This window comes from Pectinophora gossypiella, chromosome 24 (genome assembly GCF_024362695.1).
Source record: "Pectinophora gossypiella chromosome 24, ilPecGoss1.1, whole genome shotgun sequence".
Lineage (NCBI taxonomy): Eukaryota > Metazoa > Arthropoda > Insecta > Lepidoptera > Gelechiidae > Pectinophora > Pectinophora gossypiella.
The window spans coordinates 9089681-9197364 of record NC_065427.1 but is presented as its reverse complement, the minus strand read 5'-3'; the positions used below and the strand labels follow the sequence as shown (position 1 = coordinate 9197364).

Sequence of the window (107684 nt, the reverse complement as noted above, 5' to 3'; positions counted from 1 at the left end):
TGTAATTGTACAGTTTTCCACATCGATAAGGTAAATAATTTTGAACCCAAGAAATTACTCGACTATTCGCATTTTCATTACACCACATACCTAACATGAACACCGCCTGCATTAGCGACATGGCCAAACGTTGATTGAAATATCATTAAACGTTGGCGTTTCAACGATATGGTCAACTTAAGTTGGCCATTTCATGAAATATGACCATATCATGAAATGGTTAAACACATCATGAAATGATCAATTCTGAGATCTGGCCACGACATAAATAACGACTGGAATGGATCTCGTGAATGAGAAGTAGGCTTCACCCGAAGATAATATAATTCACTACGCTTCACTCCGCTAGATGGCGCCGCTGGTTTTATGCAAATCTCCAAAATAATAAAAAAACCTTTAAAAAATATAATTAATTATTTTAAATGTAGTACTTACTAAATAATAATAGTTGTACAGTTGTACTTACACAAATAGTTTTCAATCCAATAAACTAGTCCTGATGATTTAATTTGTGATACTTAACCTAATAATTTTAATAAAATTTATTAAAAAATATTAAAGAATAATCTCGAGCCCCACGCTTTATTTTTTTAACAATCTTTGCACTATTGTACTATAAAATAAGAACAATATTTTAATAAATGTAATACATAGATAGATGTTCTAAAAAATAATAAAAAAAAATAGTTCATTTGTTTTTATTTTTACACAAATAATGGTGCTGATTCCTATACACGCCGCCTAAGTTTATTTTATGTTAAACAGGCAAAATATTTTTATGGAACACAAGTCGATTAGAGGCAGAAATTTAAAAAAAATGGCCATCCAAAATTTTATATTGGCCAATAACTCGCCAGAATTAAGTTAACAGCACACGTCATGCCTATTTTATTCATCCGGTTCATCCTAAAATATTCGTCCATAGACAAAAAAGTATTAAAAAGTAAAGTGTATTATTTCATAAAATTTGCTGAAGACAAAGAAAACAAATTCAAGAAATAATACACGAAGAAAAATTTCATTTGACCAGGCTGTATGGCTATGTCCCTTTGCCTGCTCCTTCTCGGGGCAAATTTAACCAAAAAAAATAATAATTCTGTAACCTGTTACGTGCGTTTATTAAATAAATAAATAAATAGATGTCGCTAGTTTCCTTTGTAATTGCCATTGACACACGAAGCTATCCCTTTCATCCATCTTTGTCGCACACAAGGAGGCAACAGCCTAGTGGGAAAGAGACGCGTATTGTTCTGACAGCTGGTCCGTCAATCAGTAGTACTCGGTAGATGGCGTTTAGATTAATTAAGCTATTCGTCCATAGATGTCGCTAGTTCCCTTTGTGCGCCGACGAACTCCTACAAACTTCTGCTACCCTGGTACTTCATTTTGCGATTCGTGCGAAGACACTGCCTCTTACTACAAGATTGGGTGTGTTGACAGCGATTAATTAAAATATTCGCCCATAGATGTCGCTAGTTTCCTTTGTAATTGCCATTGACACACGAAGCTATCCCTTTCATCCATCTTTGTCGCACACAAGGAGGCAACAGCCTAGTGGGAAAGAGACGCGTATTGTTCTGACAGCTGGTCCGTCAATCAGTAGTACTCGGTAGATGGCGTTTAGATTAATTAAGCTATTCGTCCATAGATGTCGCTAGTTTACTTTGTAATTGCCATTGACATATTAAGTATTCCTTTCATCCATCCTCTTCGCACACAGGGACGCAACAGCCTAGTGGGAAAGAGACGTGTATTGTTCTGACAGCTGGTCCGTCAATCAGTAGTACTCGGTAGATGGCGTTTAGATTAATTAAGCTATTCGTCCATAGATGTCGCTAGTTCCCTTTGTGCGCCGACGAACTCCTACAAACTTCTGCTACCCTGGTACTTCATTTTGCGATTCGTGCGAAGACACTGCCTCTTACTAACTACAAGATTGGGTGTGTTGACAGCGATTAATTAAAATATTCGTCCATAGATGTCGCTAGTTTCCTTTGTAATTTCCATTGACACACGAAGCTATCCCTTTCATCCATCTTTGTCGCACACAAGGAGGCAACAGCCTAGTGGGAAAGAGACGTGTATTGTTCTGACAGCTGGTCCGTGAATCAGTAGTACTCGGTAGATGGCGTTTAGATTAATAAAACTATTCGTCCATAGATGTCGCTAGTTTCCTTTGTAATTGCCATTGACAAACTAAGTATTCCTTTCATCCATCCTTGTCGCACACAGGGAGGCAACAGCCTAGTGGGAAAGAGACGTGTATTGTTCTCACAGCTGGTCCGTCAATCAGTAGTACCCGGTTGTGCGCCGACGAACTCCTACAAACTTCTGCTACCCTGGTACTTCATCTTGCGAGTCGTGCGAAGGCACTGCCTCTTTCTACGGGTGTGTTGGTTGACAGCGATTCACGCTACTATGGATGAGTCTTGACATTTCACATTTTAAAATTGTTGTCGGTGTAACTACCCTGATTTATTTTTTCTTTTTTTGACGTCATAGCCTGCCTTCACTAAACTTTATTATGACTATTGCTTCAAGTAAATCATCGAGCCGGGTTTGATTCCATGGTCTACGTGCATTGAGAGATGATTCAGATCATGAGTTCGAGTTAATATCAAATGGAATTTTCCGTCGCAAAAGTATGGAACTCTTAGTAATTAAAATGTAGGGTTTTTTGGGATTCAGGATGAAGTTGACTTTGTAAGGTTTAGGCCAAATATAATGAAAACATACATTTCTAACAAAACATTTAATATCAAGCAATTAACAGTTGTCAATTATCCGTCCCTTTGCTTTTCGCCGAATAAGAAAATGACGGACCTGAAGAATCGTGACCGATAATTATAATAAATATTAATAATAAAAATATGATAATAAATTATGGTAAAATAATTGTTACCTTATACATGTACCAATACATTGAATTCTACTGACAAATTCGTCTAAGACTGATTGATAATTGATAAATAAAAATGCACTTTCTAGTTCCTAAAATTCCTGAAAATTTCATGTTTAATGTGTTGTAGTGCAAAATGTATGGAGGAATATGAAAGGGGGGCAAACTTTCATTATTTTTGCCCTAAAACGCACCGTTTTCGAGATATTACAGGAAACAATGAAATTCGGGGTCTCCAAACTTACTATTACAATATTACCTATCGACATTTATTTATTTATTTAATTTAATTAATATGTAATTTTATTTGTAATTTAATAATCTGTTATGTTTTAAATTCGTATACCGAAAGGTGCGATATTATATTATATTGTAACAATACTTTTACCTATGTTGACGAATAAATGAATTTGAATTTGACAGTTAGTGATGTTAATGCTGATAAAAAAAAAGTTTCTGAAAGGGAGAAAATGTTTCATTGCTTTTGCTGTAAGACGCACTGTTTGCAATATATTACAGAAAAAGGTAAAATACAAAAAAAAAAAATTCCGTAAGCACGAGCGAGTCGTACAAAACAAAAGTCTCAGTAAGTAAAAAGGTAAGTAGATGTTCTAAAAAATAATACAAACAAAAATATTTTATGTCGTCTTTATTTTTACACAAATAATATTGTATATTGCTTATATTATACAGACTACAGACACCCAGACATTCAGATAAAAATCGGACACAATTAATTCGAAAACATTTACGCGTTTTTAATGAGAACTATCTATGGTAAAATGTATCGTCTTTTATCCATAATTAAACATTCAATTCTATTGACATTTAAAACATCCAAGGTGCTAAAACACTTTGAGGAAAATAATTTATTCAGTGGATTTATTTAACATTGTACTTATATAAAACGCGGCGCATAATGCGATTATTTCAAGCAAACGGTTTCGTATAGTACCGTTCACGCCTCACGTGAAATCGCGCAGCTCTCCGCATCTGTATAGACAAGTTCGAACGTATTTCTTCCTATTATACATATACCTACGTTATACATATATTGGGTGCTAGTGACACCGTACTGAATACTGAGGGGGATGATTCAACTCATGACTGAATTAATATGAAGTGGTATTTCAAAAAAAAATCTTTTTTTTTAATTATTTCCAATTCTATACTTTTGTGATGGAAAATTCCACATCAGAATCATGGTCTGTATCATCCCCCAAAGTTTTCGTTACGGTGTCACTGACACCTGTACAAGACTACTAACATCACAAACGTACATCGATAAAATACTTAAGTACCTATTTTCATTCACATTGTTCATCTTAAAATACATAAAATGTAGACCATTGTTTTCTTTCTAAAAAACAAGTGCCAGTTTAATACGCCTATTGTAAATTGTGATGTAAGTACACAATGATATGGTACGTATTTAATTCCTTGTAAGCAAACTACAACGGCTTGCAATACTAAGCACCTACTACACTTTTAAAATAATCTTTAATATTAGAGATTTAAAAAAACGTATTATAGATAATTTTATCAGCTTTCTCTGTAACTTATATACAAAATTAAACTCTTTATCGAGTCCTTTTATTCTGAAAGTTTATCTGTAAAACTTAGTTATGCAGGCCAGTATCACGGACAAGCGCCAACTAGCGCATATTTTAGGAACCAATTAGTTCGCTTCGTTCGTTTTTCAGACAATGTAAAAGGTTTTTGGAAATGTAAAGTATTAACAAGAAAACCTAACAGATGTCGCTATTAACCAACGCCAAATAAAAGAATACGAAGATTAAGTGCCGACGGAACTCTGCCTTATATGGGAGCACCAACATTACAAATACAATTTTTTGGCTGTCAATTTGACAACCAACTTCTACTTTTTTGTAGCTGTCTAGCTGTGTATTTTTGTATTCTAGCTAGCTGTGTATTTTTTATATAATTCGCCATATTGATTCATCTTGTGTACGAACATCGCTTGCATTGTATTTTTAAGATTTATAAAAAAATAATTAAGTAAGTGAAAGTGCTACCAACAAATCGTGGTTTTCTTTCATCGAGTTTCTACCACACACCAGCCCTTCAACCCAACAGAAGTTCTACAGTATGGCACAGTTCAAGAAGATATTGTTATTAGAATTGTACTTGCCTTGGCGTCGAGACGGACCCAAAACGTATAAAACCCTAACACCCATATTTTAAGGCCTTACTTGAACTCGGTTCTTAACGGCGCCTCAAACCTGACTCGAGTACTCGTATCTCTAGTATGGCATGACGTCATTATTTTCGTATTATTATGTTGGCAGCATGATATGCTCGACTCCAGTGAGTAAGTCCTCAAGTCGAGGACGTAAGTGTCAACTTAATGCTGAGTCGAGTCGAGTGAAAATCTTAGAATATGGGTGTTACTTTCGGACTAGAGGTCTAAAATTCGTATTCAGACACGTAAATGTACAACTTCGCAACAGCTATACCGCCAAATTGTTCCCCATTGTACAGTTCCATCGATAGTTCCAACTCTATGCTCTGAGGGCCTTCCAGTGACCGGACGAGGGACATGACCGCTTGGTTGTTTGTGTGCACCAATCTGTAGTTAAATATAAAAATAAGCAACTAAATAAAAAAACCTAATCCCGATCAGAAACATGATCCCAAAATTCCCGAAATTAAATATGATCCGATCCCAAACATGATCCCAATCCCAAACATGATCCCAAAATTCCCGAAATTAAATATGATCCGACCTCAAACATGATACCAATACCAAACATGATCCCGATCCCAAATATGATCCCAATCCCAAACATGAACTCACTCTCAACATGATCCCGATCCAAAAAAATAATCCCGATCCGCAATATGGAATCTGGATCTCAAATATGAAACCGATCCCAAACCCGATATCGAATAAATGATCCCGATCCGAAATATGATCCCAGTCCTAAACATGATCCCAATTTCAATAATGATATTGATCCCAAACATGATCATGATACAGACATGATCCCTATAAAGCGAAATGATAAGTCTCAGCGATAATACTCACAGGAATGCGTTGATGTCTGCCCTATCCTTAACGGTAGGAGGCGCGTTGACGTTCACCAGACGCAATTGGAAACGCATCTTGGCATTCGGCCACGCTGGTCCTCGCATTGTGAAAAGATCCACCTGAGGGAAGACACAAAGAAGAACATTCAAAAAGAACCCAAAAACGGAATTGATAAAAAAACACGTTAATTTTAGAAATAAGTTTACAATTACCAGTATTGGGGTTTCTTTTAAGTAACCAAGGAACTTGTAGTAGAAACCCCGCTCTTCCTAAGGTGTACAAAATATAGATTTTAAAGGTAATTACTAATTACAATATTCAGGCCTAAATGACATTAAAATAGAGGGAAAGAAAACTAAGAAAAAAAAAATGCAAAAGGGTGATTAGTGTATGCGCCCGCGCGCTTGAGTGTGCAAGTAGTAATCAACCTACAAGTAGTGCCAATTAATTCATGAGTTATAATTTAAAATAAAATTAGGAGATGTCTGCAGGAATCAGCAGTAAAATTCTCTGACCAAATCGTTGTTATGCAATTTACTGACCTTAGAATCAGGTATGTAGAGTTTGGAGACGAAAGTTATGAAGTTGTAAGAGTACGTGGTGGGTTGATGGGCGCAGTCCCAGTCTGATGGAGGACAGATCTTCTCGATGCGAGTGCAACGGCTGGAAAGAAAAAAAACATTAATTCATAGTCACTGCGGTGCTGTGGTTCACAGGAATCCAGGTACCGGAGTTGCACCAATGAGTCATTAATTTACCATAAGTGCAGTTTTCACTAACACAGTTGGCTCGACCGTTAAAGACCTCTAACAGAAAGTCTAACAGAAAGCTCGATGAGGTGTGGATGTTTAGTTCATCTTGCGATGTATGTACCTCTTACTACCCCATTTGGGATATAGTCGTGATCTTATGTTATTTTAAAGGTAAGACAAGAAGAGAACAAATTCATTGGCCAATTCTAGTGCCCTATAGGGTGGAGCCTCCTTGAATGACGACCCTGCTGGGACTTCCAGGAGAGACAGTTGTTACCACCAAAATTTGAATAAATACTGATTTTATTTTGTAGACAGGACTTGCAGGCCTAGCACGTTATGTAAGCGCGACGCGACGTGACATAAGGTCCTTGGTACACGAGACTACCGGGACATCAACACGTCGCACTCCAAGGGAAATATCGTATTAGCTTATAGAAAAGCCAAGAAAAAGAAAAATAGATACTCACTTATTCCCATAAGAAATGAGAAAATTGATAGTTTTTAACGACATATACATATACATACATAGGAAAGTGAGAATACTAAGGAAGGATAGTGAATGGGAATTTGATTGTTTATATGAAAGGAGGATGGTTAATGAATGGAACGTAAGGCAGTTTTGAAAAGTAAGAAAGGGAGTCTTTGGTGCGATGTCGGCCGAGTTAGAGGATTTTGTTAAAATATAAGTAGTAAAGATATTTAATAAAGAGTAAAGATATTTAAAATATCCCGTGTTATTTATATATCCCACATACATACCTAATATTATGTGACACGACACACTTTTCAATTCAAGTCGAGAGCAAGTCGGTGCGTGAACGAGAAACCTTAACTCGTCGTCACCGTTCGTGGACTGTTGCGGAATCCAGGGAGATTCTAGAACTAGAGCTAGAAGGGGGAGATGAGTGTCCATTCTATGTGTATTCTGTTCTATTACTTACTGTCGACCCTCAAGTTTATATCCTGGTGGGCAGGCAACGCTGTGACAGCGGTATCCTCCGCGGGTGTTCAGGCAAACATCGCTGGTGCCTCCATACGTCCCTGTCTTAGCGCACATCGCTTCGCCAGTCTCGCATTCGTCGATATCTGTTGAAGTTTGACATTCAAATACCATAGCACTCATCACACCTGTATCTTTCTAGACAGAGGTGAATAGTATACAGGCTGTTAGTGACATCGTAGCGAATACTGAGGGGGATGATTCTGTGTGTCAGGATCGAAGCAAATGGAATTCTATAGTCTCTGCTTACCCCGGTGGGAAATAGGCGTGTATGTATGATTCTGAGTTAATATCAAGTGGAATTTTCCGACACAATATTTACGTGATCTTTTTAAATTATTTTCAATTTCATTCTTTTCCGAATTTCCATTTGATATCAACTCAGAATCATGGCCTGATCCGACCACCCCTCAAAGTTTTCGTGACGACGTCACTATCACCCTATATAGGTACACCCATTTCTCGCCTTATTTTTGACGTGACTTATTGTAGATTTGCCGCAGATGGCATTAACTACTTGGCCAGACAAATGGGGAGCGCTGAAGGCTCTCACCCGGTACAACGTTTAAGACAACAGGCCTGAGGGTGCCCAGTTGGGCGCGAACCTCGGCTCAGGGCGTAGTCTGAGAGGAAGAATATTTGAAAGGATTAATCGATAGTGGGTCGATAGCGATAAGTGCTGAATAAGGGAAATCGTCGACCACGCCGGCGGGGTCGGTATCGGGGTTCTGAAGTGTTTAGTGTATGAATCAAACTCATAAATTCGACTTCAGCAGTCTAGCTCCCCGAACTGTTCAAAAAAGAAGATATAGAAAAGGAGAATCATTACAAAGCACTTACCAATACAGCTCCTCTTGTCTTCAGAGAGTCTGTAACCCTGTGGACAGATGCATCGGTAACTTCCAGGTTCGTTGACGCAGCGCCCCACGCAAGGGATCTTGGACTTAAACTCCGTGCATTCATCTACATCTGAACATGTGCTGTTGAAAGAGAAGAATGGTTTATTCATTAAAATAATGTTCACACTGGGACTAGGAGCGAACAAGATAGAATACGTTCAGGGAGGTTAAAAATACCACAAAGATATTAACTCAGAATCACGGCCTGAATCATCCCCCTCAATATTCGTTACGATGTCTTACACAATGTATCAGACTCAAACTGAAAAATATCTTTACTTATAACATCTATACTTTGAATCGACAATATTTTATGTAGAACGTCTCATCCGCCTAAAAATACTGCAACTTCTCACAACTTGTGTAGACGCGGAAAAGTAGCTGCGAGAAAGATCTGGCGCTGTTCTTAAAAATGCGTCTGGAGCTAGTGACAATGTCCAACATAATAATAATAATAAAAACACTTTATTGCACACAAATTCACAAAACATTTACAGTATAAACTTATTCTAAGGTGGGCAGAGGCGGCCTTACCGCTGAGAGCGATCCCTTCCAGACAACCTTCGGTAAAGGATACGGTACATTTGTACAGCTGCAGTGTAGCGCGCAGATACGTAAAATAAAACAATAGACACATTTTATATATACATACACAATCTTATATACTACCTAAATATATACAGGGTGTTAGTGACATCGTAACGAATACTCAGAGGGATGATTCAGACCATGATTCTGAGTTAATATCAAGTGGAATTTTCCGTCGCAAAATTCATGTTATTTTTTTAGTTTTTTTAAATTATTTTCAATTCTATACTTTTGCGATGGAAAATTCCACTTGATATTAACTCAAAATAATCAGCTGAATCATCCCTCTCAGTATTCGTTACGATGTCACTTACACCCCATACAAGTACATACAGTAGCCATACTAGTAGGTATGGGTGTTAGTGACACTGTAACGAATACTGAAGGGGATGATTCAGACAATGATTCTGAGTCGATATCAAGTGGAATTTCCTGTCGAAGAAGTCATGAAAATTTTAGAGGTTATTTAAATTATTTTCCGTTCCATACTTTTGCGACGGAAAATTCCACTTGATATCAACTCAGAATTATGGCCTGAATCATCCCTCAAAGTTTTCGTTACGATGTCACTAACACCCTGTATGTGTATTATACACATACTATAGATATATACATACCTATTATCTGGGTTGAGCCTGTATCCCCTATGGCAGGTACACCGGTAGCCGCCCCACACGTTGTTACAGCGGTGCTGGCAGAGAGATCCGGAGGGGGATTCCATGCATTCGTCTACGTCCACACACACCTGGACACAGGTTTTAAAAAAATAAGCATAAAAGTTTACTGTAATCATATAATAAGGTACAATACTACGTATAGAAAGGCAACTCTGCTCCCCACCAGTGTATGAGCTAGGTTTACCGAATAATCAGCCATGTCCTAGCCAAACTAAGGATCACAAAGTGAGTTATGTGGTAAGTCCCCACCTACCTACAGATCGTGAGCCCAACGCTCAACAACTGGCAAAGCACATAGGTTTTTTTTTTAGAGTTTCTCCCGAGGGTTAAAACCGCCCTCGAGAGGACTTTATTGGGAACCTTAATAAAATCGAACACAAAGTTTCAAATTGCATGCCTTATGTTTACAAAACTTAAGTGGCTAACAGTAGACTGCAAGTCTCTGGAGACCTCGCTATTGGATACGCATCCCGATTAATATGCAGCCATAGGTACAAAAGTTATATGAAAAAGATTTAACAAACTTATTATTAATAGGCACTTACGCCGTTATACAAATTACAATGTCTAACAGTTAAACAATTATACAAGTCCAAAAGAAACGATAAAATAGAGTAAATGATCAATGATAGTACAATAATTAATAAAACAATTTCAAATAATTAGTAATGAACAAAAATACAGTTAAGCACAAATAAAATAGTCTGCACCGGCAGATGTTACAAATTTTGAGACAAAAACTTAATTATAATGAACATACAAGTTGCAAATTAAATGTACAACATCGGATTATAAAAGTCTAATAAATGTTAATAAAGTCTAAAGCATGGTAGTTACGAGATTACTTACAGTTTATTATGATCACTCACATATTAATTGTCACACACTAAGTCACTCGTTTGGACCGTAATCGATACGGTTATTAATTTTTAACACCATTGCTTTAACGCGCGGGCAGTTAGGCGACGTGGCCTTATGCTTTGTATCACTATGGGTCTTGAATTTGGTGTTGTGGTTCGTGCAGTTGTAGCATTTAGGATTGCCTTTCTTCTCTAAGGCGGGGCAATTCTCAATTTGATGGTCAGTTTCCGCGCAGAATGCACATGGGGTGATTGCGTTGGTGCATCTCTTCTTGATGTGGCCGAACTGAAGGCACTTGCGGCACTGTATAAAGGGCGAGAAGTCCTCCACGTGAGTACGTTGATGATCAATGCGAATGCGGCCCATCGAGAGTATCTTGCGCCAGACGCGGGGGTGAGTCACAAAGACAGCGTTGTAGAGAGCTGGGTTCCTGTTGTTCCGTTTGAAGCGTAGTAATAAGTCACCATCCTCTTTAATGAGGTCGCTGATTTCCTCATTTTGGCCCTTGATGATGGATATCAGGTCGTCCGACGAGATGTCATTCGGGATACCTTTAACCATAATCATCGGTTTAAGGGTCTTAGCTGGTTCCGCCGCTATGTCCGCCGACTTCTTAAGACGTGTGAGGGTGTCTTCGCGTTCAGTCTCATTGTCAAATTCAACTCGGAGCTTGTTGTTGGATAGTGGGGTCACTTGTAAGTGGGGCGTGTAGTCTTCGTAAGTTGTTTGCTCAGCTTCTGTATCTCCTCGCGGACACAAGTGACAATCTCCTTCTTCATTTCCTCGCTGGATGGAGGCGAAGAAGGCGGCGGTCCAGATGATGGAGGCGGAGGAGGAGGTACAGACCAGTCCAACTTCTCAACCATGGTCGCTATTCTGGTGCGTAGTTCTTGTACTATACTGATGACAGATCTTTTGTTCCTAGCCGTGACACTCTTCCCTTCGCTGAGCTTAGTGACGATCTCCTTGAAAAGCAAGCCGTATTCTCTAACAAAATTGTCAAGAACTACTTTGTTGGGATGTGGGGGCTGAGATGAAGTATTCTTCTTCGCACTAGTTGGCATATCGACGGGGAAGAAGCAAATACTCCTATCTTACACAGACCTAACTGTAAGATAGGAGTATTTGCTTCTTCCCCGTCGATATGTAGGCTCTGATGGTCTTCATCGTCGTAGAAGTCGTATGCGTAGTCGTAGTCAAACATGGTGGCGGCAGGTCCCCGAAGTCCCTCAAGTCACCGGGGTACCCCAGGTAACCGAGGTCCCCCAAGTCACCGAAGTCACCCGGGTCGCCGAAGTCACCCAGGTCACCGAAGCCACCCAGGTCACCGAAGTCACCCAGGTCACCGAAGTCACCCGGGTCACCGAAGTCACTGAGTGACCAAATTCGAAAGTCACCAAAGTAACCGAAGTCACACAAGAGAGGGCGATGTGCGCACGTCCGCTCCCGATGAGCGCTAGACGCAGACTAAGCACATAGGTTAGGTAAGCAGGGTTTGCTTACCTAACCTGAAGATTTGACAGAAACAGTCAGTCGACTGTCTGACCCTCCAACCCGCGAGGGGAAAGCCACCCCAAACCATGTTAGGTCTCATACCTCCGAAAAAGCATTTCTAGGGAATGTGGATCAACCATTCAACCCCTGGACGACAGAGGCCGTTAACTAATGCGTGCTTAATTAAACAATGATCTGACTTATACAATAATGTAGGTTTCTAGTCATACTTTACCTTTTCATTAACAGGAGCTGATCTGAATCCAGTGTGGCATTTGCATTGGTATGATCCGACGGTGTTGACGCAGTCAGCGTTTTGGGAGCATATCGGCTGAAAAAATAACTTCACATACTTAATTTAAAAGAACAATCAGAAACTGCAAGTGCTAGGAGCCTCAAATTTTGCATGGGGTTAAATTAGTACTTAAATTAGTGATGATGTTCCTTTTAAGACGGGATTTTGCAAATCGGATAGCGAATTTTCTATGAAACTAGTTTTTTTAAGACACTGATTAATCACGAAATCTTAAAAACTATAACACCTACAAACCTGAAAATTGGCAGGTAGGTTCATTATAGGGTGCAGACTTCTGCTTAGAAAGTATATCATGAAACCCCACCCCTAAGAGGATAAAACGGGGCTTGGAAGTTTGTATAAAATTCCTATGTTTTAGAAGCCAGAGATTCCACTCGTTCGAATCTACTGATCATGATTTTGCAGGTGTTCTTACCATATTTCCACCCATGGAACACTCATCAACGTCCTCACATCGGTTGCCGTCAACCAGCTTGTGTCCTTGAGGACAGCTGCATACGTAGCCTCCAGGTAAGTTGGTGCATAGCATGCCACCACAAGAAGCCTGACCGGTGGAGCATTCGTCGATATCTGCAGAGTATTTGTTACTAAGATCAAATAAGCTCACGACTATATACTATACCATACTACATTAAAGGTATATTGATCTCAAGATGAACTAAATACCCACACCTCACTAAGCTTTCTGTTAGACCAACGTGACAGGTGATCCGTATCGCCGTCTATAATGGTCGAGCCAACTGCGTTAGTGAAAAGTGCACTTCAGTTAAATTAGAAGTCGGAAATCAAAAAAACTTGTTGAATGTCAATTAATATAAAACTCATTAATAACCCGACAGGATTAAATTGACATCACACGTCAAACGGGTAGCATATGAGCGAGATGCCTATTTTATTTGCCCGGGTTATTCATTCAATTTAAAATTAACGGGGGGTTGAAATGGCCACATTTGCGCATATAAAAGTAAGTGCGCAATGCAAACAAATGTCAAATAGCAAAATTAATTTCTTAGAAGAATTGCTTCGATGTGGCCATTTTAACCCTCCAGTTGTCAATCATCCGTCCCTTTCCTATTCGACGGATAAGAAAAAGACAGGTATAATTTAAAATAAACTTAGATAGTGAGTACTGGAATCAGCACCAGTATACAATCCAAAACGGTCTGGAAAGTCCCTCATTGCTTCAATGTAGCCTTTTCAACCCCAGAACTCACCTTCACAAGTATTGTCATAGCCCAGCTTGTACCCTACAGGACACGACATGACGGACCTGCTGCCACCAAGCTGAGTGACCTCAGGGTCCACATACTTAGTGCCTTTGAAGGTCTTCTGCACGTCTGAAGGGCTGGGTGGGCGACCTGGTGGAGAAAATATCACTTTGATGTTTTTATTTAGGTATTTAGTGATACTTGTCAACTATTGGTTGCCAATGTGGATAAAAACTGCCTATTTCTCCCATCAGGTGTCGCTACTGTTAACTGTTCTTAAAGTTATAAGACAGTTCCTTATACTATTTGAGTATTCAAACATATTGTTTTCGTTATATTTTTACACTATAACCCTTTGCGCAGAGTTTAACTGCAAAATCATAGTCATCACCATCACCAGCCCATTAACGTCCCCACTGCTGGGGCACGGGCCTTCCCTATGGATGGATAGGGAGATCGGGCCTTAAACCACCACGCGGGCCCAGTGCGGATTGGTGGTTATTAACGACTGCTAATGCAGCCGGGTCCAACGGCTTAACGTGCCTTCCGAAGCACGGAGGAACTCGAGATGAAAACTTTTTTTTGTGGTCACCCATCCTATGACCGGCCTTTGCGAAAGTTGCTTAAAAATCATAGTGTTATATATTTATTCCCTCAAGATCGGAAAGAAGAAAAGTTGCAGAAACTTATTTTCAATAAAAAATGCCTTTTTCCAACTGATGCCTATTCTTTTCCTAACTCATCCTTCAGGCAGGATACCCCACGTTGCTCCACATAGGAATTTATCATGAATTTTAGCTGGACAGTGGCCCCGATTCCTGCAGACACCTCCTAATTTTACTTTAAGTTATACCTGTCATTTTCTTATACGCCGAAAAGGAAAGGGACGAATGATTGATAGCTCTTAATTTTAGGAAGAATGAGTAAAGGAATCACTAACCCGGACGAATCAAAAAGGTATCTCGCTGGTATGCAAACCGTTCGACGTGTGCTGTCAACTTAATTTTGTCGAGTTATTAGCCAATGTTAAATTTTTAGACGGTTGTTTTAGATTTGTGCTTAAAATTGACGTGTGTTGACGCGTGAATTTTATGCTTGTCGATTACCCGTCCCTTTCCTTTTCGGCGTACTTATAAGAAAATGACAGATATAACTTAAAATAAAATTAGATGGTATTTACAGGAATTAGCACCAGTATGGAGAACTGTGAAAATTTTGGAAAACTCGACGGTGCTGCCGCCTCCATTTGAGCTTCTCATTTATAACTTAATAGATCTTACCAGGTTCATTTCCATAGCCGGTGGGGAACTGCCCGCTGGTCCTCACCGGGACACAGCGATGTCTGACGTCATCGAGCACCCAGTTGGGTGGGCACTCACATCGGTAACCCCCCTCAGTGTTCACGCATATCTCCACAGTGGCGCAGTTTGCTTGGCCGTTTGTGCATTCGTTTATGTCTGGAGAGAGGGATACAGGGTGTAATTGGCACCGTAACGAATACTGAAGGAGATTATTACTTCGGAGATGAAACTTTACAAAAAAGGTTATTATAAAGTTAGTGATTATTTAGAAGATATGAATGCATGGGATTAACTGTCTGAGAACTGATATTAGGCAGCTAAATTACTAAATTGTTTACTTAACAATATTTTATGTTTCTTTTTTTTTAAAAAAACGTTTAGGGTCCTGTGCCGAGGTTATTCTTGCAGCTTCTTTTCCCTCGGTATACGGGTTGTGAGAAACTGCAGTAGTTTTAGGCGGATGAGACGTTCGTTATGTAAAAATTGACGATTCAAAGTGTAACTATGTTACCTACTGAATAAAGATATTTTTGAATTTGAATTGTTCATGATTCTAAAAAAACCGTCGCAAATGTATGAAACATCCGACAGGGTGTAAACCATGCTCTGGCGCTGGTGGGGAGCGGAGAGTTGCCGTTCTATACGTCGTATTATTCCTTATTCTATGACAGTATACTTTTTTGCTAATTTGTGTCCAGGGTTGATGAGATTGGTAATCCACCTCACAACCCACACGATAGCAGAATAATCAGTATACCTTTTTTACAAAGTTTTTAATAAATAAACGAGCTGAAGAACCTCGGGACCACAGTGACTTCATAAAATTTTTACCTTCGCATTTGCCAGTTTGTGAGTTCAAGTGGTACCCCACATCACACAGGGTCCGTGGCCGGAACGGTCTCGTGGTGATTGGTCTGTAATCTGGATAGCCCCAGAAATAGGGTCGATCTGCAAGATTCAAATAAAATAGTTAGGAAAAAAGAAACGTTTTGTTAAAAATATCATAAACATAAATACCCTTACGCCACCACCAACCCGCAGTGGGGCAGCGGGATGGAGTATGCTCTATACTCTGGTTGATTGAGGGGTGGTCTGTGCCCAGCTTCTTCTTATCGTTCGATGGCAAAGTAAATAGTATCGGCCCAAAACTTGGCAACGATGCCCAGCAATTGGACGTATACAGGGTGTTAGTGACATCGTAATGAATCCTTGGGGGAGGGAAGGGAATTTTGCGACGGAAAATTCCACTTGATATCCACTCAGAATCATGGTCTGAATCACCCCTCAAAGTTTTCGTTACGATGTCTATTTACCATTACATTTCGCTATCAGTTCAGTTTAAATTTTATTTATTTTTTACAATACGCTCGTCCCGACGTGAAAATTCATGTACAATCTACGGTACTATACATGAAGTTAGTGATATCGTACCAAAACCTTGAGGGATTATTTTGACTATGATTCTGAGTTAATATCAAGTGGATTTTTCCTTCGCAAAAGTATAAAATTAAGAATAATTAAAATAAATACCTACATGAATTTTGCGACGGAAAATTCCATTTGATATTAGCTCAGAATCATGGTCAGAGTCATCCCCTCAGTATTTGTTACAGTGTCACTAGCATCCTGTATTTATGTAACTCACTCTTAGTAGGAGCAGTAGGTGAAGGAGGCGGCGCAGGCGTGGTGGTCGAGCTAGTAGTGATGACGTCACAGGCGCCAGTGACCAGGTCTCTACGGAAACCAGCTGCACATTCACAGAGGTACCCGCCCATGGTGTTGCGACAGGTCTCCGTAAGGCCGGAACAGCTGTGGCGGTTGGTAGCGCATTCATCGATGTCTGAAATCGAAATGGGTAGAAGAAAATGATTTAGGTACATAATTATGTGCTTAGACTTCAGAGCCTAGTTTTCGTTTCACTGTCCTTTGATTCACTGTTCTTTGTTTGGCTAGGACATTGCAGGCTGAATCAACTGGTTGTCCGAAAAAGTAGTGGACTCATTTTATTAAGGAGTGGAATTCTCTGCCGTCTTCTGTATTTCCGAATGCATATAACCCGGGTGCTTTCAAGGCCAGAGTGAACAGGCGACCTTCTGGGCGAGATCGCGCCATCTTAGGCCTCGTCAATGCCTTCGGGCAAGTCTGGGGCCAAGAGCAAACCCATCAAGAGTAAAAAAAAGTAAGATGATTCCGAGCTTCGGAAGGCACGTTAAGCTGTTGGTCTCGAGCTACTAACCTAAATGCCTCCACCAACCCGGAGTGGAGCGGCGTGGTGGAGTATGCTCCAGACCCCCACCGATTGGTTGAGGGGAGGTCTGTGCCCAGCAGGGGGACGTATATAGACAGCTTTATGTTATGGATGTGTGTACTATAAAACAACTTACCATAACAAGCACCATAATCATCCATTTCAAAGCCAACTTGACAATTAGTCGGTTTTTCATTCACCTTCGTCCATTCATTCTTTGGCAGGTTCTTTGTATCAACCACTACCGACCCATCCTCTTTCTTCTCTCCTCTAACTGTTGCTGTCTCTTTCCCTACATCCACAAATACCACCTGGGGTGGAGTTGGTGATGGTTGCTCAGGTTGACGCGAATCGGGTTGTAGAGATTCATTCGTTTCTCGTGGTGTCGCGTCTGGTTTCTGTTGTTCAGTTGTATCGTAGTGGTTGTATGAAGGTGGTTCAGGTGGAGACTCGGGTTGTCTGTAATCGGGTTGCTCTGAATCAGGTTGCTTAAACCCAGGTTGTTCTGACTCAGGTTGTTTATATTCGGGTTGTTCCGAGTCAGGTTGCCGGTAACCGGATTGTTCTGATTCTGGTTGTCTGTAACCAGGTTGCTCAGACTCTGGTTGTCTATGACCCGGTTGTTCTGATTCAGGTTGCTGGTAATTCGGTTGCTCTGACTCTGGTTGCTTAAACCCGGGTTGTTCCGACTCAGGTTGCCGAAAACTGGGTTGTTCTGATTCAGGTTGTCTATAACCGGGTTGTTCTGATTCAGGTTGTCTATAACCGGGTTGTTCTGATTCAGGTTGCCTATAGCCAGGTCGCTCTGACTCAGGTTGTTGGAAGCTCGAATCTATTTGGGGCGTTTCTGGTTCGTGTCTATCATTCTTTGGGTGGTCTTCTCTGTCCAATGGTATTGGGATTGGTTCCATAGGCGGTTGACTGGGGGTGGTAGGAGGTTCAGTAGGTTTGATTGTAGTGGTGGTAGAAACCTGCTCTGGTTTGGGTTGCGGTTGTGGTTCAGTAGGTTTCGTTTGGTTGGTTTCTACCTCTTCCCTGAAATAAATGTTTATTGGTTATGATATGCTGCAAAAGTCCAATCAGTTTCTTGCAAAGTACTTAATAAATTAACTGGTTGTACTTAATACCTCTTGGTTACATGTCGTTTCTGTAATAGACCAAAAACACCTATAAAAACATAAATTTTACAATTATGACAACTAATGGTTCATAATTATTTCACGACTGTTTACAAATAATTCGCTGGGCTCAGTGACTGAACTTTTGCTCTTTGATTGTACAATGTCATATTCACTTTCATAAATGGGTGTTCACCGTTCAGGGGTGTTGATCATCTAAATTTATGTGAATTGAATTTCAATTCTTCTCGCGACCGCAAAGCTTCTCGCTTTAAGGCCGCAGGTTGGAATCCAGCACAAGCCTAAACCAATGATGTCGATTGTCGAATTTCTTTTCGAATTCATATTTGGTTCATAAATGTTGATTACGTGCTCAGCGATGAAGGAAACATCGTGAGGAAACCTGCACATTACCGAGAAATGCGGGTGCTGAGCTGCGGGTTCAAGTCTCATCCGAGTCGTATTTTTTTTTTATTTAATTTTTTCTTTGGAACGTACACAGAGTCCTAGGGTGGTATTAATAAATGAATCTCAGCTGGTACTGTCCTCAAGATCACAATTAAGTTTCTGTTTTTATATGAGAACTGTCACATTGACATTATCTTGAGGGCAGTCTCGAAGCTGAGATTAGTTTATTAATACCACCCTTAGTGACATCGTAACGAAAACTTTAAGGAATGATTTAGACCATGATTCTGAGTTGAAGTTGAATTTTCCGTCGCAAAAGCATGGAGCCGAAAATAATTTTGGAAAACACTAAAATTTACAATATGATTTTTCTAACAGGAAATTCCACTTGATATCAACTCAGAGTCATGGTCTGAATCATCCCGTGTTCGTTACGATGCCACTAACACCCTGCATAGAATTAATGATATTATGTTACATACATATTGACAATTACCTCCGCACAATATGCCAGGAAGAGGAAATGACTGAAAACCAGCGCTGGATAGCGCCATAGCATGGCTCCATCACAGCACAAGCTGAGCCATTTCCTTTTGCCCGTATTCGTAATATTCATAATTACCTAGTTCTTATAGCAAATGTATTTTTTTACTGGCAATAAATTTATTTTATTCTTGTTCTTATACATAAATAACATAAACTGCCTATATACGTCCCACTGCTGGGCACAGGCCTCCCCTCAATCAACCGGAGGGGGTTTGGAGCATACTCCTCCACGCTGCTCCACTGCGGGTTGGTGGAGGTGTTTTCACGGCTAATAGCCGGGACCAACGGCTTAACGTGCCCTCCGAAGCACGAAATCATCTTACTTTTTCGGACAATCAGGTGATTCAAGCCTGAAAAGTCCTTGCCAAACAAAGGACAGTCTCACAAAGTGATTTCGACAATGTCCCCATCGGGAATCGAACCCGGACCTCCAGATCGTGAGCTTAACGCTAACGATTCTTATACTAATAAGGTTTTTATAATCTGAAAACTCACTCTGAATCGTAGTACTCGTATTCATACTCCGGGGCTGGAGTAGTTGAGGTAGTGGAGTGATGTTTGCGGACGCAGCGAAATGATCCTGGGTGATTCTCGCACTGATACTCCGGGCCGGCGAACGCGCAGTTGTGCGTACCCAGGGCGCATTCGTCGACGTCTGGGATGGAGATTAATAAGAGTTAGATGACTTCTTTCTCTCAGACGACGCCGAAGTTCGCACCCAACTCGGCACCCTCAAGCCTGCTGTCTTAAATATTGTACCGGGTCAGAGCCATCGGCGCTCCCCATTTGCCCTGTCAAGTAGCTTTTTATTTTTTATTTATAACACTTCATAAATTACACATACATTGGTTTACGAACATCGATAAACCTAACAGGTTTGTCTCGATAACTTACTATATATACGCCGCTTTCTCATTATTACATTTAAAGAACTTATCATTAATCATTCACCTAGGTGCTTACTAATGCTATCTGCGGCACTTCTAGATTTATATAGTAGATTTGCCGCAGATGGTATTAACTACTTGGCCGGACAAATGAGGAGCGCTGAAGGCACTCACCTGGTACAAAGTTTAAGACAACAGGCCTGAGGGTGCCCAGTTGGGCTCGAACCTCGGCTCAGGAAGCCGTCTGAGAGGAAAAATTATTTGAAAAAATTAATCCAATAGCGATAAGCGCTGATTGAGGGAAATCGTCGACCACGGTATCGGGGTCCTGAAGTGTTTGGTGTCGCGAGCTGATTGGCTGCCTCTATGGCTAGAGTAATCGGGTCGTCGGTCAAAAAAAGAACACATACCTTCACACTGGCTTGTAGAAGCTTGAAGGATGTACCCGGTACCACAAGAGGTGAACCTGATACAGAGGAAGGAGCCCACTGTGTTGTCACAACGTTGGGATCCAGGGATGCAGTTGTGAGCTGATGTAGCGCACTCGTTTACGTCTGGAAAGAATTAAATGATAATAATATATATGTAGGAATGAAGTGGAGGAGCTCGGTGGCGCAGCGGTAAACGCGCTCGGTCTGCGATTGTTGAAGTTAAGCAACTTTCGCAAAGGCCGGTCACAGGATGGGTGACCACAAAAAAAAATTTCATCTCGAGCTCCTCCGTGCTTCGGAAGGCACGTTAAGCCGTTGGTCCCGGCTGCATTAGCAGTCGTTAATAACCATCAATCCGCACTGGGCACGCGTGATGGTTTAAGGCCCGATCTCCCTATCCATCCATAGGGAAGGCCCGTGCCCCAGCAGTGGGGGGATGTTAATGGACTGATGATGATGATGATGTAGGAATGGTAGGCTGAATGAAACGTAACGTGTGTGAAAGAGAGAGCGACGAGTGAGCGAGAGAGAGGAAAGGATTGCGGAATGACAGGGAAATGGCGGACGGTTGTTTTTAAAGAGGAAAACGTAGATATTATAAAACGTTTTTAATGAACAACGTTAAAGAAATAATAATCGCTTCCTTCATACCCTATCCCACATATCTTTTTATTATTTGTTTATTTATTTTTTTTATTCTTATTTAGTGCCTGTCTTGCAATCTTTGAGGGCTAATTATTTAGTTTTTTGCCCTTATTAAGGGTACTTTTTTGGATGTTTCTAAAAGCCTATTAAATGGAGCAGTTTTTAGAAATACTTTCAGGGACACTGTTGGTGATTCATAGTATCCAATAGTATGAATCACCAACAGTGTTTGGGGATAACTTTTTCCTTGAAATATATGTACCTTCATTAAAATACGAATACCAAAAGTGACTGCAAGTTTTGTATTCGGATTGTTGCTATGTCTACCCTGTTAGCGATTATAAGCGTGATTTTTATTTACTTTTAATTGAAAATGTGTCTTTGAGCACCTTTAACAATGTTAGAAAGTAGCAGCTACATTGTATGAGAATGTCAAATTTTCCTTCAAATCTGTCTGTCTTGCAATCTTTGAGGGCTAATTACTTAGTTTTTTGCCCGTATTAAGGGTACTTTTTATTAATGTTTCTAAAAGCTTATTAAATGGAGCAGTTTTTAGAAATACTTTCAGGGTCCATGACAATCTCATGTGTTTATTATTCTTCAGCGAAGTTTTAACAACTGTAACAATTTTGGTCGAATTCTCACTTTGACTTCCGATAACTTTTTTTTATCTTTGATTTCACTTTGATTTATATTTGATTGAGCGGTACGCAGACTTAGGCATAGTTGTGAAGTAAAATAAAATAATTATTAAGAAATGGATAGCGACAAAATGATTATTTCTGAAATAAGGTAGAAAATTTAGAAAAAGGTACAAAATGGGTCATATCTCCTAAACCGTAAATAATTGCTGAACATACATGGGGGTGTTTCTGGTAGCTAATGAGCACCTCTTTCTAATTTTTCATTTTGAACCTGAACTTCTGGGCCACCCTGTATATTTATTTATTGTGTGTGTGTGTGAGAGAGAACATATGACCATGATGAGATTTGTCATAACATGGACATGTCTCCCAAATCTTGAATCTAGAAACGCAATATTCGAATTTTTATTTAACATTTATTTTTATACATTGTTTTAGGTTTACGGGGTGGAAGGCAAGAGGGAAACCACTGCCCTATTTTTCCCTAAAAATGTAGCATGGTGAATGCTGCACCGACAAGAAAGTGGCCTTAAATTAGTGACGAATCATAGCTGGCGAAGAGTGGGTGTATATACCTAGCACCCACTACAAATCTCTGCCTACCCTTTTGGGGATACAGGCGTGATGATGAGGTGTACTAACCGACACATCCCCCAGTGATGTGGTCGATCTCGAAGCCAAGTTTGCAGCGGCACTCGTGGCTACCGTTGGTGTTCAAACAGTTCTGATGCAGGTCGCAGAGGTGCGTCCCTTCTGCGCATTCGTCTATATCTAGTTAAAAAAAAAACATAATTAGTCTAGTTCCATAACAAAAAAGCTCATTAAAGTGATTATCTAGAAGATATGAATGCATGGGATTAACTGTCTGGGATCATTTTGTGATCAAATCAAATCAAATCAATTTATTTGCAAGAACACATAAAATACAAAAAGGCAGTAAAATAATTTAAATAACAAGGTTGTGATGTGTTCGGCCTGCATGCTGGCGTACAAATATACATAAAAAATTATAATAAAGAAATGGTACATCGAAAAGAAAATTATTAAATATAATACTTTTTTTTGCTTGAAAGAAACCGTTTCTAAAAAATAAATATTTTTATTTTGAAGATTTAAAAAAAAAACGGCATCTCAAACCGTTATATGAGTTATGTCAAAAAATCATAAATAATTAGTACGATAACCATCTGTCAGGATATTACGGGTTTTTTTTGCCGTTTTCGAGATAATCGGATTTTTCATAGTAGCACCATACAAATTTTTCGTAAAAAAAATATAATTCATCCGCTTTTGCACAGAATCAACTCGGGTATCATTTTCCTATAGTATAGTAATAGGTAGTGAAAGCTATATCCAGCAAAAACACTATGTCTATGAAAGCCATTTTTCGATCCATAGTGCGGTGTCGGCTGGACGAGGAAGGCCCGAGGCCTGTTTAATAAAACTTACAATTGTAAATTACAATGACAATTTGGTGTTCATTACGTAGCTAATATGAAACTGCAATATATTCGTGATCACACACTCCGCAATGTACATCATATTGTCATTGTAATTAACAATTGTAAGTTTTATTAAACAGGCTCTAGTCAGGTGGTGTAATAGTTAACACGCTCGTCCCGGCTTGACAAGAGCTGCGAGTTCAATTCGCGTCCGAGTTAGAATTTTTTTCGATTTTCTTTTCTCTTTCTAAGTTTCCCTAAGCACGGATGATTCCTTACCTTCACAAATATGGGTCCCAGGTTTCATTCGCATGCCTTCAGGGCATTTATTCCCTTGTCGCCGCCTACAAAACGATATGTTATTAGTTATGTAGGTTACTCACCTACTTCATATACACTTCTCATCAAAAAAATCGAAACACTTCCGTTTTCATTGTTTCTGTCCGAATTTAACACAAAAAAGAATTCATACGATGAAAAAAAATACATAAATGTATAGCTGGCAGTTTGGCCATTACAGTAATAAGCGAAAATTCTAAATTCAAAATTAGAATTTCATTTGTTTATCTTATAAACGAAATGAATCACTGTTTTGAGACAAATGTGTGTTTAGGGTTGGAGTACATTTAGCGTTTAAAAACTAAAAATTGGCGCCTATCCTTAAACTTTTTGTTTTTTATTTCAATACTGTGACTTTGGGACGTCTGAAAAAAGGTTTTTTTTCTAAAACGTATGGATACTTCGCCCACAGAAGCCGCCCAAGTTGTGGCATTGCTGGATTCTGGCCTTAGTCAGCGTGTTGTGGCTGCAAGACTGCATCTAAGCCTGTCATCTGTTCATAGAGTCTATAAACGTTATCGGGAGACTGGTTTGTTCACGCGCCGTTCAGGATCTGGCAGGAATCGGGTCACTTCTGAGCGAGATGATCGATTTATTGTAACAACTTCTTTAAGAAATCGACGCCTTAACGCTTTTCAACTGCAGCAGCGGCTTCGTGTTGTACGAAGGGTGGCTGTAAGTGACTCTACAATTAGAAGAAGGTTGAAGGATCGTGGACTGGTACCGCATAAGCCAGCAAATGGGCCGAAATTAACTGCAGACCATCGAAGAGCGCGCCTTAACTTTGCACGTGAGCACCTAAATTGGTCATACCTACAGTGGAGCAAAGTTCTCTTTTCTGATGAGTGTAAAATTATGCTGTATGGTAACGACGGAAGGAACAAGGTCTACAGAAGAGACGGAGAACGCTATGCACAATGCTGCATTGAAGAAAAGGTCAGCTATGGTGGCGGTTCGTGGACGGTTTGGGGAGGAATCAGCGCCGACGGTAAGACAGAGCTTGCTTTCGTGTCTGGGCCACGTCTGCCTGCACTAAACTGTCATCGGTACGTCGAAGAGTGTCTCGAGCCTCATGTGATGCCCTATGCACATTTTATTGGCAACGGCTTCATATTCATGCACGACAATGCTAGGGCTCACACCGCGGGCGTCGTACGAGATTATCTTAACGAAGTCGATATCTCTATTATGGAATGGCCAGCAAGAAGCCCGGACATGAATCCCATTGAACATCTGTGGGATGAATTAAAGAGACGAATTCGAGCAAGAGATCCTGCCCCAGAAACACTTAGCCAGCTGCAAGATGCAATCCAAGAGGAATGGGACAATATACCACAGCATGTGATCGTGACTCTCATCCGATCGATGAAGAACCGTATGGAAGCAGTAATTAGAGCTCGGGGAGGGAATACAAGTTATTAAATAAACGTTTTTTAGCTTTTTTTTTTTCATTTAAGTACGTGTGTTGTTTTATCCATTTCCTTTATACTCCATACGGAATAAAAATGACTCATTTAACAAAATACGAAACCTATGAAAAATTCATTTAAATTTAGAACATTAACATTAAGATTTGATAAGCTCATATTACTCACTATTAAACGACATTTAACATTTATTCCTAAATGTACACATTTTTCTGATAATCCTGACAAAACGTAAACTTGCAAGGTGTTTCGATTTTTTTGATGAGAAGTGTATTTACATTTTATGTACAATATACAGGGTGGCCCAGAAGTTCAGGTTCAAAATGAAAAATTAGAAAGAGGGGCTCATTAGCTATCAGAAACACCCCCATGTATGTTCAGCAATTATTTACGGTTTAGGAGATATGACCCATTTTGTACCTTTTTCTAGATTTTGTACCTTACTTCAGAAATAATCATTTTGTCGCTATCCCTCTCTTAATAATTATTTTATTTTACTTCACAACTATGCCTAAGGCTGTGTACCGCTCAATCAAAGATAAATCAAAGTCAAATCAAAGATAAAAAAAAAGTTATCGGAAGTCAAAGTGAGAATTCGACCAAAATTGTTACAGTTGTTAATACTTCGCCGAAGAATAATAAACACATGAGATTGCCATGGACCCTGAAAGTATTTCTAAAAACTGTTCCATTTAATAGGCTTTTAGAAACATCCAAAAAAAGTACCCTTAATAAGGGCATAAAACTAAGTAATTAGCCCTCAAATATTGCAAGACAGACAGATTTGAAGGAAAATTTGACATTCTCATACAATGTAGCTGCTTCTTTCTAACGTTGTTAAAGGTGCCCAAAAACAGATTTTATTTTAGTATCCAATAGTATGAATCACCAACAGTGTTTGGGATAACTTTTTCCTTGAAATCTATGTACCTTCATTAAAATACGAATACCAAAAGTGACTGCAAGTTTTGTCTTCGGATTGTTGCTATGTCTACCCTGTTAGCGATTATAAGCGTGATTTTTATTTGAAAGCGTGATTTTTAATGAAAATGTGTCTTTGAGCACCTTTAAAAACGTTAGAAAGAAGCAGCTACATTGTATGAGAATGTCAAATTTTCCTTCAAATCTGTCTGTCTTGCAATATTTGAGGTCAAATTACTTAGTTTTTTGCCCATATTAAGGGTACTTTTATTGGATGTTTCTAAAAGCCTATTAAATGGAGCAGTTTTTAGAAATACTTTCAGGGTCCATGACAATCTCATGTGTTTATTATTCTTCGGCGAAGTTTTAACAACTGTAACAATTTTGGTCGAATTCTCACTTTGACTTCCGATAACTTTTTTTTTATACTTGATTTGACTTTGATTTATCTTTGATTGAGCGGTACACAGCCTTAGGCATAGTTGTGAAGTAAAATAAAATAATTATTAAGAAAGGGATAGCGACAAAATGTTTATTTCTGAAGTAAGGTAGAAAATCTAGAAAAAGGTACAAAATGGGTCATATCTCCTAAACCGTAAATAATTGCTGAACATACATGGGGGTGTTTCTGGTAGCTAATGAACCCCTCTATCTAATTTTTCATTTTGAACCTGAACTTCTGGGCCACCCTGTATAAATTCTATAACATATACATATAAAATAGGTGATATATTATAAATATTATAGAATCCAAGATATATCCATCATATTCCATAGTTGTAAAGTTTTGCCTCGTTATACAAGGTGTTAGTAACAACGTACTGAGGGGAATGTTAGAGCTCAGTAAAAAGGAAAGGCGACCCCACTGACAAAATACGTAAAAAGCCCTTTATTAGAAAGAACAATAGAAAAACAAAAGCAGCTAGTGTCGTTACTATTAAAGAGTTTTTACATTTTTTTTTGTTTTGGTTTTCCCCGAAGAGTAAGGAAAGGGAACTATGCCCATACAGCCATGTCTTACGTATTTTTTTTCTTGATGATTAATGAAATGATGAAAGGTGATGATGATGAAACCTAAGCCCCCACCCTCGGAGTAGACTCCTACTCCGAACCCCAAACGAATTAACTCAAAAGTCCGCATAAACTTTCGAGTTATGAAGCGGCTTCTTGACACGAAGCGAAAATAGGCGAATACACTTTGTTTATTGAATACTCCGATATAATAACACTCGCGAATGTCTTCCGACTAACTTAATGCGATCATTAACCACAAAACACCACTTCGTATTAATTATTTAGATTATTCAATGAAGAAAGCAACTGTCCCGTTCCCGTTTCCCGCCAAAAAGCCAAGAGAGTTTTTACAACGGGAGCATTCCCTGGAAAGACACATCACTTCTCACAACCCACACGATAGAAGGAGAAGAAGATTATATTACCTGTAATCATCTTTAGGTTTGCAGTCATACTCCCCCGGTACGTTCACACAAATCTGATCGTGTCGACAGATGTCCTGGCCATCTTCACATTCGTCAATATCTGAAGAGAATCGGTTTATAATGTAAGAAGAATAACATCTTTTGTTTTAAGTTTACGCGATTATTGGTGCTAATTCCTGTAAATACCATCTAATTTTATTTTAAGTTATATCTGTCATTTTCTTATCCGCCGAAAAGGAAAGGGACGGGTAATCGACAAGCATAAAATTTATGGAACACACGTCAATTTTAAGCACAAATCTAAACCAACCGTCTAAAAATTTTACATCCGTCAATAACCCGACACAGTTAAGTAGACAGCGCGTCAAACGGATTGCATACCAGCGACGTACCTTTTGATTCGCCCGGGTTATTCATTCATTTACTCATTCTTCCTAAAATTAAGAGCTGTGAATCATCCGTCCCTTTCCTTTTCGAAGGATATGAAAATGACGGATATAACTTAAAATAAAATTAGGCGGTGTCTGCAGGAATCGGGGCCATTATCATAATTAAAACACATAATAACGGGTTCTTACCGCATTTAAATCAGGGATATGAGACTTCCAATATTTCGAAACTGTTGCAAGTGCCATGATCACGGGACGACTGATGAGAGGAGTGGAGTAGGTAGATCCATAATTTTCTACGGGCACGGTGAGTTTGGTGCGAGTTCAGATGGTTCCGAACATTCCGATATCAAATACATAAATAAGCGGCAAAGAAAGAGGGTAGACATCTGTCAAACATATCTATGTCAAATATATATGAGGGCAAACATATCTATGTTTGCCCGTAGAAAATTATGGATCTACCTACTCCACTCCAATGTCTCAATGATTGCGCCCTTGATCAATGTAGTCGAATACTTCAGTAGGAACATGAATATCATGCACTTGAGATTTCAATTTATCTACCTTCGCATTTATTAGTCCTGGGGTCGATCTTGAAGCCTGGAGGGCAATGCTTGGAAGCTTGGTTCTGGCAATAGAAGGATCCTCTGGTATTGATGCAGAATTGGGACAGCGGGTTGCAGTCATCTTTGCGGAGGGCACATTCGTCCACATCTGAGTAAGAGAAATTTAAATCAAGAAAGTTATTATAAGACTAGCTTTTGCCTGCGACTTTGCTCGTGTTATTTTCGGGGTCTTCCCCTGTCTTTATGTATCAATTTTTAGCTTACTACCTTGAAAACTGCGAGTACAATTTCATCCCCTCTTTTTGGGTGAGGGGGCAGATGTCAAAAAAAAATGAATCACGATGATTTTGTTAAAAAAATTCTAAAGAAAGGTTATGTGACCTAACCTACCAAACTACGGAATAGAAAAAAAAAGGTTTGAAAGACTATCGCGCATTTTGTATGAGACCCGATGTCGCCTTGTAAACAGATAACTACGATAGCTCTACTGCTTCTCAAGTTCCATAACCCCTTTAGCGGCATTGTATATGATATGTGATAGTCTGAAATTTTATCATTACTTTTCGTAAGATACTGCATACAAAGCTAAGGTTTTTAACGTTCCTGTGATAAGGAGCGATCTCCTTGCATGATAGTCGATATTTAATCGCCCTGCAGGTTACAATACACAAGACGACCTTTTTAATATTTTTACCTCGAAGAGCTCTTTACCTTGAGGAGCTCGGTGGCGCAGCGGTAAACGCGCTCGGTCTGCGATTGTTGAAGTTAAGCAACTTTCGCAAAGGCCGGTCATAGGATGGGTGACCACAAAAAAAAAGTTTTCATCTCGAGCTCCTCCGTGCTTCGGAAGGCACGTTAAACCGTTGGTCCCGGCTGCATTAGCAGTCGTTAATAACCACCAATCCGCACTGGGCCCGCGTCGTGGTTTAAGGCCCGATCTCCCTATCCATCCATAGGGAAGGCCCGTGCCCCAGCAGTGGGGACGTTAATGGGCTGATGGTGGTGGTGATGAGTTTTCGCAGTTTTCAAGGTAGGATGTTAAAGGGGTAGATGATTTGGAATTTTATCATCACCCCGAAATATGAACTATTTGCTAATTATTTGCTTTAGTTCCTCACCTTCACATTCCTCATTGCCTCCCATCCTAAATCCGGGCGGGCACCTGTCATCAACAATGGGTCTGTTGTTGTTGTTCAAGTTGGCCGGGTCCCCCAACACCCCGCCACACTTGTACCCCCCCACTGTGTTCTCGCAGAGGTACGACGGGCAGGGGGGGTTTGGTTGGGTGCATTCGTTTATATCTGTTGAAGGAAAGTGGTATTTATTTAATCAATCAGCTTACCAAATGATGATTTGGTATTTGTAAGGGTACATTGCGTAGCTTTGTAGTAAAAAATAACATGGTATAAGAAAACCAGAGACCTGTTTAATAAAACTTACAATTGTAAATTACAACGACAATTTGATGTTCATTACGTAGCTAATATGAAACTGCAAAATATTCGTGATCACACACTCCGCAATGTACGTACATCAAATTGTCATTGTAATTTACAATTGTAAATTTTATTAAACAGGCCCCTGGTATGCTCAAAAGTGACAGGTTTTTTTTAAATTGAAATTTTGCAGAGAAGACCTAGGTTCTATCCTACATAAGGTATACTTTTGTCCCCTTTCGGTTTGATACCTCCGCTCCGTTTTACCCTGCATAAGTCTAATAATAATAATGATCTTTTTTAATTTTATTTTGGTGAAGGTCGCGGGAAGCCGCTGGATGCGGGCAGCGCAGGACCGATCGTCGTGGAGACCCTTGGGGGAGGCCTATGCCCAGCAGTGGGCGTCGTACGGCTGATGATGATGATGATGAATTTTATTTTGTTTTTCTTCTCGATAAAAACTTTTTCGTAAACTTGTTTCACACGTGTGGCAATGTTCATTATCATATTATACTGCATCTCTGCGATGGTAGTTGATGCCTATAGTACAAACTTTGTTAGTCTATTTTAGGCATCAGCTGTAGGTACTTTCCGTTTAAGATTGCCCTTAAGACTTACTTAAATTAAGAATTATCTTTATGAACTTTTTTTTTGACGTGACTTATTGTAGATTTGCCGCAGATGGCATTAACTACTTGGCCGGACCGGACAAATGGGCAGCGCTGAAGGCTCTCACCCGATACAACGTTTAAGACAACAGGCCTGAGGGTGCCCAGTTGGGCGCGAACCTAGACCTATAGGTTGGCAGACCTAGGTCAATATGCAGATTTTCATTGCGAAAGAAAAAAAAATAAAATAAAATATGTGGAAATAAATACATTATTATTATTTTTTATTATTATTATAAGGCAACGATTGAAGTTATTAATGACCATACAAAACTCACCATCACAGGCATTATTCTTCACATTCCTGATAAACCCAGAAGGACACTGCCCTTTCTCTTGGTTATTATTCTTCTTCGGAATACATTTGTATGACCCTTGTATGTTGTAGCACTGTGTTGACGGCAGACATACTGGCGGGTCGAGCTTACATTCGTCAATGTCTGGAAAAGAAAAAACTTTGTCATCCTCAGGATAATTACCACGACAACCTGGAGATTCTGGGTTGATTCTCGATTCATCATCATCAGCCGTACGACGCCCACTGCTGGGCATAGGCCTCCCCCAAGGATCTCCACGACGATCGGTCCTGCGCTGCCCGCATCCAGCGGCTTCCCGCGACCTTCACCAGATCGTCGGTCCACCTTGTAACGGGCCTACCCACTGAGCGTCGTCCGACACGTGGTCGCCATTCTAGAACCTTTCCAACCAACACGTACTGGACCAGCGCGGTGGGCTTATGGTCCAAACCCCCCCAATATTCTCGATTCAGGCTGCTTAAATCACTAATCTCTTCCTATTTGATGCGAACAGCGAAGGATTGGAACTGCCTGCCGTCGTCTGTTTTTTCCAAGTGGTTATAATCTGGGTGTCTTCAAGGCAAGAGTGAATAGGCATTTGCAAGGCAAGCGTGATCGACTCTAGACCACATCGTCACTTACTATCAGATGAGATTGTGGTCAAACGCAAGCATTTATTTAAAAAAAAAGATTGGTACACTCACCCTCGCAAGATTTCCCATCAGCCATCAGCTGGTAACCTCGTCGACAAGAGCATTTGACTTCGACTCCGTTGTCGTTGCACTTGTGTTGACAGGGGTTTTTGGGCTTGCATCTGTTCTTCACAACCTATGTATGGAATTGACAAGAAATTATTTCGTCATTATCATTGAGATTTTCTAGGATTTGTGGCGGGGTGTCTACATACCCTTGACACTATAGATGCAATCCCGACTAGAGATCGCAAATTTGAGATATCAAACCCGCGAGATCCCGAAATTTTCAATCTTAAATTCATGAAAATTTTAGAGATTTTAAAATTATTTTCCATTCCCTTTTGCAACAGAAAATTCCACTTTTTATCAATTCAGAATCATGGCCTGAATCATATCTCAAAATTTTCATTGTGATGTCATGATGATGGTGGCCTAGAGGTTCACGTTCAAAATGTAAAATTAGAGGGGCTTATTGGCTACCAGATTTCAGCGATTATTTCGGTTTAGGAGATATGTCCCATTTTGTACCTTTTTCAAGGTTTTCCACCTTCACAAATCATTATTTTGTCGCCTATTTCTTTCTGAATAACTCCTTCATTTTACTTCATACCTAATTTTAAAGTGGATCACTAGCTGAAGACATCGTCATCATCATCATCAGCCGATTAACGTCCCTACTGCTGGGGCACGGGCCTTCCCTATGGATGGATAGGGAGATCGGGCCTTAAACCATCACGCGGGCCCAGTGCGGATTGATGGTTATTAACGACTGCTAATGTAGCATCTCTTACCTCCTTACAGTTCCTTCCATCAGCCATAAGCATGTATCCAGGGTTACACTCGCATTTGTATGACCCAGGCACAGGAATGCAGTGATGAGCGCACAGCTCATTAGGAGCATATTCTTCACAGAGGGACGCTACGGCTGGAAAAGAAGATAATCTGATATCAAACCTGGACTCTTTAATAACATTAATTGGCGAAGCATGTTTCGAGGTACTTTCTTCTTTTATCATGTGGGTTGTAAGGTCGATTACCAATCTCATCAATCCTGGTATCAGGGCTATTACTGAGCCGCTAAAGGCCCCAGACACGGCTGATGTGACCAAATACATACTTACATCAGTAAGTACTAGCCTGCTAAATCTTACTTTCGGACGATCAGGTGATCAGCCTCTAACCAAACCAAGGACCACAAAGTGATTTTTGTGATATGTCCTTAATAGGATTCTAACCCGGCACTCCAAATCGTGCGGCCAACGCTTAACCACTGGACCACAGATGTCATTAGAGTCTGTTGGAGTACCGAACTGAGCATAGTACTCCGCTAGCCACAAGATCTAGACGATAGAGAGTAACTAGGGATAGACAATCCTATGTAACAACATTGGAAGTTCGTCAGCGCGTTCAAGACCATCTGGCAACGCCATCTGTTGCATATAGGCGGAACTATCTGGTCTATTACAATATAGTTAATAATTACAAGAGCCATTATGAGACTTTACACAGATGGGCAAAAACACTTTCACTTTTATAAAAAACGAAGTGATTTTCCTACACCGTATTCGCTTCGACAACAAGGCAGATTAATGTTGCTAAATTCTAGGCTAAAATTACACGCCACGAGCCCATTAGCAATGTCCATTAAAATATATAATAAGCTCCCTAAGTACTTAAGAGATGAAACTAAAGCTAATTTATTTATAAAAAATCTAAGAACAATGCTAATTAAAAAGAGTTTTATACTGTAGACGAATTTTTAAATGATAAGTTTTAATTTTAATACACACTTCCTCTCTTCCCTTCAACGTTGCTGTGCTCTACAGGGTCTATGTTATAGTTCCTATGTCTATGTAACACCCCGTTATACTACATGGAATGCAATAAATAATTGAGAGTTGAGAATTAAGGTACCAACTTTTTTTTTGACGTGACTTATTGTAGATTTGCCGCAGATCGCATTTAACTACTCGGCCGGACACATGGGGAGCGCTGAAGGCTCTCACCCGATTCAACGTATAAGACAACAGGCCTGAGGGTGCCCAGTTGGGCGCGAACCTCGGCTCAGGGCGTCGTCTGAGAGGAAAAATATTTGAAAGAATTAATCGACCCTAGTGGGTAGTTAGCGATAAGCGCTGAATGAGGGAAATCGTCGACCACGCCGGCGGGGTCGGTATCGGGGTCCTGAAGTGTTTGGTGTCGCGAGTAGATTGGCTGCCTCTATGGCTAGAGTAATAGGGTCGTCGGGATCGTATATTACGTCTTTCGGACGCCGATACTTTTCAGTACCGTCCATAAGCGTAAGTTTCCAACGTACCGCTTCCCGTTGCTGGCTTAGCTGCTGTTTTCGGCTTAGTATTTTTGTTTGTCGCGGGATGATTTTGTCCTTCTCTATCTTCTTTCTCCTTTCCTTCTCGTGCTGCATTCTGAAACAAAAAATATGAAAAAAAAATATTGCTTAAACTCAGGTCAGAATTTCGTACAGTGGGGTGCAGGGTATTCTGTAAGGCGCCGACTTAATACAACCATACAGTTCTTAGTATAGAGAAATGCCGCGGAAGCATAGCCTTGGTGAATGTCTTGGTGCGGCCGCTTCACCCGGGATTTGATTTGAATATTGAATCTTATCACCCAGCGGCGTAGCGTGGGTGTCAACCGCCCGGGGCGAAAGACAATTTTGCCGCCCTTTTATTTAGATATTTCAATTTAATGTATACTATACATAACATACAATTCGCGTTTTTTATAATATGGAAATTTAAATGTATATTTTTAATCTTTATGAGAGATTTTCTTAATATTTTTTTCCGTAAGAACCTTGTACAGATTATTAGTAAACTACCAAAAAAAACAGCCAAATCGGTCAAGCCGTTTTTATGTTATGCTGTGACAACGGAAAACGGGTTTAATTTTTATATATATTATAGATTGTGAAATTTTGCCGCCCCCTAAAAAGTGCCGCACAAAGCCGCTCCTGCCGCCCCCACTACGCTACGCCGCTGTTATCACCTTGCAACACTGCTCAAAAGCACTCCCAGCCAACACATCTTCAGCTGCAGTGCCTCTGTCGCCAGCCTCACAGCCAGCCTCGCCTCTGCTCCACCCCACCTCCTTACCACGGCCGCATTCTTCGCAGCAGCTCTGAAGAAATGATGAAGAAAAATTAACTTAAAAAACCTACATCATCATCTCCCTAGCGTTAACCCGTTTCCACAAATCCGCTTACCTAACCTGAAGATTTGACAGGTCCGGTTTTTTACAGAAGCGACTGCCTGTCTGACCTTCCAACGCGCGAAGGGAAAATCATCCAAATACAATTAGGGCACATATTACTATCTCCGAAACGCTCTCAGGAATGTGGGTTTTCTCACGATTTACCTTCACCACTGCAAAAGCATTGCAAATGCGACAGCAATATAGTTAGTAAATTACACGTTAAATCTGAACAGCTTTTTTTTGACGTGACTTATTGTAGATTTGCCGCAAATGACATTTACTACTTGGCCGGAATTAACTACTTGGGCGGAATTATCTAATTGGCCGGAATTAACTACTTGGCCGGAAATTAACTACTTGGCCGGAATTAACTACTTGGCCGGAATTAACTACTTGGCCGGAATTAACTACTTGGCCGGAATTATCTACTTGGCCGGAATTAACTACTTGGCCGGAATTATCTACTTGGCCGGAAGTAACTACTTGGCCGGAATTATCTACTTGGCCGGAATTAACTAGTTGGCCGGAAATTAACTACTTGGCCGGAATTAACTACTTGGCCGGAATTATCTACTTGGCCGGAAGTAACTACTTGGCCGGAATTATCTACTTGGCCGGAATTAACTAGTTGGCCGGAACAGCGCCATCTATATTGTTTTTGAGGATGTAATCTGGAAAGTCCCTCATTGAAATAAATCCAGGTTTTGTTGAAGAAAACGCTTACGAGTTTTTCTCTATGAGGCTACGATTTATCTATATAACACGAGGTCATAAAAAACCTTTACGTTTCCGCAATTAATTTATTAAGTCATTGACAAATATAACGTGCGACAATTTACAAGTGGATTACACAAGACAAACATAGATAGTTAATTATCAGAAGGAGAATTTTATCTCTCTGTTACTTAGATAAGAGATTCCCAATTACCTACTTTCACTGTTTGGGTAACACGTAATAGTTATAACTACGGGTTCTAACACCCGTATTTTAAGATGTTGACTCGAGTTTTTCTGCACTCGACTCCGCCTCAGCTGAGCATTTTTTTTTAAGTTGACGTTGGTAACGGCCTCCGTAGTCCAGTGGTTAAGCGTTGGGCTCACGATCCGGAGATCCTGGGTTCGAATCCCGGTGGCGTGTAACGAAGCATTTCGGACCAGACGAGCCATGTAGCGACATCTTGTGGTTTCTGACGTTTATGTTTAGGCAGTCAATCCCATGCATTCATATCTTCAAAATAATAAGTAATCTTATAATAAACATTCAGAATCAGAATCATTTATTCAACGTAATTATCATGGATAAACTTGTTGAAGGTCAATGTAACATTTTTGAATTTACGTCATTGCGCAAGGTGTTATGGCTGAGGAGAAGAAATGACAAGAAACTGCAACAGCAACACATCTTTTAAATCAATGAGGGTCCATTACAAGTTATTTAATAACTAGAGGAACACATTCAATACCAGACATTTTTATCATTTAGGTAATCATTAATCTTATAATAGGCTTTTTTACATAAAGTAAGCTTCACGTGAGCTTTAAATTTGTTCTCTGACAAATTTAAAATATTATCTGGTATTTTATTGTAAAAACGTATACATAACCCCAAAAAAGATGAATTTAATTTACTTAATCTAGAATTTTGAACAACAATTTTATTTTTATTCCTTGTATTGTAAGTATGCCTTTCACAGTTTCTCGGAAGGAGAGATACATTTTTACGCACATACATAATGTTTTCATAAATATATTGACTTGCGACCGTTCGAAAAAGCAAGGTCTCGTGATCCACGCAGTCGAATGCCTTAGACAAGTCACAGAATACTCCTACGGCATTCTGCGACTTCTCCCAAGCATCGAAAATGTGTCGAACAAATGTGACACTCGCGTCTGTTGTAGACCGACCCTTAGTAAAACCAAACTGCTGGCTGTGAAGTAAGTTATTTAAATTAAAATGACATAGCAGTTGGTCGAGAATAATTTTCTCGAAAATTTTACGAAGTACTGGTAGAATAGAAACCGGTCTATAATTCGTGGGGTCTGATTTTGTGCCCGATTTAAAAAGAGGTATAACTTTACTGATTTTCATTAAATTTGGAAAAGTGCCATTTTCAACACTCATATTAAAAATGTAAGCTAGATATGGTGCTAAGATATCAATAACAGAGCTCATCAATTTGACAGACAATCCCCATAAATCTTTCGAGGTTTTAAGTTTCAGCTGTTTGAATACTTTAACAATACTACTCGGATCAACGCGTTTAAAATCAAATAATTCAGTGCAAGCAGTAACATTACTTTTCAACAATATATCAGCTTGAACAGGAGAGGACCTGAGAGATTCTGTAGTTTTTACAGGGATGTTCGTAAAGAATTTATCAAAAACTTCAGCTACATCTTTATCTTGTTTAACTAACCCAGTGCCCGATTCTATATTATATTCTAATTCACGCGGTTTCGAAGCCTTTGTTTCGCTATTTATTACTTGCCAAACTGCCTTTATTTTATTATCCGCGGTCTTTATTTTACTACTAATATGCATCTGTTTGGCTGTATAACACACTCTTCGAAATATTTTAGAATAATTTTTGACGTAGCTTTTAAAACTATCAGTGTGTGTATACGTTTTTTCCTCATATAAAGAATAAAGAGTATTTCTACTTTTGCGAATGCCTACGGTAGCCCAGTCACTGAACTTGAATGATTGACTGTTGGTAACTACCTTTTGAGGAAAATTATTTTCAAATTCTTTATGGATAATAGTAAAGAAATCCCTGTAAAAATCGTCAGGATTGTCTGTATCAAAGTTTGGACAAGGTAAGTTACTTATAAGACTATTTCGATATTTCTCTATCCGAGTATCAGTGATGGGTCGTGTACGAAATTTAATTTTCTGAACATTTTTAAGTACTGGAAAACTGACCAGCTGCCCACTGTGATCTGACTTAAAACAGTTAAGGATACTGTTGTCTTGGAAGTCACAATTGCAAAAAACGTTATCTAAACATGAGGCAGTTGTTTCTGTAATTCTAGTTGGCTCCATAAATACACTTCTCATCAAAAAAATCGAAACACCTTGCAAGTTTACGTTTTGTCAGGATTATCAGAAAAATGTGTACATTTAGGAATAAATGTTAAATGTCGTTTAATAGTGAGTAATATGAGCTTATCAAATCTTAATGTTAATGTTCTAAATTTAAATGAATTTTTCATAGGTTTCGTATTTTGTTAAATGAGTCATTTTTATTCCGTATGGAGTATAAAGGAAATGGATAAAACAACACACGTAAATGAAAAAAAAAGCTAAAAAACGTTTATTTGATAACTTGTATTCCCTCCCCGAGCTCTAATTACTGCTTCCATACGGTTCTTCATCGATCGGATGAGAGTCACGATCACATGCTGTGGTATATTGTCCCATTCCTCTTGGATTGCATCTTGCAGCTGGCTAAGTGTTTCTGGGGCAGGATCTCTTGCTCGAATTCGTCTCTTTAATTCATCCCACAGATGTTCAATGGGATTCATGTCCGGGCTTCTTGCTGGCCATTCCATAATAGAGATATCGACTTCGTTAAGATAATCTCGTACGAGGCCCGCGGTGTGAGCCCTAGCATTGTCGTGCATGAATATGAAGCCGTTGCCAATAAAATGTGCATAGGGCATCACATGAGGCTCGAGACACTCTTCGACGTACCGATGACAGTTTAGTGCAGGCAGACGTGGCCCAGACACGAAAGCAAGCTCTGTCTTACCGTCGGCGCTGATTCCTCCCCAAACCGTCCACGAACCGCCACCATAGCTGACCTTTTCTTCAATGCAGCATTGTGCATAGCGTTCTCCGTCTCTTCTGTAGACCTTGTTCCTTCCGTCGTTACCATACAGCATAATTTTACACTCATCAGAAAAGAGAACTTTGCTCCACTGTAGGTATGACCAATTTAGGTGCTCACGTGCAAAGTTAAGGCGCGCTCTTCGATGGTCTGCAGTTAATTTCGGCCCATTTGCTGGCTTATGCGGTACCAGTCCACGATCCTTCAACCTTCTTCTAATTGTAGAGTCACTTACAGCCACCCTTCGTACAACACGAAGCCGCTGCTGCAGTTGAAAAGCGTTAAGGCGTCGATTTCTTAAAGAAGTTGTTACAATAAATCGATCATCTCGCTCAGAAGTGACCCGATTCCTGCCAGATCCTGAACGGCGCGTGAACAAACCAGTCTCCCGATAACGTTTATAGACTCTATGAACAGATGACAGGCTTAGATGCAGTCTTGCAGCTACAACACGCTGACTAAGGCCAGAATCCAGCAATGCCACAACTTGGGCGGCTTCTGTGGGCGAAGTATCCATACGTTTTAGAAAAAAAACCTTTTTTCAGACGTCCCAAAGTCACAGTATTGAAATAAAAAACAAAAAGTTTAAGGATAGGCGCCAATTTTTAGTTTTTAAACGCTAAATGTACTCCAACCCTAAACACACATTTGTCTCAAAACAGTGATTCATTTCGTTTATAAGATAAACAAATGAAATTCTAATTTTGAATTTAGAATTTTCGCTTATTACTGTAATGGCCAAACTGCCAGCTATACATTTATGTATTTTTTTTCATCGTATGAATTCTTTTTTGTGTTAAATTCGGACAGAAACAATGAAAACGGAAGTGTTTCGATTTTTTTGATGAGAAGTGTATATTAACAAGGTTAAAAGATGTAAACAAACTTAGAAATCTAGTTGTAATTGAATCTACTTCATATAAATCAACGTTAAAATCTCCACACACTATAATGGCTTTATTACTTTTAGATACCTTCAGTACATTTTCCATCACTGATTCAAAAACTGTGAAGTTAGCACTGTATGGGGGTCTGTATACGGCTACAACAATATGTTTCTCTGTTTCTATACATGAAATCTCCATAGTGCCCTCTATTGAAAGTCCAGTAATATCTTTGCGTTCTTTATATTTTAAACTATTTCTGATAAAAATAAGGGAGCCACCACGTAATTTGATCTTTCGACAGAAAGCGCTAGCGAAATGATAATTTTTAAACCGAATAACAATTCATAATCCTTCAACCAATGCTCTGTAATACATAAAATGACAATAAAAAATGTCTCTAAAAATAATTCTACGTCTAATTCTTTGCCAGAGAAGCCTTGAATATTTTGGTGAACTAGTTTTAATATTCCAAGCTTCTCTTTTGTCTTATTGTCTAGTTTAAAGATGAAGTTTAATGATGAAGATGAATAAAGAATTCGTGGTACATGGCTGACTACCGTCAATAAAAAGTTTTGTACTGTAAAAGACAGTACAGTCAATAAGTTTACTGCCTGGTCTGGCAGAAGTGTCTGTAATATAAAAAACTAGTACTGAACATATAATTTTTTTAAAGTGCTTAGATAGATATATTCTATCTGTCGTTATTATACAATTTCGAATAAACTTATTCAAATCTAAATAAATAATATTACTATGATGACAGGTTCTGTTATAAAGGTGTTGGTTGAGAGAAAATATATAATTATTTTCCTCACTAGCTAATGTATTTGAGTATGGAAAAGAACAAATAATTAAGTTTCCACACTCAACAGTCATTAGTGACCTATGATACCTAGTCAATTGCTGTTTTGTGAGCCCTGTACTATTGCCTACTAAAAGAATAACGGTAGTGTTTGCATCATATTTACACTGGAATAATTTTGTGATGATTTGCGAATATGACGCGCCAGGCAAACAAAGTTTCTGTTTGATCACTGTCTTAAAACAACATAGTATTATAGTAGAACGACGTAATGCATTCCGTTTATGTTACATAACACCCTAATACAATTAAACTTGTAACTGCTTGCAGAGCTTATTTATCTTTTATTAATCTCTCTAGCATTATCCCGTTTCTCACAGGATCCGCTTACCTAACCCGAAGATTTGACGGGTCCGGTTTTTAACAGAAGGAACTGCCTGTCTGACCTTCCAACCCGCGATGGGAAAACCAGCCCAATACAGGTTAAGTCGCATACCTTCGAAAATGCATTTCTCGGGAATGTGGGTTCCCTCACGATGTTTTCCTTCACCGCTGAACACGTGATAATAATTTATGATCCAAACATGAATTCGAAAACAAATTCGACAATTATTGGTTTAGGCTTATGCTGGATTCGAACAAGCGTTCTACCAACTGGTTTACCATGGCTCTCTTATTTATTTTTCATTATCAAGACAATTTAATCATCTTACCTTCGCCGACTCTGTCGCGGAATCACACGTCTGTGAGCTCGTGGATATGTCTACTCCAGCATCACAGTCCCGTTTCTTTCTGAAAAGAAAAATCAAATCAATTTATTTGCGAGAAGGTGGTAAAATAATTCAAATAACAAGGTTGTGATGTGTTCGGCCTGCATGCAGGCGTACAAATATACATAAAAAATATTAATAAAGAAAATTAAACGGTACATTGAAAAGAAAAGAAAAATGTCTCTTTATTTTTTTAATTATTTTTTTTGCGTTGACTTATTGTAAACTTTTAATACCTATTACTTAACTTATTACTTATTTTATTGTAGACTTTCCGCAGATGGCATTAACGACTTGGCTCTCACCCGGTACAAAATTTGAGACAACAGGCCTGAGGGTGCCCAGTTGGGCGCGAACCTCAGTTCAGGGTTTCATCTGAGATGATAAGGCTGCTTTTCCACCAGAGCTGTGCGAGGCAAATGTCTCGTGCGAAGAAGTTATTTATTAAGTGTAGCGGAGCGGCGGTCTCTGCTTACCCCGGTGGGAGATAGGCGTGAGTTTATGTATATGTAGCGGAGCTGTCAAAATGCGCAAATGTACGGTGCGATGATGCGTTGCGGAGCTGTGAAATCCTCGCAGACAGAAATCAGAATCATTTATCCAACGTAATTATCATGGATAAACTTGTTGAAGGTCAATGTTTACGTCATTTCGCAAGGTGTTAAGGCTGAGGAGAAGAAATGACAAGAAACTGCAACAGCAACACATCTTTTAAAAACCAATGAGGGTATACATTACAAGTTATTTAATAACTAGAGGAACACAATCAATACTAGACATTTTTATCATTTATGTAGTCATTAATCTTATAATAAGCTTTTTTACATAAAGTAAGCTTCACATGAGTTTTAAATTTATTTTCTGACAAATTTAAAATATTATCTGGTATTTTATTGGAAAAACGTATACATAACCCCAAAAAAGGTGAATTTAATTTACTTAATCTAGATAAACGTCTCAACATATTCCTCGCAACACATCCGTCGCAACACATTTCTCGCTTGTTTTGTGGCCCCGATTCCTGCAGACACCGCCTAATTTTATTTTAAGTTATATCCGTCATTTTCATATCCGTCGAAAAGGAAAGGGACGGATGATTCACAGCTCTTAATTTTAGGAAGAATGAGTAAATGAACGTGTCAGGTTATTGACTGATGTAAAATTTTTAGACGGTTGGTTTAGATTTGTGCTTAAAATTGACGTGTGTTCCATAAATTTTATGCTTGTCGATTACCCGTCCCTTTCCTTTTCGGCGGATAAGAAAATGACAGATATAACTTAAAATAAAATTAGATGGTATTTACAGGAATTAGCACCTGTATGTAGAATGACCTCGCTGCGCTAAACCCTTTTCCACCAGAGCTGAGCTGAGTGAGGCTAGGGAAATGAAGTGATTCTATTGGTGGATTTTTCCTCGCACACCGCTTAGCTACCTCGCACAGCTCTGGTGGAAAAGCAGCCTAATATTTGTACTGTGCCCAGTAGTGGGACGTATATAGGCTATTTATGTATGTATGCATATAAAATATGTATTTAAAGAAAGAAAGAAACATTCATTACTTCCGGACACCACAGATACAGACAGACAGGTACATTACATTCAACACAGGACAGAAACCACACGGGAATCAATACACAGAAAAAAACAAAACAAAAAGAAAACCATGATCAAAAATCATAAAAAAAGAAAAACAAACCATAAATCATAAAAATAATACATACATAACATACATAAACGGCCTATGTACGTTCCACTGCTGGGCACAGGCCTCCCCTCAATCAACCGGAGGAGGTATGGATCATACTCCACCACGCTGCTCCAATGCGGGTTAAAAATAATAATAAATATTTACAATGAGTACTTAAACATTTTTAGGATTCCTAAGTCTAACGCAATTGCAACACAGTCAAACATTGTGTGGTCAAAAACGGAGCTCATTTGAAAGGCAAATCTTCATTGAATTGCGAAAGGGCTTAGAATCTGCATATGAAAACTGTGTACCCTTTTGTATCTTCACATTGGACTATCCAAGCCACGTTTCCTAAAAATGTAGATGGAGCTGTATAGGTGATAATTACCTTTAACGTGATAATTACCCTTTTTCACATTGCTCAGGTACAGTCATGAGCAATATAATGTACCCACTTTAGGACTCTGTCGCACTAACATATTTGACATTTAGTGAGACTTAAAAGTTCAATTTGTCAAAAAAGTTAATGTGACATGGTACCAGAGTGATACATATTAATGCTCGTGACCGCACCTACATAATTATTTGAAAATGTAGGTAATGTAATTAATTGCAGAAGCATATTATTATAAAGTTAATGTTGCTTTAACGGCCTCTGTGGTCCAGTGGTTGAGCGTTGGGCTCACGATCCGGAGGTCCCGGGTTCGAATCCCGGTGGGGACATATCACAAAAAGCACTTTGTGATCCCTAGTTTGGTTAGGACATTACAGGCTGATCACCTGATTGTTCGAAAGTAAGACGATCCGTGCTTCGGAAGGTACGTTAAGCCGTACGACTTACTGATGAAAGTACGTAGTCGTTACGTGGGTCATGACAGGGGTCTTTGGCGGCTCAATAGTAACCCTAACACCAGGGTTGATGAGGTTGGTAATTCACCTCACACGATATAAGAAGAATATAGCTTGACATTTGGATCAGATTTGTACAGAACTTTTTTTTGTTTTGATCAGAATAATAATGGGTGGAAGATACGTGTGTGGGTGTCAAGGATCATCTTTGTAAACTCAAAAACAAAACTAATTAAAGGGAAACAGAGAAAGGGGCGGGTAATCGACAGGCATATTTATGGAACACGCGTCAATTTTAGACAGAAACTTAAACAACCCTCTTAAATTCTCTCTCTCTCTATTTAAGAGCTGCGCTCTTGTCAGTGGAGTAATCGCCATTCCTCTCTTCCTCCCGCCAAAACCTTCACCTCCCGATACGACACGACCTGCACCTTCTCTTTTATTTGTTTCATAAATGTTCTCCTAGGTCTACCCCTTCCTCTCTTCCCTTCAATTTTTCCTTCTATAATGATTGTTATAAATGAATCGTATCGTATCAGATGGCCAATCATATTTCTTCTCCGGTTCTCTATAGTATAGCCTCTTAAATTACCTGATAGAATTAAGTCGACAACACACATCAAACGGGTTACATACCTATATATATTCGATTCGTCCGGATTACCTATTCATTCATTCTCTCATTCATTTTCAAAGCTGTCAGTCATAAGTCAAATAAGCTTAGGCTTATTTTGGCTCCAAGTCACGCATTGTGATTAGTGGATACTAAAAATAAAACTATTCTGAGTAACCCATTAACAACATCTAACTATGTTGCCATAATGTTACTACAGCACTAGTGAATACCTTAATGATACTGATGTTACAAGTTGAAAAGCTCCCTTTGAAACTTAGAATAGAATAGAACAGAACAGAACAGAATATAATAGAATAGAATAGAATAGAATAGAATAGAATAGAATAGAATAGAATAGAATAGAATAGAATAGAATAGAATAGAATAGAATAGAATAGAATAGAATAGAATAGAATAGAATAGAATAGAATAGAATAGAATAGAATAGAATAGAATAGAATAGAATAGAATAGAATAGAATAGAATAGAATAGAATAGAATAGAATAGAATAGAATAGAATAGAATAGAATAGAATAGAATAGAATAGAATAGAATAGAATAGAATAGAATAGAATAGAATAGAATAGAATAGAATAGAATAGAATAGAATAGAATAGAATAGAATAGAATAGAATAGAATAGAATAGAATAGAATAGAATAGAATAGAATAGAATAGAATAGAATAGAATAGAATAGAATAGAATAGAATAGAATAGAATAGAATAGAATAGAATAGAATAGAAAAAGTTTATTATAAATATCAAAATAATAAAAATAAGTAATAAGTTTATTATTATTAATATTTATTATTTCAATATCTCCTATACTTAAAGGTTGCCTGGAAGAGATTGCTACTTAGCAATAAGGCCGCCTATTGTACTAATTCTATTTCTCTTTTGTTTTTTCCTGTTTGTGCAATAAAGTATTTGTTATGTTATGTTATGTACACACAAAAAAAAGATAACAACATCATATCAAATTTCCACTAAAACAATTACAAAAAAGCAAGACGGATGTTTGTCGAAATGACCATAAGGTGGTGGTGGACGTCCTGAGATAAAAGGGCCTCACTCAGCACAAGTCGCGGCGTGAACCACGACGCTGATATTATGTGGACCCTGTTGGGTGACGCACAACTTCTATTTTGTTGTGCCCGAAAGGGTCTATGATGTGAAACTCATTGTAACTTACAAACTTGTACACCATCATAGTGTGAAAATAAAGAATATTGAATATACACACATAAACTCACACCTATATACTTACCACCAAATTAAATTATAGTGTTTTAAATTATATATTTGTTTTGTAATTGTTACTGTGGTGTACCTTTATAATAAACGTTTCTATCTTTCTTTCAAATCAAGCAGACTATGGAATTCTTACGCTTCGATCCTGACACACTTCTCTTGCTTCCCCTACATTCATCAATCGCTTTATACACGCACGCCGGTTCGGAGTAGATCGTACTGAACCTTTTCTAAGGACATCTCCAATTTGGTCAATGTTGCCATAATGTTAGTAAATATTTACAGAAATCAGTAAATAACGCCTACAAGACTTCATACGTGTATTAAGTATTTAATTATGTAGCACAAGCTCAGCACTTACAGGGTGTTAACACTTTGTAAAACTTTGACGGATGATTCAGACCATGATTCTGAGTTGATATCAAGTGGAATTTGATTTTGTTTTTTTTTACATAACATAATCTCACGACTATACCCCAGTTAGGCGCTCGGTTTGCGATTGTTGAAGTTAAGCAACTTTCGCAAAGGCCGGTCATAGGATGGCTGACCACAAAAAAAAATTTCATCTCGAGCTCCTCCGTGCTTCGGAAGGCACGTTAAGCCGTTGGTCCCGGCTGCATTAGCAGTCGTTAATAACCACCAATCCGCACTGGCCCGCGTGGTGGTTTAAGGCCCGATCTCGGGAAGTCCGTGCCCCAGCAGTGGCGACGTTAATGGGCTGGTGATGATGATACCCCAGTTAGGGTAGTCAGAGGTACATCCATCGCAAGATGAACTAAGTACCCACACCTCACCGAGCTTTCTGTTAGACCAACGTGACAGGTGGTGAGACGTATTGCCGCAAAAAAAGGATAATAATTGGTCTTATATGGGTACTTACTGAAAGTACTCCTTGCAGCACTGGTCCATGGCAAAGATACAGAGGGAGCCAAGCGCGGAGGGAACATCGGGAGGGATGGCCGAGGTGCAGTCCTCCGAGGAGTGCGTGCGCGCGTACTCTGAACCCTTGTTGCAGCACAGATTTGTTGTCTCTGTCATCAGATCTGCCAGCGAACCTGCTGAGAGAAAACATTCACGAATCATACATTATACAAATACAATTTCACTCTCTTTATTTAAGAGCTGCGCTCTTGTTGGTGGAGTAATCGCGATTTCTCTCTTCTTCCCGCCAAATCCTTCACCTCCTGATACGACATGACCTGCACCTTTTCTTTTATTTGTTTCATACATGTTCTCCTAGGTCAACACCTTCCTCTACAAACTAATTTATTGAACCAAAATAAAAATAAATAATTAAGTACAAAAGACTCTTAACTAGTTACACGGCAAATAGCGGCCATACCGCTTAAAGCGATTTCTTCCAGACAACCGTAAGGAGAGTCAAAATGTAAAAATTGAAATTGAAAGATTGCGGGTACAAACTACTTGACAGACGGTTACTGTTTACTGATGCAAGTCGTTACATGAGCTATGTCATGGGCCTTTGGCGGCTCAATAATAACCCTGACACCAGGGTTGGCGACGTTGGTAATCCACCTCACAACCACGATAGAAGAAAAATAAACCCAATCGTTCCGCCTTGACTGTCTCAGACTTTTATATTATAAGTAGACTAAAAAAGGTATGGAGTCGAGTAAACATTAAAAAAGTTTCTTAATCTATTGACACGCATTTTAGTAAAAGTTTTCTTCCTCAGTGCGCCTAATAAAGGTCGTAGACAATACATCATAAATACAGACTCTACTATTCAACGGGACCTAACAGTATTATTATAGACCCTGTCCCCCTAACATTAGCATAATTACGGATATTACTGTGCTTTAAAACTGTTTGACAAAGCAGGCATTATAGCCTACCATCACCTATGCCAAACTTAGCCTAAGGCCACACCCTGAACACTTCATACAAACAACCTAGTTTTACACAGACACTACACGTTGAAATTATCAACACGTGCGTACTTCTTGTGTGTACTTCCACCCATTATTATTCTGATCAAATTTAAAGCTCATGTGAAGCTTACTTTATGTAAAAAAGCTTATTATAAGATTAATGGTGCTAATTCCTGTAAATACCATCTAATTTTATTTTAAGTTATATCTGACATTTTCTTATACGCCGAAAAGGAAAGGGACGGGTAATCGACAAGCTTAAAATTAATGGAACACACGTCAATTTTAAGCACAAATCTAAACCAACCGTCTAAAAATTTTACATCCGTCAATAACCCGTCACATTTAAGTAGACAGCACGTCAAACGGATTGCATACCAGCGAGGTACCTTTTGATTCGCCCGGGTTATTCATTCATTTACTCATTCTTCTTAAAATGAAGAGCTGTGAATCATCCGTCCCTTTCCTTTTCGACGGATATGAAAATGACGGATATAACTTAAAATAAAATTAGGCAGTGTCTGCAGGAATCGGGGCCATTATCAACACGTGCAACTGTGTGTGTACGTACTTCCACCCATTATTATTCTGATCAAATTTAAAGCTCATGTGAAGCTTACTTTATGTAAAAAAGCTTATTATAAGATTAATGACTACCTAAATGATAAAAATGTCTGGTATTGAATGTGTTCCGAAATTTTAGTAGTTTTAGAAAGTTATTTTCGAAATACCCGCAATATAAAAATGTAACTTACGTCAAAAAGTTAAAATTCGTATTTCTCAGTTTCTAGACTTCCCACCGAACAGTCTTCAGTATAATTTAAATTAACCTACCGACTATTTTTTTATAATTATTATAATTATTATTTTTTTACTGTTTTTTTTTTTTCTTCGGTACCTTGACGTTGGCAGAATCATAGTTTCTAAACGATGCAGCCATAAACTTTAAAAAGTGAAGTAAAGTGAAGTGACGTGATATCAAAATAATTTTATTTTGAGCCTAAATATATTTATTATTAGTCAAACTCGATATGAAACAATATGCCAAATCAGATATTTTTTTTTATTTTTGAGTAGTGTAACTTGTAATGTATATTCGTTGACTTTTAAAAGATGTGTTGCTGTTGCAGTTTCTTGTCATTTCTCCTCCTCAGCCATAACACATTGCGAAATGACGTAAATTCAAAAATGTTACATTGACCTTCAACAAGTTTATCCATGATAATTACGTTGATTTTGATTTCTGATTTCAAAATAAAGAGAAGCAATATACGTAGCTGTTTGCAACAACCATTGAGCCAAACCATTCTTAATTAAAAAAGAAAAATATTATTTATATGGTAACATTCGTTCCAACCATTCACTCTCTCTTCATTTTAAAATTATATCGAATCAACACGTTCTCTGTAATATCTCTTTTGAAAAAAATTTATAAACCGTGAAATTGCCGTCACAAACTCTTTTATTTATGTCTTTCTTAGACATAAATTGGTGCCGAAACAAAAGTAAAGTGATTGCGCATCGTAAAAACTGTTTTTTCGTCGCGAGTGCACATTGCCGATCTCGTGGGCGCGTGAGTGCGAGTCGCCATTTACAAGGATTTTGCGCATATTTCATCATCAAGGGGCGTGCTAGAAGTGAAATAAGAGGCCTGGACCAACATTCGTCAAGGAATATACCACGGATCGTCACAGAAGCCTCAACATAGTTCACGCATTTCTCCGGTGAAAATCTACTTGTTGTAAAGAGAGGCCGCCATTATTCGAACTTCAACGATAACCAAACGTGAATCAACGAGTCGGTCAATGCAGTCATTCAGCCGTTCAACTCTTGACAGATACTGTTCGTTCGTTCATCTGTCAATGTCAAGCATCATTCGTTCGTTCGCCCCGTGTTTTGATAAACAAATACGTCTGCATTTCTGCGAAAAATATTAATTATTTACGGAATTTTCTGCGATTTTCAACATGGGACGCAGAAAAAGCATTGCGGATGAAGAAGACAGGGCGTCTCGGGACAAACGGCTGAAAGTTCAATTGGCACAATGCAAATCGAAATTGACGAAAGCAGAAAACTTTTTGCGTGAACAGAAAGGACCTCTAGATACGGATGCTATTACCCTCCGGCTGCAGCTATTGGAGAAAGTTTTACTGACCGTGAACGATCTTTTGCTAGAAAAGCAAGTTTTAACTTGGAGCGACGACGACGAGTTCGACGATGATGGACTAGAAGAGAGATGTCTTAGCGTGATAATAAGCTACAAGAAGGCGCTCGCGCAGGCAAGTTCGTCGAAGCAAAATACATCAGCTAGTGATAGTGCCAGTGACAGATATTCATCAATGAAACTTCCTGAAATTGACATTCCAGTGTATGAAGGAAAGGACTACACCAAGTACCAATCGTTTATCGAACTATTCACGGCTATTATTCATAGAAATGGTAAACTAGAACCTATCCAAAAGTTATTCTATTTAAGAAAATATTTGAAAGGGGAGCCGTTGTCACTTATTGAAGGGCTACCCTTAACGGGTGATTCTTATGAGAAGGCATTGGCTTTACTCAAAGCTAGATATGATAATAAGTTTCTCGTTGTTACAAACCATGTACAGGCAATCTTGGATTTTTCGCCTATTGTGAAGGGTGCTGCCAGCAATTTACGAGAGTTAATAGCTCATGCTCGTCAACATTTAGGAGCCTTGAAGACCCTTGGACAGCCCACTGAACATTGGGATATGATAATTTTACCCATTTTGTTGCGAAAAATAGATCAGTTTTCTTGCAGAGCATACCATAGTGAGCGTGTTGATAACAAGCTGCCAAATCTGGATGACTTCTTTGCATTCATTGAAAGAAGGGCCAGCAGCTTCGAGGAGAGCCAAAGGAGCGAAGGTAAGAACTCCACACAATTATTTAATAAAAAAGTTACTAACCTCGCAAGCAGAGAGTTACCATCTTGCAGGTTTTGTAAAGATCCTTCTCACAAATTATTCAAATGTCAAAAATTCCAAACATTGTGCCCAAAGGATAGGATTGAATTTGTTTTGAACAATAATTTGTGTAAAGTTTGTTTAGGATATCACAATAAAAAATGTCATTTTCATTTCAAATGCTCTTTGTGCAATAGCAAAGATCATAATACTCTATTGCACCTGGACGCAAGTGAATCAAAAGCTTCATTGCACAGCAACATCAGCAACAGCACTGTACTGCTGCCCACCATTAAAGCAAAGCTCTTCAGCCAAGACGGAAAATCACATATTATTGCTAGAGGGCTAGTGGACAGCGGCAGTCAAGTTTCATTTATAAAATCTGATCTTGCCAAAATGTTAAATTTAAAGCCATTCAATAGTAATTTAAATATTACAGCTCTAGGTCAACAAAACAGAACTACCTCAAAAGCTGTCAATGTGCGTTTCATGTCACTTCAAAACAATTTTAATTGTCAAGTGACTTGTTCCATTGTGAACCAAATAACTTCAACGTTACCTCAGCATGCAATTGATATGAAAAATATCCCCATGCCAAAATCTGCAGTGCTTGCAGATGATGAATATGGTACTCCAGGTGACATCTCATTTTTACTGTCAGCTGACATGTTTTTCAAAATTATGCGGCCTAACAAAATTCAATTAGGAAGCAATCTCTACCTAATAGACACCGAATTTGGCTCAATTGTGTCAGGAGAGATCAAAGAGAATGCATCATCTTTAAATAAAAATCTAGTAACACTGCATGCAATGACTACTTACAATGATGAACAGCTTGATCACCTCCTTACAAAGTTTTGGAATACTGAACTAGTACCTGAAACGAAGCCGGAGGTTACAGTAAAGCAGGATCCCTGCGAAGCCGCTTTTAAACAGTCGGTACAGTTAATTGATGGCAATTTTCAGGTTTCACTTCCACTTCAAAGGCCTCTAGATCAGCTTGACTTAGGTAACACGTTTCCCATTGCAGCCAAAACATTAAATTACATCGAAAAGAGACTAGATAAAGATGAGCAGCTTAAAGAAAAATACCATGCATTTATCAACGAATATGTTGAGTTAGGACATGCCAAAATCTTGCCCTTCAGCCATGCTGAAGCGAATAAAAGGTATTTCATGCAGCACTTACCCGTAATAAGGAATGACAAAAAAACCAATAAAGTCCGTGTTGTGTTCAATGGCAATACTCGAGCAAGGGCGCACCCCAGCTTAAACGAAATGCTTATGAACGGTCCTAAGGTGCAAAAAGACCTCTTTGATATTTTGCTGTCATTCAGAGCTCACGAGTATGTTCTTTTGGCCGACATTAGGCATATGTATAGAGCCATTTTTCTACACCCAGAGCACAGAGTGCTCCAGAATATTCTGTGGAGAAATAAAAATAATAACCTAATTATTATTGAATTGCAGACCGTCACATATGGGTTGAAGTCCTCCAGTTATCTGGCCACAAGGTGCCTGGAAGAACTAGCACGCCAGTACGAGGCTGAGTTCCCTAGGGCGGCAGCTGTGATCCGGAATTCCATGTATGTAGATGATGCGCTGTTTGGAGGTCAGTCAATAAAAGAGGCATTGGAGGTAAGAGATCAGCTTATTTCATTACTTCAGCGAGCCGGCTTTAGCTTACATAAATGGGCCGCCAGTGATCCTCGTCTTCTTGTTGACATTCCAATCAGTAAGCAGCATTTTGATGAACATGAGCTCTGCAAAGAAAACTTATCTATAAAAGCACTCGGCGTAACGTACGATGTCAAAAGCGATACGTTAAAAGTGGGTTGTCCTATCAAAAATATGCATGGAGACTGGAGCAAGCGTTCCGTGCTTAGTGTCATAGGGTCCTTCTTTGACCCTCTCGGGCTGGTAGGGCCAATCACAGTCCGAGCTAAAGAATTTTTACAAAAATTGTGGATTGAAAACTTAAAATGGGACTCTCCCTTACCTGATAAAATATTAAAACAGTGGAAACAATTTTACGGTCAACTTACAACTATGTCAGCTATTTGTGTAAATCGTAACATAATGTGTTCTAATGCACAGCGTGTTGAGCTGTATTGTTATTGTGATGCGTCACAAACAGCATATGGATGTTGCATTTATGTAAAAGTAATACATAACAATAGTGCAACCACTACTCTACTTTGTGCTAAATCTAAAATAGCTCCTATTAAAAACAAATTGACTGTGCCTCAATTGGAATTAAATGCAGCATTAATTTTAGCGAAGTTATATGACAGAGTCAGAATAAACTACTCAAATATTAAAATTGATGCCAAATACATGTTTTCGGATTCACAAGTTGTGCTGTGCTGGCTTAAGTCAAACAAAAACTTGAAGGCTTATGTACAAAATAGAACAAATGTTATTCGGTCGTTGACTAATGATTGTAATTGGTATCACATTGATGGCGCGTTCAATCCGGCAGACTGCTTATCTCGCGGATGTGACCCGGCCGAGCTTGCCTCTAACACCCTGTGGTGGAATGGTCCACCACAGCATTCTAAACCTAATTATGTGCCTGTAGAATCCTTGGTAAGCTGCAATCACCTGTTGTGCTCTGCTCCTACTTACGATACACGGGAGGTCGGCTTGAGCGTGACATCAACTGTGCCTGAAATACCTGAAATAATTTTAAAATATTCCTCTTGGAACAAAACTGTAAGAATAATGACTTGGGTTCTTAGATTTGCATATAACTGTAAAAATAAAAATAATAGGCTAAAACATAACTTAACTATACAAGAATTAAAAAACACAGAAAATAAAATATTTAATATTGTACAAAATTCATATTTTGTTCACGAAATTCATTGTATTAAAAATAAGCATCCTATAGGATCTCATTTAAAATCATTAACTCCGTTTCTAGACAACAATAAAGTATTAAGAGTTTCTGGCAGATTACAAAATGCTTCAATTCCATATTCACAAAAATATCCTGTTATTTTACCAAAAAATTGTCACATTACGGATTTAATTATTTTAAATGAGCATTTAGCCTTATTGCATGCGGGTCCAAAAATGACCATGTCTAATCTAGCACTGCGTTACTGGATTATAAGCTGTAATCGAGAGGTAAAAAAGATTTTAAACAAATGTGTTAAATGTTATCGTTTTAAAGCTCAATGTGCTGAACAGTTAATGGGTTCATTGCCCACTGATAGAGTTAACCAGGCTAGTACCTTCAGCATTGTTGGTATTGATTACTGTGGCCCATTTCAAGTTAAGCAATCTAGCCTTCGAAGGAGTGTGGTCTCCAAAGGTTATGTTATAGTGTTTGTGTGTTTTGTCACCAAAAGTGTGCATTTAGAGTTGGCCTCAGATATGACTTCGCAATGTTTCATTGCAGCCTTGAAACGATTCATTTCAAGGCGCGGGTTGCCACGCGTTATCCACTGCGACAACGCCAAAACTTTCAAAGGTGCGGATAATTCTCTTAAAGAGTTGTACAAGCTACACAGCTCTACTCAACATCAATCGACCGTAATTAATTTCGCCTCTTCAAAGGGCATCAAATTTGATTATATACCCAGTTATTCACCAACGTTCGGCGGGCTCTGGGAAGCCGCCGTTAAAAGCGCAAAGTTTCATTTTAAAAGGATAATTGGTCCCAGCATTTTCAACTATGAAGAGTTTAATACAATCATCATATCGGTAGAAGGTATATTGAACTCTAGGCCTTTGACGGCTCTGTCTAGAGACCCTTCGGACCTATCATGCCTAACACCAGGCCACTTCTTAATAGGTAGACCGATAACGACCATCCCAGAGGCTGACTGTGTTTCAGTGCCTACCAATAGGCTTCGATTTTGGAGACGATGCACACAGATACAGCAAAGTTTTTGGCATGTATGGCATAAGCAATATTTGTCGTTATTAAATAATCGGCCTAAGTGGCACCATAATCAACCCAACATAGAGGAAGGTGCTTTAGTACTTTTAAAGGATGAGCGCTCTGCTCCACTCAGCTGGCCATTGGCTAGGGTTACAAAGCTGATTTCAGGACCCGATCAGAGGGTGAGGGTAGCAGAAGTGAAAACTTCTTGCGGCATGTCACGTAGAGCCATTAATAAATTATGTATATTGCCAATAGAAACATGAAAATAATATTTAAAAAGTGTTTATTTTTCTCATAAAAATAGTTAAAAAAAAAAAAAGGTTTATTTTTTCTAATATAAGCATAGCTTAAGAGTCTAAAAGTTCATAATATTTTTGTAAAAATTGTATAACTTAATATTAGTTAATATGGCTCTTGCGTTATAGTAGGGTGCGTAGTGCAGTTGTCATTGAGTACATTCTCTTAGTACGGTTTCCGTCGCATTATGTGGCACTTTATATTTGTACCCCTGTTGTACGCACCGTGCTAGATCGCTAATTATTAGGTGGTCGGAGTTGTAGTTTTTCAGTTGTAAGTTTAGCACCCGGCCCTCGGGAATATGTTTGCAACAACCATTGAGCCAAACCATTCTTAATTAAAAAAGAAAAATATTATTTATATGGTAACATTCGTTCCAACCATTCACTCTCTCTTCATTTTAAAATTATATCGAATCAACACGTTCTCTGTAATATCTCTTTTGAAAAAAATTAATAAACCGTGAAATTGCCGTCACAAACTCTTTTATTTATGTCTTTCTTAGACAACCATCATCCAACATCATTCTATACATAATGTGATCCAAATATCAACCATCAATTAGTTTTAAAAAATGCTTCTGCCATTACATTACATTTTTGAATAATTATGTACCCCAGCAATGAGAAAATAGGTAATTATCACGTTAAAAGTGACCAACGCCATCTATCATGTGTTTGGGGAACGTCGATTGGGAAGTCCATTACTACACGTCCCACTGTTGGGCACGCCACAAGGCTTTCCTCGGAGTGCGAAGGGGGGTATGGAGTATGCTCCATCCACGCTGCTCTATTAAAAAAACTAGATTTTGCGTGGTTAACTTTGTAATTCAGACGTTGCTCCTTAAATCTTATCTTATAAGTCGACTTATTATACATTGTAACGAAAACTTTGAGGGATGATTCAGGCCATAATTCTGAGTTGATATCAAATGGAACTTTCCGTCGCCTAACGGAAAAAAAATAAAAAAAAACACTAAAATTAAAGAAAGTAAAAATTAATGAAATTAATTGAAGAAATAAATAGATTTTTTATGTTGCCTGCTAAAGTTATATACGAGTATATAATGTTGTATTAAAAATGTAATTTTCATGAATTTTCCAATCACATGATTCAGCTCATTATTCACAGCTGCAATATCAAGTGGAATTTTCTATCGCAAAAGTATTTAATTGAAAATAATTTAAAAAACTAAAAAAAACATGAATTTTGCGACTGAAAATTCCACTTGATATGAACTCAGAATAATGTCCTGAATCATCCCCCTCAGTATTCATTACGATGTCACTAACACCCTGTATAAAAACGTATTCGTAATTAATTTAGTAGTTCGAAATAAACATAAATATATCAATGTCGTCGGAACTGGGACACGACACAAATATTCTTGAGGAAAATTGTACCACAACACATAAATATTACAATTGTTTATAAATAACTTAGTTATTTTTAGGAATTGTCTTTTTGATAAAGATTTTCCGAGAATTTCTTACAATAATAGGGAGGTGCCTCGACCGTTATAGAGGGCGATACGGCTCACCACCTATCATGTTGGTCCAACAAAAAGCTCAGTGACTACCTCAATGAGAGACTTTACAGGCTCCTCTCATCACTAATTTAGGTCATCATTTATGCACGGAAGGCACGTTAAGCCGTTGGTTGGTATGTTGTAGTCATGACATGAGCCATGTCAGGGGCCTTTGGCGGCTCAGTCACCAGGGTTGATGAGGTTGGTATTCCACCTCACAACCCACGCGATAACACTCGTAAGAAGATTTATACTTACCCAAAAACAAAGATAAAAGATTATGCCTGTTATCCATGTAATTAGAAGGTTAAACGAAGGAAAATCTGTACGTGGCCTTGAAAGTTTCTCAGTCGGCTCTGGGTTAGGATTTAGTCATAAGCTTATGTTATGATCAAAAAATAACTGTGCTGGATTTGAACCTGCGACCTCACATAATAAAATAAAATAAAATTGCTATTCAAAATTCTAGAGTAAGTAAATTAAATTCATCTTTTTGGGGGTTATGTAAAGGTTTTTACAATAAAATACAGATAATATTTTAAATTTGTCAAAAAATAAATTTAAAGCTCATGTGAAGCTTACTTTATGTAAAAAAGCTTATAAGATTAATGATTAAGTACCTAAATGATAAAAATGTCTGGTATTGAATGTGTTCCTCTAATTATTAAATAACTTGTAATGTATACCCTCATTGGTTTTTAAAAGATGTGTTGCTGTTGCAGTTTCTTGTCATTTCTTCTCCTCAGCCATAACACCTTGCGAAATGACGTAAATTCAAAAATGTTATATTGACCTTCAACAAGTTTATCCATGATAATTATGTTGAATAAATGATTCTGATTTCTGATTTCATAGTGAGAGTCTAGCGTTCCAACTACGCCACAATGGCTTGTAGTACAGTCATGAGCAATATAATGTACCCACTTTAGGACTCTGTCGCACTAACATATTTGACATTTAGTGAGACTTACAGTTCAATTTGTCAAAAAAGTTAATGTGACATGGTACTAAAGTGTATACGTATTAATGCTCGTGACCGTACGTTCGACGTCCTAGATTCTAATTAGGTCATATCTCGCGGTTTTGTTTACCTGTCATTGAATATTATCATAATGTTTAAATACCTACTTAATTATTACGTACATTGAATAATATGAAATTTATGTCAATGTTACGATTACTTAGTGCCAGTGGTGTACCGTTCCCGAGAATATTCCCGAAGTGGGAAAGTTCCCGTTGTTTCGTTCGGAGGGTGGTTCTGCCAGATATCTGTCCGGTACTGGTCGATAGAGAATCGCTACGGGTATGCGACCCCGAACTGCTCTAGCTACTACTGTCACCTCCCTCTTCCTCCTGTGGCAGTAGTATCCTTTTCCCCCTTCCTCACTACTCCTATTACGGATGTCTCCCGTTAAGATCGACCGATGATCCCGATCGGTCACAAAACCTAGCTTGCTAGCTTTCGGTCCGCAGCGTTAGAGGCCTTGCTAATGCTGATGCCGTTCCTACCGATCTCCGATCGTAGCGACTCCCCGTTCCATTGGATACAGGGCGGTAGGGGCAAGAGTGCACCTGTGTTCGCGCGCACACTGTCAAACCATTGTTCCGTGCACTATAATATTTCCTGCGCAAATAGCTCGGCTTCTGATAATGGACTCCGATTATTAAAAGTTCCGCGGCGATGGACAGAGGTAGAGAGGTCTGGTTTGATGCAACCAGGCTTTGTCTGATGTCTGCACGCGAGCGGTTCAGAGAGAGTGGTCGCTTCAGCGCTGCAATGGGCTAACAGTGCGATTCGGCAGCACTCTGGATGACAGAGCAGACCTTTTCAGGGGGGCCCTGCTCTCCCCAATCCGGGGAGGGGACTAGAAAAGGTGTCCTAAAAAAGGCTTAGCCCAGCATATTCGGATATAGTAACCACGGCTGTCTCTGCATCAACTCCCACGTGGTCGAAAGAAACAAAAGAATAGAAATAGGAGGAGTGCTGACGTGCATTGAATGCGGTCGTACTTACATTTAATGCTAAGATCGGATATGTCAGTCACATGAGAGCACACGAACGACGCTCTCATTAGTTGTCGAGTCGCTGTGGCCGAATACGGTCAGGAAGGATTGATTGATTTTTGTTAATTGTAAAGAAACTCTTATCGTGTCGATGGCAAACTAGATAGTATCGGCCCAAAACTTGGCAACAAGTATGGCGCTATCTGCAGCGCTCATCGGGGGGTTAAACGGGCCATATCGAAGCAATTCATATAAGAAAGCAATATTGCTATTTGACATTTGTTTGCATTGCGCACTTACTTTTATATGCGCAAATGTCAAGTTGCAATATTGCTTCGGCCAAGTAGTTTATGCCATTCCGGCCAAGTAGTTAATGCCATCTGCGGCAAATCTACAATAAGTCACGTCAAAAAAAAAAGTCATCTATCCACTTAACGAAACTGCTTATAGTCTAGAGGACTGATTGTAGTTTAAACCAAGAAAAAAAAAAAACAATATTGCTTTCTTAATTGAAACACATAATAACGGGCACGGTATGGTACGGGGTATATTGCTTTCTTAGATGAATTGCTTCGATGTGGCCATTTCAATCCCCCTGATCTTCCTGCGTGCACGCAGGACACGATGTAAGACGTTCCATCGTTCGGGGAACAGTGCCGCACTTACACTTTAAGTCAGAAAATATGGCAACTATTGGTATTTGCAAATATCCAAGCCTACTCAATATTATTAAAAACAAACATTGTCATTCAATCATAAATTCACTTGTTCAATACTCGTTCATAACTCAATCATTCATTCCATCAGTCACACTGTATTTTTCTTTCACTTTAAAATAATTCGTTAAACGAGCAAGTTGTTTTCTTTTCCTGCGCCCACCTTTGCAATAGTAACAAAGCTAAAATGAGCTAGAATAAATTTTGGGTATTTTTACTGCCGGGAACATTTCCAAAATGGGAAAATTCCCAGAAACGGCACATCACTGACTAGTACGCATGCGTGGGATGAGGCATTAACTAAGTACTTAATGGGTGTTTGTTCTCGACTTAAACATATAAAATTATTATCGCTAAAACAGACAAATTGACACAACTCGCGCATTGTCCTATAGGGGTAGGCAGCGCATTGATTACAACAATGGTAGTTATACAAATTGGACATGTCCTTAGAAAAGGTTTAATACGATCTACTCTGAACCGACGTGCGTGAATGAAGCGATTGATGAATGTGGAGGAAGCAAGAGAAGAGTGTCAGGATCGAAGCAAATATGTATACACTTTGACATGACATGACATGGTAATGTCACATTAACTTTTTTGACAAATTGAACTGTAAGTCTCACTAAATGTCAAATATGTTAGTGCGACAGAGACGTAAAGTGGGTACATTATATTGCTCATGACTGTACTGGAATCAGCTGGAATCACGCATTGATAGTAAAAATATAAAAGTATATATGGTTAAAACGCATTATTATAATTAAATAAGTAGTACAATAGGCGGCCTTAACTACTACTTAAATAGTAGTTTCATTACTTAAGTAATTAATTATAAAATACTTATTTAAGTAAGTAAGTAAAGAATTTATTTCTTCTACAAATAACATGAATTTATTCTTATTCATAGTGGTTTACAACATGAACATTAAATGGCTGGAGCCAGGCCTCCGCCTCCAGGATTACGGTCATTTATAATAACATTGTTTTTATATAAAAAAATAAATAAATAAATAAAATGTGGTTTGACGAAGCTTGTGTGGATTTCATTGACTGATTTTAATTACAATTTTGACGAAGCAACTTTTTCGTATTTTTTTCTATAAATTAATTAATTTGTTAAAAAAATATCTTTCCATAAGAAAAAATAAATAATAATTCAGACAAGTATAATATGACCAATTACTCTAGATATGCGGCGGTCCCTGCACTAAGCTCAGCTTATACCGCAAAGGCCGGATTACGATTTCGTACGTTCATCATCATCAATTTAAGAGCCACGCTCTTGTCGGTGCAGCATTTTCCATGCTACTTTTTCAGGGAAAAATAGGGCAGTGGTTTCCCTCTTGCCTTCCGGCCCGCAGTACTCTGACGCAAGTGGGATGGCGCCCAGAGTAGTCTATTACAAAGCCATACTAGGACTCCAGTCCTCCGCCTCTGAATAGTACTGACAGTTACTGCTGCCCTCTGTCAGGTTCCAGGTTATAGTCCCTGTGACTTGCCCTTTCCCCTTGTCCCTTGTATGTTAGGATTTACAAAATGGACACGCGGATATAGTACAGAGCACTATGAAAAATTACACTACACACATATCCTCTGCCGAAGGTTGTCTGGAAGAGATTGCTCCTAGCGATAAGGCCGCATTTGCCCACCTTAGAATAAGTTTATCCTGTAAATGTCTTGAAAATTTGTGTGCAATAAAGTATTTTATTATAATTATTAAAAATTATAACTAATTGTATCAAAATAAACAAAAAATAAAAGTTCTAGGTGTGTGTGTGTGTGTGTGTGTAGAGAGAGAGTATTACAAACAAAGTAAATAAAAAAAATAACGTAGGTAAAATATTATTTAACACCCCGTTATATTTATTTCTTAGTAGAACTCTAAATACCTGAAGATGACAATTAAAAAATATATTACATTTGAAAAATCTAATTAATATTTACTAGTAAAAAAATAGGTATCAAACAAAACCCTCCTTAAACTTACCATGCACTCGGGAACCCAAGGACGTAACTCCAAGTATGCACAAAACACACCACAACATTGTCACACTTAAATTAAACTTCCACAAAATCAAAATAAAAAATCACAAAACACTTATGAGTTTAAAACACCCATTTCACGTTAAAAGAAGTTTAAAAGGAGTTTAAATCAATGATCCATGGATCCTTTTTGAAGCGCGCGGCAGAGGAGTCCATGCGTTGCGCGTGCGCTCGACGATCTATTTCGATCGCGTTCGCACTGCACTGTCTCTGTCTTATCAAAGATTATGCGGTAGCGGCGACAGTTCATTGAAATGTTTACCTCAATGTAGGTAGAATATAAAAATGTTGATAAAGCGTTTTGAGTCGTATGAAAATGAAAATAAAACTGGTGGTAATAATAAAAATAAATCCATAATAAATCCAAATAAAACTAAATCCAATAAAATCCATTGTAAGATGAACTAAGTACCTTTTTACGTTTCACCGAACTTTCTGTTAGACCAACATGATAGGTGGTAAAACGTATCACCTTACATACATACATATATACTTTATTGCACCAAAATAAAAATAAATAATTACAAAAAGACTCTTAACTAGTTACATGACAAATGGCGGCCTTATCGCTTAAAGCGATTTCTTCCAGACAATCATAAGGTTTACATTCTTCTTCTTCTTCAGGTCTTAATGACCTCTGTGGTCCAGTGGTTGAGCGTTGGGGTCACAATCCGGAGGCCCCGAGTTCGAATCCCGGTGGGGACATATCACAAAAAATCACTTCATCCCTAGTTTGGTTAGGACATTACAGGCTGATCAAATGATTGTCCGAAAGTAAGACGATCCGTGCTTCGGAAGGCACGTTAAGCCGTTGGTCCCGGTTACTATTTTTTACTGATATATAAGTGAGTAATCGTTACATGAGCCATGTCAGGGGCCTTTGGCGGCTCAATAATAACCCTGACGCCAGGGTTAATGAAGTTGGTGTTCCACCTCACAAATCACACGATAATCGTTCTGTATTTTAATGTGATGTGGCTGTTCTTTATAAATAAATAAATATATGTTAGCGAGAACTGAGGCGCTCCCCGTTAGAGGCAAGCACAGGACTACAGTGATTTCAAGGATTCGTAGGTACAAACCCAAACCTGTCGCGTCTGTCCGTTAGCTAATCTAACCCCTCCTCCCTCCAAAGTCTGGAGTGAACGCCTCAGGACAATTCCAACTATGCGGCATAATTTTTTCAGTTTTGGTGCACTTTTTTCAGCTGTCAAAACGCTTGTTTCGAAATGCGAGTCGTGATTATATCTTTGTCGAGTAAATCAACCCAGAGGGGGTGTCCTGCGCGGCATTTATTTTGTCCGGTTCTGTAGTTGGTACATGCTAACAATAATCCAATATTTCCTATACCCAAAGGTTGTCTGGAAAAGATTTCTACTTGGCAATAAGGCCGCCTATGGTACTCTTTCTCTTTTTGTTTTGTATTTTTGTATTTCCTGTGTGTGTAATTAAATACCACAAAAACCAATTGCGTTATAATTCATTACTTTTTTACCTAGTCAAATGAGAAACTCTTTATGAAACGTCAAAACGAAAGTTTTTCTTTGGAGTTTGTATGGCAACACTGTCCTGTGACGTCATCAATAAAAGCGGTCAAACGTCGTGCTCGTTGTTACTTAATTTATACTTAACCCTTTCACGGGCAGAGACCATAGGTAACTGATGGTTCATAATAGATAGTATGACACCTTGGAATCGGAACGTCATTAGACGTTCTGTCCTTGAAAGTGTTAAATAGAATTTGAAAATAAGTCTAAAAGTACAATGAGATTAATTTTTGATCGTCTTAGACTGACTTCTATTTCTAGATTAGCATTTTATAATTTATCTTTGACACGGTCAAATACCATATTGAATTGTTTCTACAGTACGACAGAGTTCTTAAATTACCGAAATAGAATTTAATATTGAAGTATCATAAAATATTCTTATGTAAGTATTTAAAATTACTAATCATTTAATTTTATTGTATTTACATTATTTTAAAAAGTAATATTGCACCATTGCAGCATTTATGAGCAAAAAAAAATATACGTATAATGGTCCCGATTCCTGCAGACACCTCCTAATTTTATTTTAAGTTATAATACCTGTCATTTTCTTATCCGCCGAAAAGGAAAGCAACATAAGTATGAATGACAACTGTTAATTTTAAATTAAATGAATATTCCGGGCGAATCAAATATGTATCTCGCTGATATGCAAGCCGTTTGACGTGTGCTGTTAACTTAATTCTGTAGGGTTATTGGCCAGTGTAACATTTTTGGAAGGTTGTTTTAAATATTTGTGTCTAAAATTGACGTGTGTTACCCGTCTCTCTCTTTTTCGGCGGTTAAGAAAATGACAGGTATAACTTAAAATAAAATTAAATGGTTTGTACTGGAATTAGCACCAATTTGATTTTGAATAACTTTTCACCGCTTTATTGAATGAATCACAGATCCTAAAATAACCAGAATACGTAAGTAAGTAATTACCCATCTTATCAACTGTATCGTTTGTAAACATTTATTGGATTTAATCGTAAAATCCACAAGCGTAATTAGTACAAACAGAGGGGTCAAAAAGGCCACAAGCAATTCATCTAAAAAAACAATACTGCTATTTGAATTATTATTTTTATTTATTGTTATTTTTTGACATTATTATTTTATATTTTTTTAACATTGTAACTATTATATTTTAATTACACTTTACATTTTTTTTGGTAATACTGTAAATAAAAATATTTAACATTTGTGTGCGTAGCTTTTAAATGTGCAAATGTAAAATTGCAATATTGCTTTGTTAGATGAATCGCTTTAATGTGGCCTTTTGAATCCCCCTGTAATAATAATTTATCTGTTGGAATATTTAAATTATAACATAAATAATGATAATTGCTGTTTAGCAATAACTGCACTTTAAGATATATTTAAGAAGTAAAGTATGATTGATCGATTGAAGGGAAAGGCGACAAAAATTAAGAGTTATTGAGGACAAAAGATGATTAAACACTTAATAGGACACGACGAATTTATTAAAATCACCATAGAAGGGAAGCTAGAACGAAAGGGAAGGCGAACGTCGTGTCCTATCGCGTTATAACGAAGTCAAATAATTGGCCTTTGGTAGACAAGAATGGAGAATGCTTCACAGACAAGAGCGTGGCTCTTAAATTAATGATGACGATTGATATACTATAGAATGCTTCCATCTGTTGACCTAACAGAAAGCTAGTTACTGCAATTTAAAAAAGCCAGGTTAGACTGTAAACTGTAGGTAATATCAACTCTATGTTATGTACTATCGTCAAGTTAAGGTGAATGTGCCACTACCTATAATTATTTGCGTTACTTCTTATCTTTCTAGAAACTTGTGGTCTCCGAACCCCTTCTTCTTCTTCGGGGTATGAACCCCGGTATAGTCCCCGCCGGCGTGGTTGACGATTACACTCATTCAGTTCTTATGGCGGCCTCTGTGGTCCAGTGGTTTGAGCGTTGGGCTCACGATCCGGAGGTCTTGGTTTCAAATCCCGGTGGGGGCATATAACAAAAATCACATTGTAATCCCTAGTTTGGTTAGGACATTACAGGCTGATCACAGTAAAATAAAATTATCCGTGCTTCGGAAGGCACGTTAAGCTGATGTAAGTAAGTTAAGTAGTCGTTACATGAGCCATGTCAGGGGCCTTTGGTGGCCCAATAGTAACCCTGCCACCAGAGTTCATGGGGTTGGTAAACCACCTCACAACCAACATGATAGAAGAAGTGCTTATGGCTATCGACCCATTGAGGTTGATTAAATCTCTCAGACGTTTTTTGACGTAACTTATTGTAGATCTGCCGCATATAGCTGAGGGCTCTCACGCAGGGTTCAGCCCACCCCGATAGGCACCACAAGCGTGTATTGTTGTCGTGTCTACTTCCCAGTTGAAGCGAGACTAAGGTAGATAGATAAGTTTGCGATAAGTTATTGTTTATGCAAACGTTTCGTCACATCTTATCGACTGACTGTTTATTTACTTTGCGCTTTCTAGAATCTCTTTCTATGTTAGGTGACCAGTGATATGCCGATTTCTTTTCCCGAGAATGTTCCCGTTGTAAAAACTCTTTAGTAGTAAGGACACGAAGAATAATTGAGAAGCTCGGCGGCGCAGCGGTAAACGCGCTCGGTCTGCGATTGTTGAAGTTTATTTATTTATTTATTTATAAAGTACAACCACATCACATATATTAAAACATTTTACATATAAGGTTACGGTATTGTGACTAATATATATGACAATTACGGCGTACATAACTTATACAATTAAGGGTACTTAAGTATTTAAAAATAAAGTAAAATTTAAATTACACAACAAACTTAAAAATTACAAATTAGAAAGATATAAGTATAAGTAAAAAAAGTAAAATATAAGTAAGTAATTAATATCTGTTGAGCTTTAAATAATCTAAAATTTTTCTCATATATATATTCAGCGGATCATGGAACACATCAAGATCTAAGATTTTGTTACAAAAAGAGTTGTATTCTTTAAAAGTTCTGGTGAAGTTAAGCAACTTTCGCAAAGCCCGGTCATAGGATGGGTGACCACAGAAAAAAAAGATTTCATCTCGAGCTTCTTCGTGCTTCAGAAGGCACGTTAGGCCGTTGGTCTCGGCTGCATTAGCAGTCGTTACTAACCACCAATAAGCACTGGGCCCGCGTGGTGGTTTAAGGCCCGATCTTCCTATCCATAGGGAAGGCCCGTGCCCCAGCAGTGGGGACGTTAATGGGCTGGTGATAATGATGATGAGTAAGGACATTGGCTGCTTTTCTTTTTCAAATTGTTCTTTCTTGTACTCCGATTTGACCAGCCTAAAGGTAAGGCAATAGAGGTCTGTTTAAATACATTTTGCGCCTTTTTAGTTAATGCCATCTTCCCAAAGTGGGAACATTCCCGAGAACGAACATCACTGTAGGTGACATATTTAGACAGAGCACAGTTTAACGGCCAACTGTGGTCCAGTGGTTTGCGCATTGGGCTCACGATCCGGATGTCTCATGTTTAAATTCCGGTGGGGACATATCACAAAAAAACCTTTGTGATCCCTAGTTTATTTTGGACATTACAGGCTGACCACCTGATCGTCCGAAAGAAAGATCATCCGGGCTTCGGAAATCGGAAGGCACGTTAAGCTATTGGTCCCGGTTACTACTTACTGATGTAAGTTAGTAGTCGTTACACGAGCCATGTGAGGGGCCTTTGGCAGCTCAATAGTAACCCTGACACCAGGGTTGATAAGGTTGGTAAACTACCTCACAACCCACACGATAGAAGAAGAGACTACATTGTTACTAAAATTATTTTTAAAATAAGATTTATATGCGATGCCACGTGCGAAGCTACATGATAATTATGCATTGAATAAGGTAGTGATGTGACTAAACATATTAAAGTACCACGACGTTGAATGTGGGATTTTGGTGCTGTTTTAAAATGCAGCTTTTTTGACGTCACTTACAAAAAGGACCACCAAATAGGAACACTTTATTGTACAAAAATCTCATCCTTACCAAGAGAGTTCGAGCTGAGCTGACTGTAATCCCAATCACGCGGGATCCCGATATCGGGATCCCGAGTTGGTAGAACGCTTGCCTCTCACTTTGAAATCCCAAGTTCAAATCTAGCACAGGCCTAAACGAATTTGTTTTCGAATTCATGTTTAGATCAATGTTTATCACGTGTTCAGCGGTGAAGGAAAACGTCGCGAGGAAACCCACTTTCCCGAGAAATGCATTTTCGGAGGTGTGTGACCTAACCTGTATCGGGCTGGATTTCCCTTCGCGGGTTGGAAGGTCAGACAAGCAGTCGCTTCTGTAAAAACCTGGACCTGTCAAAATCAGGTTAGGTAAGCGGGCCGTGTGAAAAACGGAATACTGCTGTGATGATACTATTTGACATTTGTTTTCTGTTTTTTTTTTTTTGTGAGAGGCACATTAAAAATATGAAAATGAAGAATAGATACTTCTACTTACAAAAATACGATAGGAACATCACTAATTCAGTTACCAACTTATGCTAATTGTATGTAGGATTCCATTAAATTTTATTTTCATCAGACAAGGTCGAAGTGAAACGGAGACTGAATACAAAATAGCATAACGTCGCCTTAAAAGGAAGCAGATAAAACCAGGTAGGATTTTCTAGACTACATTTCCAAAAAAAAATAGCTGTACAGTCATGAGCAATATAATGTACCCACTTTAGGACTCTGTCGCACTAACATATTTGACATTTAGTGAGACTTACAGTTCAATTTGTCAAAAAAGTTAATGTGACATGGTACCAAAGTGTATACAGAGCCCTTTCTCTTTATGTGGTCTCTTATATGTATGTGGGATATAGAAATAAAACGGGATATTTTAATATTTTTACTTCTTCTATTTTAATTAATTTTAACAAAACAAAAAAACTTCTTCCCTTATCCTTTAACCCTGACCAACACCATAGACTTGCCTATCTTACTTTTTAAAACTGCCTTACGTCCCATTCATCGACTATCCTCCATTTATACCATAAACAATCAAATTCCCATTCATTATCCTTCCATAGTATTCTCACTTTCCTACATGTAAGTATGTGGATAATTAGAGTTCAACAAATAATTTGTACAAATGTACCAACACCGTATTACTTGTAACATTTACAACTCTAATTAAATAAACAAATTATTTATAGTCCCTAGTTTGGTTAGGACATTACAGGCTGATCACCTGATTGTCCGAAAGTAAGACGATCCGTGCTTCGGACGGCAAGTTAAGCCGTTGGTCCCGGTTACTACTTACTGATGTAAGTACGTAGTCGTTACATGAGTCATGTCAGGGGCCTTTGGCGGCTCAATAGTAACCCTGACACTAGGGTTGATGAGGGTGGTAATTCACCTCACAACCCACACGATAGAAGAAGATTGTTTCTAAAATGTGTTGTATAATTAAATGTGAAATAAATGAATCTAATCTAATCTAAGCTTTTTTTTACATAAAGTAAGCTTCACGTGAGCTTTAAATTTACTTTCTGACAAATTCAAAAATTATATCGAGTCAGTTGTGTAAGATGCTAAATGGAAATAAAATTAATTAGCGAAACAAATCTTCGTATCAAAGGTCGACTCGAGAGTCGTATATGGTTAGCTTTTGTAATCCTTTTGGTTTAACGTTATTGAATAATATGGTCGTAAAGTTAATACAGATAAGGTATTGAATGATTTCATCTTTTGAGGCGGATTCATGGCGGCTAAGTATGTATAAATATGTATACATGTATATGAGTTATTCTTCTACTATCGTGTGGGTTGTGAGGTGCTTTACCAACCTCATCAACCCTGGTGTCAGGGTTATTATTGAGCCGCCAAAGGCCCCTGACATGGCTCATGTAACGACTACGTACTTACATCAGTAAGTTGTAACCGGGACCACCTAACGTGCCTTCCTTTTTTCTTTTTTTTGACGTGACTTATTGTAGGTCTGCCGCAGATGGCATTATGGTGTAGGACACAGTTTAATGTTTAATGCTAAGCTGCTAAGCTACTAATTTAGGTCCAGCTTAGCTACTTTATTTTCGTTTTAAACTGAACCCTCTACACGTACGCCATCTAAGTTCCTATCCGTTACCGGACAAATCGATGAAGTCTTTACCCACGTTTCACTGAGTTATATAATTTTTATCAGAACAATGTGATCTAGCGTGCTGAACCGTATCGCCGCGTCATAAGAATTTTTCAAATTAACAATGCAAAAGTCGACCTTATCCTCTTTGAGAGAGTGTTTTTCATTTTGCGAGAAGATATATTAATGATTTACTATTTTGTTTTTTCTATTATTATTTTTGTGTAAGTTAGTTTACTTTTTAATGTTGTAATTGTATTTTTTTATGTTTTTTATGGTATTTATAGTCTATTTTTTTTCTTTTTCATTCATTGTTTATTTTTGTTGTTTCCAGGACGGTGGGTAAGAACCCATTATTATGTGTTTTAATTATAACAATAATTGTTGCTTAATATTTGGATCATATAATGTACAGAATTACGTTGCTGCGTATATCTTTATTATGATCAGAATAATAATGGGTGCAAGATGTAATTGTGCCTGGGTGGAAAAAAAAGGATTCATCATTTGTACCCAAAAACATTTCTTTTTTTTTTTTATTTTCCCCGAAGGGTAAGGCAAAGGGAACTATGCCCATACAGTCATGTCTTACGTATTTTTTTTCTAGATGATTGATGAAATGATGAAAGGTGATGATGATGAAACCTAAGCCCCCACCCTCGGAGTAGACTCCTACTCCGAACCCCAAACGAATTAACTCAAAAGTCCGCATAAACTTTCGAGTCGTGAAGCGGCTTCCTGGCACGAAGTGAACATAGGCAGATACACTTTGTTCATTGAATACTCCGATATAATAACACTCGCGAATGTCTTCCGACTAACTTAATGCGTTCATTAACCACAAAACACCACTTCGTATTAATTATTTAGATTATTCAATGAAGAAACCAACAGTCCCGTTCCCGTTTCCCGCCAAAAAGCCGTACCCAAAAACAAAGATAATAAAAGATGCATTATGTCTGTTATCCATGAAATTAGAATGTTAAACGAAGGAAAATATGTACAGCGCAATCTATATTGTTTTTGATACTTACTTCCTACGATAAACAATGTTAGCAAATTAACATTGCTAAAGAGAGGAAAATAATTGTAACCAAAACTCGTCACGAGTCAATTTTGCGAAGACTGTGGCCATCATAATATCAAATGAATATTGAATAACAGATTTAGTTTTTAGATTGTTTTTTTTTTGTCATACAGCGCATTGGGTTACACTGCAATGTTGTATGTACCTTTATAAATAAATAAATAATAACAGAATATATCTTTGCCAACAAAAAATCTAAGGAAAGAAGACATAGATACATTTAAAGGATAGTTATGTACCAAAACATGCATTCACCACACCGAATCATCACTCTAGAAGAGGTATAGAAGACAGCGGGATAAATTATGTAATTATATTTACCATTTTAAGTGGTATTCTGGTAGACTGACCTCACATCGATGCAACGATGCACCATAAATAGTGTTGGGTTCTTACCCGGAAAATTCCCGCGTTTTGGGAATTTTCCCAATTCTGAGGGAAAAAACCCGAAAAATTCCCATTTCAAGGGAAAATATTTTTTATCGCATATATTTGTATTAAAAGTAAGGATTTCCAACAAAGACCATTTAAATATAATGTATGCCTACTTATGCCCAATTTATCTTCTGTCGTAGTGTCGTATGAACTGTTAAAATACTTAAAGGAGATCATCGGATTTCGGCCCAGAAGTCAAAGTGCCGGCCAAAAAATAATTTTGCTATATTCCGTTAGATCTTATCCATATGAGCATTTATTACTATGGCACCAAAGCTGTAGGGTCAATATCTTCGGTTTTATTCGATTTTAAAAAACTGTATTTTTCATACATTTTAGGTGAAAATGTAAAGTGCCGGCCAAGTAACAATAATGGTATATATCCTTAGAACTTATCCGTCTGAGCATTTATTACTATGGCACCAAAGCTGTAGGGTCAATATTTTCGGTTTTATTCGAATTAAAAAAAACTGAATTTTCATACATTTTTGGTGTAAATGTGAAGTGCCGGCCATGAAACAATATTTGTATATCCCGTTAGAACTTATCCATTTTACCATTTATTATTAGGGCACCAAACGTCTATGACCATTATTTTGACTTTTGTTGGACTTTACGTTATAGTTTCTGTGTGAAAAGTGCCGGTCAGCAAAAAACACATGTCAAAGCTATCGAGAAGATACCTGTAAACATTATTCACTATGACAAAAACGTGTATGACCATTAATTAGTTTGGCTTTTGTTGGATTTAAAAAAAAACTTGATTTTTGATTCATTTTGTATAAAAATAAAATATAACAGGCGCGTTATTTAAAAGATCGTCAGAATGTTTATTACTATGGCATTAAACGACTATGACCAATATTTTGAACTTAATTCGATTTTCCAAAAATCAAAAAAAGTTTTATCTAGTGATAATGTAACTATCTTGCTAAAGGCGTAATATGGTGGTCGTCTTTTGAAAAGTAGGTTTGCGTTTGACCACTACCTTACCTGATGGTGATACACGCTTAAGAAACTATTTTTTTTTAAAGAAAAGTGTATACAAGGAATAAACAGTGGGGTGATAGAGGTACCTACTATGTTATCGGCCGAGTAGCACCAGGACATTGTGATAGGCATATTTGCAAAGTACAACTACCCGACTCCTGTTTTCCCTAACAGATACTTCAGACGTCATGCCAATATACGAGTTTCGTCACTAGATGGCAAGCTTATCTTTGGAGGGTGGTAACCATTTACAGTCAAGGTGAATCAATACCATAATTCAACCTAAACTTAGGCCGTAACGTTGAGTCGAATGCAAAAACTACAGCCAACGTCATATCTAAAATCAGATAGTATTAATATAGAAGTTCACCTAACAACATACAAAACAAAAACACAAAGTATTTATCTCACTAATAACTAGTCATTGGGAAAGCTCTGCTTGTTGTCATTGTTAAAATGTATAAAAAAAGTTTTTTTAAAAAGTCCAATAAAAGCCAAAGTCGACATTTGGTAGTATAGTAAAAATACGTCGTTCAAGTCGTTTACCAAAAGATTTGACTTATTTTGTTTCGCTGGCTGACATTTTTCCCATTTAAACCAAAACGGAAAGAGACACGAATAAAAAGTCAAGATAACGGTCAAAAATGTTTTGCGCCAGATTATTAAATGTTCTAAAGGTCCTTTGTAATCCGCCGTACCGCATTTTTTACCCAAAGCACTTTATTTTCATACAAAATAAATGAGAAATCAAGAATTTTAAAATCCAATTAAAGCCAAACTAATGGTCATACACGTCTGGTGTCATAGTAAAAAATGTTCAGAACAATCTACTCGAAAGGTTGGACACATTTTTTTTCTCTGACCGGCACTTTCAAATTTGGGCCGGCCAAAGTATGGAAAGCCGATGATCTAATTGGAAATATATTTTGAATGGAATGTTCGATTTTAATAATTTCATGCAAAGATATCTACATATTATAGGATATATAGGATGCTTTTGGCACGAGAGAATGTCATCATCGAGGAGCAACATGGTTTTGTGCAAGAAATTGGGAGGCACGAATACCTACAGATATTATTTACTTGAACTATGAAAAAGCTTTTGATCGAGTTCCTGTCACACCATTGATTGCTAAATTAGAGCCCTTTGGAATCAGAGGCAATGTCGTGAAGTGGATTGAAGACTTCCTGTCAAATCGCACATTCTCTGTGCGCATCGGAGAATCATACTCTGTTCCCAGAAAAGTCCTCAGCGGTGTGCCGCAGGGATCGGTATTAGGACCTATTTTATTAAGTATCTACCTTACAGATCTTAAACATGGTATCATGTCTGATATATCACTCTTTGCAGATGACACGAAAATAACAGGGAATCCACTTATTAGCCATAATATAATCCAAGATGATCTTGATAGAGTAATTGCTTGGACCCGAGATTGGCTAATCACATTAAACGTAGACAAATGCACTGTGTTGCATGTTGGCAGTAACCACCCCACGTTGAGTTACACCATTGACTCAAAACCTCTCGAGTGTGTTAAAAAACAAAAAGACCTTGGCATAACGGTAACACATAATCTAAAGTGGGACGAACACATTATTGGAATCACTAAGAAGGATAACTCCCTCTTATACATAATTAGAAAAGCTTTTTATCATATAGATACGGAATTGTTTCTTAGGCTTTACAAAACTTACTTACGTCAAACCGCTGTTAGAACATGGGTTTCAAATATGGAGACTTTACTATCGGAAGGACATTGCACTACTAGAGAGAGTCCAAAGAAGAGCAACAAAGATGGTGACAGTACTGGCTGGCCGGAGTGGACCTTAGCGGGGGCCGCAGGACTCTCACCTCTGGCTTGACTTCATTGGCCAGCCAGAGTGGGGCGTTAGAGCTATACGCTCGCAGGGTGGAAGTGAAAGATGCATAAGTCGCGAGTTGGTAAGGCGGGTAAACCGCCTCGCAGAAAGCGGTGTACACCTCTTGACACCCTGAGATGCTCACAACCTTGTTGCTGCCTTGCCGTCCAGTCGCGTCGGCTAGATAGGTGGCCCAACCAGTGAGTGACGAGTCACCGCCTGCCCAATGTATCTCTGTTATTAACATTGGTCGAGCAGGCGCCATAGTCCCCCATAGCCCCAGTATATAGGTTCACTAACCCCCAACCCAATAGCCCCGTTCCTTTTGTTCCCATAATCTGCAATAGTCCTACACGAACCAGGGATTGTCTTTGGGTGCACTCCCATAGTGCATACAGGGATAATCGCCGGTTGGTGTCACAACACATTTAGAGTAAATTGTCTTAAGGGGCCTCTACGTGTTGGCTTCGGCCCCACGCACGCCTTCCAAAAGTCCGGGACTCCATGACAGACCCGACCCGAGACATGGAAACGACATACAAATAATAATAAGATTAAAAACAATTAAATAAAAAATATTTTCCCATGATTCGGGAATTTTTCGGGTGTTTATTTTATTTTCCCATATTTTCCCGATATTTTTTCTTTCCCACCCAATTTTTTCTTTCCCTGCCCATCACTAACCATAAATCAATACGCCTTTACAATTGTGCAATTCTCATAACTGTTAGCTTGTAATTTGTATCAATAAAAGTTGATTTACATTGCCACATACCGGTTCACCCGACGATGGAAAAATAATTATAGTTAAGATACAAACAAAAACCTTTTGGCCGTGGTCTGGGCTACCACGTAACTTGGTAGAAGGCTTGCCTCTCCCTTTAAGGTCGCAGGTTCGAATCCAGCATAGGTCTAAACCAATGGTTGTCGAATTTATTTTGGAATTCATATTTGGATCATAAATGATTATCACGTGCTTAGCGGTGAAGGAAAACATGGTGAGGAAACCCACATTCCCGAGAAATGCATTTTCGGAGGTATGTGACCTAACCTGTATTGGGCTGGTTTTCCCTTCGCGCGTTGGAAGGTAACCTGTCAAATCTTCAGGTTCGATAAGCGGACCCTGTGAAAAACGGGATAATGCTAGGGAGATGATGCCAGAAGATACAAACAAAAACCTAAAAAAAACGAACTTTACACACCTTCCTTTCCTACCCAAACTCTCTCCTTGACATTTATTATATATTGTAGCCTAAAGTCCGACTAGGCTGAAGTTATTAATGAAGTTTAAAACACATATGTATCTCGCAAGTCTCAATATATTAGCCATATTTGACGCGTGTATATGAAATAGTTTTTGAATTATGAGGGGGTCAAAAGTGGTTCCAAATGGTTCGTGTAATATTACACACAGTGCTGCTCGCCAGTTCTGTTACTTGCTGAACTTGGCTTGACACGCTCCCGTGTGTAGAAACGTCGACTTTTCAACTAAGTATATGGTCAACATAAGTTGGTGATATGAAAGGATCAATTTTAAGATCGTAGAATTTTAAGAAGAACAGCTAAGGAATGGAATGGGCTGCCGGCGTCGGTGTTTCCTGTGTCTTATAACCTGGGGTTCTTTAAATCATAGGTGAATAGGCAATTTCTGGGTAGGCTCCTTCCACCGTCTCTTCTTTTCCTCGTGGAAGAACGAAGTCAAGAGCAAACCCATCTTAATTTAAAAAAAAGATCTGGCCACGACATATGCATCTACACAAACAAAACTTACATAAATCCATCACGCTATGACCCTAATAAGTTGCACAGCAATATTAGCTAATGTAGAAACAATCATTTAGACATAGCAACAATGTGACCTCACTAACTAGGCATAAACTTGAGTTTTTTTGCAACTTTCCGTTTCTTATGTGTCAGTATATTTGCTTATGCCATTATCGGATACCTATGTTGGATATTAGTATGTCTATGTGAAATGTGTGATGTAATTTTGTTTTTTTTTTTTATATTATGCGATGCGATATCGCATGAATTATGGTAAATATGATTTTTTTTTTTGACATTTGGAAGAATGTCAGAGAAAAAGTTCTTGTCGCTATTTTTCCGTAGTCGAGTTATAGTTTTAAAAACTTTAACTTTTTTTATATAAGTCTCTGCCATTAGAATAAAATAATGAAATATGAATTTACTTATTACTTACCGGATAGTTTAGAATTTTCAGGACATTTCTCACAAAACTTGAATGAGTGTCATGGAACACATCAAGGTTTTCAGAGCGACCATTGGCGAAATTGTATTGGTTTAAAGTTCTAGTCATCGGTGATTGCAAACCCAAGTTTTTTTTTAGACGTAGGGGTGTAAAAAATGATTTTAATTTTATATCGAGGATATTTATAGGGAATTTTGAGTGAAACTCTGTTAAGTAGGTGATCGCAGTGACTATATCCATTGATTCTATACTTTGTTTTATAAAATATTTAATCGCATTTAAGTATGTTACAATGTCGCATTGGATATACCTGTACAAATATTGTTATAGAATTATGTAAAATGAAAATCATACGCACATTTTCAAGTAAATCAAGTTTTCAAGCCAGTGGTTATTTTAAAATCGGATGCTGTAAAGTATCGTTGTATGGTTGACCTTGGCGTGTCATAAAGTGAAGTTTTTTTTTGAAGTGACTTATTGTAGATTTGCCGCAGATGGCATTAACTACTTGGCCGGACAAATGGGGAGCGCTGAAGGCTCTCACCCGGTACAACGTTTAAGACAACAGGCCTGAGGGTGCCTAGTTGGGCGCGAACCTCGGCTGAGAGCGTCGTCTGAGAGGAAAAATATTTGAAAGAATTAATCGACCCTAGTGGGTCGATAGCGATAAGCACTGAATGAGAGAAATCGTCGACCACGCCGGCGGGGTCGGTATCGGGGCCCTGAAGTGTTTGGTGTCGCGAGCTGATTGGCTGCCTCTATGGCTAATATAGTGAAGTGGAGAGGTATTTATCTTTTTTAAATTGTATACGGTCATAAACTTTATGATATTAAGGTACTGGTTATAAACGTGGTGGTATTTTAAGTGTGTTATGTTTGTTGGAGGGGGTATGGAGCATACTCCACCACGCTGCTCCACTGCGGGTTGGTGGAGGTGTGTACGGCTAATAGCCCCCCCGGACCGCTTCCAGTTGATTGAGGGGAGGCCTGTGCCCAGCAGTGGGACGTATATAGATAGGCTGTTTATGTATGGGTGTATGTTTGTTGGCAACACCAATACATCCACATATATTTTTTATCGTAATATTATTTGCTCTGGCAATATTACGGGTCTTACGCCGTGTACTTTGCCGATGAGCCAAGTTTTCCTCATATCATTAACTAATGCAAATAATAACCTAGTTTATTAGACTCCTTGCATCAGCACCAGAGTGTGATCTGTTTGTAGGTGAGTGGACGTATGTGTGTCGCGAGTGTCTCAGGTTCTGCGAGTCATCTCACTCTCTCTGAATAATGTGTGAAAATTAAATATGTTTGTATATTGTTTAGAACTAAGTTTTTTATATGTCTAATTATATTATTGTTTATATTGAAAGTTTCACGGCGCATTGGCGCTTCTGCACTGTAAAGTCGTGAAATGTAAATAGTAAATAAATAAATAATAAATAATATACATGCCGCTTAACACTACATCTCAAAGGGTTTAATTTTGCGTGTAGCTAACACAAAATCGCCACTAACAGCGTTTATTTGTATACATAATATAATAGTAGATAAGTCATAGGTACATTGTTCATTGTTCAAGGGAAGAAGCCCCCATCACTAGTAACGGGCTAATCTCGAGTGTTTTCTCTTAGGCTGTATGGGCTAAGTTCCCTTTGCCTGCCCGAACGGGCAAAACGAAAAAAAAATACCTGTAATTAAATTAAAATTATAGAAAACAATAAATTGTCGTTTGTTAAAAAATGAAACAGCCCACTTTAGTTACTATTTATTGAAATAAATAAATTATTATCTAGTTTACATTACACAACTTTAAATTAACAATAAATTAAAAATATATTCACTATAATATAATTTTAAATACCAGTTATTTTCGGATATGTGATTTTTCATTATCGCTGCCTTCACTCACAATCTGATAATTGTTACAGAATTGACATAAATATTTAAATATATTTTGTATAATAATTATCAATTTATTATTTTTAATAACATTTTTTGGATTTGTATAATAATAAAATAATAGTGCTATAATAATTATCGTCTAAATTACATCAAATTCTTTGTAAGATAGGTATATTGTTTTTAAAAGCCGTGATTTTTTAAAGTTCTACTTGTTCATGTCTATAGTAGAGTCTCAGGATGATTCACCGCCTTTTTTGACGTGACTTATTGTAGATATGCCGCAAATGACATTAACTTCTTGGCCCGAGGATTTTCCGCCAAATCTCAGTAAGTATAACAGTGTGGTGGAGTGTGGCTCGCACCCCCTCCGAATGACAAAAAGAGGTCTGTACCCAGCAATGGGACGTATGTTAGGATCTTTATGTCCCTGTTTTTACTATAGTGACGTATTTTATAAAATACACAGAATATATATGACACACAGAATTAATATAATATTAGAGACATTATTTTATACTCGACATAAGTAAAACATATTCACTGAATCAAAACAAGTGATATTCACACAACATCAAAATGATATTAATTATGTTGTAATTTAAATATTGTAATTTCAAAATTCAGCGAAATATGTTTGAAATAATCATAATAAAGTACACGACAATATGCAACTAATATTAATTTAAATCTAATCTAAATTATGTATATACTAACAACTATATTTTAAAATATTGGAAGCACATTCATTTCAGACAACAAGTTATGAGACAGACAGAGCGTTTACTATTATTTTATAATTATGTAGAAACATTTAAAATGCAGAATAAATTATATATTATATTTCATATTATTCACGAACCAGCACTCTACAACACAACAGATTTCATTCAAAATGATATATTCATTTCTCACTCAATAATACGTAATAATATTTTTAAATATGTAAATATTTTTTCATAAAATAATGTCATTAAATTAAATAATTATAATATCCTTTAAAAGAACGAGTAATACTTCTTATAATATTGTCTTATATACTTTTAAATATCTCTAAATGTATATAGTAATATCATTTTAATAAACAACTACGAATGTTCACTATTTTTTTCTTTTATATATTATTATAGAAATTGACACTTTTATAAATAGACACAAATACTACAGAATAATTCCATTGAACACGCCGTTTCATTAATTTTTAAAGTTGAATATTAAGACCATAATATAGTTGTATGCAGTATAATATATATAATTCTTTATATTCGTTCAAAAATAGTGTATATTTTTTCCGGAAATGCTTCCCTAGAAGAACCCATTGAATGGAAATTTCTGAAAACAGATAATTTGTTAGAAAATCTACAGTATATGGATAGATTTAGTTTAAAATACATTTTATAGAAACGTTGGTCTCAGGTAGAACACAGAAGTTAAGATTCGAAAAATACTTTTTTAATATTACTTTAGGTCGTAGTGACTCTGAGTGTTATACGAATTGTTCGAATATTCATATTTAAATACGAATTATAATTCAAATATGGTGTGAATATGCGATTAATAATGAATAATATGTAATGTCTAATCATAATAACACACACAAGTAAAGCTGAATAACCAAAAATACACACCAAATATACTTTTCATAATAATAGTAACACCTAATAATAAACTTATGATTATTAAATAAATTAAATGGATGCACACTTAAATTATTATCGTTATAGTAAATGTTAGGCCCACAGTTCGAACTTATGTTTTTAATAATACGGTTAAATACTTTTTATATGTGATATAATGTATTAATATAACCTAAGTTCTCACGAACACCATAGATTCAAAATTTTACGCGTCCTATTGCGTGTTTTAATATATATTTTAATATGCTCTAAACACAGACTACACTCTAACACATATAAACTCCTTTTAGGATAACATAGCGCAAATATACTTAATATATTTTAGGCATTTCTTCTATATAACGAAATTATTTGCCTATACATTGCAATATAGTAGTAAATATAATTATTTTGTTAATAACTGAGATATATATCTTTTAATAATTTTCTTTAATATTGCTTTTGAATTCTGATTCTATTTGTCATTGCATTATAATATTAATTTATGTTAATACATGTATATTGCTAGACCGCCTTTTATTTCATTTTCGCGACGGTCAGGTTTTCGTGCTATAAAAGCTAAGCTGTCGAGGAAAACCGCTCGCTTACAAGTATGTATTTTCGCAATCAAATTTTTTTTTGGCTTTATACTTTAGCATCTCGAGAGTACACCCGATATACGACCTATGCAAGTTAATGCGAGGTCTGTATCCAATAATATGATGTTCATAGCCTTTTCTGACATGCAATATAATATATTAAATACTGAAATGCACTATTTAAATACAACTTCTACCTAAGCGTTAGCTATATGGAAGACAACAGTAACAGATAGTTAACATTCGCTAAATTATACATTATCTCATAAACATAACGTACATCTTAAAATCTAGAATAATATATTTAATAAGAAACCTAAAAATATAGTTTAAAGTATAATATACATGAACGCGTCGCAATAAACGCACCCAGAACAAAAATCAACATAATTATGCTAAAATTGTATTTTTTGATATAGATTTATATATGCGAAATATATGTCGCGATCAATTAGCATTTAATATAGTTCAATAAACGAATCCAAAGATTCTGTAGATTGCATGCTTGTCAAAATATTAGTGAATAATACAGAATTATTATTAGTGAATAGCCAGATGTAGAACTATCAAAAATACTAAATTAAATAAATATATATATTATAAACCATTTATTAAAATGTATTTTTTAAATAAGTTTTCCGGTAAATGCCTTGTGAAATTATGCCATAAAACGTTATAATATTATTGTTAATATTTGTACAAGCACGCAATTTACGGAATTGATTCATTTATGAACTCTGAACACAGGTGTTAATATACTGTATTTAACTAAATAGCGAATAAATGTTCAGCCAACTAGTTAAATTTTGACTACGACATATAATATCGAACTCTAAGAGTATATATTGGCATAATATATTTCATCTTTGGCACACTACATTGGCACAAAGAATAAAAAAAGTTGTGCGTGATGCTTTTAGAATTTTTGTTCTAGAACATTCCTTTGTACTTGCATAATTAATATTTAAAAAACTACAATATTCTTTGCATCAATGGATCATATGCATAATTTAATATACTTATATATTCACCGACCTAGGACCGGGAATATGCAAATATAGATAACATATATGCGTATTAATGTTATATTTTAAATATTAATCATACAAAACAGCATTCTCGATCCAAATTTGAGTTCTCTCATCTTCCTGAGATCTAGGTTTGTCTAGATAAAGTTTAGGTCTGGACCTAAACTAGCCTAAATGTTTGTTTAGGCTTTAGTGCCGTGTTTAGCCAGTTCTTCTGCTTGCATTTTAGTCCTCAATGTCGGCACGTCTTCAGGGATACGGACTATTGTATTGAATTTCTGCAAAAAATCAAACATTAATGAATTATTTCAATATATTATGCAATATACAGTCACAAGTACGAGTTTGTATACACTTTGAAACCATGTCACATTAACTTTTTTGACAAATTAAGTAAGTAAGTCTCGTTAAATGTCAAATACGATAGTGCGACAGGGTTCTAAAGTGGGTACATGATATTGCTCATGACTGTACACAATAGGGTAGTTTCCAACTAGTCACATCAGTTACTTTTTACTAAACGACAAAACACGAAATTACCATGGAAAATGTATGAAAAAGCAACGCGTGACGTCATAGAAATGCGTGAATGTCGGTGTACTGACAAACCAAAGTTGGTTTTTGTTGCACCGTCAATTGTAAAAAAATGTATTAAGTACTGTACTTATTTTTAATAAATAAACAAATAATAATAATGTGACAAAATCTCGCATTTATTATTGCATGTTTCTTTATTTAAATTCATAAAATATGTTGAATAGAAAAAGAAAACGTTTTTGTCACCTTTAGATCTATCTTTATATTACATATGTAGGAATCAGAATTTTATAATTTATCTTTGACTTAGGAAACTACCCAACTATTTATTGCACGGAAGTAACATACGACATAGAAATACAAATTAAACAAACGTACCAAAGATGACCTTATTGCTAAGGTAGCAATTTCTACAGACGTACATGTGTACCAATCATTTTATTATCAAGTATCGGAAATAATTATATACTTTGAAATGACAGAACACGAATAAAAAATAGGCAATCATATTACAATAGAGCAATTTATTACAAGCGACATTTAAGAACCATGCTATTGAGGGACTTTCCATGCTACGTTCCCTAAAAATAATATAGATGGCGCTGTCGAGATTTAACGTGATAATTACCTATTTTCTCATTACTCGGGTACATTATTATTCAAAAATACTACATAAAAAAGAAGCATTATATTATATAAAAATATTGTTGCTTGATATTTGGATCAAATTATACATAGAATTGTGACGGACTCAACTAGTTGGCCACCTAGTTCCGCTCACATGCAACAGATGGCGCCACATTCAATAATGCAGTCTTCAAGCAGTCGTGAAACGCGATATCGAAGTTTACACAGCAAGACGCATATATACAACTTCCAACACAACCAACACTGTTGGATCGTCTATCCCTAGTCACACTACCAACTTGTGGCTAGCGGGGTGCTATGTTCAGTTCGGTACCCCGAAAACATCCTTTGGCGGCAGCACACCCACGCCGCCAAAGAATTATTATTATATTGCTACCTATATTTCTTCTCTGTTTTTGATCAGAATAATAGTGGGTGGAAGATGTAATTGTGCCTCGGTAATAAAAAGGGTCATCATTTATACCCGAAGACAAAGATGAAAGATGCATACGTCTGTTATCTATGAAAGTAGAAGGTCAAAGGAAAATCTTTACAGCGCCACCTATATTGTTTTTGAGGAACTGAAAAGTCCCTCATTGGACATTGAAATGAAGTCTACTTAAATTACTGCAAGCAAATAAACGTCCAATCATAAAGTAAACAGGTACTTACTGGAAACAACAAGAAGAATGGAAAAACGAAAACTGAAGAAAACGTCCTGCCATTATTGCACCTGTATTCTAAGATGTTCAGAATCAGAATCAGAATCATTTATTCAACATAATTATCATGGATAAACTTGTTGAAGGTCAATGTAACATTTTGAATTTACGTCATTTCGCAAGGTGTTATGGCTGAGGAGAAGAAATGACAAGAAACTGCAACAGCAACACATCTTTTAAATCAATGAGGGTACATTACAAGTTATTTAATAATTAGAGGAACACATTTTAATACCAGACATGTTTATCATTTAGGTAATCATTAATCTTATAATAAGCTTTTTTACATAAAGTAAGCTTCACGTGAGCTTTAAATTTATTCTCTGACAAATTTAAAATATTATCTGGTATTTTATTGTAAAAACGTATACATAACCCCAAAAAAGATGAATTTAATTTACTTAATCTCGAATTTTGAACAACAATTTTATTTTTATTCCTTGTATTGTAAGTATGCCTTTCACAGTTTCTCGGAAGGAGAGATACAGATAGAGAGTTAACTGCAACCTTCAAATTCAAATTCAAACTCAACTCCTTCGTCAGTTTAGCCAACCTCAAGGTCTTCCTCGAAACTCAGCTCGAAATTAGTACACTTAGATGGCGCCTCAACCTTAACGCGAGCTTACTCCAGTAAGACATGACGTCATTAATTTAGAATTATTGTGTTGGCAGCATGATATACCCGACTCCAGTGAATAAAATCCTCGAATCGAGGACGTAAATGTCAAAATAATATACCCAAATCTTCAGCTGAGGCCGAGTCGAGTGGAGGAAGAATGAAGTGAACATCTTAGAATGCGGCTTTTAAAGAACAGATGAATGAAGTAACAATCATTTTGCAGGCATTTGAATTGAAATGGAATCCATTCTCGAAAACAATAACATGCACGTAATAAAAAAAAAACACGCGGATGACAAGTCGTAAAGGATATGTCATAGGGTGGTATTAATAAACGAATCTCAGCTGAGACTCAAGACCATGCTCAAGTCCCTGTTCTTATATGAGAACTGTCACATTGACACGATCTTGAGAGCAGTCTCGAAGCTGAGGTTAGTTTATTAATACAACCCTTAAACACGAAAAATAAAATAAACAGACGAATAAAGGGAAGTGCTAGTGTCGCCTATCGAAAAGCCACTATAAATATCCACTATAAATATATGGCTATCGATAACTCTTTTAAACCAATACTATCGTTGCACAGCAATGCTGTCGATAGTCCTTGCAATAGTCAGAAGTAGACCATGTGTAGACCAGCGTCGCGGCTCACACCATGGCGTAAACTGAGTGAGGACCTTTTATTCGGGACACCATCCACTACACATGGGTAAGCCGAAATGACATCACTTTTAATTTAGGTATAAGTTTCTGTGTTCGTTTTCCATATTTCTATATAGAAAATACATGTGTGCGTTATTTGTCTTTTGATGTGATGTCATTATAATGTATAATATAGGTATATGTAATCCGTGTCTGTGGTGTCCTAAATAATAGATGATTCTTTCTTTCTTTCAATACTAGCAATAGTAGCGCAGTTTTATGCACAACACAACAGCATCATATCTTAGGTTGTTGTGGGTGGGAGCATGAATTAAATATGTTTTTTATCAGTTTTAGTCAGTCTTGATCGATGGGGCTGGCATAACAAATTTTGTTAAAAGCCCTTAAGTAAATAAAAGACCAAAAAAAAATAGTAGCGCAAGGCAAGGACTATTCCTTGCCATAACAAAAAAAACTACTCTCAATAGTGCCAATAGTGCTTGCAATAGTCAGAAAGATTTTTAAGGTCAACCATCAATAGTCTATCTACGATCGCTCGGCAAAAGTAGTAAGTACCAGAATCATGTAAGAGATGTGTAAGTGACGGCTGATGCTAATGGTTGGAGAAAAATAACACAAGTACTGCTATGAACCCAAACAGCGATAAGGGCGATATAGAAGAAGTAAATAAAGGTGATAAATCAGTAGATAAAATAGAACACACGCATAATGCTAGTCCCATAAAAACTAAAACTTACCTCCTGTCTGGTCCCAGGGGTGACTCGCCACAAGTAGATCATGTAGCCAGGAATGCACAACATTGAAGACAGGGCGGTGAACCATCCGAACACATGCGACCACCACGGATACTCATAGTTCATGTACTTGATCGGGGTCCACTGAACCAAGTTGAAGATGAATACGCTCTGAAAGGAAAATAAGTATGTTATCACCTTATATTGATAAATAACGTAAGGGCCTTATTGAAAAAATCACATTCGAATGTGGAACATTGATTTTCGAATTTGTTTCCGAACATAGATGATTATCACGTGCTCAGCGGTGAAGGAAAACATCGTGAGGAAACCGCAATTCCCGAGAAATGCGTTTCGGAGGTATGTGACCTAACCTGTATTAAGCTAGTTTACCCTACGCGGATTGGAAGATCAGACAGGCAGTCGCTTCTGTAAAAAAACTGGACCTGTCAAATCTTCAGGTTAGGTAATCGGATTCCGAGAACACGGCATAAAGCTATGGAGAAGATGATGACAATTTAATGTAATTTAAAACAAACCTCGCAATAGACAAGCTAGATTCAATTCAGGTCAAGGTTTGTGGTCTCAATTTTACCGGAATGAAGGAAATCGGTGTCTTGCTGAAGAAAATCCAAATCCAAATGAGATTTCTCAGAAAGGCGCTTACATGGTTTCCACTATAAGACTATACGTATTAGGGTTAATACTCGGATTGACTTAACGTGCCTTCAGAAGCACGTTTTTTTTCGTAGATTTGCCACAAATGGCATTAACTACTTGGCCGGACAAATGGGGAGCGCTGAGGGCTCTCACCCGGCACAAAATTTAAGACAACAGGCCTGAGGGCGAACCTCTGCTCAGGGCGTCCTCTGAGAGAATAATATTTGAAAGAATTAATTGACCCTGTTGAGTCGATAGCGTTAAGCGCTGAATGAAGAAAATCGTCGACCACGCCGGCGGGGTCGGTATCAATAGTTGGGAAACCTAGGTGTAGGTGCAGATTTTCGTTTTTTCACGGGGTACCCGTGGTTTTTCGCATGAAACGATTTTGTATCATCTGTAAGCGATGGATATGAGAGGGATTCGCCTTAGCAAAAACGAACACCGCATAGGTCATGATCAGACGGATTCCGAAGCACGAAATGATCGTATACGAGGTACGCCGCATTGATTGGCATTTATGCCTACTCGGTACGACAGCGCACTGTTTTAATGCGACGAATAGGTGCCGAGACAAACCTCTGTGGTTTAACGGCATCGTTCAAACTATGTATTTATATTAAGGATATAAAGAAAATAAATAAAAAAAAAATCTAAACGAAAAAATATTTGTACAAACTTACGATGCAAATAGCAGGTGTGAATCCGACCCAGCAGAACTTCCACCAGATGGTTGGGTAGTAACCGATCATCTCCTTGATGCCGTCGTAGAAGCGGTTGACGCCGAACGCCCACGATATTGAGACACACTCGAAGAAGATGAGGAACAGCAGACAGAAGCCAGACACCGCGTACGAGTCCAGGATTTGGAACACGTACATTCCGCCCTGGATGATAAAGAAGACGATATAGTGAAGAATGTAACGTACATACTCACCGCTGGACACAGGCCTCCCCTCAATCAACCGGAGGGGGTATGGAGTATACTCCACTACGCGGCTCTAATGCGGGTTGGTGGTGTTTTTACGGCTAATAGCCGGGACCAACGGCTTAACGTGCCCTCCGAAGCACGGAATCATCTTACTTTTTCTGACAATCAGGTGATTCAATCCTGAAAAGTCCTTACCAAACAAAGGACAGTCTCACAAAGTGATTTCGTAATGTCCCCATCGGGAATCGAACCCGGACCTCCAGATCGTGAGCCTAACGCTCTAACCACTAGATCACGGAGGCTGTTAACTAAAATAAAATACTAACTTACGACTTGATAAAGAATTTTAGTGAGAATATTTTTTGTGAAAAAAATGCATCAAATCGCGACAATGATAGTCATAAATCATCTGAAACAGACGTATGAAAACGATGCAAAAATTACTAAAACAGGGTTTTAATAAAAGAATATGAAGTTAAACTTGAGCTAATAAATTACAATACTAATTATTGTACATAAAGATATGTCTGATACTTTGTGGTATTTTAATGACAAACCTGCTAAAAAAGCAATATTGCTATTTGACATTTATTAACATTCTTCTTCTATCGCGTGGGTTGAGGTGAATTACCAACTTCATCAACCCCGGTGTCAAGGTTGTTATTGAGCCACCAAAGGCCCCTGACATGGATCATGTAACGACTACTTACTAACATTGACATTGATTTGTTTATTAACATTGTGCACTTACTAAAATATGCGCAAGTGTCAAATTGCAATATTGCTTTTTACATTAATTGTTTGCCTTTTTAACCCCCTTGAACCCTAACTATTAACGCTGAAAGCCACTGCCATACGTGAACCGCTAGCATCTTTGGTGTATAGCTCTTTATTTTTACCCGACTGTGGCGAAACAAAAACGAGGGTTATGTGTTTGATTGACCGCTATGTGTGTATGTGTGCACGTCTGTTCCCTCCTAACTTCTAAACCACCTGTCAGAATTTAACACATAAGGTGTCATTAGAAGCGTCTTGATTGTCCGGTGGTTTAGTGATATATGACGTCACGCTAAATTCAATATGGCGCCCTCGAGAGGATATCAATTGAATAAATAAAAATGTCCTAGTTCATGCCCTAGGACATGAAAGTTTTTATCTTCAAATCTTACATAATGGAAGTACGTTATTTTAATAAATGAAACCCGAATATAACATAAGTACTTAAATAAAGCTATTTATACATATATTTAAGTAAGTACTTAAATGAGTCTTTTTGTAACTATTTCTTCTTATTTTGGTGCAATAAAGTGTATTTGTATTGTATTTTAAATAAAAATATAAGTTAAAAAACACGTATCTTTCCTTTTTGTTTCATCGCAGTCAGGTATAAACACTTAAACACGACTAAGGAAAATCGTGCTCTAAAAAGTATGATTAAACTTAGTTTTATTTCTTATACCACTCACCTCAGATATGCAAGACAGCCCAACCAAGTACGATATGATGCAAGTGATAGCAATGAAGATCTCCTTCCGCCGTCTCAGCAGTTTGGGCCACTCGTCAATAACGGCAGTGATGAAGCCTTCCATGGTGCAGAACTGGCTGTCCAACCCGATGAGGAGAAGCATGAAGAAGAACAGGCAGGACCAGAGTGGAGCGCCGGGCAGCTGGAGCACGGCTGAAGGGTAAGCCAAGAAGGCTAGACCAGGCCCTGTGGAAGGACAACGTGGAGATCATTGAAGTAGATGCTGGTGCTGATTCCAGTCTTCTTCTTCTTCCAAGTTAATTTTAAGTATCATCATCATCAGCCCATTAACGTCCCCACTGCTGGACGGGCCTTCCCTATGGTTGGATAGGGAGGTCGGGCCTTAAACTACCATGCGGGCCCAGTGCGGATTGGTGGTTATTGACGACTGCTAATGCACCCGGGACCAACGGCTTAACGTGTCTTCCGAAGCACGGAGGAGCTCGAGATGAAAACTTTTTTTGTGGTCACCCATCCTATGACCGGCCTTTGCGAAAGTTGCTTAACTTCAACAATCGCAGACCGAGCGCGTTAACCGCGGCGCCACCAAGCTCCTCAATTTTAAGTATACTTACCTGTCATTTTCTCATCCGCCGAAAAGAAGAGGAACGTGCAATCGACAGGCATAACATTTATGGAACACACGTCAATTTTAGGCAAAAAAAAATGTTATTGCATTGGCCAATCACAAGACAGAACTAAATTGACACCTCAAACGGGTTAAATATCAGCGATGCTTACTTGATTCGCCCGGGTTATTCATTCAATCATTTTAAAATTAAAAGCTGTCAGTCATCCGTCACTTTCGTTTTTAGATAGGAAAATGACAGGTATGTATGACAAAATCAAATTAAGAGGTGTCTGCAGGTATCAGGGCCAATGAATATTTAAATTAGTTTATAATATTGCATAGAAATATGCATAAAGGTACTTAAAAAATCGTAATATGTTACAAAATGTTGTTTATCTATCCATTGAGGCTTAAGAACTTTGACTTGCCATAATTAAAAACACATTATAACGGGTTCTTACCGCGTTTAAAGTAAGAATATGAGACTCCCGATTTTTTGACACTGTTGCAAGTGCCATATATATACTGGATGTTAGTGACATCGTAACGAATACTGAGGGGGATGATTCAGACCATGATTGTAAGTTAAAATCAAGTGGAATTTTCCGTCGCAAAATTCATGATTTTTTTAATTATTTTTTTAATTATTTTCAATTCTATACTTTTGCGATCAAAAATTCCACTTGATATTAACTCGTTACGATGTAAATTACACCCCGTACCAGTACATACAGGTAGCCATACAAGTAGGTATGGGTGTTAGTGACACCATAACGAATACTGAGGGGGATGATTCAGACCATGATTCTGAGTTGATAATAAGTGGAATTTCCTGTCGGAAAATTCATGAAAATTTTTGTGTTTTCTTAAATTATTTTCCATTCCATACTTTTGCGACGGAAAATTCCACTTGATATCAACTCAGAATCATGGCCTAAATCATCCCTCAAAGTTTTCGTTACGATGTCACTAACACCCTGTATATATCAGTCGTTCCGTGATTATGGCATGGTCACGTCAAAATATATATATATTTTGACGTGACTTATTGTAGATTTGCCGCAGATGGCATTAACTACTTGGCTTGGCTAATATATTATATATATATATATATCAACTCAGAATCATGGCCAGAAACATCCCCCTCAATATTCGTTACGATGTCACTAACACTCTGTATGTACCCAATTACGTATACTTTACTTACTCAGTGACTGAATCTTTTATTTACTTACCAGAAGCAGCTACTTCAGCGACTGGTCTCTGCTGCTCGTGTGCCATAAACCCGACCACAGAGAAGATCACGAACCCGGCGAACATCGAAGTACTTGAGTTCACTGAACACACTATCAATGCGTCTCTGCGGAAAGAATACATATCATTATAATAAGTACTTACTTAAGTTTTATTTTTAAAAGAACGTCTAGGGCCCTATGCCGAGGTTTTTCTTGCAGCTTATTTTCTCCGGCTAGAGGTTGTGAGAAGCCGCAGCGGATGAGACGTTCGTTACGTAAAAAATGAAAAATCGCTTCGCGACAATCTTCTTCTATCGTGTGGGCTGTGAGGTGGAGTAACAACTGCGTTAACCCTGGTATCAGGGTTATTACTGAGCCGTCAAAGGCCTTTACTAACACAGTTGGGTCGACCGTTACAGACGACGATCCGGCTCAGTACCTATCACGTTGATCTAACAGAAAGATCGGTGAGGAGTGGGTACGGTCACGAGTACAAATATGTATACACTTTGAATCCATGTCACATTAACTGTTTTGACAAATTAAACCGTAAGTCTCGTTATATGTCAAATATGATAGCGCGACAGGGTTCTAAAGTAGGTATATGATATTGCTCATGACTGTACTTAGTTCATCTAATTTTTATTGTTCATCTATTTTTTTTAATTAGTGATGGATGTACCTCTGACTTCTCCAATTGGGATATAATCATGAGCTATGTTTGTGATTGATGAATATGCAGGAAGCAAGAGAAGTGTAACAGGATCGAAGCAAATTAAATTCCATGGTCTCTGCTTATCCCAGGAAAAAGGCGTGAATTTATGCATGTGTATTTTGCTCGTGATGAAAAGAAACCTAACTTACTTGTAAACATTGTTGGTGAACTTGTTGTAGCTGCCCAAAGCAACAAGGGTGCCGAGACCCAGACCATAGGAGAAGAAGATCTGGGTGACAGCATCGATCCACACCTCAGATTCCATCAGCTTGGACATGTTAGGCATCACGTAGAACTTAATGCCTTCCAACGCTCCGGGTAAGGTGATTCCTGTGAGGAAGAGAAAGAATATGTTAGAGTGGTGACCATAAAAATAGGTGACCATTTTTTCGTCAAGTATAAAGTACTATTAGGGACAATTCAAGCGAATTTACTATAAAAGCAAGTTTTCAAATTTTTTATCAAATCAAATCAAATATACTTTATTGCACAGAACTACATTTAAACAATCAGACATAACACATGAATACAGTACAATTTGGACGGCATTATTGCTCTAGAGCAATTTCTTCCAGGCAACCACCAAAAGGAAATAAACACTTATACTTCCAACTTGTAACTTATTTTTAATAAAAATCACAAAAGCTGATTTCTGTCAACTTCAAGGAACCGTAATGATAAAATCTAAACGGTGACATGCTGGAATGAGTGTGTTAACCAGTAAACCACCATCATGTCCAAGCGAAATAAGCTAGTTTCTAACTAGTCAAATCAATTACTTTTTACTAAACGTCAAATCAAGAAATTACTAAAGAAATTGTATTAAAAAGCACACTGTGACATAGAAAATCGTGATAAAATGACTGACTTGCACGTTTTTCTTGAATGAAATTCATAAATAAGATAGCAAAAAGTGTTTTCCGTTCAAAACTTTCAAGGAACCTGGTACACCACTGGTTGGGCGGAAAGTCTTGGACCAAATATCTACAGTAACATGTAAGTAAGTAGATTTGAATTTATCACAAGGATGACCTTACCTATTTTAAGGGTTTTTAAAGGGATTTTAAAGGATTTAGCTATTTTAAAAGATTCACAAAGAGTTTCCTTAAGCAAGGAAAAAATCTGTCAAGGTCATTCTTTTCATACTTTTGAAGCAGCCCTAGAATAGTTTTTAATATACTCCTGATTTGGAAACGTACCTCTGATAAGCAGCACGGTCAGCAAGAAGTAAGGGAAGAGCGCGGTGAAATAGACAACTTTGCCGGTCCACCTGACACCTTTCCAGATGCAGAAGTAGCAGAGGACCCACACCAGCAGCAGCGTGCCAGCCAGCTCCCAGCGGATGTTGCCGATGTTCTCGATGCCGCTGGAGATCTGAAGCGCTCGGCGTCTGGAGAGGTGAAAGGAGCGTCAGAATTTGAAGATATACAGGATGTTAGTGATGTCGTAACGAAAACTTTAATGGATGATTCAAACCATGATTTAGAGTTGTTATCAAGTGGAATTTTCCGTCGAAAAAGATAACGCTGAAAAATTTTTAAAAAAATAAGTAACTCAAAATTTCCTAAAGTCCCACTTGATATCAACTCAGAATCATGGTCTGAAACATTCCCAAAAGTTTTCGTTACGGTGGCACTAACACCCATACGTACCCGCGCCTAGTTGAAGAGGGTGTAAGTGACGTCCTCATGAATACTGAGGAGGATGATTCAGCTCATTCTGAATCACCTCTTAAAATCATTACTATGCCACTAACACTCTGTTACATTGTAATACCGTTAGAAATCTAGACGGCTTGGCATCTCAAGACATTAATTGCAATAATGTGTATTTTGACGTGACTTTTTTTATTTAAGTATTCTAAGTAACCGTGATAGCCGAGTTGGAAGAAGACTTGACTCTCACTGCGAGGATCAGATACCAGCACTGGCCTAAACCAAATATTCAAATTGGTTTTCGAATTCATTAGTATTTGGATCTTATATGATTATCACGTGCGGTGAAGAAAATCATCGTTAAGAGCAGCACATTCACGAGAAATGTATTCCGGAGGTATGTGACCTAACCTGTAGTGGTTTGGTTTGGATGTTCATAGATAATTGATATCTCGTGGTTTCCAAGATTTGTGCCTGGTTAATGGCAAAATGCTCATCCCATATTAGACTTAAACATAGCTGGCGAAGAGTGCGAGTATGCATATACTATACAGCTATGCCTTCCCTTTCAGGGATACAGACGTTCATATTATTATTCTTGTTCGCTGTCACCATAAACAAGTAAACAACATCCCGATGTAAACAAGTCAAAGGCACTGGAAGGTTCATGAATAATCAATGAAAGCCTACCCTACTGTGATCGCTTGCCGAGACGTGAGACGGTTTGGCGTTAATGACAAAATGTACACCTAAATAATGAACAAATAATCGAAATTCTTCCATCGCGTGGGTTGTGAGGTGAATTACCAACCTCATCAACCCTGGTGTCAGGGTCATTATTGAGCCGCCAAAGGCCCCTGACATGGCTCATGTCTTGACTTACTTACATCAGTATGTATTAACCGTGACCAACGGCTTAACGTGCCTTCCGAAGCACGGACCATCTTACTTTTTGGACAATCAGGTGATCAGCCTGTAATGTCCTAACCAAAGTAGGGACCACAAAGTGATTTTTGTGATATATCCCCACCGGTATTCGATCCCGGGAACTCCGGATCGTGAGCCCGACGCTCAACCACTGGACCACGGAGGCCGTTGAATCGAAATTGAAAACAAATCTCAAAATATGCATACATAGCTCAAAATAGTGAAAATCAAATAGGTTCTTCCCTTTTGTGGGTTGTGGGTTTTGGTGACTCTTGTAAAGCCTACATCATAATCTCCCTAACGTTATCCCATTTTCTTTCATAGGGTCCCCTAACCTAACACACCACAGATCCAGTTTTTTTACAAAAGCAACTGTTTGTCTGACCTTCCAACCCGCGATGGGAAAGCCAGCCCAATACGAAACGCATTTCACGGGAATGTGGGTTTCTTCACGACAAAAAGGTACTAGAACTGGGTACAAAAGAAGAAGAATACTCACTCCCAAAACTCCTTGACGGGGTCGGAGAGGGCAGTCTTGCTGATATTCTTGCCATTCAGGTTGCAGAACGTGGTCATGTTGGAGGCAACCCAGCAATTGAGATTCTTACGGTCGTAAGGGTTGACACACGCCGCTGTGTTCCAGTAATTGTCGCAGGATCCCCACGGAACCACTGGAATGATAAAAAAGGGAAGACTTTCTATTAGACAAAGAGAAAGTCGTTTATTTTAGACTAGCGACCCGCCCCGGCTTCGCTCGGGTGCAATGCTGTGGAAAAAATGAAATTATTTACAACATCACATGAAAAACCTCTAAAATAACAGTATTTCTCCACTATTTAATGGATGTTATTATACTTATAAACCTTCCTCTGGAATCAGTCTATCTATTTTAAAAAACCGCATCAAAGTCCGTTGCGTAGTTTTAAAGATTTAAGCATACATAGGGATATAGGGACAGAAAAACCGACTTTGTTTTATACTATGTAGTGATGTAAGTACACGGCACAGAGGATTGTGCATAATAAATTCTTCTTCTCTCGTGTGGGTTGTGAGTTGGATGACCAACCTCATCAACCCTGCTGTCAGGGTTATTACAAAAAAAGGGTCAGGGTTTAAATTGCTGTTAATGAATTTAAACCATATATTTCAAAAATGATCATTATCTCAGCAAAATGCTGTGACGTTTCCACAACGAGAGAATGCTATGACGCCGTCCACGGAAAAATCGCGCTCTAAAAAGTATGGCACAAGAATATATTTATCTGAAATTCTTCCGAATAGTGATGCTTAGGAGATAGCCGTGGTCGTATGGTGTGTCAAACCACAGTAAGTGATCTTTCGTGGCCTCAGCCTAGTTCCAGTAGGAAATTGCTCGTGTGTATTAAAAATAAAATAAATAAAAATAGGTTAAAGCTGACGATAACAAACGCAACGCTATTGATATTGATGACGCTATATATTATTGATGACGCTAAAGATAGAAAATGTATACTTATAGGAAAGTGAGTAGAACGAAATGTAACATTGATAAAAAAGTAAGAGAGAATATTATGGGAGGATAATAAATGTTTCTGTTCCCTCAAGATATCCCCGGAATAAAATTAGTAGGTTATTTTACACGCCCTTTTGTAGAACAAATTTGGGCCAACAGTCACCAACTGTGAGGATGCTTAAGGAGTATAATAATATTAATGCTGGAATTGATGTGGACATATTTCATGACAAGTTACACAGTTTCAGGTCTAAAATTATTCGACACTTTTTGAGTTAATATTTTAAGTCTACCACCAAAGTTTATTTGTATGTTTTGATTTAGTTTAGTTTAATTAAGTTTAATTACCTTTCTGCTACTGTTAAATTTGTAAATTAGTTTATGCATTGTGAGTGCTATGTACACCGTTATTGTTTCACATATCAGTCTTTTTTTTTTTTTTTTTTGACGTGACTTATTGTAGATTTGCCGCAGATGGCATTAACTACTTGGCCGGACAAATGGGGAGCGCTGAAGGCTCTCACCCGGTAATATCAGTCAGAATACCTAGTTAAGTTATGGAATAAGCTCAATATGTGTGATGTGGTTGTACTTTTTTAAATAAGTAAATAAATAAAATAAATAAATGGGGATTTGGTTGTTACTGGTATGAATTTAGAATGATTAATGAATGGGACAGAAGGAAGTTTTTTTCTACTTACCAGATCTCATGGACATGAAGAAGTAGAAGATGGCCCAAGCAAGGATAACGATGTAGTAGACATTCATCCAACATGACATCACCGCTGCGGCATACCCGATACCTTGATAATGAAAAAGAAACTAAAGAAATATATCTAGAGTCTTTCTTTTATAGATAGCTCCTAGACTCAGGAGGTATTAGTAAACATCGCCCGATCCAATGTGAAAAAGACTGTGAATTTGCTAGGTAAGCGTCTTTAGCCGCAAAGTTTACCGGCAAGAAGGTAATAATGGACGCGAAATTACCTTAATAAAAATAAACGCAATACTTATTTTTCCTTTAACCCCGAAATATCTCAGTAAGTAGGTATAAGATATAACTATAAACTACGAGGTTTAACTATATTTTACCTCTATACAACTTAACATAAGCTCACAACTATATCCCAATTGGGCTAGTCAGAAATATATCCATCGCAAGATGAACTAAGTACCCACGCCTCACCGAGCTTTCTGTTAGACCAACGTGATGTGGTGAGCCGTGCCGCTGTCTATAATGGGTAACTACTTTAAACGTAAATATAATTTCACATTAAAACAAACAATGAACTGTAATTTTTATTCATGTCGTAAAATAATAATAAAGGAAACATCGCCTACAGAGAGAGTTTATTAAAAATCGATATGATCGTTAAAAGTTTATTTAGAAAAGTGGGTCAAACATCAATCCCTGAGGAACGCCCGCTTTTTAACTTGAACGAATAAATTTTGAATAGTGATTCTAATCTGCAAAATTTGTCAACAGAATACGTTTACGGAGGACAACGATGTCAAAGGCTTTAGACGGGACAAAACCCTCTTTCATTTCTAGAAACCGCAATTATGATCCGGGTTAGACCCATTGTGGCATTCCATGATACCGCCCGGCGATTTTCAAATTGTTTTAAAAATACTTTTGCAGATTTCATGAACGTGGAAATTTTGTAATTTAACGTTGAGTGGATTTTCTGCTTAGTTTTGAGATAGTACTTAACTGTTTGCTATTAAGCTGAAACGTTCATATTATGTACGCTGTGGCTCTTTACACAATAGGGTAGATAAGTGCATTACCCTGAAACGGGTGTGGTCATGCATATAGTAAGTATTCAGTCAATGAACTCTCTGGAGGGAAACTTAAATTATTATTATACGTTGCACGAAAATGGTGAATAGTGCAAGTGGAATTTAGTTTCACACAGAAATTGGATCTTCCAGTAATTAACTTTCGTCTTTTACGATAAAATGTTGCAGCGCTTTGTAAATGCAAGTTCAATTCTACAGTTCTATTTATAAATGATTCGAAGTTTTTGTAATTTTGTTTATATAAGTAGCACTCATCCGTGTTTAGGGAAACTCACAAACGATGGCTTAATGATGAATGATGATCGAATAATTTCTCATCGACCCGATGGTGTAATGGTTAACACGCTCGTCCCGGCTTGACAAGAGCGGTTTCAAGTCCCGTCAGAGTCAGATTTTTTCGATTTAATTTTTTCTTTGTTTTTGCATGTTGTTTATTATTTCATCAGTTATTTATAAATGGAATAAAACTACTAATAAGAAAGCTACTAGATAGATAGATTGTAGCTTTCTCGACGATAATAAGCCTCCTGAAGAGTTTGCACGCAAACCGTGTCGCGCGCCTTGCGATTTATATCGACGGCTTCGGGCAATAGACGCAGCGAATGCTGTCTATGTGTATAGGTTGGGGCATGTCACCTTATGTCAGTCATACTTTTTATTCAATAACACTGTCGTTTTTCGTAATCGTTACGAATATCTACGGCCCCTGGACATAAAAAGATGAAGACACATACAAAAGACTTACCCTTAAATATCGGCGCGATCTTGAACACGCCCAATCCGCCGATGGTAAGCATCTGACCCATGGCCAACTCCATGAAGAACATGGGAATGCCAGCGAGGAAGAGGGTAAGGAAGTAAGGAATGAGGAAGGCCCCGCCGCCATTCTTGTAGCAGAGGTAGGGGAAGCGCCAGACATTGCCAAGGCCGATAGCCAAGCCGATCACAGACAGAATGAAGTCCAGCTTGCTCGCCCATGACCCTCGCTCGGGGAGGTCCGATTTTGTAGATACGGCGCTGAAACAGAGTTTTTAACTTCAAACATGGTTTTTATCAACTTAGCTTTTCTGACAAGAGCGTGGCTCTTAAATTGATGATGATGAGGTTTTCTGATAAATGATCTTATGTCTCATAAGTAAGTACACCTTTAATTCCGTTGAATACAAACAAAGAATCCTATCATTTCTATCTCTGAAGTAAGAGGATATACATAATAGAAAAACTCACGCCCGTCCACAAATAATGAAAAGTCAACATCAAAATTAATATGAAAATAATCTTCAGTGAAAAAGCAAAATTGCGTAAGTGCCAAAATATCTCCTAAAATAGCAGTCCATGTTATGATATGTATGCTGATATGGAAAATGAAAAAAACAATATATAGCCGCTGATGTCGCGAACTGACGTATCCGCAATTTTTGGCGAAACTTATTTACATCTTGTGCAATTGTCATCATCATCATCATCATCAGCCGTATGACGCCCACTGCTGGGCATAGGCCTCCCCCAAGGATCTCCACGACGATCGGTCCTGCGCTGCCCGCATCCAGCGGCTTCCCGCGACCTTCACCAGATCGTCGGTCCACCTTGTAGCGGGCCTACCCACTGAGCGTCGTCCGACACGTGGTCGCCATTCCAGAACCTTTCCGCCCCATCGGCCATCGGTTCTCCTCGCTATGTGTCCTGCCCACTGCCACTTCAGCTTTGCAATTCTTCGAGCTATGTCGGTGACTTTAGTTCTCCTGCGGATCTCCTCATTTCTGATTCGATCGAGCAGGGAAATACCGAGCATAGCTCTCTCCATTGCCCGCTGAGCGACACCGAGCCTCCTCACGAGACCCATAGTAAGCGGCCACGTCTCACTGCCGTAGGTCATCACTGGCAACACGCACTGGTCAAAGACTTTCGTCTTGAGACACTGAGGTATTTTGGACGAGAAGATATTCCGCAGCTTCCCGAACGCTGCCCATCCGAGTTGGATCCGACGAGAGATCTCTTTCTCGAAGTTGGACTTACGTGCAATTGTCAATAAGACACAAATCATTTTAGCAAAACATTACAGATGCACCAGTTAGCAAAGTAAGCCACAAAATGTGTAAAAAGTCTTTTGGCACTTACGTCATTTTGCCATCCCAGCGACGAATATCATCATCATCAGCCGTACGACGCCCACTGCTGGGCATAGGCCTCCCCCAGATACGAATATAATAAACTCATATTATTATTATAAACTCACGGTTTGTTGCTTGTCCCCTGCGCGCTTAATTCGATGTCGTCTGTACGTGCATCGTTCTTTGTGTCCATCTCTCTGTCCTCTTCTATCCCGTTCTAATCCTCGACTACCGATCTCTTGTCTCTTTCCTTCACTATGCTTGTAGTTAGGGAAACTGTATCAACATTTTTGTTTTAATGGTTGGACTAGATCGTGAACACAGCTAGTATTGTATCTGTAACAATGGAAAAGAATTATTGAACATTATGCACACCTTTACGCTGGAAGAGATCATCATCAGCCCATTAACGTCCCCTGCTGGGGCACGGGCTTTCCCTATGGATGGATAGGGAGATCGGGCCTTAAACCATCACGCGGGCCCAGTGCGGATTGATGGTTATTAACGACTGCTAATGCAGCCGGGACCAACGGCTTAACGTGCCTTCCGAAGCACGGAGGAGCTCGAGATGAAAACTTTATTTTTTTGTGGTCACCCATCCTATGACCGGCCTTTGCGAAAGTAGCCACTTTACCAATGTATATTTTATGTGATAAGCTGCAATTTTATCATTACTTTTCATAAGATACTGCATACAAAGCTAAGGTTTTTATCGTTCCTGTGATAAAGAGGGATCTTCTTGCATGATAGTCGATATTTAATCGCCCTGCAGGTTACAATACACAAGACGACGATTTTTTTTTGTGGTCGTCATCCTACGACCGGCCTTTGCGAAAGTTGCTTAACTTCAACAATCGCAGACCGAGCGCGTTTACCGCTGCGCTACCGAGCTCCTCAGATCATATTCATTTATTGCAAGTCACAGTTTTAAATAGGTGGTATACAGGATATGGTAGGTACTTTGTGACGCCCTGCTAAGGCACAGCAACTTTGAAGCATAACATTTGTTAAGTGGTCAGTATTTATTATTGCATATGGCAGACAAAAATAAAATATCCTGCGTAGATCATTTATCCAGCTGAAGCTCCCCTAACCAAGTCTCTGCCGCATCCGTCACATAATGCAGCTCGGCTATACCACCTGGGAACCGGTGTAGAGGCCACTCGTTCACTATGTGAGATATGGTTTGATCCGGGTGACCACATTCACAGTGTGGCGACTCCTTTAAGCCCCATTGATGTAGGCGATGGTTTGACTTTCCGTGTTTGGTCCTACACCGGTTCAGTCGGGTCCAGATTTTTCGCTTGGCGTCAAAGCCAGGGACCCTCCGCGAGGGATCCTGAATAAGGTTCGAATTTGTGCCGTCGAACACGTACAGTATTTACATTCATACAATAAGCTATATAGTTATCTATTTAACAGATTCGATCCCGACACACTTCTCTTGCTTCCTCCACATTCATCAATCGTTTCACACACGCACGCCGGTTCAGAGTAGATCGTACTAAACCTTTTCTAAGGACATCTCCAATTTGGTCAATGTACGACCTAGGTCTTCCTCTGCCAACCCTACCAACAACCAGGCAACCACACGTACATACTGTTATGTAAAATTGAAACGAATATGTTGAATCCCTCATTCGCCGCTTGTCACTATCGGCCCGCTAGGGTCGATCTTCTTCTTCTATCGTGTGGGTTGTGAGGAGTACCAACCTCATCAACCCTGGTGTCAGGGTTACTATTGAGCCGCCAAAGGCCCCTGACATGGCTCATGTAACGACTACTTGCTTACATCAGTAGGGACTAACGGCTTAACGTGGCTTCCGAAGCACGGATTATCTTACTTTCGGACAATCTAGTGATCAGCCAGTAATGTCAGGGACCACAAAGTAATTTTTGTGATATGTCCCCACCGGGACGCGAACCCGGGACCTTTGGGTCGTGAGCCCAGCAACGCTCAACCACTGGACCACGGAGGTCGTCACATGGGGGAGTCGTCATAGAGTCGATTAATTATTTCAAATATACGTAATTCTCTCAGACAACGCCCTGATCCGAGGTTCGCGCCCAACCGGGCACCCTCAGGTCCGATGTCTTAAGACCAATCAGCCGTACCAATTTTTTTTTTTTGTGAAGTGACTTATTGTAGATTCGCCGCAGATGGATTTTTCAGCAGGCCTAACATGCGCATCATCATCATCATCACCAGCCCATTAACGTCCCCACTGCTGAGGCACGGGCCTTCCCTATGGATGGATAGGGAGATCGGGCCTTAAACCACCACGCGGGCCCAGTGCGGATTGGTGGTTATTAACGACTGCTAATGCCGGGGACCAACGGCTTAACGTGCCTTCCGAAGCACGGAGGAGCTCGAGATGAAAACTTTTTTTGTGGTCACCCATCCTATGACCGGCCTCTGCGAAAGTTGCTTTACTTCAACAATCGGAAACCGAGCGCGTTTACCGCTGCGCCACCGAGCTAACATGCGCATCGTGACATAATTATCGATCGATTCAATAAATTTTGTCGAAATGGATAAGTTTCTTTTTCCGCTAACATGCTTGCCGCGTGTTTTTGTTCGTATTTTGACAGAACAAAAAAAATAACCTTTATCCTGCTTTTTTGCACATTCTTGGCAACACTACACCATAACACAGGATTACGGTAGTCATGGCTATAATTTGCAAGGGATTTTACGAGGCTCTGTGCCTGTTTACATACACACGAAAATGTTGCTGTTTTTTTTTATTGATAGCCTTATGGGAATAAATATATTAGATCTTGCTCAACGGTGAAGGAAAAACATCGAGACAAAACCCACATTCCTAAAAAATGCATTTTCGGAGGTGTGTGACCTAACCTGTATTGGGCTGGTTTTCCCTTCGCGGGTTGAAAGGTCAGACAGGCAGTCGCTTCTGTAAAAAACCGGACCTGTCAAATCTTCTGGTTAGGTAAGCGGACGCTGTGAGAAACGGGATGATGCTAGGGAGATGATGATGAGCCTTATGGGAATAAAATAAATAAATAAATAAAAATAAATAAAACTTTATTTTACTTAAAACAAGGTTCAGACATAATTTCTTAGTATAAGTAACGCATTATAAACTTAGTCTAGTGTTCACTAGTATCTGAACTAGGCCGAGCCTGTATCTCAGATACTAGTCCCTTCCTTGTGTACAATATAAATACAATGCGTAACAGTGTGAGTATAAAGCGCAGTATATGGACCAGGAAAACAATAAGTAAGCATCACAAACATAGAGCATAGAGCAACAGGGACCTCCTTGGTTCATCACAAACAATCATCAGACCATTCTTAAATAGAGGAATAGATAAGATGCAACATTTTTCAAGCTTACAGCCATTGAACAAACAAACAAACAATTATACTTTATTGCACCAAAATAAAAACAAATAATTACAAAAACTCTTAACTGGATACATGGCAAATGGCGAACCTTTCATGACACGATATTACATGTCTCAAATCAAATCTATACTTTATTGCACAAAACTAAAATTTCAGCAATCAGACATAACACAATTCAATTCAATTCTTGATGAATGGCTTCTGTGTGGTCACAATTCTGCCAGTATCACGTTTGATGACATAACACATGAATACAGTACAATTTGGGCGGCCTCCATGTCTCCTTTTTTTTCAATTCTATGATCTGGCATTCGACATAATATGTAGATATGTATGAGTAATAACCACGTCATATTTCACAAAGGAACCACCATTTGTCTCTGTGATTGCTGTTGACAAGCAATGTCATACAGTGGAATTGAATGTATCCGCCCCGTTTAACACATTCACTGTGTAACTGAAAATCAGATATCGACCCCGCGCGTGCAAAATGTTATTTTTCGATAAACACATTGAAATGTATGTAGAATCAAAGAGCAAAAGTTCAGTCACTTTTTGGGGGAAAGATCATATAGCAGCTTCCGATCCCAAGGCAGCGTCGTAGAGCTAATTACACACACACTCACACACACACACACACACACACAAACACATACACACACACAGACACCTGATATTCTTAATAAGCTCATAAGCTAAATTATATACTCACATTACTATATACTTAAGTAAAAAAGCGGCCAAGTGCGAGTCGGACTCGCCCACGAAGGGTTCCGTAACAGCAAGTAACATAATATAAAAGTTTTTTTTTAGTTCGTAGTAACTTTTGATGTTTTAACTATGAAAGTAAATTACGGTTTACGATTTAAAAAAAAACTACTTACTAGATCTGGTTCAAACCAATTTTCGTTGGTAGTTTGCATGCTAATCTACATCATGTATTATATATTTTTTTAGTTTTATCCTCCTCTTATTTTAGAAGTTACAGGGGGGGGGACACACATTTTACCACTTTGGAAGTGTCTCTCGCGCAAACTTTTCTGTTTAGAAACAAATGATATTAGAAACCTCAATACCATTTTGGAAGACCTATCCATAGATACCCCACACGTATGGGTTTGATGAAAAAAAAATTTTTGCCCCCAAAATGTATTGTTTTTTTTTCTATCATTGCGTAAACATCTTAATGCGGTTCACAGAAAACACATATTTATTAAGTTTCAACAGTATAGCTATTATAGTTTCGGAGAAAAGTGGCTGTGACATACGGACGGACGGACGGACAGACATGACGAATCTATAAGGGTTCCATTTTTTCCCATTAGGCTACGGAACCCTAAAAAGGTGTACATGTTGTTAAAGAAGAGCAGTCTTCTAATACCACACACCATCTAATTTTATTTTAAGTTATACCTGTCATTTTCTTATCCGCCGAAAAGAAAGGGACGGGTAATCGACAAGCATATTTATGGAACACACGTCAATTTTAAGCACATATTTAAAACAACCGTCTAAAAATTTTACATTGGCGAATATCAGCACACGTCAAACGGTTTGCATACCAGCGAGATATCTTTTTGATTCGCCCGGGTTATTCAGTTGTTTACTCATTCTTCCTAAAATTAAGAGCTGTGAATCATCCGTCCCTTTCCTTTTCGGGGGATAAGAAAATTACAGGTATAACTTGAAGTGAAATTAGGAGGTGTCTGCAGGAATCGGGGTCATCATCATAAAAATTGTGTGATAAAGAAATAAACATTTTTATTATTACATATTTTTGTTATTTATTTTTATTAAAGTCACTGAGCCCAGCGAATTATTTGTAAACAGTGGTGAAATTATGAACCATTAGTTGTCATGATTATAAAATTTATGTTTTTTGTAGGTCTTCTTATCGTGTGGGTTATGAGATAGATTACCAACCTCATCAACCCTGGTGTCAAGGTTATTATTGAGCCGCCAAAGGCGCCTGACATGGCTTATGTAACGACTACATACTTACATCAATAAGTAATAACCGGGACCAACGGCTTAACGTGCCTTCCGATTTCCGAAGCGCGGATCACCTTACTTTCGGTCAATCAGGTGGTCAGCCTATAATATCCTAACCAAACTAGGGATCACAAAGCGTTTCTTTTGATATATCCCCACCGGAATTTGAACCCGAGACCTCCTGATCGTGAACCCAACGCACAAACCACTGGACCACGGAGGTAAAACCATTGGCCGTTGAAATATGCTCTGTCTAAATATGTCACCTACAGTGGTGTATAAGAATAAGTAATAACCGAGACCAACAGCTTAACGTGCCTTCAGACCTTAGACCTAGCTCAGCCGCTGGTGGGGTTCGGAGTTGCCGTTCTGTAGTATTATTCCTTAATCTATGACTGCAGTGCCTATATTACTCTGCTTAATAGAATAACTGCTTGCATCGTTCGTATGAATCGATCCTACGATTATAACGCGACAACCGACTATTATCCTATTAGATACAATTCATTGCGACTTGCAATCGTTTGTGAATTTGAACTGCATCAGTTTGCTTGTGGATTGGACACTTTTCTATTTCCAATATTCAATATTCTTTATTTGCATACTATGAGGTTGGTTGGCTATTGGTTCCTGACGAAATCAGAAATCAGAATTGGGTTAGTGTTGGGTTGGTCGCAGCAAGGATAATCTCTGCAGGTGGGGATCCTGGTTGATGGTTGCGATGAGTGCGAGTGTGGAGTATCACCACAAACTATGGTTCACCTTTTGTACTGTCCTAAGTGCCCTAACACCTGCACTATGAAAGACCTTCACGAAGCCACTGACAATGCCGAAAGCGTGGCCAACTCAGTATTCGTTACGATGTCACTTACACCCCGTTCAAGTACTTAAAGGTAGCATTCAAGTACATATGGGTGTTTGTGACACACAACATCATCAACATCACAAGGGGATGATCCAGACCGTGATTCTGAGTTGATACAAAGTGGAATTTCCTCTGAGAAAATTCATGATGAACAATAATGTTTTTTATATATATTTCCAGTTCCATAATTTGCGACGGAAAATTCCGCTTGATATTAACTCAGAATCATTGCCTGAATCACCCATCAAAGTTTACGTTACAATGTCACTAACAACCTGTATTATATGGCATTCAAATTCAAATTCAAAAATATCTTTATTCAGTAGGTAACATAGTTACACTTTGAATCATCAATTTTTACATAACGAACGTCTCATCCGCCTAAAACTACTACAGCTCATTCACTTCTTTGCTGGAGAAAAGGGAAGCGCTGATGGCTCTTAAGACAACAGGCCTGAGTGCCCGGCTGGCCGGCCCGGCCCGGGTGCCCGGCTGGTCGCGAACTTCGGCTCAGGGCGTCGTCTGAGAGAATTACATTTGAAAGAATTAAAATCGACCCTAGTGGGCCGATAGCGACAAGAGGTGAATGGGGAATTCAACATATCGGTTCAAACATTGTTTTAAGTTAACGCTGTTATTATCATAATTAAAGCATATAATAACGGGTTCTTACCCACTTCAACACACACTTGGGTTCATGGCACTTGCAACAGTGTCGAAATATCGGGATTCTCATATCCCCATTTAAACGCGGTAAGAACCCGTTATTATGTGCTTTAATTATATCGGTTCAATTCTATCTAACAATATGTATGTGTGGTTGTCTGGTAGATATTGCTGCCTAACGATAACGCCTATTATACTCTTTGTATTTCTCTTTTGTTTTGTATTTCCCGTGTGTGCAATACAATATTAGTTATGCTATATTATGTATTCCCAGCGGATGAAGGATAATAGGATTACGAAAACAGTATATAAAGCTAAGGCAGAGGAAGACCTAGAAGGACGTACATTGAACAAATTGGAGATGTCCTTAGAAAAGGTTCAGTACGATCTACTCTGAACCGGCGTGTATGGAACGATTGATGAATGAAGGAAGCAAGAGAAAAGTCTCAGGATCGAAGGCAATGGAATTACAATACAATACAAATACACTTTATTGCACCAAAATAAAAAAAAAATTACAAAAAGACTCTTAAGTAAAGAATTCCAAAGTCAATTTCAAAGTCATTAGGAATTCCATAGTCTCTGCTAACCCCGGCGGGAAATAAGCGTGAGTTTATATATGTATGCATGTATACCCAATCCAACGCTCCAAACCTTCAGGACAGATAGCATAATTTCGCCAAACTTCCCAAATTTTCGACAAACTCAAAGTTGTACGGAACTTTAAGATCGATGGCCATAGTTGGGTGTTTCCAAAATTGATGTAATTTCCTGTTTGGGAGTTTTCGGGGTAAAATTAACTGAGCATGCGTGCATAGAATAAGGAATAGTACTACGTATAGAACGGCAACTCTCCGCTCCCCACCAGCGGCCGAGCTAGGTTTACCTCACGCCCCCTCGGTCTTACTTTAGTCTTCAATCGTTTGGGCGTCAGATGTCACGCGCACAGATGTAGGTTGGTGGAGGTGTTTGGGCTGGTAGCCCAGGAACAAAGGCCTAATGTTATAAAGGTATCATCATCTCACTAGCATTATCCCGTTTTTCACAGGGTCCGCTTACCTAACCTGAAGATTTGACAGGTCCGGTTTTTTACAGAAGCGACTGCCTGTCTAACCTTGCAACCCGCGAAGGGAAAACCAGCCTAATACAAGTTACGTCACATACCTCCGAAAAGGCGTTTCTCAGGAATGTGGGTTTCCTCACGATGATTTCCTTCACCGCTGAGCACGTGATAATCATTTATGATCCCAACATGAATTCGAAAACAAATTCGACAATCATTGGTTTAGGCCTGTCTGTGTATTGTTATAAGTAGAAACACCTTATTCGTGCTAATTCCCGTAGTCGTATCTTATTTTATTTTAAGTTATACCTGTCATTTTCTTATCAGCCGAAAAAGAAAAGGACACACGCGTTAAGAGTTTAACTAAATCCTACTCAAACAAAAGTCTTCCTAAACGTTGAAAAAAAGGGTAGAATTTTACCACCAAATTCCAATTCAAACTTTATAATCTATATTGTGGAATGCCCATTAGGTTATTGATTACTGAGCACCTATCTCAAAAAATAATCACCTACAAAAACCAGCTGAAAATCCACATTCACAAACGAAAAAAAAACCACTTACAGCAATTAAAAGCATAACACACACTCACTAGACACTGGCCACTTTTGCAATAACATCGTCAACACACACCGAATTTAATTGTAAACTTTTACTTTTTTCAACTTTTGTTTTAAAATTTGAATTTAGAAGTGTTCGCGCGCCTATCCGAACGTCCCGGCAACTGTCAGAAGGAAAATGGCGGCAAGTTTGACAGCGTGTGTCCTAACCACATGCTTGGACGCGAATGTGCTTTTCGCTCGCATTGCAGGGAAGCTGGCATGTGAACGCGCGAACGGGGCAACTGTCAGACCGTGAAAGAATTTATGGGCTGGTTGGTTGACAATTTGGTCCCCTACGGAAGAGAGGATGTGCTGTGATACGCGCCAGAATTAGGATGTCTCGCGACCTACGTTGCTAGGCATATTTCGGTCAGCTTACAACTACCCGCAAAATTACAAAACTAGCTGACGACTACATCCCAATTGGGGTAGTCAGAGGTACATCCATCGCAAGATGACCTAAGTACCCGCGCCTCACCGAGCTTTCTGCAAACAAATCCCGCAAAGTAAGTAACTTTAAATAGTGACTACACTACTACTTGGTACTTTTAGTAGTAAGATTTTATCTGATAATGATGACAACACTGTCAGAGTAGTACATTATACTATTCTACGTCTACATTTAACAAGATATCAATCAATTCTTCATCAATTTAATATCATCAGTCAGCCAATAACATTTATTATTTATTTATTTGTTTCAGATATACATAGTCATTAATAATCCAAATCACATTGTATGCAATCTATTTACTAAAATACTTTAGACTAATATTAGTGAATTCCGCCAACGAACATGTATAATAAATAATATAAATTTGTTTTAAGTTTACGCGTTCTTACCGCGTTTAAATGGGGATATGAGACTCCCGATATTTCGACACTGTTGCAAGTGCCATGATCACGGGATGCAACAGTGTCGAGCAGAGCAAATCTGTGTCCGGATTTTCATGAGCTATTTCGTTAATCGCACGACACAATCAATCAAAACACCTAGTAAAATCGCTTCACGCCTGTATCCCCGAATGGGTAGGCAGAGGTGTATACCTGGTCTGACAGACCTTCCGACCCGCGAAGGGAATACCAGCTTAATACTCATCTCCGAAACGCATTTCTCGGGTATGTAGGTTTCATCACGACGTTTTCCTTCACCTCCGTGCTTCGGAAGGCACGTTAAGCCGTTGGTCCCGGCTACTACTTACTGTTGTAAGTAAGTAGTCGTTACATGAGCCATGTCAGGAGCCTTTGGCGGCTCAATAATAACCCTGACACCAGGGTTGATGAGGTTGGTAATCCACCTCACAACGCACACGATAGAAGAAGGTCCAAACATGAATTCTAAAACCAATTTCGGATCGTGCTGGATTCGAACCTGCGAGCTTACAGTGAGAGTCAAGTCTTCCAACTGGACTTCCCAGGTTT

The 107684-nt window shown here is 38.4% G+C and overlaps 3 protein-coding genes across 5 annotated transcripts; 1 reads left to right on the top strand and 2 right to left on the bottom strand.

The window, feature by feature from the left end:
• Nucleotides 1–4830: 4830 nt before the first annotated feature.
• On the bottom strand, nt 4831–60994 carry LOC126377716 (fibulin-2-like). 3 transcript variants are annotated; one of them, XM_050025490.1, is made up of 28 exons: nt 60761–60994; nt 46392–46569; nt 41047–41125; nt 34608–34739; nt 33916–34024; nt 32390–32523; nt 31608–31731; nt 30886–31047; nt 29622–29804; nt 28502–28651; nt 27546–27645; nt 23699–23763; nt 22620–22748; nt 20668–20811; nt 19866–20025; nt 17435–18333; nt 16696–16890; nt 15882–15998; nt 15030–15206; nt 13756–13899; nt 12957–13111; nt 12461–12556; nt 9811–9938; nt 8547–8686; nt 7648–7792; nt 6494–6614; nt 5949–6070; nt 4831–5489 (listed from the first exon to the last, which is right to left on the bottom strand). In XM_050025490.1, exons 1-28 carry the CDS (start codon nt 60816–60818, stop codon nt 5327–5329), a joined length of 4509 nt encoding a protein of 1502 aa, XP_049881447.1. In that variant the 5' UTR covers nt 60819–60994; the 3' UTR covers nt 4831–5326. The 3 variants fall into 3 exon arrangements, with proteins under 3 accessions (XP_049881447.1, XP_049881448.1, XP_049881449.1); XM_050025491.1 differs by having other exon boundaries at nt 46392–46566; XM_050025492.1 differs by lacking the exons at nt 8547–8686; nt 9811–9938; nt 12461–12556; nt 12957–13111.
• On the top strand, nt 48847–54841 carry LOC126377751 (uncharacterized). The gene is made up of 2 exons (XM_050025561.1): nt 48847–50292; nt 51801–54841. The coding sequence occupies exons 1-2, from the start codon at nt 49371–49373 to the stop codon at nt 51878–51880; spliced, it is 1002 nt and encodes a 333-aa protein (XP_049881518.1). The 5' UTR covers nt 48847–49370; the 3' UTR covers nt 51881–54841.
• An 18813-nt stretch (nt 60995–79807) lies between the features above and the next one.
• Nucleotides 79808–106414, bottom strand: LOC126377729 (sodium- and chloride-dependent GABA transporter 1). Its single transcript, XM_050025531.1, has 12 exons — nt 106225–106414; nt 97830–98040; nt 96339–96610; nt 94492–94593; nt 92798–92969; nt 90916–91106; nt 89866–90046; nt 89002–89126; nt 87137–87381; nt 85423–85626; nt 84083–84250; nt 79808–80455 (listed from the first exon to the last, which is right to left on the bottom strand). The coding sequence occupies exons 2-12, from the start codon at nt 97895–97897 to the stop codon at nt 80360–80362; spliced, it is 1824 nt and encodes a 607-aa protein (XP_049881488.1). The 5' UTR covers nt 97898–98040; nt 106225–106414; the 3' UTR covers nt 79808–80359.
• Between the last annotated feature and the right edge of the window lie 1270 nt (nt 106415–107684).

Bases quoted from the DNA above. Each gene is read 5' to 3' on its own strand.
- LOC126377751 (XM_050025561.1), top strand. From the start codon at position 49,371: ATGGGACGCAGAAAAAGCATTGCGGATGAAGAAGACAGGGCGTCTCGG. The intron at 50,293-51,800 runs GTAAGAACTCCA...ATTGAATTGCAG, and splicing joins GGAGAGCCAAAGGAGCGAAG to ACCGTCACATATGGGTTGAA.
- LOC126377716 (XM_050025490.1), bottom strand. From the start codon at position 60,818: ATGTTGTGGTGTGTTTTGTGCATACTTGGAGTTACGTCCTTGGGTTCC. The intron at 29,805-30,885 runs GTGAGTTTTGTA...TTCCTTCAACAG, and splicing joins GAAGAATAATGCCTGTGATG to ATATAAACGAATGCACCCAA. The intron at 13,900-15,029 runs GTAAGATCTATT...TTTCTCCACCAG, and splicing joins CGGCTATGGAAATGAACCTG to GTCGCCCACCCAGCCCTTCA.
- LOC126377729 (XM_050025531.1), bottom strand. From the start codon at position 97,897: ATGGACACAAAGAACGATGCACGTACAGACGACATCGAATTAAGCGCG. The intron at 96,611-97,829 runs GTGAGTTTATAA...ACTCTGTTTCAG, and splicing joins CAGGGGACAAGCAACAAACC to CGCCGTATCTACAAAATCGG. The intron at 94,594-96,338 runs GTAAGTCTTTTG...TTCATTATCAAG, and splicing joins GATCGCGCCGATATTTAAGG to GTATCGGGTATGCCGCAGCG.